The 144179-nt window shown below is 37.0% G+C and overlaps 1 protein-coding gene and 1 long non-coding RNA gene across 6 annotated transcripts; both read right to left on the bottom strand.

The window, feature by feature from the left end:
- Nucleotides 1–18650: 18650 nt before the first annotated feature.
- Nucleotides 18651–25866, bottom strand: LOC149913112 (uncharacterized). Of its 2 annotated transcripts, XR_016462061.1 has the most exons (4): nt 25696–25866; nt 25468–25585; nt 23845–23956; nt 18651–19738 (listed from the first exon to the last, which is right to left on the bottom strand). It is a non-coding gene; the product is annotated as an uncharacterized LOC149913112 (long non-coding RNA). The 2 variants fall into 2 exon arrangements; XR_016462062.1 differs by lacking the exon at nt 25468–25585 and having other exon boundaries at nt 25696–25861.
- Nucleotides 25867–57093: 31227 nt separating this feature from the next.
- Nucleotides 57094–116783, bottom strand: FGF10 (fibroblast growth factor 10). Of its 4 annotated transcripts, none has more exons than XM_090130758.1 (5): nt 116545–116783; nt 115952–116026; nt 115265–115828; nt 63916–64019; nt 57094–60675 (listed from the first exon to the last, which is right to left on the bottom strand). In XM_090130758.1, exons 3-5 carry the CDS (start codon nt 115599–115601, stop codon nt 60478–60480), a joined length of 639 nt encoding a protein of 212 aa, XP_089986884.1. In that variant the 5' UTR covers nt 115602–115828; nt 115952–116026; nt 116545–116783; the 3' UTR covers nt 57094–60477. The 4 variants fall into 4 exon arrangements, with proteins under 4 accessions (XP_089986884.1, XP_089986887.1, XP_089986886.1 ...); XM_090130761.1 differs by having other exon boundaries at nt 116579–116783; XM_090130760.1 differs by lacking the exon at nt 116545–116783 and adding an exon at nt 116116–116479.
- Nucleotides 116784–144179: the final 27396 nt, after the last annotated feature.

Genomic DNA, 144179 nt, shown 5'->3' with positions numbered 1-144179 from the left:
AATCATCTCTAATCTCTTTCTTCAAATTTGAGGACATCCCAGGAGCTGGTATCTTGCATCCATACTGGTTCTTCTAGGAGCTTGCACTTGAGACACAAACAGGTGTTATTTCCCTCTTGTCTTGGGTTGCACTGGAAGAACACCCAGACACACAGGTCAGGGGGACCCGGAGCATGTCCCTGAAGTCTAGATTAGCCTCAGTCTTTCACCTACCGTGGCTGAACCTACAGACTGGTCTTAAGATAAGCTACTGGTCATCCTGTATCAAGAAAAGAGTAGACTGGGAAGAGAAGGCTCAAAAGACTGTATCTGAGACCTTCCTACTGAGGGTAGGTCTTTTGAAGGACAAATTTGCAAATGTATGACTACTTTTTCCTGGTCACAGATTCACTGCTTTGGTATGGAAGCACATGCACTAACATGCTGTATTTTTTTTATAAATCTATAAAAATATGCTTTGATAAATATCTTCTTGAATGACAGTAGTTTATATATTAATTACACTTCTGTCAAGCTATTTAAGTTTTTTTTTCTTCATTTTCTAGTGCTAATCTTGGAACACAATGTCCAGGGAGACAGACAAAGAAGAATTTTGAGGTTTATTTCTAAAAGCATCCTAATTTCACTGTTGGTAGCTGCTGTGGGTTTTTTTTTTGGAAGCTGTATGGAATGTACTTTTTAAAGTTTTCCAGAGAAATGTCCAGAATGGGCATTCTCAGAGCCCTTATATTCTGTCTAGATTAGCAGCCAAACCTGATTCACTTTGATATTTAAAGCTTCCTGGAGCTTCATCTCAGAGATGCAAATGACATATTGCATCATAGCACTGTAAGTGTCTTTAGCAATCATATTTAAAACACACAGTACTTCTTAGTTTTCTTGGGGAAAAGGAAGAAAAAAATGTTATTCATACACAGTGGTAAGTCAGTGGGAGGAAGAGACCTTGAATTTCTTCATATGAGCAATGGAAAAAGGCTAATAATAAGCTGGAAAAACAGCTTATATGATTTAATACTCTAGATGTTCTGCAGAAAGACTCAAAATCCCACTGGTGATCTAGGTTCCTTAAAGAGGTCCTTGAGAGACCTATTTTCCATAGATAAAGTACTGTGATAGTCTACTGTGAAGATGTCTTTGAGGATCATTCATAAGTTCTGGTGTGAGATGCTTGCTAGGATGAAGTTGAGACCAAAGAGCCTGCTTCTGATCACACAGAAACACTGTACAGCATTGCAGAATCTGAAAGATGCTGAGGACAGCAGGGAAATATAGACACCTGTTACACTTGTCCTGACCTGTGAGTGACAGGTAGTATGTGAGGGTTCTTGGGTCATCACAGTAGGTCTAAACGAGCCTACTCATTTCATTTCCCTTCTTGCAAGTTGTGCTGTATGCCTACCTGTGCAATATGTATACATATAACACTTACCCATCTCTGTCCTCTGAGAATGCATCTCCATTTATCACTTAAAAAAATAAACTAATAATTCTAAAGTTAATATGTAAAGTGAGTTTAAGTAGGCAGTGAAATGCAAGAATTTATGTTCAAGAGAAGGAAACACCAGAGAATCTTCAGAGATAAGGATAATAAAAAATGATGAGACATTTTGCTAGTCTCACTGAAAGAAACAGTTTAGGAAGAAAAAGCTTACAGATGGCTCAGAAGGTTTAGAATACTGGATTCACTCTACTAGCAAAATGGTACTTGATGCAAATGTAAGCATGAGAAGATAAAATGTTATACGGTTTTCTACTTCAAAGTAGAGCCACACCTGAGCATTGCATGAAAAGACTAAAGATTTCAAATCAAAGATTCTGAATATTCTTTTTTTTTTTTTTTTCTTTTTCTGTTACACAGCATGGAAATTTCTGTAAGACAACTTCTAAAATATTGTTAGTGCTTTTCTATTTCCCTGGAATATATTCCTAAAAATCTAATTTAAAGTTTTTACTTTTTCTACCTTTAGATCAAGGAAATGTAATCAAAGCATTACATTCTTTATTTCCAATGCCTTTGGCACATGGATGACTTTATACCCAATAAATATCTGTATTTGTATATTGAGCTTCAGTGCCTAAGGTGTGGAGCCTGTTTTCTTTGCTTTAAGTTTAACCCATATATTTTTGCTTGCTTTGTCCATTCTTACTGTCCTTATTATTACATCTTGTGAGGTCAAGAAACAGAGAAGAGGAATATCTGACTGATTCCTAAAGATGCTGACCACCTGTTTTGCTGCAAATACAAAAGGAAATGTAGGGATTCATTGTGTTTCAGATGAGGACTCCCTAGTTTTATGACATTACTAAATTACTGGATAGGTTCAGTCATTTCCCACAGTTATTGTCAGTGAGTCAATGCAAAGAAGAGGAAAATAATAAGAGAAAAAAAGGAATAAGCAACAAAGAGACCTTTAAAAGTGCAAATAGAAGGGAAGAACAATGGAAAAAATGAGAGAAAAGGAAAAACAATCTACAGAAAAAGGAAAGAGTCAAAAACTCAAGGGAGATTTCAGAACAGGAATATTTTGAGGAGAGAGAACCAATATGTATAGAAATTGGAAATGCATACTAGGCAGGCGTACAGCTTTGGCTTAACAGCAAGAGAGCCTGAGGCCTGACTCAGTGTTGGATTCATATACCTCCCATATTGCTCAAAACTCAGATCCTGAATTTACTAGCTCAATCTGCATTTAATATTTAAGTTATTGAGACTGCAACAATGAATTCTCTTATTCTCAAACCAGACACAGAGCTGTGGCACAGCTCTGTTCCCACTTAACAAGGGAGTGCAGTCATGGGCCTAGTTTCAGTCCACACGGGGATGAGATCAAGTCACTAAGTTTGGAAGGATATTTTAGCTCATCTGTTCAGCAGTTCTGGATCATTTGTATCCTGGGTTTTAGTTTGTGTTCTGTCAGCTTTTGTATGTCCATTGCCCCTCTAATTATTAAGTCTGGGGATTGGACTGGATTGGATTCGAGCTGGGTTACATCCATACTCATTTCCATTGTTGGCAAATCTTTGATCATTTCTCTCCCCAAGCAGATGGAAATATTTGTTTACTACGGTCTTATGACAGGAATCTTACAGAAAATAAAGTAATTTTACTTTAGACTGAAAGCATCACAAAAGCTTGTGCCAGTAGGAAGAAGAGTAGACATCAACAAATGAAAAATCTTCAAGTTACTTCCAAAAAAGGGTGTTGTGTTAAAAATCCAGAGTGGAGTGGACTGTTAGTAAAAGTTACGTTTTTTTTTCCATTCTGAAAAAAAAAAAAAATACACCTTTTTCCATAGTTTCACAAAACTTCATTTTTTTTTTTCCCCCTAAACATATTTTACTGCTGAATTTCTTATTCCTGTGCCAAAGCAAGGATTTTGGTTTGAAGAAGTCTTCAAAACTTTGTTTAAAATCTATTTAGCAATCATTTCTTGGACTGATAATCAGCCATAGAAAAAAGTGCATCAGTAGAGCTGCTAAGCCTTCTTGCTCATTCTATGGTGCAGAATGGACTGTGATTTAAAGAAAAAAAAAAACAAAACATGTAAAATTGACTGGAATGATTTTGTAATATAAATTTTTCCTGTGATTTGCTGGAGCAGTTCTGGATAGGTGACCTAAGGTAGTATCCCTGTAGAAAACATCCAGACTAAGGAGAATTACATAGCAGAAAGATTCTTTGGAGTCTTATATGTGGATTGTTGCTAAAGCAGATTTCTTACTGAGTGGGTAAGCTACCAGTTATTCTGTTTTCTGTTAGCTCAGAAGGGCTGTTGTTTTCTGAGCAAAGAAACCTTTATTTGCATTTACCATTAGTCTCTGAAATGAAGCAATTCCAGTTACTTACTACTGTTGTTGCTGCTGGCAAGAAAATTACTTTTACAAGCCATACAAGTATAGTTGTACTATCTTCCTGAGGCTTGCTGTTCAGCACACCTTTACCTTATTTAACACTGGGACAATGCCAATTAGGACCACCCATTCTTGGAAATATAAAGGACCAGCACAAATTGGAAAAACGTTTAATGTTGAATCATCATGCAGAATATCCAGTTCCAATTCCTCAAGGCTACACTTACAGCAACCCACACGGGATGCTGGGTCACACAGAAAAGTTCTGAGCCTGTCTGCGGCCCTGATTCAGGAAAACATTTTTATTCAGAAATGGTGTTTAAATATATTCTAATAGCTAGCATGTGTTTTAAAGCCTGTTGACTTTAGTGGCTTTTAGAAACACACCCAGAAGACTCTTGTGAGCAAAGGACTAAACAAAAAGACAGCATCCTTCTCAAAAGAATTTTATGAAGGTTATATGACCCTCTGCCAGCCTTTCCTAGCTGCTTATTTTAAGTTACTTTGTCCTACTGACACTCCTGCAGCAGCAAAGTTACTACTGTGTGTTCAGTTATGAAGATATAAAAGTGTTACAGTTTATTTATACCCTGTAGGAAGGCAAATAAATTTACTGAAGCAAAACGATCCCTATTATGGTATATCAGTACAACAATTGATTAAAATAATTTCATTCTTCTGAAAAGATATCTCATAACTAAATGTGTGTATAGGCCCAGCAAAGCCATGATTTCAAATTGAAATTATGAGGTCACTTAATTGAATTCATAGACTTTTCACTCCTGCTGAGAATTTAATAGAAAGCACCCTTCACTGGTTTAGCTTTCTGGTATTTTTAATAGGTTCCAGCTCTAGAACAATTAGCAACTCTCATATTACTTAACATGTTATCATGGTATGATGCTACTGACAATTCTGACAATCTCTAGTAATAAATCCAGCAGTCAGGTATTTAAATTTGCTCTGTTAGATTTAATATGTGAATAAAACATCATACTGAGAGGAAGAAACTGAAAGATTATTATGCTAGTGCCACATTCAGTAACTACAGCTATTTGGAAGAAGTTTATTGTTTCCATAAAGTAAATTAAGGAAGATAAGTGTGATGTTTATGTCTGTGCAGAAGAGAGACCTCTGTCTTGCAAAGTCACAAAGGATTTATTTCAATCAGAAAAATTGCATTCGTTTTTGGAGGTTTTTTTCATAGCACTATTCATAAAATCATAGAGTAGTTTAGGTTGGAGATGACCTTAAAAATTATCTAGTTACAACCTCCCTGCCATAGGCAGGGTTGTCAATCACTAGATCAGATTGCCCAGGATCACATCCAACCCTGCCTTGAATGTCTCCATGGCTGGGGCATCCACAACCTCTCTGGGCAGCATGTGCCAATGCCTCACTATCCTCTGAGTAAAGACTTTCTTCCTAACTTCTAACTTAAATCTACTTTCTTTTAATTTAAAGTCATATCCTTCTTGTTCTACCATTGTCAGACCATTTAAAAAGTGCTCTTGCTTATAAGCTCCCTTCAAGTACTGGAAGACTGCAATGAGGTCTCCCTGGAGCCTTCTCTTTTCCAAGCTAAGCAAGCTGAACTCCCCCAACCTATATTAATTGGAGAAGTGTTTCAGTCTCCTCATCATCTTCGAGACCTTCCTCTGGACCCATTCCAGCAGTTCCACATCCTTCCTGTATTGGGGACTACTGGTTTGGACATAGTAATTCAGGTGGGTCCTCATATGAGCAAGGTAGAGGTTAACTTCTACCTTCTACACAATGAACTTCTTTGCCCTGCTGGTCACTCCTCTTCTGATATACTCTTCAGAATACTGTTGGCCTTTTGGCTTCATGAGGAGACATCTAGATCATGTTGAGCTTTTTGTCCATTAGGACCCCTGAGTCCTTCTCCGCAGCACTGCTCTCTATGAGTTGTTCTCCCAGCCTGTACTTGTATTTGAGATAGCCTCAGCTGAACTACAGCACCTTGCAATGGTCCTTGTTGAACCTCATTGGAATCTCACGTGACTACTTTTTGAGTGTGTCCCTTTGGTAGGCATCTCTCCCTTCTACAGTGTCAACTGCACCACTCAGCTTTGTGTCATTAGTAAACTTGCTGAGGGTACACTCAATCCCACTGTCTGTGTCATTAGTAAAGATATTGAAGAGCACTGCCGGGATGGACCCTGTGGGGAGCACCACTCATCACCTCCTCCAGCTGGACATAAAGCTGTTGTCAACAATGTCTCTGGTTGCAAACATCCAACCAGTTCTTTATCCACCAAGCAGTGAAGCCTTCAAAACCATATCTCTATAATTTAGATATAAAGATGTGGTGCAGGACCATGTCAGGGGCCTTGCACAAGTCCAGGTAGATATTGCCCTTCTTTTGTCCACGGTGTTGTCTCTCCATCTTAGGACTTCGATTTGGTCAGGCATGATCTTCCCTTAGTGATTCCACAGTGGTTGTCTCAGATCACCTCCTCATCTCATATGTGCCTTAACATCTCTTTCAGGAGGATCTGCTCCATGATCTTCCCAGACAGTTCATATAACAGACTTAATTGGATTTCTGATTTTCCTTTAGTTATAAATTTATTCTATCAGGTGACTATATCCTTTCTGTCTGTAAGGTTATTGAAATTCAAGATCTGTGATTTCCAAAACTATTTCTTGGTCTAGCTGATGAGGATTATATAGAAAACAGTTTTCCCAAATTTCAGCTATAGCCCAGAAGTCTGCCAAAACATCCATGCAACAATTTTCCAGAAAAAGTCAGTGTACTGAAGTGCTCATCAGGGTTTGGAAAGGTTCTGGACATTTACGTGATGTTTGAGAACTTCACAATTACACATCTGCTAAAGCTAAAACATTTTCCAGGACTCAGTGTCATATTTTGATGCATAAACCATTGCCCAAAATTAGGGTTTAAGATGAAAGCTAACATGACATGATTATCTAACACCTGCCTATGCTAAAATTCTTACACCTTTCTCTGGTATTTCCATCTGGTATTTACAACTATAACAGAGAAAGTATTGACCTCTACATCCGAATGGCAGAACAACTGAATGTCAGATGTTTGGCATGCTTTGAGATGGTTAATATTGATTATGCTTTAGAAGTATTTCCCATGGTAGTAGCTGTGAATGTACAGGTAGAGCAAAAGAGCACGTTACGTAGCTATTATTCTGTTGATTTTTTGAGATTAATCATATGCTTTTTACATCTGTGGGTAATGCATATTTTTCATCAATTGAGATAATGTCATAAAGAATCATATTTGGCATGGAAGCATCACAAATCTTGGTTTAAATTGTATGGAACAAATTATGTTCTGTAGGATAGTGTGGTTTTTTTTCCTTTTGTTTGTTCTTGGCATAATAGTACAATTTTATGTGGCTGAAAGATATGTATCTGTGACTTTTTTTTAATAAATAACTATTAGAAGTAGTGAGTAAATCAAATGTGGAGAAAATGCCCAGCCACCCAAGTCACTAAATCCTACTGAATTCCAAGCTAGGGATTTTGAAATTGGACTCATTCAGACCTACTGTCATCTTCCTAAAGGGGAAGTGGTTTTCATGCCTGTAACAACACTGCTGGGATTCCTCCAAGAGAAAAAGAACCTTATATTCTTGCTGATGATTTTTGTTTTTATCTGACATGACCATAGTTTGAGGGAGAAATAGCATATAACTAGAGACCTCCTAGTAATGGTGGAGAGGTAGTAAGGCTGTGCCTGGATGGAAATACTGAGGAAGGGATAGCAGTTAGTGTGATTTTGAAAGTCAGTAATTTCGTTTGTCAGTGAAAAGGACTCAAGAACATTTATGCTTTTTGTACCACGTGTAAGTGAAACATTGCAGATTTTGCTTATCTGTGGTTGCATCGATTCTGCAAATTGTCTCCTCCATAAGTGAAAAGGTTTTTAGACCAAGAAGAAAAGACAGCAGGAGACAATGAGGTATTTTATTATTCTCTCAGCACCTTAGTTCTCTCCCTGTGTTTCCAAAGGAACAATTAATGTGGAATGAACATGTGCAAAGAACACAAGATCCACATGAAAGGGCACCAAGCATCCTGTTTGTGAATAGTTGTCATGTAGTTGCAGCCAGCTGCCAGCATGTAGCAATGATTTATGCTTTGGCTACCATTTGCTTGCTTTACTTGTGATTGGCTCTTAATCCGGCCTAGATGGAACAATTGGGCTGCTTTCAAAAGACATGGCACTTGAAATGGAGCAACTGCTAATGCCTTTCTTAATCATCCATCAGCTGAAGAGCTCTAATCAATGTGTTTCTAGTACTGATCATCAGATCATGAAGATAGTGTAGGCTGACAAAAAGAGGCAGCTACAAGGTACATACTTGAGCCAGACAGTCATACTGATTTCTCTGCTGTGCTGACAGCAACTTCGATTAAGAAAGAATTTGAAAACTATGTTTTACCTTGTATAACAGAAGGTACAGAGTATAGAAGGTACAGAGAAAAAGGAAAATTCTGTGAAGAGAATGTGTCATCGGTAATCTAGGCTGGGGAACAATGAAATTTTGACTGTTTGAATGAGGCCTCTGCTTAAATGGCCAAAAATAGTTACATGTAATTACCAAGTTTTCAGCTGAATAATTTGGCAGGGTTATAAAACATGTGCAGAGGCTTTCAATCGCCTCATGTGGTCTTTGTGCTTGTGAAGGGTGAGAAACACTTAAACTGAAACAGTCCTGATGTATGGGTTCTCTGCTGGACCAGCATTTTTAACTTAGTTTCCAAAGGTCAATTACTTTTTAGTTGGGAAGTTTTGCTAATTAATTCCTAGCTTACAAAAGCAAGCAAACAAAACAAGGACAACAAAAACCTTCCTAAGGGTAGTGTAACAAATTAAAAAAAAAAAAAAACACCAAAAAACAAAGCAAACATGCATACAAAAAAACAACAACAACAACAACAACAAAAAAACCAACCCTTTAAAATGTTTAATAAAGTGTTGTTTCTGTGAGTAAAAAGCCTTGGGTAAGACAAATTATATCTGTTCAGCTGAGCAGCCGTGCTTGTCTATTGCTGAGCCATAAAGTGTATACATAAAGAATAGTGTACCAGATATATGACCAGAAAATAACATCTATAGTGTGTACTATACATATACATTCAAGTGTAATCTGAAAATGTATGCGGAACGAAGACACCCATTCTCCTTTTTTTTTTTTTTATATCCAAATTTATTTTTGTCCAAAAAGGATTACAAAATAGCATAGTTCTAAATATCCCATCTCAGATTTCTATTACATTTAGATAGAAAGTTTGAAAAACACCATTAATTTCAGACAGGGTTGTAGGCTGAATATAGTAAATTTGAAGAATTTTCTGTGTGCGTGTGTGTCTTTGGTAAACAACTTTACTGCTCAGAAATGTCTGCTTTATATGTAACATATTATCTTATTATATTTTTTATTATTCATTTTATATTTATTATTTGTATTTATTACTTATATTTATTATTTTATTTATTATTTGAATTCTCTTTCCATCAACTCTTAACTGATTGGGAAACTGTCACGACACCAATTCTTGGGCTAGCAATTTGAGTCTTATTCTGTGTTCTGCTGAAAAAAAAATCCAGATTGGATTTTAGGAAGATTCTGCATCTAAAAAAAGTCATTCACAGAAAATGTTACATATAGGAATTATTATAAAGCAATTTTAAGTTGCCTTTTTTCCATATACAAAGACCTCTAGTAAGGGGTATAATTAAGCTCCTCCAGAAAACATGTGTATGATTTTCTTAGCTCAGAATAAGCAGGAATTTTGATGATTAGTGGAGGATTTATTTTTCCAAGTTGAAAGTGAAACTATTCATTTGAGGAACTGAGAAAATTTGTTCAACTTGTTGTGTTTTTGAAGTAAGCTACTTTCTCTACCATTCACTTAACTACAGGGATTTTTTTTAAAACAACAAAGTAATACAGAACTTGTAGATGTGCTTCTTTATAAATGATTTATATAAAGCAAGCCAGATATGTAAGTTGCTCTGAAAATAACGCCTCCTATTTGTTTCCACACAAGCTGCAGCAGATACAAAGACCACAATAACATTAATAAGTAGAGCGAATTCTTAACTGCAAAACACTCGTTTTTGATGTAGTTACCACCATCGGCTATGCACTGCCACCAGCGATGACAAAAAGCCTGCATGCTACCTGACGAGACAAGGAGAAATGACCTTAAGTTGTGTCAGGGTAAGTTTAGGCTGGATATCTGGAAAAACTTCTTTACAGAAAGGGTTGTTAAGCACTGGAATAGGCTCCCCAGGGAGGTGGCTGAGTCACCATCCCTGGATGTGTTTAAAAACCTTTTGGATGTGGTGCTCAGGGACATGATTTAGCAGAGGGTTGTTAGAATTAAGGTAGTATGGTTAGATTGTGATTGGACTTGATGATCTTTAAAGTCTTTTCCAACCTGAGTGATTCTGTGATCCTGTGATTCTGCCCTTGTCGAAATCTGCACCAGCAGACCACTGTCACTGTTACTGCTGCTGAAATGCACCATCCCTCGCCACACTGCGCTCATCCACGCTTCCATCCATGTAAGGTGCCATTTTGTCAGACTGCCCTTCTGCTGCTATCAGTCACATGGAACAAAATGTAATGGGTTGCTGGTGGGAAGATTCAGTCTCTACTGCTGTACTGCTAACATCTGTCTTTGGCATCACAGACCAACATAATAAAATAGGAGGCACTACTTTCAGACCAACCTTTATATACCACTTAAGATTCTCCTGGGTACAAGAATAGTGAAGCTTTGTCAAAGTAGATACCACACGGAATATTTATTTTCTATACTAATTCAGTAGCCATTTTGTCATCCTACAACAGTAAACTAGAGAAAGAATAAGATACCTATGTTAATAAGCTAGTAGTTGAATACATGAAAAATATTATTCACAAGAATGGTGAAATAAAACCAGAAAGCAACAAATGAGTAAATATTAAAAGCCAAGAAAAATCAGTGTGTGTCCAGGAGTGACATGAGAGGATCACATAGATAAATCTGATCCTTTTTCTTAAAAAAAATCGTAAGAAACTTGATTGAAAATATTTTGGTACCATGCTCAATTGTTGCAGTTCCAGAGAAGATCCCTACAAAAAGCTCAAAATGCTGTTAAAGCTCTTGTCTCTTTTTCCAACTGAAAGAGATAATAAAAAGCAGAAATAAAAAAAAAAGCAATAAGAATTGCTTTTTTTTAATTTATTTTTTTCTTCTTTTTCTGCTCCCAAGAAGTTCTCCAAAAAAGTTTAGGAATGAATTTCCTGGCTTAGATTCTTTTAACATTTATTGGAATGCTATGGAATGCATTTATTATAGTATCATTGTTTTCTGATGAATTTTAAATTGGTTGTATTAGATTATACAAAATTTGAATATTAAGAATGTTGACTTTTAAAGTAAAATGGGTTTTCTCCCTTTTTTTCTTTTCTATTGGAAATAATACAATGAAAAAATCAGACTAAAGGAATATTTTATGCATACTTTAAAAAACAAATAAGATGTTGATCAGTACTGTGTATCACCTCCTAATAATTGTGTATTGCAGCTAAAGCATAAATGATTGCATTTTCAGTTGTTTCTTTGATTTTTGGACAAAGAGCTGTTTGAATTTCCTGGTGGTTTGTTGGTAGGATGTTCCAGGCTTTTATAAGGCTGGTTTGTTTTCTTGGGACATAAAAAGCTCTTTCAGACTTGCAATCATGAACAGCTTGAATGACCAAAAGGCAATTAATTACCTCAAGATGAGAAAGCCCTTTTCACTAGCAGTTAAATATTTCGCAAATAGAGCTAATTAACTTTCATCTTGCTGTCAAACCACTTGAACCTAGGCACTAATTTAGGTTCTTAAACTAAATAATTGTTCTTGTTGATTGCTACTGACTAGACATGCAAGAGGAGAAAATTTGTCCTGGGAGTAATTACACTTACAATCCCTAGATTCTGAATAATTCCCTCTTATTCAGTAGATAATCTTGGTGTAGTCCTGGGAAATCAGGACCCAATAAATGCTGTTGCTGCCCAAAGGGAGAAAGTTTGATAGAATATGACAAGATTATCAAGAAGTGTGAAGCCCATGTGACTTTAACTAAGCTTCCTGTTGCATTTCCTTTGCTTTGGGCAAAACATAATATATTGGCACAGAGTTTTAGTTTTACCTATATAATGAAATATTTAATGATAGATCTAAAAATAAGAGAAAGAATAAAAAAAAATAATTGTTTTACAGATGCTGTTATCTTATCCAACCTTTTAAAGGGAGTTACAGGTTGAAATTAGTACAGGATAATTGGATGGTAACGTGAAAAAAAAAGATGCCAAAATGATGAGAATGAGAAGTGAATGAGAAGTGAGACTGCTCAGAGATGGTAATGTTTTAGATTAAACTATTCATCATTACATTGCTGTGATCAGTGAGGTTCTTCACTGTATTTCCAGATGTTACACTTACTATAATATGCCTGAAATATGGTCCTGATTCTGCAAGCTGGAAAAAATCTTAGTGTACTAAATGGTGATACTATCAGAAGAAAAAGTAGCCTTAGTTTTCCCAATGAGCTTTGCTTTTGATCCATCTTGTATCTTTGGGTAAAGCCCTTCAAGCTACTGTTTCTCTTCCTACAAATTGCTAATGTCTTCAGTCCCCACTTTGGGATTTAAACTGCTATTAGGCCAGTGGAGTATAAGAGGCATGGGTATTCACCATGCCTTACACAGTTTCATCAGAAACACAGACAACCGTGCAACATCAGCAACAATACTAGCAAATGTCATGAGAGCTATTCATTGCATTTGGTAGTATACATATAACAAACAGCATAACCCAGTCCTTCAAATGGTTCTGTTGAGCTCAGTGGAATATTTAAACATGTGAGTATGCAAGATTATATTTTAAGTCTGTAGAGCCAGTAAGTCTGATTGCAAAACATAAAACAAATATCCAGCCAGAATCCCCTATCCACATCCCCTATGTGGCAAGTTTCTTAAAAGGTTTTCAGCAATTATTTATTTCAGAGAGAGTTTTTAAAACACGTTGTCCTCCTTCTAGTGTTCAAGTGCTTCAGCAATCCCTTGGACAAGTGCAGATAATTAATTAAAGCAAAGATTTCCCATAGTCTCAAGAAAGCACACTTGTCAGGCAATCTTTACTATTATTTTAATCTCCATTGTTTCACAGATTGTTTATGTTAATCTTCTCCTGCCCTTTTTACTGTTCCAGGCGATTTTGTGGCAGAATTGAAAGTGGAGGAGGCTGAGACAGACAGCATGAGGCATGACAGCCGCTCATGCTCTCTTAGTCTGTGTATGGTTTTATGTGCTTCTAATTATCAATGTGTGGGAGTTTTGTCAAAAAGCTGGGCGTGTGGTTCCTTTTGTTCTTCTCTGTCTGTTGTGGTTTATATATTAAATGGGACACAAATGTGATTTATAGTGCGTGGCATTATGCAGTTAGGGAGAATTGGTCTTTTCCAGGCAATATAAACATGAGCAGGAGAAGGAGTGCACGTGAACAGCATGTTCCTCTCAGTCTAGAAGGTACACTTCAGTGAAATTCAGAGAGGTGGGGAAGAGTAAACAACATGTGAGAAGTCCTCTTCAAAAAAGGAGAAAAAGTCAATGGCTTCCTTCCATAGGGTCAAAAAATATATACCATTGAAAGACAGAGCTCTGAGAGATCAAAGATAACAGTCTTTCAGCAGAACCACACTGAAGTGTGAGAAGCACCATGACAGCGTGAAAAGTGCTGTATACTCGTCAGCAAAGTGTGCACCATAACATCAAGGGATGTATTTTGGCCATCTCAACCCTGTGCAATGTTGGTCAAAACAATCCTGCATGAAGATAATGAAGGGATACTATCTTACTAGCCAATGATGTAAAAAAACCCTTTTTTCTAGACTTGCAAGTCTGATTATTGCAGTTACCTGTAAGAGAGGAGGACATACTACTGTGACGGTGATGAAAAGATCATGGATAAACTGTGACGTAGGAAAAGTAAAGCATAAATTAAACATACCTATTTGTTTTAAAAATATTATTACATAAACAGACAGAAACTTCTAATGATAAGTCTTGATGGGCTGCTACACTCCATATTTAATTTAACAAAATAAAAATATATTTGAGGATTAGTTCTTTATACAGATATTTACTTATTCTCAGATACATATTCTCAGAACAACTGAAAAGAAAAAAGAGGCAAACTTCGTTGTTTCCTTCTCTAATTATATTGAAGATTTTAAAACTAAGGCACAGTGTCAGAAGCACAAGCTTCTAGAGCAGAGGTGACCATTCCAAGCAAAGGTTTGGAAAATGTCAGCATCTCTTGCTTCTAAGGATGGATAGTGACTTTAAACTCTCTCAAAAAGACAAAACTCAAGCTACTTACTTTACTACTTGTAATTAAAGTAATAGGCAATGTATGAACCTGAAATGAAACACAAAACAATTTGTGAAAAGAATGAATACATGGGTATGTAATTAAAAAGAGAAAGATAGGAAGTGAAGATCTAATTAAAGCAGTTTTCTGAAGATAACGCTCTGTAGCAAATGCCCAAAATGTGCAGAGTTCAGTTAGTGAGTGGTAGGTTGTTCATAGAGTTATTTTTTTCTCTTTTTAATGAAGACTGATCTTACAATGGTTTGAAAAATTTTCAGGGTATTTGGACTCTCCTTGGACAACCTGTCTGGGAAGGACATGAGTAATTCCCAGCTCTAGAACACTAGCTCACAGTTGCTTAATTCTTTAGTTCAGGGATAATGGAGAAAAGAATAAAGAAAAAGGCTGTTCTAAAAGAAAAAAATTATAGTTGAGCAGTTAAAAACAAGCAAGCAGTAGTAGTACATTGTCTGCAGTTTGCATTACTTTTGCATGTGAGAAAAAGCAATGGAACAATTTGGTACTTAGAACAGAGAGGGAAGTGAAAACCCCTATGAGGGAAAGGAGAACTTCTTCAAGGCACTTTGGCATATGGTTTGTGACCTTAAACAGAGACCTGCTCTTTAGAACAAGAAATATTTGCAAAGATTTTCCAGGATTTTGCTCAAGTCCTTGTTTTAAGTGTTCCCTACTTCATTCCACCAACACACGCATTCACAACAAAATGCTGTGCTATGACACTTCTGCTTCAGGGTATGCATGCTTTACTTTACTGGATTATATTGCTTCATTCCTGACGTTTCATCCACTTGTTTAAATTGTTCAAAAAACATTTCATTTGTGTACATTAATGCAAAACACACTCTACTGGAAGTTTCATGCATTCTTTCTCTCCACATTTTGGGTATTTACTGTTTACAGCTGTGGAAATTCCATATTTTGGCATCTTTCAATTGTGAGGTCTAACAATACTTAGAAATACTTTAGAAATAACCAATTTATAGGCTTGTTGTAGATATGAATATTTAGGGTATGTTTGTCTTGAAAGTTCTCCTTCAAAGCTGAAAACTAAAAAACCTATATTGGCAGAAGGAATAGTGTGCTAATTTGCCTTTTCTTTTACAAATTTGCTAACTTTTCTAAGAGTGGAAATTAGAATGTCCTTCATGAAATATACAGTGGCTTCTGTAATCTATGGCCTGGTTGTGATCTTCTATTCCTGAACAGAATTGGATTTTCAAATCAGTCCATGGTTCTGCAGTTTGATAACTGGTTTAAATATTTAAATAGGCCAAGTTAGTTCTTGTATCTGATGACAAATTCCACCAACTCCATTGGTGTTTGTGTTATTCACAAAGCTTTTTTGGTTTTTTGAATCAGAAGTAGAGATAATTTGCCTCTGCAAACATGCTGCAGAACCCAATATATGCATCTGCAGTTAAACTAGTAGTGATGTAATTGCACTAGCATTGAGGTACTTCGACGGTAATGAGGGAGGCAACTTGTAGTGAGAAGCCTATGATTTTAATGCTTTTTCTGAATGATATATGTGGGTTAGTTAGAATGAGATTAGTATTTGCAGCAACTTGGCTATGTTCATGAAGTACTTATTTTGTCAATCAAGTTACCTCTCCAGGCAAGAGAAGGGAAGATCCTTGAGGTATGCAAAGGCAATAAAAGTTTTTTGTTTTTTTTTTTTTTTTAGTTGAATTATTATGATGTAGACATTGCATAGAACTTGTATAATTACCTCTGTATGAAAGGGCTTAAATCTCTTTTGCAGACAAAACAAATGGCCAATCCAAGTGGATGAAGGAACTGAGTGGACTGCAGGAAAATGCTTACTAGAGCTATCTCTGAAACTGGGTCTCACAGTCTCTGAGTTTTCAGGCTGTGGAAGGCAGACCTTCTGCCCTTCGCAAACCTTTCAGTTTCATGTATGCATTCCACTGTGGTGCCCATAAGTGGCTGACCTAAAGAAAAATTACAATTAATTTGTATCTCTAGTGTATATTAATAAGCATGGAACAAAATTTTAAGTGGATAAAATGCATGAAATGGCCATCTACTTTGTTGTGATAATTTAGATTGTAGACATATTAGCTGCTGCTGGTTTTGCTATTTTGCTTTGATGCCAATCTCTCTCTCTCTCTCTCGCCCCCTCTTTTATTTTATTTTTTTTAATTTTTATTTTTTTGGCACACACGGGAGCATTTGTTTTGTCCTCAGTCATCTATCTGGTGCCTATCCATTATCACCTTTTGGGAAAGTGCCTGTTTCCATCAGGCCAGAGTCTGTTTAGTTTGAGCTCTCTGCAGTCTGAATTCCTGGAGCTTGAACTGGCTCAGGAGTTTTGATTGCAGGGAACTGAGGAGTTATTTTTGAGACCAGTACTGCAACATGGTAGACAGTGTAATTATGTAGAAATAGGACAGACTGTACACTTAAATCCATCTTTGAGACATTTAACCTCTGCTGGATTAAATATGTGGTGTTTCTTTTTACTGACTATATAAAAGACAGATGAAAACTAGTATAGAATGGAGAGGAAATCTGCAACAATCTCAGGATGATTACATAACAAATACGAAGCTAACATGCCTCTTTTTGGAAAATGGTTTGAACCACCATTATATTAATCTCATAAATATATTGTTTATGTGGCAGATTATCTGTTGACTTCTGAGGTAACTGTCATATGGTGGAAAGTCCAGTTTGCTGTCTGTAGAAACATCAGGAAAAGACTTGTAGGTCAGCCAGCACAAACCAGAGAGTCAAACTATTGCACACTTTCCCTGGAATAAATGGCTAGTTACAGGTCAACACGTGCATGGTGATTCCTGGCAGATAGAGAAGGTCACCATCTATTATAAGACAATAAAATCCAAAGTTAAATAAATGAGGTGAATCGCCTTTTCTCAAGGGAGTTTGTTTACCCTTGGTGCATTAATAATTAGATTTAGGGTTGCAGAAGTTTGCACAGTGTGGAGAATCTTGCACTTGCAAGCAGTAAACAAGTAGCATGAAAACCAGTTTTTAAAAGCCCCAATTTAAATAAAATTAAGCCTGTTTTTTATAGGTGGAGGTAGAAGAGTGGAAAGACCAAGTAGATACAGATATCTTTCCCTGCATCCTGATAGGAACAGTAGTGGGAGTGTGAAGAACTGAAGTTGCCCACCTCAAGGAGTCCTGTGAAACATCTATTGAGATTTAGGAAAAGTAGGAGATTTTGGAAGAGTATCAGAAGTGCTGATGGGAGGGAAACAACTGAAACCTGAATCAATGAGTTGGAGAAAGGTGTATTGCATTGAGCACTGAGCTGCAGTTGATACAGTGTTTGAGATGCGCTGTATGCTGTAGAAGAAAACATGTTGATGTTAGCCTTCTTTGTGCAGTGCAAAGGAGAGAAAACAAGGAGAGAAAACTGCATTATTTATTAATTCTGTGAGAACAACCAAAAGTAAATATCTTTTATCCAATAAAATGAAGTAGGGAGTTGAAAAACAAGCAAACAAAACAGACCATACATATGAAATGTGCTATTACAGTGAGAAGGAAATAGTTGGAAGGGGGAGGAAACATGAACCATAATTAAAGAATGAAATGTTAGCCCCTCTAGCTCTTTCTGAAAGATACTTCTAGGCAAGGTCTGTTAGTATATTGATGGAAAAAGTGACATGAGTAACAGTTATAACTATGGTAGCACATGGCATTGAAGAATATGGTACTGCTCAGAAAGTTAAGGAAGTCAGTGACAATTGACCAGTGACATGGTTATATGAAAACCACCTGTGTTCTTTGTAAAGGAATGAAGCTCTTACAGGAAACTGCCACTGTTTCTTTTTCTGTTAATTGCTCAGTATTAGCTAAAAGATGTTCACTGATTAGTCATAGCAATGAGATATATTTCTCCTAGTTTATGGGTGGAATCACCCCTTGTATACACTTACATTACTTCACTCATTCTTTTTCTGAATTTCTAAATAGCTGATGTGTTTTCTGGATAGAACTCCTGTATTATTTGTTGAATTGTACTGACTATATTGCTTGTGAAATATTTTTTTTTCAGTGGGAGAATTGAAAGTCTTATCTGAAGAATAATTGATCTCTATGACCTTTTGTGACTCACAATCACTAACAGTGTTTTTGTTAGCTGTTGTGGATCTACTAACATGATCATCATTAATGATTTTGACAAATTCCTATCCATATAGCATCCTGGTTGTGGATTCACTGGGTCAAGTCTGGTGGGTACTCAAGTGATATAACCCATATGACTACTTGGGTATCACTTTGTGGTCCAGGAACTTCTCTTGAATGATTGCACAGTATTATGATTCTCTTTTTCCTTCTTTCAGTGCCTTATAGTGTTCATCTCTTTCTTTCTTTCTTTTTTTTTTTTTTTTTCTTTCTTTGACTTACAATTCTGGAACAATAGAAGAAATTTTTATGGAAATCAGCGTTTGTTCAGATTCAGCCTTTAAATCTGTAGCGCCAAGTTGAAGGGAAGATCATGCCCACTTTAATTTACCTTGCTTATGTATGACTTTCTCCACTAGTCTGATCGACTATAGGGAACAACAGCTTAAGTTATGGTTATGAAACAACAATTCTTCAATTCCTTACAAAATCTGCAAAATCCAGTGGTGGTCAGTTGTAACCATTATTTTAAATTAGTTATTTCCAACTAAGAAGCCGGGTGAAAAGAAACTCTGACACTCCAGTAGTTCCAACAGCTAATATCTTGCTCTGGTTTTAATGATAAGTATTATACATAAATCTATTATTCACTTCTCAGTCCTCTGAAAAACTGTGATGAAGTCTTAATTTCTATGTCCTGATATCTGTACCTTGCTGCCTATAACCTCCTGCTTCCCTGAAATTAATACTTCCAGTGCCATCAGGGGTATTTCAGAGATTCAGAAATAGGATTTGTAACAGTAATAGTATTATAAACATACTTCTACTGAATCTCATTTTTTGAAATTATTTTACCTTAGAATATAAGCTAAGACCAGTCTTGATCTACTGCAAATACTACCACCGAGAAAATAGTCAACATTCAAAATAATGGAAATGGCTTCTTTACACTGTCTTTAGTATTGGAGTCACAATGTCTGAGCTCCTGCAGAGGAATAGATAAGTGTTTTCAGCTCTATGTGGAGAGAGGATGAAGAAGTTATAGCAAATGATACATTCTTATAAATCATCTCAGTTACAAATTTTCATTTATACTGCTGGAACATTTCATGTAGAATCAGTTACTATAATCCCAAGAAACAAAACTGTGGAAATACCAAACGCCACCCCTGAATATCTTGTACATATTAATGAAGTTCATTATTTGGTGATTAAAAGAACCATGCGATAGTTTTGTGGCACACCCTGTTCTTTAGGAATCAACGGATCCTCTTCAGATTTTGGCAGGATTTCAGGTAATTTTGTGTCTCCCCATCACTTCCTGCACTGCAAGACAGAAATGTGGTTAATTTTTTTTTAATTTTTTTTTATTTTTTTCCAATTTTCAGCCTCCAGTTCTGTCTCAGGGTTGGAGCCACTTTTATTAGAGTGAAGTTAGGCTCCAGTCCAGGAAATGATAGCTATTTTGCCCACCAGAAACTTTCAGATGACATGCTTATTTAAAACAGTTTTGTCTATATTCCAAAATGCTTCATTCTTTTGAACAACTGAACTTAGCAAATGGAAACATATTTTCCCCCCCTTTTTTATGTCTATTTATTCAAATTACTTCAAGATTTTGTTCTTAAAGATATGGAAATTGCTGTGTTTAGACCCTTTCCCAGCAGTCATTTTGTTTGTTTTGTAGCAGGAAGCTTTGCTGTAGGGCAGTTCAGCTATGTGAATCAGGAGTAATACCACTGAAGCCAATGACTTTATTTTCACTCTCCGTTCTAAAGAAGAAGAAATAGGTCAAGCTTAACTATTGACCAGAGAAGGCATTTTGGCAAATACATAAGACATTTTCATGCAGTTATGTTAGAACCTGCTGTAAACAAGGGAAAGGAAATGGCAGTGCAGAATACAGGTGCAGTTTCTACCTTTTAAATATTGGTTCTATGCTAGATCAACAAATAACCTGATCCTATTTTATATCCCTCTGGCAAGAAATAAGTAATTGAGGAGAAATCACAGGAAGCCTCAGAAAAGAGAGCAAGTGTTAGAAATGGACAACTGGTACCAAGTGGCTTCTTACAGTCCTTAGCATAAAGGCTGTCCTGTGTCTACAGTAATTCACATTATCATTAAAAATAGAGTCTGTTGTTTGGACCGTACCACGCCTTTTCTGACAGAAAAAAACTGGCACATGTTGTTAGAGGTTGGCAGCGTAACACATTTGTACATGATTACAGATTTAGTATATTGTTCAGGTATCACACATTTAGTTATAATGTCCATTTTAATTGTCTACTGGAAATGTTGCACATCAGTCAAGAATGTCTAATTATTAAAAAAGAGGCTTGAGCTGGAGAACAAGATAATTTTATTTTATTTTGCTTTATTCCCTGACCAATTGGACAAGCCACAGACAAACAAAGCCAGGAAATCCAATCAATCCAATTTCTGGTTCTGCTTCAACTCTTATTTGTAGTTACATATTACTACATTATCTGTTACATATATATACACATACCTGTGCACTGTAGAGATATCTGAGCCTGATGAGAGAGCTTCTTAAATTAAGGAGTTAATATCATCTGTAAAATTTTGCCTGTTTTCTTGACTGTTTATGTAAACGTAACTAGTATTATCCAGGCATCCCTTTGCTAACCCAAGTGGAAGAATCTCCAGGTGAATGAAGATTAACTCTTCACACATTTAATGTCAACAAGTGAGAAACCAATATTTATGTAACTGTATATAGTTTTCTTCATATAAATTATGTACACTTATATCAGAATTAATGGTGTTCTAGCTAGCCTAGGCCATACCCTGGAGAGCTGTTGAGCTGACTGCTGGCAACTCAACATAGCATAGTTCATAATCTTCAAATATCTTAATTATTTCCTCAGTTCCACTGCAATTTCTGTTCATACTTCAAATGTTTTCTTGTGACTCTTTTCAGGTTTTGAACCATGATAGAGTATATTTGACATGGAAATAAAAAGAAATACGTAGGGGTTTTGATTTATTATTGTTTCCTTTCAAGTTCTTCCAATTACTGCTATTTCAGATTTCTTTCTTTTTTGACAGAATACATGGTTTAAGTCATGCAAATTTTAAACAAGGTAATAGCTAAAACCGCAACCATTTTGGAGCACATCTTATTTTCCATGTGTACTATCCATAATATTTTATCAGAGGCTGAATTTGCATTTGTGTAATGGAAAAGCTAGAAGCTCTGCAATACTATTAAGAAAATTTAGGAGCAGCAGCTCAGTAAGCTTTCACTGGAACTGCTATAATGTCCCTTCTTGATTAAATATGAAATGAAATGTGTTTGACTGGAGCATAAATGCTTTGTGTATAGCACTTGAAGCACATCGCAAAGGCAGAATTGAAACCATACGTTAATGGAATGTGGATATTGATGACAGGAAGGATGTTCTCATAAACAAAGCATTGGAAGCCATGGCTCCCTCCTCCTTTTTCTTGCTTCCATCTGCTAGCCAAGTACATCCCATGACTCAGTCTTTATTAGTTACTGGAAATAAGCCTAAGAGTACAGAGGACCACAAAAAAGGTAACCGCTTAAGTGCAGCAGCATAAGTTGTGAAGTCATTAGTGCAAATGTGCATTTGAACGAAGTCAGTCTCCTGTGTGAGTGTAACCCTCTGCCATCACAGTAAAAAACTTCTTTGTGCCAATAAACATGTTTTCTTCTGTGACATTTGGTTACTGGCAGCAAGCACACAAAAAAACATTCAGTGTCAAGCATTTAATCTGTCTTTGTATTGGTGGAACAATATCTGTAAAATGTATATTTGATTGATTCAAGACAGTTCTCATCTGAATGTAAGACAACGGTTGCTGTGAAACAGGCTCTGAGAAAAACATCATAGCACAAGAATATTCTTTTGCAAGATGTACTTACCTCCACATAATATATAAAAATGAAATTAGCATATATTTTGTTACAGCTGTGTTGTTACAACAAAGGAATTGTTTTGCATCTAGTCTCTTCTTCATCAGAAAAAGACATTAACTTTTTTTTTTTAAGACTCTTAGCTGTTTTAGAAAAAAAAGTATTGGAAGCTTTTCCGTCTCTGTGGCCCATTACTTTACCAATTGGCAGTTCTGTAAACTGGACATTACAGAGGGGCCTAGTGAAGCAAGCCTTTAAAGAAACTATAGCATAAAGTAATAGTCATATATCAGATCTCACTTCTCACATAAAATGGGATGTAATTGATAATATTTCTGTATGGTACTTAGAAGTCCTTCTCTTAAATTTCCTGATGAATCTTGACTCCAGAGACACATAATGGTTGGACTGGGGTATGAAGTTAAGACAATCTCAGTTGATTATAGAACCTATAGGAGTTAATAAGAGTATTAACTTAAGAGTAAGTTAAGGGACTTGGGAACTGCAGCAAAAAAAAAAAAAACAAAACTGTTGTATGGCTTAAGCATAGTAATATTGCTCTGGAGAAACATCCCTGCTTCTGCCACCTAATTCCATGATGTTGTTGCTCTAGAAAAATATCCCTGCTTGTGCCACGGAATTCCTTCTTGTATAGACAAGTTCTGTAGTATCTGAACATAACTCAGATTGTTTATGGATTACTTGTTTTTTGAGGACTCAATTTAGCACCAGTACTATGTACTCAATTCAGCATTTCTTTACACAGAAAACTGACATACTAGTCAGATATGCCAAGATGGTAACACATTTTCTATAACTCTTTAGAGGGAGGAGAAAGTGTAACTTTGCCAAGAAATGCAGAATAGCTCAAAAGAAATACATGGAATTTGGATGAAACTTTACCAGATTCCTCTTTTTTATCATGTCCATTTTGGCTGCTTTCATATGCGGCCTGTTTGGCATATGAGTAATGTGAAGAAATGCCTGAAGGTAGAATTTTTATTTTCTTCAGTGAAAATACACAAAAATAAATGTTTAACTCACAATCATAACAGCTGTACAGATAGCTGAATATATTGTGCAAGAATAGCTGTTGCATTAAGACATGAAAAGTCAACATATGCACATCTTTCTATGATGAAACATAACCACTCAGTGCTACCAAGTCAACCAAAAGATTGGTGAAATAACTTAAGCATTTATTGCACTGAAAATATTTGAGACTCCTGCCTGGAAACTTTTTGTGGAAAGGAACAGAAGATGTCTTTCTTTCCTCCTCCTCAATAAAAATCAGGTACTGAAAACATGTAAGCCAGCAGCAGCATGATTGCTGACAAACAGTGGTGTTTGCTTGCATCAACGAACATAAACCCACCAATTTTGAGAGTTGAACAATGGATATTCCTCTAATGTCTTAGTTGTGCTTTGAGGATGAATCAAAGACTTCAACTTATTTGTAAGCATGAATGCAGAGCATCCAGCTCAACAAGGAAATGACTAATAAGGAATGCATGACAATTTGACTTACTGTTGACTTCTTGAGTGACCAGTTCAAATAGCCAGAGGATGTGTTAACTAAATCAACAACCAGATTCCAGTGGGTGGAGGTTACAACAACATTTGTCTTTCCAATCCCATGCCTGTCGACACAGACACGGGGCAGATTTCTGTTACTTCTATCTTGCATAGCTCATTTCATGTTTGGATTTTAAGAATACACAATGTATTCTAAGAACAGTGACAGAAATCATCTATGCAAGTGAATGGTAAATAACTATAAAATCATGCTATTTTAAAAACTACATCTTTGTTTAGAATAGTTTGCACCTTTTGTTTATTTAAGTGTCTATTATGTTGGAAAGACAAGATATTATTATTCTTAATAGTCATTGGTATTAGTTTGTAATAGTCATTAAGTCAAGATGTTCCAGCATTAAAAAGAATTACTATAATCCCTCTCAGAGCTTTCCAACAAAACCACCTCTTTCTTACTGTACTGCTGTAAATGAACCAAATTTGTATCTCAGGAAGATTCTGATGCTGTGAAACTTGTGTTGTGCTCTGATGCAGTCATATTGCTTAGGGTTTTTTTAATGGCAGAAGGTATTGGAATCACTTTAAAGAGTCCTCTTGCAGTCACTTCTCTCTTATTTTCAAGGACTAATTAAACAAGATGGCCCATCATCATGATGTGCCAGTGCATTATTTGTACACAGTCACTGTGTTAGCTCCTCACAAGAAAATGACCATTCTTTGTAAAGGCAAAAAAGGTATATAGTTCTCAGTTTTGTAGGGTCAGAAAGCTTCTATGAAGTTTTACCTCCTATTTTTGGTGATAATTGAGGGAAAGAGCATAGTGAGATAATTGCTTCTGGTGTCTTAAGGAAGTCTAAGTTCGTGTTCATTGTATTCAGGCCACCCAGCTGCCAAAATGCAAAGAGATCATAATAAATATTATGCTATCCAGTTTTCAAGTGTCTTCAATCACTAAGTTTCGAAACCTACCATTTCATTTTTAAAATTGTAAAATGGAAGCTGTCTGTGAAGAATACAGATATTTTCTTGCTTATTCTAATTACTTTTCCTTCAAAAAAGTCATTCAGAATATAGACCAGTTATACAGACATATGCAGATCCCTGACAGTGAAGATGCATTTCAAAATGAGCTTTGGTTTTATTAACAACAACTGTTACAGCAGCAGTTAACAACATGTGGGAGGAACAAAAGTATAACTCCTGTTTCACTTTGATTTCTCTTTCACTACCTTAAACATAGTTCATCCAGAATACAATGTTCTTTCTGAGATTCAAGCCCCATAAGTATACATATAAGTCATAAGATTTGATAAAATGCCTTCAGAGTTTAATGCTTTCTGCTGCTCCTCTGACTACACACTCAGAGTTTCTCTGAGTACCTCTGAAGGTATGAATACTAAAATAATACTTAAAAAAAAAGTTTTTCACCTCTTCTTACAGCTCTTCTAGCTGAGTATGTACCTGAAGAAGTGGCAGCCAGCAGCGTAAAACTAACAATGAACTTGTGATCTGGATGCAACCCAGCAATTCTGTATATGATTAAAAAAACAAAAACAGAACTGTATTTGATATGAAAGTAACTACTCTGAAGAGGTAGCAATGATCAAGTACTTACAAATCAGTTGTTTGATCCATTGCTAATATCATGCATTTGAAGGTGCTGGTCATTAATGCCAAGACCTTTTTTTTAATGCCAAGATATTTTTTCAATATGTGAAAAAAGTTATACAGTGCTGTAAAGCAATAAAATAATCAATGAATATTAAGATGTTATAATTATGAAATAAAGAGAGTTAGACAAAGCAGGTTATAATAACAAAAAGAGAATAAATAGAACACTTACTCATATCCTGGGCTTGCTTACAAAACTCCAGCAGAGTAGACCTCTAGAAGAGATCCTTCCCCACTGGTAGTCAGCTCTTAAATGGGTCTAGGAGAGGTGGAGTAGGCTCCACCCCTTCCGGCAGCACAGGTGAATTGCCTTCACCTGTGCTCCCGTGGCTGACTCATTGCTCACCTCAGGTGATCAATCAGAGGTTCAGGTTGTGACTCAGCAGTTCCCATACAAGCACAAATCGCTACAGAAGAATTTTGTGGTTGTCTTATCCACCAAAAAAAGTTATAGGTTGTTCTTTTGTTAGTGTTCACTTAAACATACACATTGCTCCTGAATGTTGTGTGTCTTTTCCCTAACAATTTTGTACTGAGGCTGCCATTCTCTGCAAATTTCATTGGTGTTACTTGATCGGTGATTTAATGGCATTTGGTGTTTTTTTAACACTAAGATCTTGGCCACAAACAACTAATCTTAAGTTTACTCCCTCCCTTTCATACTTCTCTTTAGCATCATATCTTGCTTCTGAACTAAGATGGATGGCCAAAACCTAGAAACATGTTCAGACTGTTATTTCCTTTTGTTCTTCATAGTGTAGTTTAAAATTGTCAAATTTGTTAAAGCTTTTACATACGAGGTTATGTGTGCTTCTGTTAGCTTGCTACATGCCTAGAAGTGGATACCTAGACTGAAGTCTTTTTAATTGGCTCAGTGGAAAGAACAATATAGGATAGTTTCCTAAAAGAAGGTGAGTAATAAACCAGATCATACTCTGTAATCACTTCTTCAGTTTTCTGCTATTGGAAGTCCAGATTATGGATGTACACCTGTCTTGTTCTAAGGCAGCCCAAAAAGTAATCAACTTCCTCTTCCACAGTCTTTATTCTCACAGAGAGAAAATTATAGGTAGTGCTCTGAGGTGACTTAATTGCCTGACTTCCAAAGGGAAGAAAGACAAAGGTTTGGGCCTGTCCCATAAATAGTCATTGTTTGTTATAATTCCTCTAATCTTTTCTCTCACATTGCCTTTTCTTAAGTGGATTAATTCTGGTTCTCGATGGGCCTCACAGGAAAACTCCCTTTTCAACTTCCAAGCTAAGAAAGAAAACTATCAATCAGTGCAGAGGACACAGGAAAGAAGAAATTAAAGCTTGAATCTAAACTCCTACGTAAGTTACACTGGGCACGATTCTCTCAAACAGTAATGAAGAATAGTTTGCAACTGAAACAAAGCATTTAATGATAGGACTCTTCTTTATTTATTAAGAAACCACATAAATTACTGTGATTTAATCAGTGACTATGCTTAGGAGAGTAGAAATAACTGTAAAGTTCATTGCTGGAGCATAGCACTGATATAAAATGGAGTGATTTGCATATAGAGTGACTTTTACAAGCATTAAGAGTAGTTTTTGACTAGCGTACATAAATGATGTTTTGACTTTGAGATATGCTGATTTATATTAGGTGAGGATCATGGCCATTAAGCTGTAAATACCATGATTTATTTTCTTAACTATTACTTTTTTAACTCTTTTAACTCTTTCTTAAGTGAGTTATAAGTGGCATATTAATGGCAATGTTTGGAGTGGTTATGTATGTTACATACAAATGCACATGTATAAATACATATACATATATTCTGTGAAAATCTTTTGTCACAGGCAAAGACACTGGGCTGCAACTCAGGACATCTCAGAGTACTGGTCACACTTATCACAGCATGAATCTAAAAGCTATAATGTTGATAGGAACAAAGGCATATTTTTCTCTTGCATTTAAATACACCACCCACTTCTTCCTACTGATTTCTTGGTAGAGGGCGGAAATCAGAGAGTACGGAACATCCATGGGATGTATTTTTAGCTAAAAGCACCATGGGTACTGTAGTGATTATCAGAGAATTGATACCTAGAATAACAAGAGGGCTTGTACACCCTGAAATGTTATCATATCTTTTTATTTTTTGATTTGAGCTAAAACCAAACTTGGAAAATATTTAAATCATATCTGCCAGTAGATCACAAGGAAAGAAGCTATTTTTGCCTGTCTAACTAGAATCAGACATACAAAACCTTCAGAGAAAACCTGTCCTCATGTGATTTTTGTAATGAAACCTAAGGGGGAAATGAATTTTAGAAGTACACAAAAGTAAAAAAACAGATTATTAAGCTTGCTACCCAAACTTCTTAAGGTTTGAAAAAGTTCATATTTTAGGTGATAGCTTTACTGCTTCTGTATCTGATCTGAGCTGCTATTTCCAGATAAGCAAGTGCATCTATATATATGTATAGTTCTTCAGCCTCTGATTTTTTTTTTTTTTTTTTTTTCCTGAAATATGCAACAAAAATTGGAGAGGATTTTTTTTCAGATATGAAAACATGGCAATGAAAAACACCCTCTGTATGTTTCTTTAGATCAAAGTCCAAAGTTACATATTACCAGAAATGACTTTGTTTTCATTCTCTTTTACATTTTATTTGTACTTTCTGTTTTTCATATTTGTTATCTTCTGTTTTTGTATACCCTATGAGTAAAGTGAACAGTCAGTCATGAATTCATATCTAGTTCTGGTGTTCTCATACTCAGCTTTATGTAGAAGATGTGAGAAAGTATGTAAAAATAATTGGGAAATTTCTAATATGTGGAGTTGGTAGTAAAAAAAAAATATTGTGGACATTGACCAAGTTTTTTAGATGTGTGGGCAAAAGATGGAACTCAAAATGTTGCAGTCATCCCTTCCATCTTTTGCTAAGTTGGTTGCTATACATGGCAGATTAATCATATCTCTGTTCATTAGTGAAACTTTTTCTTCAGACTAAATTATTTCAAATTTCTTGCTGCCAGTGACTGGTAGGATTATGTCAAGGGTATTTTGCAGATTGGCATGACAACCACCTAGGATATTACTATATGATTTCCAGGTATCTCTACCTCTCCTGTCCTCTCCATCCCACTGCCATTCAGTGGGTGTGATGCAGCAACAAATTAGCAAGTAATCACAGAATTACCAAATTGCAGGAGTTGGAAGGGACCTGAACAGATCATCGAATCCAACCCCACTGCTAAAGAAGGTTCCCTACATGAGATTGCATATGTTGACATCCAGACAGAGCTTGAATATCTCTATGGAAGGAAACTCTACAACTTCTCTGTTCCATTGCTCCATCACTCTAACTGTAAAGAAATTCTTCTGCATTTTAGATGGAATTTTACCTGTTCAATAACAGCCTGGCCAAATCAATTTTCCTCCCACCTCCCTTTAGATATTTATAAACATTAATCAGATTTCCCCTCCATTTCTTTTTCCCAGGCTGAACAGACTCAGGTTACTCAGTCCTTCCACATATGGGAGATGTTCCAGACCTTCAACCAACTTTGTGGCCCTCTGCTGAGCTCTTTTCAGAAGATCTCTGTCTTTTTTGAACGGGGCACCCCAGAACTGGACACAGTATTCCAGATGTAGCCTCACCAGGCCAGAGTAGAGGTGGAGGATCACTCTCTCAACCTTCTGGTCACACTCTTTTCAATGCATCCCAGCATACCATTGGCCTTCTTGTCCACAAGGCCTCACTGCTGGCTTATGGCCAACATGTTGTCTACCAGAACACCAACTTCCTTCTCTGCAGAGCTCCTCTCCTGCAGGTCAGTCCCTAACTTGTACTGAAGCATTCAGTTATCCCTCCCCAGGTGCGAGTCTCTACACTTGCTCTTGTTAAACATCATTAGGTTTCTCCCTGTCCAACTCTCCTGTCTGTCCAGGTCTTGCTGGAATGACAGCACAGTCTTCCAGTGTGTCAGTCACATCTCCCAGCTCTGTATCATTAGCTAACTTGCTGAGGGTGGAGTCTATCCCTTTATCCAGGTTGCTGATGAAGATGTTGAGCGTGACTGGACCCAGCACCAACCCTTGGAGAACACTGCTAGTTACAGACCTCCAAACAGACTTTGCACCACTGATAAAAACTCTCTGAGATCTGCCAGTCAGCCACTTCTCAGTTCACCTCACTGTTCACTCATCTGTCCTGTACTTTCTAAGTTTTGTAGAAAGCTGCTGTGGGAGACAGTGCCAAATGCTTTGATGAAGTCAAGGTATGCAAGCTCTACTGCTTTTTCCCCATCTACTCAGCATGATTTCCCCTTTGTGAATCCATACTGACTACTCTTCATAACCTTCTTCATCCAGAACAAGATGTTTCACCATCTTTCCAGGGATGGGGCTGAAACTGGCTGGCCTGTAGTTTTCTGAATCTTCTTTTTGAAGACTACGGTGGACATTGGCTGTTTTCCAGTCTTCAGGCACCTCTCTCATTCACCAAGAATTTTCAAAGATAATGGATGGTGGTTCACCAGCCACCTCTGCCAGCTACCTGAGCACACATGGATGCATCCCACTGGGGCCCATGGATCTCTGTGTGTTGATTTTGGCTATATGCCCTCTGTCCATCTCCTCCTCAGCCCTAGGGAAGCCTTCCATTCCCTGGACTTTCTACGTTACCTTCAGGGTCTGGGATTCCAAAGGGGCAGTCTTTGTAGAAAAGACTGAAGTGAAGAAGACACACCAGAATCTCCACCTTCTCAGTGTCTCCTGTTACCAGGACACCCATTTAGTATGGGTGCTTCCTGCTTAGTTAAGTCTTATTCGTAAAAAAACATTTATCTCACTCAGCAGGTTACTTCTGCTCTCCATTAGTCTTTTTCCTGAGTAGCCTTGAAACAAGTGTTAGTCTTTAGTTAAAGGATTTAAGACGCTTTGGCTACATTTGTCCCAGTAAATTAAAACCAACCAAGAATGTTTCCAAGGACTGATACTGTTCCCAACCATCACGTATGACCTCTGTCTGCACTAGTAAATTGTCTTAACCCTAAAAACAAGGCAGTGACCTGCAAAGTCCCTCTGGGGAGTAATCTCTGCACTGCTCTAGCTGCCAAATTATGCTCAGCAGTTACTTGGAGACAGCTATTGGAATAGCTCCATTTATACCAGGAAACATACTGATAGTTGACTAGCACAGTATTTCAGTAACTACTTCTTCCAGTGCAGTCTCAGTTAGGACTAGGGTAGATTATGACAACCAAAAGCTCAGAGATGAAAATACTGATTGTCATTTTTCAACCTGATTATAACAAACTTTGTGTGACAGTTCTTCCTCCCTCTGTCCCTTCCTTCCTTCCTTCCTTCCTTCCTTCCTTCCTTCCTTCCTTCCTTCCTTCCTTCCTTCCTTCCTTCCTTCCTTCCTTCCTTCCTTCCTTCCTTCCTTCCTTCCTTCCTTCCTTCCTTCCAAGATGTATATATGGTATATAATTTATAACACACGAACAGTTCCAAACACAAGTAGTCCACTGTCTATTGCTATGACAGGAGAAGATGGATGTGAGAGTGAATCATATTTCTTCATGTATAACTAAGAGATGCACACATGCAACAATGTTAATTCTCAGCAAACCAGCTTCTGGTATTTATCAGGTACATTAAAGCTTATTTTGAATACCTCTTCTCTACTTGTCAGATACAAGGCAACTCCTCTATGACCGTGGCAAAGAGAAAACTCATTCAATACTGAGCAGTTTGCTTTGGGAATTCTGTGCATTATCATATCATTCATGCTAGTACAAGCAGTCTTCAATCATAATTTACAGCGTATTTCAAATTTGATGTAGTTTTGCTCTGTGACTCTGGAATTATACTTTCCCCTGTTAGGAAAGAACAGTGGTAAGCAGGTGGTGTGGGCACAGCCTTAACTGCAGTCTCTGCAGCTTTCTTGATAACATGCCAAAACCAGAAACATTTTCCATATCAAACTGAAAGTGGCTTCAATTTCATGGACCTGTTGTTCAAAGTGTTGACAAAAAAAAAAAAAAAAGAAAAAAAAAAAGAAAAGAAAGGAGAGGAGAGGAGAGGAGAGAGGAGAGAGGAGAGAGGAGAGAGGAGAGAGGAGAGAGGAGAGAGGAGAGAGGAGAGAGGAGAGAGGAGAGAGGAGAGAGGAGAGAGGAGAGAGGAGAGAGGAGAGAGGAGAGAGGAGAGAGGAGAGAGGAGAGAGGAGAGAGGAGAGAGGAGAGAGGAGAAGGAAAGGAAAGGAAAGGAAAGGAAAGGAAAGGAAAGGAAAGGAAAGGAAAGGAAAGGAAAGGAAAGGAAAGGAAAGGAAAGGAAAGGAAAGGAAAGGAAAGGAAAGGAAAGGAAAGGAAAGGAAAGGAAAGGAAAGGAAAGGAAAGGAAAGGAAAGGAAAGGAAAGGAAAGGAAAGGAAAGGGAGGGGAGGGGAGGGGAGGGGAGGGGAGGGGAGGGGAGGGGAGGGGAGGGGAGGGGAGGGGAGGGGAGGGGAGGGGAGGGGAGGGGAGGGGAGGGGAGGGGAGGGGAGGGGAGGGGAGGGGAGAGGTGAAGCCGGAAGCCCGCTTCAGCTTCATACAGGTGTTCGCAATCGTTAGGGACATCTCGGTCTCTGCTCACTGCTACAGAGAGGAGAGGAGAGGAGAGGAGAGGAGAGGAGAGGAGAGGAGAGGAGAGGAGAGGAGAGGAGAGGAGAGGAGAGGAGAGGAGAGGAGAGGAGAGGAGAGGAGAGGAGAGGAGAGGAGAGGAGAGGAGAGGAGAGGAGAGGAGAGGAGAGGAGAGGAGAGGAGAGGAGAGGAGAAGAACTCATATTCCTGTACTTTAGAGCAATTGAGGAAGTAAGCACTGAAAGGTTATACACTTTAGAAAATAAAATAATCAGCTTATTGTAACGTATGTGGGAGAGTTTTTTAGCTGAAAAAAATGTATAGGCTTATTATAAAACATGAGGGCCATCCCAGGGAAAACAAAAGCAGAGACTTCTTTCTATTTCCTTTTTCTTTCACCTATTTGTTTTCTGTTTGAATTTTCTCTGTGAAAATCTTCAAATTTCACCAACAGACGCTTTCTTTGTGTCTTTTTACATTTGCTTTGTTGTTTGCCTATTTTCTGTGAGTCATTTTTAATTTACTTTTAAAGCAGGACTGCCTCCCTCCCTCATTCTCCTAGAAAGAAAATAAACATGATAACCACAATGTTTGTGTGGACTCACAATTAAATAAAGAGTCCTTCCATCCTTTCACAAAACACAACGTACTGGACTAACTGATCTTGGCTATGCTGTCTGTAACATCAGGTCCTGCCAGTAGGTACTGAACATTGTGCATATCCAGATATACTAATATTTACTAAGTTAATTTTTTTTGCTTTTGACTTTTTCAATTTCAGTCTGAGTTCAGTCATTTTTAGCTTTAAATATTCTGCAAGGTGCCTTTTTTTTTCCATTGCCAGTCTTTTTCTTATTTTACTAGTGAAGTAGGATATAGAATGACAGGAGCCAGTAACTAATTGGAAATAAAAGCTAATGATTTCTGTTCAATAAAAAGTCATGGAAATAATGTGTTCATCCTTTCCTATATTATTAAGTTAGTAGCTTGAGGTTTTCCTAGTTAAAAAATTAAAAATATGTGCATATTCTCAGGAGACTGAAATTAATTTCTTGCTTTAATGTTAAATTGTTTTGTGAGTTGAAAACTGGCTTAAAGCACTTCATCTTATGTAGCTTTTAGTTTAGCCAAGCCTGAGTGATTTAAGTTCCTACATAGAGTGCGGGCTCAGCAGTAACTCATACAGCAAGTTAATTGAGGTAAAAATCTGCATCATCATCTAGGAGCAGTAAAATAGTCCTTTGCTTCAGTAGCTTAATTCTCAGGTAGGCACTTTGTGGAACATCTGCTCTGCTGTTTTGGTGAACTTGCATCGTACCAAGCCGCAAGATTTTGTCTTTGCAGTTTAGTACCTACAGTCCTAAACCTGGAAAAAAAAAAAAAAAAAAAAAAAAAAAAGAATGAAGGAAAAAATTGCTAACATTATATTCGAGATAATTGAGATTTTCATCAGATCATTTTCTGGTGTATTTTCTTGAAATAATTATTTGATCTCTATTACTGAATACTTTAAAAATTGAGTCTGAAAAGCATCACTCAGGAGCAATAAACAGAAGAATTGGTTCTGACTTGCAGGGCATTGACTAGAAGTCCACGTGAGACCATTTGGAATGTACCTGTAAGTTTATGGGACAAGAACCATGATACTTCCCCAGCGTGTGTTTACTGAATCATATTTAATCACTCTGAAGGTAATGCCTCCTCATTATGTTGGCCCATGAAATCAGAAGCAGACACTGGTGTACAGCAGTAGAGATTGAACCTTCCAGCAATGCTCTGTCGTGTGTTGCTGCTGTGTGACAGATGGCAGCAGAAGGGCAGTCTGACAGAACGATGTCTGACATGGAACAGTGCATGAAACAAAGGTGTGTCACTGAATTCCTCCATACAGAAAAAATGGCAGCCATTGACATTCACTGACACTTGCTGAATGTTTATGGAGACCCAACAGTGGATTGTGAGCACAAAGAGGTGGTGGGTGGTGCATTTTAATATTAGTGACTGCAAAAGTGGGTCACAGCTGTTGGTGAAGATTTTCACAAGCGTGACATACAGACTTTTGTTCATCTCTGGCAAAAGTGCATTGCTAATGGTGGTTTCTATGTAAAAAAGAGTATTTTATAGCTGAGAATTTGACCTATCAAATAGCGTTATTGTGGTCTTTGCACCTGCTGTTTGCATGGAAATAAATAAAAGGCATTACTTTCGGAGCAACCTACATGATTGCAAATAGATGTGAAAACTGTTTATGCCATTCTGTTCTCTGAACATTTTTCTTTCTGAAGATCCTAGGTTTCAGGTAAAGAATTGGGATGCTTTACAGCATATGTGGAAATCTATTTTCAGGCTACATTGCTGCCTACTAGAACAATATTTGCAGAACTTTAACTGTCAGTGTTAACAGTTTTGATCCATTATTAAATAAAAAGGGCAATTTTTTTTTTTTTTTTTTTTACTTTTAATAGATTAAAATAACGTGAAAGTTATTCTCACATTTAGCCATGACCAGGAGCTGTTACTTTTTTTTTTTGTTGTTAATGGAAAACTTTGTATTCCAATACCTCTTATTTAGATTTTAGGCAAATAAAGAGCACCTTTAAATACTTCAGAAATTCAAAGTTGCTGTACTTGTTTATTACATAGAAAACAAGTGCTTTGTTTGGGATTTCTATTTTCCATTCCTGTGTGGCCAAATCCTTCAGAAGTGTGAATCATTCAACATACACTGAAGTGATTTAGTGATCTGTAGGTTTTTTTTTTTTTTTTTTTTCCCAATTTTTATGGAATCAGAGAAGAGACAGAAATACACAGATTCCAATTTTCTTTTGTTATCTACAACTATTGAGGGTCAGCTATCTCTTGTACAGGGAGAGGGTATGAAATCCATAGCTTTATCAGTAGAAGGAATGAGAGAACATTCTAGTTTTGAAGCAAAGAATGGCCAGAGCGTGGGGAATATTTTTCACTGTTTCTCTGCTGAATTCTATTTACAGATCTAAATAACTTCTCCAGTTACCAAGTTCAGATTGAATTCAGAATACTCTGCATTGCCTGCATCCCTGTCAATACAAATGAGTCTGGGGAAGAGTCTCTCAGGTAAGTGTACTTCGTAGTTCAGTAGTCAATACTTAGTATGAATACTAAATAGTTACAAGCTCAGGACATAGCCCTCATGTGACCTCACTTGAAGTATCTTTTTCATTTGGCAATACATTTGTGCTAGAGATTATCAGTCTATTTTGCTGTCTGTGTTTCTTCAGTTTACAACTGAGGAATTAGGGAGAAGTATATGAAAAAGTTATGAAAGCCAAGGATAATCCAATCTGCAGTACCTCTGCTATCCAGTAGGTTACTTTGTCAAGAAAAAGTTCTTCATTTATGAAGTTTTTGTAACAGTTAATGCTTTCAGTGTTTTCACTATAAATCCATACTTACAAGGAATTGCAGTGTGGTCATAAAAATGTTTTCCCAGCCTAACACTTAGGTACTTAATCCATCAGCACATTTGTTTTCATAATATTTGAGAAATCCATTTGGTTCTTTTTTTAAAAAAATTACAGTAGTGCAAATGAAAAAAACACAAATAAAACTTAAAAAAAACTTAAAAAAAAAAAGTTACAGCTTTCAGATGTTCTTCCACACGTCTCCAACTCAAACATTGTACTGTTTTTCAAACTGAAATTTTGCAGGACATCTCAATCTGCCCTGTGTTGGTTATGGACCTGTACTTTTATTTGGGGACATAGGCATTTTAAAATAACCAAATGCGTCATTTTGCAAAAAATAAAATAAAATAAATAATAAAATAAAATAAAATAAAATAAAATAAAATAAAATAAAATAAAATAAAATAAAATCCTGTTCTTGCACATGTTTAACCACAACTTACCCAACCAGAAATGTCACATAGCTTTAAAATTGGAACATGTGGAAGTTGCACTGGGACATATAATAATAAGCCACAACAAGGGTGTGCATTAGCAGATTGCTGGTATACTTCTTGAATGTAATGTGAGCCTGCAGACCAAAGGCTGAGAGATTTCAGGATCTTCAGAAGTGGGTTAACAGCACACTGCCGTACATCTTGACATGATTAATCAGTCTTAAGTGCAGTTTACTGTTAACATATTTCATTGAACTCTTCGGAGTTTCATATGCTGTATCTTTTCATTATGAACAATGAAGACCAACAAATGAATGATAGAAATTAACTAGCATTTTGAATACATTCTCTCTCTCTTTTTTTTTTTTTTTACCGTTTTTCTTCTCCAGTTTCTTCATTTATTCAGTCCTTTTTGATGGATTCCTTTTGTCCTAAGAAACTGTCCTGCGCTCCCAGTGTAATTTAAGACAGTAGCAGCACCTACTATCAATAAAAATCATCAGCCAATTTGCAATATTAAGAAGATTTATTTCTGCTTTAGTTGTAACTGTCTATTAATGCACACTTTTATTATGGCTCACTGCCATAATATTTCAGTGCAATTTGCACATGTTGAAGATGTAAAGCTGCGTTACATTTAAGACTGCAAAGGATTCTGGTAGATTTAACTTGCTGCAAGTATTCAAATAGTATGTGATCATGGGTAGAAAAGTAATCTATACGTGTATATATGTTATCTGAACTAGCAAGTGAAGAATTCTTCAGAAAAGAGCTGCCAGTATAGCACACATTTTATTTAATTAACATGTAGGAAAGGAATATTTATATATATATTATCTCTGAAACGGAAGTGGAAATGGCAAATGTATGTATTTAATGAGATATAACCATGTTAAAGGATCAAAGTAAAGTATAACTGTTTACATCTTTGCGGTTTGACAGACTGTCCATTGTAATTAAAGTAAGATAAAACCACAGCATTACAGCATTATTCCTACAAAGGAATATACCATTCTTCCAGATGTCGTAAGCAAATGCCAGGCTGGTTGATATCAGTTCATATGGTAAGGATCAATATTTGCATCCTGCTTTTCCAGTAGGAGGAAATTCATCTAACTTGTATTACTGAATTGGTTCTTCTATGTGACTGAACAAATGTGTAAGTGCATTCTGAAATTGTAATCCATTTTCATCTGAGTATAAATAAATACAGAAAAAAAGAATATTTTAAAATCTGCCATAATTGACTAAATTAATATCTGGGGAAAAAAAAGAAGAAAAGAAAGATTTGGCTTTGGAATACCAGTCTAATCACAAATCCTCCTTGTGAAATAGCTGGCTCAGCACATACTTTACAATAGTAGGGAATGCCCAGTGGCATTTATTTATGTATTTGCTTATAATTATGTTAAAGGGAGAGTTTTCCTTGAGCGATATTATTTGATGAGTGCCGGTACACACCAGGAGGTGCCTAGCAGGCTGGAATTCTTTTCTTTTCCTCTGCTTTTAGTGCAAGATTATCACAAAAAACTTTTCATTACTTTTTCTGGATGAGGAACATAAATCTTCTAAAAATGTATTTGGTTTATGTAACTTTAAATCAATACTGTCTTAATATTCTATGAATTTCATTTTAACTTTTGAAAGCACCTTCTTGTGTGCAAAGAAAACACCACTTTTTCTTTGTGAGGCAGGAAGACAAAACGCATACCAACTTTCCCACATGGTGATGTCTTTTTCACTATGCTCATTCTGCAACTTTCATTGTGCAGGACTCAACACGGATTCAGATTCTGGCTCAGAGCTAACACAGACAATGCTGAACTAGATCCTAGTATAAATCAGCACAGGTGCCACAAACTGAGTGGAACAGTATCTCACATGAGAGAAGAGTCTGGTCAAAGGTTTCTCTTTTTTTTTTTTTTTCCTTTTTTTTTTTTCTAAACCAAAACTGAAGCCAAACGTAAATTTACTAAAACAAAACAAAACCAACCAACAAACAAAACCAACAATCAAAGACAAAAGAAATCCCAACAGTTTTTATTCAGCTATTCAACATGTATTCAGTAGGAAGGGTAAATGTGAACATGGCCTTATGTTGTGCACACTCCACATCTCCAGATGGCAGGAGAAGATGTGCTTCTGAATTGCCAACAGCAGTTCTGTGGTTATGTGCAGTCCTGGTAGTAATAAGAAAATTAAGAAGAAAATGGCAAGAATGGCTGTTTTTCTGAAGTTTTTGCAATGAGACAAATGTCATTATTTTTAAATAAATCTGGCAAAACTAAAATGTTGTCAATAAAGTCAAACTGTCTATGGAAGTCTGTTTTAAGATTTGAAATGGGGCTGCTGTGAAAAAATGTTGGCCTCTTCCTCCATGTGTGACTCAAAAGTTAACAGTATTGAGTCTAATAATAGCTCAATAGCACATTTCTCCCGAAGTAGCAACAAAAATGGTTGTTTATTAAACAGTGGTGGAGATGTAATGCTCTCTGCAGCGCTCAGTGAAAGTAAAGGCAGTATGCTTTAAGACACACTCAGACAATTGAAAGTATAGCATTATCAAGTTCTCAGAATTTGTGAGATTATCACACATCCAATTCCAAAAATTTAAGAATGAAACTGAGAAAACTATGAGCTGTAAGAAACAATCTATGGAAGGTGAAGTCCATTCATTTAGATGATTTTTTGTAGGTGGAAACATTTTTAATAAATAAGTATAAGGTATTTTACAGTGATCCCCTTCTGGCATTTTCATCTTCAGCCAAAAATTTCTGATCAAAGATTTTCTGGAAGATCTTTTAGAGTCTTCAAGGTCCTTTGAAGCAAGCTCTAGACCAGTCTGTTTCAGACGGATAGGGAATAAACTCCACAGTGGCATGCTGCAGTGTAGGTAGTCTTTACAATTCTTAGAAGGTGTTTACCATCTCACTTTTTTCTTTATATTGATGTATCAAATTATTCTTGCACAAGCTATGAAAGCAGCAGATCGCTGTCAGCTGGTTTTTGCATTACTGCATTTAGTTAGAGATAAGTCTGTGTTAATCTAGTTTGACTTCTTGTTAGAACAGTTTTCAGGATATGAAATAGGTGAAATATAGTTTCTGCATACAGAGCCAACATGGTAAAAAAAAAAAAGTGTTGGATTTACTTCTCTCTGGAGTTATATATATTGCCTCAAATGAAATCATTTGCCATGAAATTATTAGCTGGAACTGTTTTTAGCTAAACAAAGAATGCAAACACAGAAGAATAATTGTATTAGCAAAATTAGAATATCTTGAAATTGCATTCTTGGATTCAAAGTCTGTAACTTTGGAAAGTAGTTCTTAAAAGTAGCCACAGTACGTAAATTCTTTGTGACTTTGTGCTCTGTGTTACATTTTTTAAGAATTCGGAGGTACCATAATTAAATGCCACTTGCCAATATTTTCCAGCACTGTGTAATGTTAACTGCACATATAAAACATATTGTCTCCTGCTGCTGACTTTTTATTGTCCTATGTCTGTAGTAAACGCGGGGCTGGTGTGCTTAAGGATGTAATTTTGTGCAGGAAACCACAGTAAGGTCTGGGAATAATTGCAACATGAGATCAAGATTAAAAGATAGAATTTTTCAAAAATAATTTCACATTTTTATCACAAGGTTTTTGCTATGTACAATAATTCTAATGATCACTTAGTGTATAAAGATAAATGTTAGTAAGAATAACTGACATTTAATGTTGCCACACACCAAACTAGTTATATGAAGCTTGATCAAGGCATGATGTTACCTTGTCATCTGGTTCTACACTTAGCTTGAATATCATTTTGTTATAACATCTAACTATTCTTCTAACCATGAACAGTTTGACTAATGAATACGTGTAAGATAGTCTTTTACTGATACTGGTAAAGCTTTTCTTGAGGACAGTAGCCATCCTTGGAGATCTACAGAAGATGTGGCTGAATATAGTTTGCTTTCCCTTTCTCGTTGTTCCAATGGAGCTTTTCTTTCTGATATAAGAGCTCAGGAGAAAAGAGCTACTTTAATCCAAAGGTCTCCTCTTTTTTTGTTTTATTCAGAAGTCATTCTCTTCTTGATACAAAGTGGATGATTCCCCTAGCCTCACTGATTCTTGCCATTTTGCACAAAATTCCCTTTGAAATATTTTTTTTTCTTTTGAGAGGGAGAAGAATTGATTTATGATTTCAGCATTTCACAGACAATTCAAACCAAGTCCACAGCAACAGAACAAGCAATGCTGTAATCCATACAGTATGTGCCATCTGTAGAGGATGTAATTGCAATAGTGTTATAACCTCTTCTCTGTGGGCCAAACATGTGGAACATTCTCTAAATATTATGTTCGTCTGAAAATGTTTAATGTTGTGGTATTTTGAATTGGGACGAACATCCAGTAACAACGTACTGTTCCTAAGCATTGAACAACTGTATCAAACACAGCATTTGAAGAGGGGCTTGTAAAACACAATGTCTTATAAAACCTATAAAGACCTCCTTGGGGTAAGAGTGGAGGAGTTGCACTTTAGAGCTTTGATATTAGATTTGTAAATTTTCTTAAAAGTTTATTTAGATAAATCTTTTGTTGAGATCATTGAGTAGAAAGCATCCATTAGTGCTTTCTGCTGCTAAAACACATTGTTTGAAATAACAGGTAAACTTAGAGAAGAAGTAATTTTAAAAAACAACACCCTAATTGCTATTTTTTTCTCACAGAAGTTCCTATCAAGATTATGAAAGTTTTGTGGAAGGAAATGGCACATCATAAAGCCAGTACTTTTCCATAGGAGCTTCAACTCTTTTTTTTTTTTTTTTCCCCTAGTGGCAGTGGCAGAAATACACTGGTCTTCTCAGGATAAACATTTCAGATTGAGAAAATTTTCTGCAGAGTTTAGTGTTAACCTGTAACTATCTGGGATTTTACTCTTGAGAGCCTGAAAAACACCCCTGCCACATATAATCCTGTCTTGTGGTAGGAAGAAAAGGCTTTAATATACGAAGAACAAAGTGTTAGGAAAGACTTAGCTTATTGCATAAAGCTGCACTCAAGCTCAAATTTTCAAGAGAAATCTTCCCATTTCAACCTTTAATCTTGGAAGACATGTTGTAGTCTTTATTGTGCAGGATACTAAAATGAACAGACCTGAACATAGATTTTTGACTTCATTAGCAGATGATCTAACCCATATTTTAATGTCAGCATCTAGTCATCCATCAAATGAGCCAGTGGTAGAGCTAAGGGCATCATCAAATTTTTATATGAGCCAACAGCAACTAGCTACTATTAAATAAATTAGGGAAGCTGCTATTAAGTAAGTTAAGGGAAAGTTATGGGAAAGTTATGGAGCAAATCATCTTGGATGACATCACACGGCATGTGTGTGGCATCCATGGGATCAGGCCCAGCCAGCACGGGTTCATGAAAGGCAGGTCATGCTTGAGTAATCTCATCTCCTTCTACGATTGGGTGACCAGACTGGTAGACGAAGGAAAGGCTACCTAGACTAGTCTAGGATGTAGCCTACCTAGACTTCAGCAAAGCCTTTGACATGGTCTCTCACAGTATTCTCATGGGGAAACTGGCTACCTATGGCCTGGACAGGTATACCCTTCCTTGGGTAAGGAACTGGCTAGAGGGCTGTGCCCAACAAGTAGTGGTTAATGGAGCTAAGTCCAGCTAATGACCCATTTCAAGAGGTGTCCCTCCAGGGTCGGTACTGGGGCCCATTGTGTTTAATATCTTGTTTAATATTCTTTATTGATGACCTAGATGAGGGGATTGAGTGAACCCTTAGTAAGTTTGCAGATGACACCGAGTTGGAAGGTAGCGTCAATCTGCCTAAGGGTAGGGAGACCATTCAGAGGGGTCTGCATAAGCTGGATTGCTGGGCTGAGGTGAATGGGATGAGGTTCAACAAGGCCAAATGTCGGGTCCTGCACTTTGACCACAAGCGCTTTAGGCTTGGGGCTGAGTGGCTGGAAGACTGTGAAAAGGAAAGGTTTCTTGGGGTGTTGGTTGATGCTTGGTGAACATGAGCAGACATTGTGCCCAGGTAGCCAAGAGGGCCAACAGCATCCTGGCCTGCATTAGAAACAGTGTGGCCAGCAGAAACAGGGAGGTAATCATCCACCTGTACTCAGCAACTGGTGAGGCTGCACTTCGAGGTGCTGTGTTCAGTTTGGGGCTCTTCACTACAAGAAAGACATTGAGGCCCTGGAATGTGTCCAGAGAAGGACAATGAAACTGGTGAGGGGTCTGGAGCACAAGTCTTATGAGAAGTGGCTGAGGGAGCTGGGATTGTTTAGTCTGGAGAAGAGGAGGCTCAGGGGAGACCTCATTGCACTCTACAACTTCCTGAAGGGAGGTTGTGATGAAAAAGGGTCTGGCCTCTTCTCCCAGGCAAATAGTAGGACCCGAGGAAATGGCCAGAAGTTGTACCAGAGGAGGTTTAGTTTGGACATTAGGAGAAACTTTTTCTCTCAGAGAGTGGTCAGGCACTGGAATGGCCTGCCCAGGGAGGTGGTGGAGTCGCTGTCCCTGGCAGTGTTCAAGAGGCGTCTGGATGAGGAGCTACGAGATATGGTTTAGTGGCTTGTGGTAGTAATGGTGATGGGGGGACGGTTGGACTAGATGATCTTATAGGTCCTTTCCAACTTTCTGATTCTATGATTTTAAGTACCAGAAACAAAGATTTACAACCAGTAGTCACTGTTCTTTCCTTGGGGAGTTTCAAAGGGGCTTCTGCCTTTTACACTGAAATTATTTGTTTTTCTAGTAATTGCAACTGAAATTTGATGGACAAAAATTGAGCTCATTCCACAAGGATACCTAAAAGTGTCATACAACAATCTGAGAAACAAACAGTGCTCCAAACAATAGATAAAGAAAATGTTAGTTTTTCCATTCACTGTTTTGTGGAAGAAAGCAGCAGTACCTAAAGGGTTCCAACAAGAAGACTAGATAGAGATTCTTTTTTTAGGGACAGTAGTGATAGAACAAGAGGTAATGACTTTTAAACGATTTAGATTAGACTAATAGATTTAGATTAGACATTAGGAAGTGATTCTTCTCAGAGGGTGGTGAGGCACTGTCACAGGCTACCCAGAGAAGCTATGGATGTCCCATTCCTGGAGGCATTCAAGGCTTTGGGCAGCTTGGTATAGAGGGAGGCAACCTATATCAAGGCAGGGGTTTGAAACTAGACAGTCTTTAGGATCTCTGCAAACCCAAACCATTCTATGATAAACCATCTCTATGATATTTTCATAGTTTTAGTACTGCAGATGTGAGATTAACTGTCTGAATCCTCAGCTCCTCTGAGTACCTCACCCAGAAGAAAACCGTGCTTAGGAGGGAGCTTAAAACTGACATAGTGGATCCTGCTAAGAATTACAACAAATACTGTTTAGGGAATCTCAGTGTCCATGAAATTCGAGCAGCAGCCAAGTTAAGGTTTTTAGATTTAAACATTTTATTCAGGCAACTATCATCTGCAGATATACTCTTGAATTTTTATTTTAGATGAATTTATTTTATATCTGTGTTTACATGGCTTGCCAAGGTCATGTATAGCCACTCTGGCAACTGAGATTTGAGGTCAGAATTCCAGTCCTGTGCCTTATCCACAAGATTATCTTCTTGCTTAGGCACTAGAGACATCTTTTGAAAAGTTTCTTCTGTGGTTAAGATTGCAAACAGATTTCCTGTCTTCTACAGTAAATGTTTCAAAGAGGGATAGCTTTTGGTTTGAGGTGACACAAGGATCTAGCACTCAACAGTTGCTCTTCAGAAGTGAAGCATAAGGCTGTAATAATACATTTAATATGAGTTTTCTCCTGTTCTTCCCAGCTTAGACAGGAAAGAGAATTTCATTCTGTCAGAGCCAAATAAAATAAAAGTTTCATATTATTTAACCTCCCTTCCTTATTTGAGGTTTTGTAGCTCTTCAGTAGCTCTTCCTATGACTTGAAAAACAATCTGAAAAACAGCAGTAGAGCCCTTAAGTTCAACATTAAGTAATTGCAAAATTTGCTAGTCATTTTGCAATTAAAGATATAGAATTACATCAGGGCATTTAATTTGGCATCTTTACTTCAACATCAGGCAGGTTTCAATAAGGCAGTTCTTGTATTCAGCAACCTGTTCTTCATCTACAAATTTTACAAAATCTTAAGGAGCTTGCAGCTAATCACTTGCTTGCGTTCAGACAACTAACTGACTCCTCCAAGTATTCTTTTAGAATAAAAAAAATCACTAAGCAACAGAAAAAAGGGTAAATATTTTCATGAGAAATAACCATTCTGATTATTTTTGGGAGAAATGTGACTAGTTAAAGACACTTTATGTGTAGTTTTGTACTTCAGGATACAGGTGTAGAAGATTCGTCTTAAAGAAAAGAAGGCTGAGTAAGAGTTTGTAAAATCTTTTTAGTAACTGCATAGTGGCCAGTTCTGGATAATGGGTAAATGAGGTGTTTTCTTTGCACTTGGGATTAGGAACAGAGTTCAAAGCTTGAATGAGAGATGTGAGCTCCCTAAAAATTTAAGGGGAAGAATTTCAGGTATAGTGGGACTCCTGATGGCCAGATTGTAAGTCTGACTCGGGGAAGAGGTGTCCTTGATTCCACTGCTCTCTTGGCCATACATGTGTATCATCTACTACAAGAGTAGTGTTCACAAGGTAGATCCAGTCCCTTATGGATAATGTTGGAGTTTGGCTAAGTGCTTCATACTTAAAATACCATTCACTTTAGGCCTACTTTTACTTTTTAAACCCATTCAGGGAGGAAAAGAGCCATATTAGTCAATTTTTGTAATAATGTGAGGGATTGCTACTGTAGAGCCAATTGATCAAATTTGTGCAACTGGGGAAGAAGGAAGCAAGCAAAAATTTGTATTCATTTCAATGATTAGGATGTTTTCAGAGACAGAAAATGTCCCAGGTTTAGCTGCTTGGTTCCAGGCCATTCTTTATATTTACAGTAGCTTGATATAAGCATAAGTAGCAGCTATTAATTGGTCCAAGTAGGGCATATCTTTATATGGATGATGACAGAATGGAATTCAAAATTCTTGCCAACATCCAGATCCCTTTCTCTAAGCATCACGGTGCTCGGAGTAAGTTGCTGTAATGTCTGTCTGTTTTTAATGAGCTGTGTTGATTGAACAATATTATTTTTCACTTCTGATATATGGCTTTTTGTTTACTAAATCTAATTAAACATTATTTGCATTTTGATAAAAATTTTAGAAGAAAATAATTGTTCTCAAACAAAATTTTTCATGGCATACAATGATAATTCGAGTGTGTGTGTTTTTTCTCTGTTGAGTTTAAGATAAGTACTCATGTCCTTGTCTCTTGACAAAGTAAACTCTGTTAGATTTTCTCCAGTTGAATTGTCAGTAGCAGGAGTTCCTAATTACTTTGATGAATCAAAACAAATTTTCAAGATAAGACAGAATTAATATGGATGTTATGTAAGACTGAGAAATGACTTTTCTTACCAATGAAATGGGCTGTGTAACCACTTGTTTGAAACAGCACTGGTGTCTGAATATTGGAAGCTTGAAACGCAAGGCAAAGTTTGTCTATTAAGAAGTTAGTGGGAGGACATTGCAAGGCAAGTTGGTACACTGGCAAGTAGGACTAGCAGATACAAGGAAAATATTGCAAGAACAGAAGAGAAAAACATGCATAATGTAGAGGACAAGTTGTCCCTTTATGACAAATTTATGAAAAATGACTTTCAAATGCTTTACAGTACCTGTGAGGTATGATGTAACTGTGTTTCCAAAAATGTCCTTTTTTTTTTTTTTTTTTTTTTTGGTCTGACTATGTACAGTCTTCCTCTCTTGTGTTATTGCATTTCATCTTGAAATTTTTGTTTCTTTAATGACATTGGTGTGGAATTATTGCTGGAGTTTTCAGCCCTGTGATTTGTGTTTTCTTATTAAAAAATGAGAACAACCATGGGCATGCTCATGAGCTGTATACAGTGCAGTTCACAGATGTGCTACATTCTGAGCACTTCTTTCTGAAGACAGGGAAGGAAAAACTTAAGACCTTTCTTGTGCTGACCTCAATAACTATGGCAGATGTTTCTGATTTTTTTTTTTTATTATATAATAATACAGCTAATAATCAGAAAACGGCCTGTTACTGGAGACATGCTAACTAGTTATTTCTAGATGTGTAAAATGTGATACCTAGGATGTGTAGGTTTGCTTTAGGTTATTATAGATTATGTTGGCTGTTTGCTAGACACTCTGGCTTGGCAGTGTTAGAATAAAGTAAACAAGTTACACGTGTTACATGTTAGAGTAAAGTAACTGAAGTAAACACTTGCCTACATAAGGTTTATATGGAAACCCAGCCAATTTAGATTGACTCTTACTTTCTGGATCTCCAGCAACAAACCTGTTAGCAGTAGTTGGATTTGGTAGACAGGATTCTGTAGAAAATAAGTGTGGGAAGCTGGGAGAGAAGAACCTCAATCTATAAGAACTGTGGCTCTTGATGGGAATTGCCTGAGTCTGGGTTAGTATTTATCTGGAGTGCTTGGGTGCTTCCAGTTCAGTCCTCTGCACAATCCTTCAGCAAAATAGGGAAATATGGTCTCAGTGAAACCAGTTGCAGGTGGTTGAAAACAAATGAAATGTTGTTCACTGGATACCTGAATGAATATATGGAGCAGGAAAGGACTGGCTTTGCAAATACAGCAAAATAGACACAGAGCAAACGTCATTCCGGAAAGTTTTTAAATGCGTGAGGAGTGAGGTTGCTTTTATTTCATGCTACCTGCTATTGGTGAGAGAGACGGCACATTGTCTGAAAGACACATAAATTAGTGATATCTTATCATGAATAGTAAGGAAGATAAGTAATTTGGAAAATGTAAACTCCAAAGCAAGTACGAAAGAATGTAGTTTGTTTAGTCTGGAAAAGAGAAGAATGAAGGGATATGATAAGGGGTTTAAGATGCAAGGAAGGTTATTACAGAGAAGATGATGATCAATTGTTTTCATCCCTGCATAAGACAGAAAGTGAATTAATTGGACAAATTTGTAGCAAGGACAATTTTTATTAATTTTTAGAAAAGCCTTTTACATTGTAAGAGCAGTTCAGCACTCACACAGACTGAGGAAGCCACAGAATTTCCATTAAAAGATATGTTGATATTGTTCAGTAATCTGTCAGGGGAAGTCTATGTAATCGATTTTAGTTTAGGCAAAAGGCTGGAACACAAAAATCTGTGGTTAATTTTGTGTCATCAGTCCGCTGAAAAAAGCAGTAGGTGATAGGCAAATATAAAATGAATGTAAATTTTCAAAGAGATTTAGAAATTCAGCTCTTGGTTTCTTTATCTGGATAAGCTACCAAATTTTGTTTGCAACTTGTTGTTAATGATTCATAAACAACAAAAACAACATGGATTTTATTATTTATGTTTCTACAGCAAGTTATTGTCCTAATGATTAGCTGCATGATTATTAACATATTTGCAGATTCAATGGAAATGAAGATGGGAATTTGTGTTAATCAATTTAGGCATAGTGATGATAAGTTTGTTTTTCTTTATCTTTTGCACTTCACTTTGGGATTTATTCAAAATTATTAAATTAAACTTGATTCTCTCTTTGTAGCAAATAAAATAGTGATTTTTATCAGAGAAGCCTGTAGGATAATTCAAGCACAAGCCAGTCAGCCTTGTATAATTTCTGCTACAGAACTGCAGGATGAGAGCATATATAGTACTAATTGGAGATTTAGACCTTACAAAGTAAATAAGATTTTCTTAACAAGACAGCAAATTTGATAAAGTAATCATATATATGTGTACCACATTTTATAAATATTCCATTTAGCATCATATTGTATGTCATTTACAAAAAACAGCACTTTTAAGTGTCAGTAAAACATACATTAAATGGGACACCAATTGAAGAAGTATAGTGCTTAAAGAAAAACAACTGAACAGAGGTTTAGACAGAAGTTCCAAGAATATGCATATTCAGCCTGATGCAAATCAAGGTTTTGATCAGTGGCTGGGATATAAGTATATCCCAGCTTCTTATAAACTCTCATGAATTATGTTCATAAAAAAACAGATGTGAAAAAAAAAAAAAAAAACCAACAGATTTCTCTTATCTTAAATACAGTTAGGGTTAAAAAGAAAGTTTAGAAAGTGTTAAAAACAACATTTTCTTTTGCATGTGCAAAATGTAGTTACTATAGATGCTGCCATGCAAAATAGAGCCTTAAACATTATCAAAGGAAGAGTAATGTGACTTAAACCAAGCAACCAAAACTATTGTGTTTGATTAGTTATTAGGAAACACTGTGAGCACCTTCATTCCCATTTTTCATAGTAACAAGACACTGAAAAGGTACCGTTGAACCTAAGATTAGCAATGAAGATGAATTTTAAATAAAATGCATAAATGGGACTAAAGTGGGCTCATTCTTTTTTCAGGTTTTCCTGTCAAGATAACATCACTTTCAAGAAGATATGCCTTACTGAAACACAAATTAGGTTCTAGTCTGAACCTCACTGAGCCAAACATAGCTATGATTAAGAAATTTGTGAAGGTCAACTGAGATTTCCTACTATTTTTATGCACTTTGGTTATATGAAAAATAAACAAGATAATTATCTTGTTTGCAAGAGAAATGAATGAAAAGTTGTATTTTTGAATATCTGTATAAAACTAAAAAATAATTACAATTACTCATGGTCAGATACTCAGCAGTCATGAGACTGGAAGCCATGGCTCATTAAACACTTCCAAGTGTTTGCAGCCAACATTTAAATGCAGGTGGTATGTTAAAGTACTGGTAACTATACCAACACAGTCCGCCAGACTGCTGTGCAGCCTGCTTCCCAAACTCCTGCTCTTTTTTTCCCACTTCTTTGTGCCATGACTTCATTACTTGTCATGGTTTTGTGGTTTTTTTTTTTGTTTTGTTTTGTTTTTTGTTTTTTTGGTATTGCACATCATAATATCATATAGTGCTAATGCTCCAATTCTGGGTGCCACTCTCTATACATCAAGGAAGTCATGGGATCTGACCCTTCTGGGTGGGACAGTCTCTTACTGCCTTGCAGTGGGTGCTGGAGGGTGCTTTCCTAGCTGTACCAAGCTTTTCAGGTCTCAGGATCTCTTTCTCCTATTTTATTTGATTTATTAGACTCAATTTCAACTAGATTGTATTATATTGTGTTACCTTGTATCATAGTTAGTAAAATAAGGTTTCCTCCATAGATTGTTGCCGCTGTTTCTTTTTTCTTCCTTGAGCCCAGCTCCCATCTCCATATCCCTTTTCCTTCCCATTTTGTAGGGCCAGGGGCCCCAGGGGCCTACTGCCCTCCTGTCATGCGCATAGATTGATCTAGTTAACTCCGTGACATTACTTTTTTTTTATCTTTCCTATCCTCCACCATTTATTGGTCATCATGGGAAGCAATTTTTAGAGCAGAGTGAAGCCCTCACCTGGGCATGTCTCATAGACCACCGACTACACCAGCTCTGCCTTTTCCACTGTGTACACTACTTTCATTCCTTTTCTACACTGTCATTCTTCCCAAGAGTGGTCTGAAAACAGCTGCCAAAGTGAAAAGTTTCTTCCTTAATGGACTTTCAAAGCATTGTTCTAAGATAGAGATCTGGTTTAGCATGCAAATTAAACTGCCTCAATATTCTCTGCAGAAGGACCTGGGTTGGCATGGACTCTGTGTCGTGTGCCTGGAGAGGCATGGTCTGCTGCACACAGCCACTGTCACTGCTGTGGATCCATACAGTACTGGTTACATACATCTGCAAGGAAGAATAAAGTGAGAGTGTGTTTTGTTCTGTTCTACCTAGGTGGCAAGAAATCTGTTATGGATTTCATGCTCAATAAAAAAAAAAAAAAGACAGGAAAAGCCACAAGATTTCTATGTATTGCAATAGTACTCTGTTTAATTGGGGCTGTCCTTGTTACATTATGCTGTTTTAAATGTGATTTGGCCCAAGTTAAGAAAATTCTCCTTATTTACATAAAACACAATAAAGTTACCAGTAAAATATTTACAACATAGCCATCTGGGAGGGACTGAAACAAACAAAAATCGTATTTAATCTAATAATTAGAACCAAATAACAAGTTTTAGGATTGGGTTTGAAGAAAATTTGAACTTCTCCCTCAGGCTGAGGCATTGCCCAAAATTTAAACTGAAAACCTTTTCTGAGAGGTTCTGCAATGTTAATTTAACTCATTCTTCCCAATATTCCTTTTTTTTTTTTTTCTTTTTTCTTTTTTTCCCAATTTCTGTGATGTCTGGTCTAGCCACATTAGTATCCTATTGTTGCTGTTGTGCTAGGATGCCTGTACTTGCCCAGCAGTTTCTGGCAACAATTGCTATGCATGAAACCCCAATTATGTCACTATGCTAGGCTTAGGGTATTCACAGGGTCTTCTAAGTAAAGATTAAGACAGTAGTTCTACTCCACAATACTGATACAATCCATTTTACTCTTCTGTAACATCATAGCACTAGCCTAGCTATTTGTTTAAATAAGTGGCTAGCAGTAAAACTTGTTCAATAAAATATCCGTGTGTGGCGCTCTATCTACTCATCCTCACCTTCCTGCATCTCTCATTTTACACAGTTAACTTGTGAACAACACTGATCTTTATACTGGTCTTTACAGTGCTATTGACCAGGTTCTGGTTATACTTCTCTGAAATACATAGCATTTTGTTCTAAAGCACAACTATATTTGTATGTATACATATATTGTGTTTTTCTCAGTGACTTTGTTTTGGAAGATAAAATAAAGAAGTCCTGTTTAGATGCATTATTTCAAACAGATAAATGTCAATTTCTTACTTTCTGATCATATTAGGCAGGAAGGATGTTTTATTCAGAAAAGACCATTAGAATCATGTACTTTAATATTATATCCTATTGCTGTTTGGCTCAGATGTCATCTGTGCTCAGTCCTGTCATTATAGAATCATAGAAACTCGGTGTAGAATCATAGAAACATAGAATATTCGGGTTGTCAGGAACTTAAAGTTCAAGTTCCAAGCATCCTGTCATGAACAGGATTTGCTTTCTACTAGATCATGTTGCCCAAAGCAACATCCAACCTGGCACTGAATGCTTCCAGGAATGGGGCATCCACAGCTTCTCTGGGCAGCCTTGTCAGTACCTCACCACCATCTTAGCAATGACTTTCTTTTTAATGTTTAATCTGACTTTATCCTCTTTTAGTTTATTCCCTTGTTCAATATTCCTAATAGTCCCTCTCCACCACATAGGTACTGGAAAGTCTGTTGTAAGGCTGCTTTTGACAATTGAATATACTGCTACTGGCATCATTTTACTGTCTCAGATTTGGCATCATTTCCTTTCTCTGACCACTCTTAGAAAAGAGAGGTCCATGAAGACTTTCTCCGATATGCTTAATATGACTCACTAGTCTCATGATACTATCTGCAATTTTAGAATCAGCCTGCAGTATGTCTGTGTTGTGTTTTATCTGTTTTATTTGTTTCTCACGTTTCTTCCATTGAACAGAGGTAAAAAATCTTCCACATGAATACCTGCATAGCTTTCTGTTTATTTTCTTGTAAATTTCTCCTTAAAGCCCATTTCTGCAATAAGGATCACAAGTAAAGACACTTCCTCTCTAATACGGATTAGAGGTATACATAATGATACTTTCTTGATAACACTATTTAATGTTCTCTGTCATATTCCACCATATCAGACAAGAGACTTATAATCAATAGTGGAGAGGAAAATGTCTCCTTGCTTATCTTTTCTTGTTTGATACCTAAACAACAGAGTTTTGATAAAAGCAATAGCTGTAGCTAGCATTTTGTTGTGACTGGTAGATACCAATGACAGACAGACAGAAAAAATAGAAAAATTACCTGCTGTAATGATTTTGAGATACAAAACATCATATAGATTTAAAAGAGCTCTGAATGTTAGCTATGAAGCACGATTGAGCTAACTCCATACTGATACTGTAGAGAGTAGCAGTAGGGGATAACATCAACACTCCTTTGGTGTGAAAAACAGAAAATAACCTGGTGAGTGTGGAAGAAAATTGTCAGTGGTAAATCTCTGTGTATATGTGTGTGGTATTTATGACTGTGGGGTAAAAATAGTTGTACATCTTACACATAATAGCATAGCATTAATTTAAGAAAATGGAGTTTGAGTTTGGAGTGTAGCATGCTGTATTTTATGGTACATCCATGCCTTGTTGTAGATACAATTAGCTTGAAGACTAATTCCATCATCTTCTTCCTATATTTTAATTATTCTGAACCTTTGCAGCACTTCCAGAGATTAGGTAGTAACAAAATGGTATTCTCTTAAACAAGAGAGAACTGTATATTTCTCTCTTCCCTAGCACAATCCTTTATTTTTTAGAGTTTACATAAAGTGATGACAAAGAATACAAGAAGAAGAAACTGTGACTGGCTGAGCTTTCCCCACTGTAAATAGCGCAGGGTCGTTCCATCATTTCATAGTTACCACACTTACTTATAATGAGCATAAGAAAATATACATGAAATGAGTGCCATTACTTATTATACTGTCAACTGACCAAAGTTTTGCATTAAAAGAACAAACTTAATTACTGGTTAATTTATATTTCTGTTACTGGTAGCTGAAATATGTAGATGTTCTTGGGCAGCATCACTAGCCAACAGATATTAGGGCAGAGTACATTTTGCTGAATGGGGTAATGAAGAGATTTATTCATTGTGGCATTATTCTTTTAAGGACCCCAGAAAACTTTAATAATTATCTGTGAAAATCATGTGGGTATTTTTTGTGCATGTTACCAAACATCCAAAGGATACGGATATTGACCTTTGCATGGTGTAACTGCCCAGGTCAGTCGTGCTTCCTGCAATCAGTGTGTGATTGAGGCTTGAGTCAGACTCAGACAGAGTCTCTCTGTAATATGAACTTGCAATTGTTTCCTGGGTGAGTTTTTGCTGAAAAACTTTGCACTTGGACTGCTTTTAGTCGTAGAATCATAGAAAGGCCTGGGTTGAGAAGAACTATAAAGGCTGCGGGAACTTTTAATAAGATCTCTACACATTTATTACAGGTTTAAGCTTGAGCCTGCTGTTTCTGAGTGTAGAATTAAGCTGCATCTGACTGTCTACTATTTTTACTGTTTTATATAGATTTAGCTTCACAGAATTAGGAAAAATATTACTGTAGAGATCTTGGAATAGTGACAGTCCATCCTCCTGCCTATGGTAGAATCAACAACCTAAGCCATCTCTGATGACTCTTATGTGCTTAAAACTCTGAAAGGAAGTTGCGAAATTTTCCAAATTAATTTTCTTCAGAGCCACTAGTATTAGGATTTTTCGTTGTTGTTTTTTTGCAAATAAACTTTAATTTCCCTTGCTTCAGTTCGATCATTTTGTTCTTAAATAAGAAGCCTATCCTATCTGCAAAATCATTTCATATCCATATATGTTATAGAGTAGTTACTATGGCATCCATTCAGCATTGAGCATTCTGCAAAATAAGAGAGTAACCCAATTGGATTGGTATCAAAATAAACACCTTGGGTTTTAAACAGTCTCTACATACTTGAGGAACAAATCTAATTATTCTGGAAAGTGAATGGCTTCCTCCAAAATAGATTTTACCTCAAAATCAGATGATGTCTGTATATACTAGAAGGTATGTCAATGTTGTCATAAGTATTGTGGCTTCTGGAAGAGCTCAGACTTTAGTATTAGCAGCCCAGGATTATTTTGCAGAATTGGTTACTGCATTCCTCTTTCACAGCAGTTCAATTTACAAGGGCTTCTTTGAAAGTAATACCTTTTATTTTATGATGTTGGCCAACAATGTCAGAAGTGGATGTTGACAGTATGTCAGTAGAAGTCGAATTTTCCCACCAATATCCTATTATATTCTGTTGCCATGTGACAGACAGTAGTAGAGGGGAAGTTCAACAGACTGGTATCTGACATGGAAGTGCACATGAAGCAAAGGTGTGTCCCTGAATTTCTTCAAGTGGGAAAAATGGCACCCACAGACATCCATCAACAATTGCTGAACATTTATGGAGGCTGAATAGTGGAAGTGAGCACAGTGAGGAAGTGCACTACACATTTGAGTAGTAGTGACAACAACAGTGTGTCTCCTCCACTCGTGAGGATTTTTAGGAGTGCAGCATGCAGACTCTTGCTCAATGCTGATGAAAATGCATAGCTAGTGGTGGTGACTATGTTGTAAAATAGTGTTTTTTAGCTGAGATTTTGCTCTATCAAATACTGTTATTGTGCTCTTTGTATCAGCTGTAGTTTCCATAGAAATAAATAGGAAAAAAATACTTTTGAAGTGACCTATTTATTATTCTATGCAAAAATGTTTCATTATATCTAGTATAGTGCCATTGTATTCTGCTTTTCTTGGACATTGATATTACATGGAGAGTAGAGGGTGAGGATCTGGCTTTCTGGGGTGTATACTGTGTCTACATTTCACAAATGAATTATATAGCTACAGTTAGTCTGAACAGTGCTGGCATGAGCAGTACTGTGTTCATCTGCATAAGAGCAGTGGTTAGGTGGGTATTTTTGAGAGTCTGAAAGTTGGAATGGGATGGCTAGGATAGCAAATGAAGTGTAAGAATCATACTATGTCAGAATAAAAACTATCATGTAAAATATTCTGTTTCAAATGGTGAGTGTATGGTAAGAGCACAGAAATCGAGTAACTTTTTTTGTATTTCCTTGAAGTACACTTCTGTATTCTAACAATGAGAAATGCAATGACTTCAGGACCCAAACCAGGACCCTTCTTTTATAAAAATGCTGAGATCTCTATACTGTGTAACTTACTGAAGTAAGATCTAGTAAAAAACTAGCATAGGTCATGTATTTAGAACAGTTAAGAAAGCAATGAAGAATGTAAGTAACAATAATGATATCATTTTTCTTCTGTTCCCCATTTCTTGAGTGAATCAGAATTCTGTTAGAAGTATTGCTTGGAAGATCTCAGAGTGTTGGCTGCAACATCTAGAAGGTACTTTTTGACTCTTTGCAAGATTATACTGTTCCTAGACTGGTCTTTCTGTAATTAAGTATAAACAAGTTAGATTTTTTTAGGCTCTTAATATATCTGAAGCATACTGAAACTAGAAGCTCAAAACATTTGGATTGCCATGAATGGCTTGTTCCAGGACAGTTTTCAAAGAATGATAAACTTTGTCTGTAGACCCCTGAGAGCTGGGCAGCAGAAAAAATGTGTGTAAGCAAATGAAAGAACATTTTGAGTTTGCTGTGTTTCTTCCCACTCACATACACCTCACTGAATAATGCAGGTTCCTGTATATTGTGCACTGAATGGAAATCTGCTTGTTTAGTTGTTTACAGCTTGACAAAATTGCAGATTCAGGTGTAGACCAGTGTTTGCCTTTTCTCAGATTTCTCTGGAGACTGTTATTGGAGGAAAGAGTTAAAGAAGTTATTCTAGCAACTAGCAAAACAGACTCATCATCCAAAAAAAAAATATATATATATATATAAAAACCATATAACATTATTTAAATCATGTCAGAGTAGTTTGGATGGGGGAATAGTACATTTGGATCTTGAATGGATCTTGGCTACACTGAAGCCCAGTGAAGCCACAAACACATTTTACTGCAGTAGTAATAAAGAAGCTGTAGTATTCTGATTCTTCTTTTACTGCATTATCTCAAGATATAGAGTATAAGCTTTGATGAAATAATAGATTCTGCTTTTCTACTATACCATGTTGTCTATTAGTGTCATTTCACTATTTCAGAAATATGCACTAGAATGATACCTGTGTTGTTTTGTTTTTTTTTTCCTTCATGAACTTTGATGCACATAGCCTCATATTTTGACAATAGACTAGCAGGACATTTCCATCAGCATATCTATTTATTCAAGTGTGTGGTTAGTATTTTGCTTTAGAGTTGTCACTGTATGGCATTGCTTAGAAGTTCTGGTAGGGAATTTCAGGAGTCCAAATTCTCCTCATTTAAACTGCTATAACCTAAAGATCACTGTTTCCTAATCACTTACTTGAGGCTTAGTCATTGTTTCTTTATTTTTCCTTTCACAGTGGCATGTTTTCTTTACATTGCTGCTTTGAGCAAAGGACACAGCATGTGTTTTTTCTGGGATTAGTGAGTGAAAAGACATCAGCCAAATACGTGAGATTCACTGTGCTTCATTGGAAAATGCCAGTAGTAGATACTTAATCCCAAAAAATAGTCTGAGAAGGCTCCCATATAGTTAAAAATGAGATTCAAATACTTTGAGTGGGAAGACATAGCTGTAAATCTTAATCTGATAGGTGCAAAACAAAATAATTTTTCATATTCCATTTCTTGCTCATACTGTGATGGGAAAATAACTTTGCATGTGTTTTTCTGTTATTTGTGGTTGCACTGAAATGGTTTCAGTCAATTAGGGCAACAAAGCTGCTGAGGGGTCTGGAGTACAAGTTTTATGAGGAGCGGCTGAGGGAACTGAGATTGCTTAGTCTGGAGAAGAGGAGGCTCAGCGGATACCTTATAGTCTCTACAATGATTTGAAAGAAGGTTGTAGTGAGATGGGGGTTGGCCTCTTCTCCCAGGTAACTAGTGACAAGATGAGGGGGAATGGCCTCAAGTTGCACCAGTGGAGGCTCAGGTTGGATATCAGGAAAAATTTATTCTCTTAAAGAGTGGTGAAGCATTGGAGTGAACTGTCTGGGGAGGTGGTGAAGTCACTGATGCTGGATGTGTTCAAGGAATGCACTCATGCACCACTTAGGGACAAGGTTTAGTGGGCAACATTGGTGCTGCTGGGTTGATGGATGAACTAGATGATTTCAGACATCTTTTCCACCTTTTATTATTCTATAACAATCATACATGGACTAACTGTAGCAGAACATGTTTTTTTGTGTTAATGTATTCTCACTCCAAGTGAATTAGAAATTAGGAGTATGAATCCTGCCACACAATCTAATTTAAGAGAGCAAAAAATGACACTTCAAAATAGTCAATGTCTTCCTGCATTAGTTTCAAGATCAGCCCTTGAAGCAGCTATGACATTGTGTGAACACAGATAATCAGTTTCAGCAGAGGCATGGATTACAAATGTTGACTCACCAACTTGTATTAGTTAAGTTTACTAACCTCTAGAGAACTTTATAACCTGGAATGCCTTGAATGAAGACTTACATAAAATGCAACTGTTTTTCCTTCTCCAAAGTTTATTTTAAAAGTGTAAGTACTCATTCTTCTTCTTAAGACCCACCATTCTTTCATCAAAAGTCCTTGCTTTAAATTCACTATTTTTTTCCACTGAATAAACTAGGTGAATCTGAATACTTATGGGAAGAATCTAAAGCATTTGGTTGTTATTAGTGTGGAGATAGCTGACTTACACATGCAAAGAATTAAAGAAACTTTATAAATGTCCTAGTGATTTTTGTTTTGTTTCAGTGCTATATAGAAGCAAACCACATCCTCTAGTACAACGTATCTTTTCCCTTTTTATATGTATTTTGCAGTATCAATTCACGTTAATAAAACAAAGACAATAGTCTTATTCTCTATTCCCCATATTTTATTACTTTTATTTAACTATAACATGCTATACATTGTTGCTCAGTGATTTTTGTTTTTCTTTTCTTTTTTAAATCTCTCCTCCTCAAGAGTCTGTCTGACAGAGAACAGAGGATATGGTTGAGGAACTGTGAAACTCTAGAAAAAAGGTCTGCAGTTTGCTCCCCTCCCACCACCAGTGGGTATTACAGTATGTTAATCATGCAGGAATCATTGTTTCCTTCAAGGACATTTTGTTATGGTTCATTCTAAGAAATTCATGTCAGAAATGGCTCCTGACTCACTTTGGAAAAGTGATATTTTTCCCAATTTTGGCCTCTGAGCAGCATAGTGTTTTGAGTACTACGATAATATTTATGCCAAACCCTCCCCAGATCATATAAACCAGGTAATTCTGTCAAGAGAACCTCATTTGTACCCTAAATGTTCTTTAAGTAGTAATCCAATACTGCATTTGCCCAGGCTAACACTGAACATTCACTGTGGGTGGTCCACTATGTCTTGTCAGTTCTAGTTATTGATTACAAATTTTTAACAGCAGAGACCCACATTTATTATGGTGATTAAGTTTTGCTGATCACCTGGAATTACATTTAAAATCTGAAATTCTTATTTCTGTTTCTAGAAAACCTCATTTGTGAAGAAGCAAGCTGGAGACGAAGAACCATGAAATGTAATGTTAGCTATCAGTTAGAATGTTGTGTCTCAAATTACTTTCTGGTTTTAAAAGAGTTAACTTTATTTAAAGACAGGAAATACAGTCTGACCACATTGTATTTTCATGGGAAAGCATTTTTTTTTTTTTTTTTTTTTTTTTTAACAGCTAATACTTAAATAACAGATTAAGATTGAAGTGCTGGTTAAACATCGACTTAAATAACTTAGAGAAGATTCCAACAACACCAGCCTTTATAGAGATTAAACATTCTCAAAAAGAAACATTAAGCAAGGCTCTCCTTTGTACCAAAATACAGTTTCCAAACAATAAAAATAAAACTGACTTTTTCACAACAAGAAATATTGAAGATAAAACTGCATCATCAATATAATCTCATAGTTATCACTTAAAAGTATTTAGAACAAAATAATATTATACTACTTCTGTTTCTTACTACAGACACTGCAAAGGCTTAATTATTTATTTAGTGGAATACAATGTGAAGACAGTGGTACAAATTATTTGTTGTATTGTTTTCTATTTATCTGCTCTAACAAAATGAATCTCAATATGGTTACATTGGTGAGCTATCCAGAGCTCTATAAAATTACAGAGTAAAGCAAAACATAAAACAAACCTTATGTACCTTTAATTGAACAGACTTCATATTATGCTTAGTTTTGTTATACTGCAGTTGCTCAAGTTAAGCCATGGGAATAGTAACACTTAATGAAAATGTGCTGGATATTATGCATTTGGAGCCTTCAGTGACTAAGGTGGATAGGAAAGGCATGCTAAAGCTGGATACCAGCACAGCTTTTTCGTTGGCTCTCATATATAATATACATGTGAGTAATAATCTCTGATAAATACACGAGCATGATTTTGGATTCCCTATCCCTCAGTCCTTATTTAGGTATTGCTCCCACTCTTTTTCTGTGACTCTTCAAGCTGTTAACAAGGACAAATGTGCTGAACGGCCACATTAATTGAATAAGGACGGTGTGTCTATCTCAACTTTCAAAGACCAAATTTAACTCTTGGAAATTTCATATTGTTTAATTTTAACAATGGAATTATCAGCGATTTTTACAGGACTGTCCACATCTAGGTTCCAGCCCAGTGCTTGCTACAAGATTTCTTACTGATTGCAATGCATGCATTTGTTCTTAATTCCACACTGAAGTCAAAGTCAGATGAATATACACACAGATACATTGATACCCAAGTACAGAGGTGGCCCCTGCTCTCAGTTTAAAAATAGCAGAAAGTCCCTTTGAAGCATTTCTTGAAGTTTGTTTCTGAGTGCTAATAAGTAAGAAAACCTCTCAAACATAAAGACACACAATACCATTAATCCAAGCACTGCATGTTTGGTCTTTTGTTTAAGTGCAAGAGAGTTAGAAAAAAAAAAAAAAAAAAAAGGGATTATACACATTAAATTCTGCCTTTAAAGCCTTGTCCATTACCTATTCTCACAGTACTTACGAGGTTCTGATATTTTAACTTATCAACCCTTTGTGAAGTACTGAGAAAAAGGGAAAACAACAAAGAAGCAAATGAGGAAAACATTTCAAATAAAAAAAAGATATTTAACATCCTATTAAATAAATAACTTAGAGAGAAATAAAAAGGAGTGAAGTTAGAACATACAAGCAAACCATACTATTCGTTTTGTTAGAACAGTTTGATACTGCTTTGATTATATTTCTTAACCCTATCCATTCTTCCACAAGGCTTCTCCAGAAGCATCTTTATTTGTGCATATGACCCAAGTGCTTCCAGTAAATGCTTGCATGTCTAACTGTTCATAGGCTTGAATGAGCAATTAAGGTCTTTATATGAGTTAGTATTCCATAAATAACTTTCCCCACGAAGATCATTCATTAGATTGTCTCACATTCCTTAAGTTCTGTTGCAGAGAGAGAAAAAATGTTCACACCGGCAATGACTTATATCCCCTTTGATTCAGCTTCTATCTTGCTCTTAAGATAGAACACTGAACTAAATAAAAGTACTTCATTTGCCAGTAATTAGTACAAAAACTTCAGAGGATTCCCCTGCTCTTTTCAAACAAGCAGATGTCTGCACTATTTCTTTGCAATTATTCTTCAAGAAGATTACCAATTATTAGTGACATAAGAGCCTTTGGTTCAACTGCACTGATAAAATAGTTCCTTCATCTATGACACTACTACCATTGGAAGAAAGTGAGCTGAAGTGTTTTTTCTTCTTGTTTTCTGTCCCCTCTTTGTGGCTCCCCTTCCATTCAGAGCAACAAACATTTGCCTTCCATTGTGCTTCCAATTTAAGGATGCATATGTATTGTATCCATTTTCTTCTATTCTTTCCTTCAATTTGCAATCACTATTAAACTCCTTCTGTTGAAAGAATAAAACAAATACACCATTTTAGAAAAGACGTAACATTTCACTGCGTACATACCACTGACATCAACAGCACTTAGATTGCAAAAAGTGGAAAAAAGATCAGTTGTGCATAATTATAGCAATAAAATGACATAATTCACCTAGAGTTGAAATGCAACTTCTCTGTAATGGAATATAACAATATTTAATCAAATTCTCAGTCATAAACTCAAAGTATGAGGTAGCAATCTTGGAATTATTCATCATACTCCAGTTCTAAGAAATACATCCCGTAAATATCTTGAATCAGATTATTGATACCATGTGTTAAACAAACATGCATGGTTTAGACCTACTTCTTGTTGAAAGCAAGATCCTTTACACCACACTGGCAATGAAAAAGGGCTTTTTTAATGAGTATGAGTCACTGTTGCACTGCTATTACACTGGATGTGAGGCCAATATACTTTGGTGAATTGAAGATGGGCTTAGTCTAAAAAAGGTTCATTTACTAACCTTTATGATTCATATACAGTCCTATGTCTTGTTGAGAAGATATTGAAGTAAACTTGAGAGTAATTTTGGGCAGAGTAGTAGGAATTAATGTTTTTTAATTTTTAAAGGAGATCTAGTTGCTATTTAACTAGAAAGGATGAAAAATACAAGCACAAGGTAACATGTAGAGGAAGACAAACTTTTTTTTCTAGAATGTTAAATGCACTTTTATCTGCTTCTCCAAAGAAAAGATAAAAATGCTTTGTTTTCACAAATGAGCAAGTACTACATATAAATAAGTTAGATCACATAATTACTGATATTCTCTACAGAAATCTTTTGAAAATGCAATATTCACAACATAGTTAAACTGCAACCAAAAACTGGCCTTTTATTTCTTATACATTTCAGATAACTAGATGCCATTTCACAGAAACAGAAGTGTATCATAATCTCAGAGTATGATATATTAATTGTATGTAATATTAGGTTACTTATGAACCAGATGAGAAATATATCTGAATAATGAAACATTTTTTATGGAACAGATGAGAATTTCAGGGATGTTTTAATTATGATGAAAATCTTTAGTTACTGAGCTAAAAAATATGGAAAGTATCTGCATTAATAAAATGGACATTGTTTGGCTGACTTGCACTGTTTAAAGTGAAATAGGATAAGGAATAATTAAAAATACATATTTCCATTCCTATTAATTTAAATTTAAAAAAAGTTAAACTAGTTAGTGTTCAGTGCTTTGATATAATTGGCATTTTCTGGTCTGTCATTAATGTCTTCCTTAGTTGCTGTTCAGACCGCAAAGCACACACATTTTCTTAACAGAACTGAGCACACTCAAATCCAATTTGTCTCTCAAAACGTTTTTCAGTTTTTGAATGAGTAATTATTTAAACAACCATTAATACTCTTTGTATTCATAAACCCACATACAGATTTTTTAACTTTTACTTGCAGTAATAATATGCCACCTCCCATGTCAAGGTATTAAGAAAGCAGATGACTATCAATCACATTTCAAATCCACAATAACTTTTATGATCTGCCAGAATGTTATTTTGTTAAATAAATCAAATAATTCATCTTCCTTGTCTCCTTTGTTCTAACCAGTCAGTCAGATGGCAACATATCTGATAAACAGAGAAAACTGATAAAACAGAGTGACAGAGTCTTGACTTGTTTTCTCAGATGCAGAATCACACTATAATCGAAACTTTTGTTTCTATTCTTAGACAATACAGAGAGAGCAGATGATGTTGAGAAGTGGCTAAGAATTATTATTGGCAGGGGTCTGAGTGTTAGCCCAGAATTGCTTTGCTCATTTCAAACGAATTTCAGTATAGCCCTGCACCAGTGTCTATTGTGCACATGCTTAAGAGTGTTTTTAAAATTTTTATTGGTTCTGTTTTTCATATCCATCTGCAAGCTGCCACACTGTAGTAATATAAGTCTATCTGCGAGTCTTGGGAGGATGGGAAAAATAATAACAGAAGCATTCTTGAAATCTCTGAAGTATTATGGAATACGTTTTGATAAGTCATTATGTTGTGATTTTATGATGTGAATATTGAAAAATTATCTCAGTTGGAATTAAAAAAAAAGGCTTTCCACATTCGTATCCTCCTGTCAGCACTATTTCTAATACACTGTGAATTACTGAATCTTTTGGCAGCAGTTTCTACCTATGGTACATGAAAGCTGCTCTATTTTCTTTTTGTGCGTGTGGTTGGCATGAATTCTCACCACACCAGCAGTGGCTAACAACTTGAATAGGAAAACTTATCGGGGGTTTGGGATAGATCATCGTAGATGACTATGTTAAACAGAGACATACAAATTTATGATGGTGATTTAAACTAGCACTTTTTTGCATGTCCAGAAGCACACTTGTGACCAGTGTAGCACTTTTGTCAGCTTAACTGACAAAAGGTAACTTTGTCAGCTGCTCAGTATGCCTTTACATCTATCAACGGCCAAGGACTGATACTGATCATCTGGTACTTCAGACTAGTGTAATTTTTCAAATTAAAATCTGCATTTATAGGAGCTAAAGAATAATTTCTCTGTTCAGGCCTTTCTATTCTTAACACAGTTCTGGTATCTGTTCTATTGTGTGGATATGTGAGTATAAACTAGAGATTGCTAGTCAGAATTATAGGACATATTGCTTCCTGCTAAAAATATTTGGGTAGTATTTTTTTTTCCTAATGGAAAGATCAGTTAACCCAGACTTGCACAAATGCAAATTTATGGACAATTTTTAAATAGCCAAATTGTTCTCAGTCAAAATATCTGTCTCCTTGTATTGTCTACAAACTTGCATATCATCTGGTATAGTCAATCTATAGCTGGCTGCTCTAGAAATCTCAGCGTTCATAGTTAGACAATCTGGTTAGATATCAGCTGAAGTTTTACAAGATTTTGGGAACAAGTTATCCCTTTGGAATAGTACAGTCTAATAAATGTGGTTGTACTACAGAAAAACAAGGAAATCTAGTCTTAACGATTACATTTTGTAGATCCTTCTTAATCAGCTATTAGTAAGAAATGTGACTGAAGCAGGGCACATGATAAATGCCTGGTACTGGGAACTTACGGATGTGGTACTGCCAGAGGATGAAATTTTGAAGAAGGGCTTTATTTAGTAGTCATACATGGGCAAGTAGGGTTTTCAGTAGGTAAGAGGGGGAGGAATGCTGACTACTGCCATCTGTTGAGAAGGTAAAAGAAAGTACTTACGGAGCCGTAGACTTTTCCTTTTTTGTTCATAGCTAAATAATAGTTGCTTTTGATGGACTTAACTGCCACAACTCCAATTTCTACAGATGTTATCTCCAATATGCCTAAAAATAGAAATTGAAATATTTAATTGCTTCACTAGACAATTTTCTCACTACAGAAAAGCAGCAAAAAATGAACAATATTCCACCTCAAGTATTCAGCACCAACTGACCAATAGACTACAGCAATACTCTTTTCCAAACCATTGCGAAAACATACACAAATATTGTTTCAATTAACGTTTCCTTTGCTAACCCTGCATTTTAAATCCCATAAATACTGAAACAGCTCCATTCTTCTTAGCATAGGTTTTACTAAGATTTATCAGAAGAGACATCTGAACCACAGCATTAAATTAAATCTATAGCATATGTCAATAGAATGTTAGATTTATCCCAATCTACAAAACCAGTGGTAAACTATTTATTCCTTGTAGGACATTTAGATAAACTAAATCTCTTGGCTATGCTGAGCTGATAAATTCATTTTTTGGCAAGCGTGTTGACATCTTGGGATATAGTAAGACTAACCCTAATGGCCACATTATCTTCTTTGCCTTTCAGATATCAGAAACATTTTACTCTGTTTGTAATAAATATGATTAAGCTTTGTTTCTTTAAAACAAACTATTTGTGGGATACTGGATGGCTCAAGGGGCCAGTGATGGGAGACAGAGCTTTTCATCTCTGTATTTTCTGTCTGTATTTTCTGCATACTGAGGTGGGACCGGTAGAAGATAGTACCACTTCCATAGTGAGTGACTTCAGAGGTTTGTTTTCAGCTATTATTAGAGCAACTGGATAGCTATATTGTTCTAGCACATATACTTTCACATAAAATGAATACAGGTCCAACCAAATGACTTCTGAATGTTTTTTTTTTTTTTTTTTTTCAGGTACCATCGAGGCTCCAGAGTTTCTACTGATGTTGAAATACAAATAGTCAAAATACAAGACCATTTAATTCAGCGCTCAGAAAGGAGCTACCACTGGGGAAACTGCAGGAAGTGCAAAAGTAATGAGAAATCTTAGAGGAAGATATCCTAGATGGAGCCAACAAAGAGTATTGGTTCACCTGCAACAACATTGATGAGTTAGCTCACTTAAAAAAATGAATCTGCAACAATTTCCTCCTAACTATGTCCGATGCATTTTATCCGAGCAGAGAACTAGAAAATTCATATGTTTTTTCATTCACTTAAAAATTCCTTATGTCAAACACACATCAACAGTATAGCTGGCTAGTTAGCGCTTTTATCAGGAAATGCCCTGAAAACTATGCTGTTTATGCAGACTGTGAAAGCATGTGGACTTTAGTATGCAGCAAAAGTTCTTTCACTGTTTTTTTTTTTTTAAATGAAAAATCACCATGAAAAGTTTATATATATACCAAAAAATCTTCACCTACGCTGAATATCCACTACCTTTCTTACAGCTATATGAGAACAGTTCTGCACAAATCCTCTCTTAAGCTTGAAATTCAGGGGATTTGAACCAACAGTGAAGACACAGTTACACATGGCATTGCAATTCTGCTACCTGTGAGGGAGCAGGAAAAACAGTTTCCAAACTCAGAGATATCCAATTCAGTAGCAGCAAAGGCTGATAGCTGGAGCTGCCTCACTACTGCCAAGTGGAAAAATATATGGTCAGTTAGATAAATGAAAACTCTACACAGAACTTCCATATGTTATTTCTGTGTAACGTTAGCTTGGAATTAGCACAAGGTCCTTCAATGGAAATAAGATGAACTTTAAATTCGTGGAATAATCTGGAAAGATCCATAAAATATGCAGGTAGAGTCAGATCTTGTCCTACTTTTAAGGCTGACTTTATTGTTGCAAAGGGACTCTATGTTATTTTCCACGTGTAAAATGAAGAGAGTTACAATCTCTAATCTTAGGAAAGGTTGGGAGGGCTCCTTAAGGTCTAGATAGCTAGCTCATGACAAACAGATCTGTTAGCCCATACCACCCAAGAGCTACTATGATTTTTTTACTTAATAATGTTATGCATTTTCACAACAATGAAAAAACAAAGTTTTTTTTCTTGATTTTCTGCTAGAGAATTAATACAGAGCAGCGATCCTCAATACTTCTCTCCTGTTGGTTATCCCCTAAAGTAGTTGTGCTCTGAAGTCAAGCAGTGTTAAGTGGAATACTTTAGGTTATGTGAGTGAAAAGCCATTAAAGGGTAAGAAAGTGTAATACAACACTGTCTTCTTTTCATGTAAGTAACATATTTTTAGGACTTTTCCATGCCAAAAAAGGATGAGAAGAATTTAGATTCTTAGAAGAATGTTAGTGCAGAAATTAATATCTGTGCGCCCAAATTGCCTCATCATAAAACGAGGCTGGTTCCATCTCTAACAACACTAGTAACAATAAAAAGAGAATCTGATAATGGAAAATATGCCATTATTATTTGTTATATGTTGAAATGGATTAAACTAAATTATAGTTTGTCACATTATCCTTGTAACAATCACACCATATTGGATTAACAGACAACTACAGATGTGAAACTTCTGAGAGCAGCTGGAGAAAAACAGTGTTTAAATATGAAACTTGTATTGAATTACTAAATTTTAACAATTTTGCACTTGAATAACAATGATATATTTCTCTGCAATACAACACCCAGGATAAAATAACAGAAGTATTCACAGAATATATAAAAATATAATAATATGTTTCTGGTAAAGTTTGGTCACAATATCCTATGCTATTACATCTTCAATGAGGCAGCCAAAAGAAAGTCATGAGGAGCAATCTTATGACATTAATATTATAAAGCACAGTAACTAACTTGTGTCCACCACATTATGCTATTAACTGCAGCTAAATGTAGCAGAATTCTTCTAAACTACTATCAATTTGTTCTCATGATTGCTGATCCTGGATATATTCTCACTATGTTTTGCGTGTTTGGAAGTTAAAAAGTGTTATGTGATTTTCTACTCTTGATCTTTTGCCTTTTGGGCAGCAAGGATCCAGTTTGGTATGCGTCTACCTTGCTGCTATGTGCATACCCTGGAGAATTTATGGAGTTTTGAGCTCATTATAAGCACTCAATTAGCTATTTTCTAAACTGGAAATTATTCAGCAACATTTACAGATTTTCATGGAGGAATTTCTCTCATGAGTTTCATAGAAATCTACTCAAGACAATGGGAATCCTTTCATAGGTGTCAGTGATATAGACACAAATTCCAGAGGTCAACATGAGAGCATCAACTCATCTGACACAGATCTCCACACAGAAGTGATAAGGAATTTCCAGAACTTTGAAACAGACTGGATTTAAATCAAGCCTCTTTGATGTAAGGGTGAAAATATGTATTTCATTATTCTTGAGTCATTATTAAATTCAACAGGAATGTGTAAAGAAAAGCAATTGAGACATACAGTATGAAGCATAAAACTGTAGTGTATTCACCATCTAATAAAACTGACTTATTTGAGGGCACACAATTTTCTATATTTTCCTCAGTTTCTGTGATAGAGTCATGCACCATGACTAGGCTTCTACAGTACTGAAATAAAAACTATAGATGATTTCCATTGTCTTTCAAGAATAAATACTTCAATATTCTTCACCTGCTACAGTTTGGAAGTAAGAATCTGTATATAGTCGTAGACAATATGGCTGAAAGGATGTCATGGCAAGTGCACTCTTTGGCCTTATATAGGAAAACTATTGTTGATAGATGAATTGTCCTTAGATACTTCTGTAAAATGAGAGGTGATTTGTCGTCAGTATTTGCATGTTTTTCTGGTATCTGACGTGATGTTTTGATATGATCCATTTGGGCCCATTATTTCTTGTTTAAACTGTAAGTTGACAGGAAAAAAGATTTTTTTTCCTTACCTTTTATACATTCAGACATTACCACATCTACTTTTCTACCTACCATCTTAAGCATTCCAAGCAAGTCCAGTTTTTCAGTGTATTCCTTAAATCTTTTAGATTTTCTAGACCTGTAAGCATTCTGGTTCATGTCCACACAGCACAGCTGTAGTGCTCTTACTAATGTCTTACCGGTGTTGAAACAGGAAGAAATATTTCACACTTCCCGCATTGGATATATGCATTTTCATACATTTATGCATACTTCTTTTTTTTTTCCACAGGAACATGATTCATCTCAATTTGTGATTCACCACTCTTAAATATTTGCAAGGAATGCAAACAGTCCTTCCTTATCATATAATTGTGAATTTGTTTACTCCTAATTAAGTTTCATACTCTGCATATGCTTCAGTTAAGTGGCCTCTTCTTTATTCTATCACTTCTCTAATATGTCATGCTTATTTGGCCCTCCGAAATACTTGCAACTATTCCATATTTAATAGTATCAGCAACATTTATCAGGGTATTTTCAAGTCCTTCATTTAAGTTGTTCATAAATTTTAGATTCTTTGAAGAGAATCTTGAAGAACCTGATGCCCCTGTTCAGACCAATGCTGAAAAAACTGTTAACTCCTTAGACTGGTTTTCTATATATGACTTTCACTTAGATTTTACTGGCTGATCTTGTTTAAGAGAATAGCCTTAGAAACATTAATTTCAAAAAACTTTTGCAAATGTATGATGTCTAACACCTCTCCTGTACATGAAGATTTTAGTCCATTACTGGTGAAAACTGAGTAGGTTTGGTATTACTATTAATTCATTTAGTTAATCATTTCTTAGGTACTTATAATTTAAAAACTACTTTTCCCATCCTTCTTCTCAGTATAGGTCTTGTCTTCAGACCTTTTGTTTTTCTCTTTATAAAGATAGGTGTTTTATGTTTAGTTCATCTTCAGTCATCTCAGATGTCATTTTCCTCTCATATTTTCAGAATCAATCTTTAGGAGCTTGGCTAAACCACGGAATAGAGAGTAAATTTTTTCAAGTAAAAACCAAGAAAACCACCCAACCTAACTTCACCTAGCTGTTTTTCTATTCTAGCCTATGTCAATTCCTATTTGGAATTCATGTTAGTTTTCTGTAAAGACTGAATCAAAAACAGTATTTCAAATACTGTCTAATATAATTTTTGTATCTGACTTTGTTCTCAGCATCATCAGATACCAAATCATAAAGTAAATAATTTCTATTGAATAATTTCATTTGTAATGAGATTTGATAATGAGCAATAAAAAGAAATAGTATTTTCAGTGGGAAAAATTTAGTCAGTAGTTACTCATTTCTAGTTTCATGTTCTTTAGGAGTGTGGAAAGAAAAATAAAATTATGAATTAAACAAGGAGGACAGAAAAACATTGTGGATTCCATTATGGTTTTAAAACAGATAGTATGCTATTATTTTACAGCCATTACTCTGTAAACTTTAACAATTGTAACTAATCCCCTTTGACCACATCCACTGTAAAAGTATGGCTTTCAATATTCAAACCATTTCCATCTCAACATAATTAGAAACATTTTAAATATCAAGAAATGTGCCCTGTAGCCATGCATGTGCTGTATTTACAGGTCCCAAGGGCTAGGAACATACTCCCAGTGGAACCCAAATATATTTAACTTAAATAAACTGTATTTTTACGGTTTATAAAAGTGATCATTATATAAATGAGAAAGTAAAAGAAAGCTGTCTTGCTGCACACAGAGGGACTGTTTAAAACCAAAAGAAAGAAAAAAAAAACAACAGAACTCTTACATAATTCTGAACTCTAATTCAAAATTTCTTATGCTCTCATAAAAATATCAGTGATATGAAGCAAAAAATTTAAAGAACATCCTACAAAATCCTGAAACTATGCCAGGCAATTTCTTCATAGAATCATAGAATGTTTGGGTTGGAAGGGACCTTTAAGACCATCTGGTTCCAGCCCCCTGCTATAGGCAGGCACACCTCCCACTAGACCAGGTTGCTCAAAGCCCCATCCAGCTTGGCCTGGAATGCTTCCAGGGAGGGGGCATTTGCAACCTCACAGGGCAACCTGTTCTTGTGTCTCAACACCCTCACAGTAAATAATTTCTTACTGATATCTAGTCTAAATCTATACTCTTCCAGTTTAAAACAATTTTCCTTCATCCTGTTGCTAACTTCTCCTATAAAAAGTTGCTCTCCAGCTTTCCTGTAGGTCCCCTTCACGTACTGGAAGTCTGCAATAAGGTTTTTCCTTTGTTAGCAAACAGTAAACTTGACATGGTACAAGATACATTATCGATACTCAGTCACGCCATGCAATAAGAACCACATGATTCTGGGGCCAAACTGAACTTTGCAGTGTGAAGCAGTGGCCGTTTGTCCTTTGAAAAGTAAGTTCTTAAAATGCTCTAAAATGCAGTTAAAATGTTTGCCATGCTAGTTTTAAAGTAAAGGAAAAGGGACATCTTGCATCCTCCCCTTTTCGAGCCATGCCATCTCAGATAAGATGCCACATATATGGCAATCCACAGGCAGTCCCTCCTGTTCTTCATTTTTCTTCTTTGTGAATAAATATTGCAGATGAAGAGTGATTTCAATTGGATGGTATGCGATGATAACTGAGTTTACCAAAGTTTCCAGTTTCCTTAATGATGGCAAGAAGCTGCTGGGCCTATGAAGGCAACTGCTGCTCTTGGTGAGTAACTGAGTAACAAGAGAGAGGGAGACTTGGCAACACACCTTTAACCTGAACTGTGAGAACTTTGGCGTGGTCTACATTCACAGATAGTCTCTGGGATGGCTCTTTTGACTGGCAGTAGCTTGTATCAAGCAAAGTAGGTGATAAAGCATCATGTTGAAGATTTCACTGTGAAAAAACTTGTTCTTAACAGGTGTTTTGAAAACAGATTGTTTAAAGAAGTGAGAAGATTGATTGAATGTGGTCATGCAAGAGAAGAGTGAAATGCTGGGGAATGAGAGGCTGCTGAGTCTGTTTCCTTCCTCTTCCACCATTTACATCTGTGGAGGGCATGTTGAAAACATCTCCAAATCAGAACACATTCCTATTTTTTATTTGTTTTGCTAAAGAATTGTTGACTTCAGAAAGAAGAAGATGATGGAGCAGAAAGTAAACCTACAAAAAAAATAAAATGGGATATACAAGGGCTGCCTTTGGAAGCATTTTCAACCAAGCAAAGTAGCTCCACTAAAATGTAACCTTCTGGATTTCATGGCTGCATGTGAAATAGAGCTTCAGGTATAAATCTGCAACGCAAAAGAGTTACAGATAGAAATCTGAAATAAGCAACAACCTGAATCATAACCTAAGCTTTAACTTAAAATCAAAATTTTATTTGAAGTTAAAATCAGTTTTTTATTATTATTTAATATTGGTTAATAATAAAGGTTGAGACCTCAACCTTTCCTTCTCTAAATAAGATGTTCAAATATTGAAATACCACAAAGAAAGTTTCTGATATATCATAGTTAGATCAAATGTAGCCAAAATGTGAATGTCCCACGAGCTCTTTGACATCTGATGCATGTTGATAAGCCTGAGATAAATGTCCAAACTTCTGAGAGACTGTGGGAACAGGACTTAAGGGCCCTCCTGCATGAGAACAGTATTGGCATAAATCACGAAACATCCATTGTTCACAAGGACCATAAAAAAGACAAATTATTAGAGCTCTTTATCAGATCCACAGAGGGATTAAAGGAAAATAATCTTCTCCTCCTTTCCTTATCTACTCCTTTTTTGAGTTCGATTTCAGAACAGAACAAGGACCACTCAACCAAAACTCCTCTGTACACTTAAGTAAAGGAAGAACTATGGTACACAGAAAATCTTATAATTGATACAATATTAAGAGCTGTTAGCTAGCAAAAGAGGAGCTTAAATTTAGCTACTTTATGTAGCTGAATGTCAGGAAGCAATCCTGACATGCATATGAAATACATTCTGGCATGTAATTAAAAATGAATTCTATCCACTAGTCAGTGAAGAAATAGGCAGTTCTGAACATCAGCACATTCTCTGCTAGATGTCAAAAGTCAGACATGAAACTTAACCAAAGTGAATGCAGGAGGACACATCTATATTGCCATTTGAGGTCAGATCAGTTTCTTAGGGACACCTCATCTCTCACTTTCATCACTTACGTGCAATCATGTCATCAGATTTCTCCACAGTACTGCTGGAGTTATTTAAAGGGAGGAAAGATGACAAAGGCTCTTTCTTCCTTCATTAAATTTAATTTATGCTATGGAGATGGAATGGCTATAGATAAAGCCAACCATACGTAGCTATACCAATCAGAGTTTAGATTTCTTGAGCTACATGCTTTGAGCCAAGACAAGAATAGGTACTGCTAACTCTATGAATGTTGATGGAAAATGTAAGAGTCTGAAGACTTCAGGCTGCCAAATGTCAGAGTTAATTATCTGAACTGTTTCTGGGATAGAGGAGTTACAATTGATAACTCAAACTGACCAAGTTATTGTAGCAATTCGCAGACGAAGAGAAAAAAAGAGGGAAACAGAACACCCCAAACTGGTATATATGGTTAGATGTATTGATGTGCTTACCTGGTTTGTTAGCTCTGTTGACAGAGATGAGTTAAGGATTTCCAGCCCTCCCTTCCCCCTAAAATTTTTCTCTGCCTCTGTGCTGAAGTTCACCAACCCTTCAAATATAACTGTGGAGAAGAACTGTAAACAAAATCATTGGAATGATCTGGCTTGGAAATAAGCTTTCAATATGAAACAAACCAACCGTAAGGAATAAACAATCCAAGTTTTTGCAGTCATTCCTGTTTTCTAGACCTCCTATTGCTTTCTTACTGGTCTCTTTCCAACAGCTATTTTTTTTTTTTTTTTTAAGTGAGGTGCCCAAGACTGGACCGGTATTCTGACTAAGGTCTGATGGGTACTGAATAGAGCAGAAAGATTACTTCATGTCTTTATAAGGAAACTTGGATACCGATCCAAATCCTAATCAAAACTTGGCAGACTGTTTATGTTTCCATTTAGTAGACAGGACCAGGCACTCAGGAGTTCTTCCAAAACTTAAATTTTTATGTCTCCACCAAAATACATAGGATGGTGCAAAGCTTCTAAGATACTAGTATATCTCAAAGGTATATGGAGCTGCCTACTTGTAACCTATGTGGAATCCCATGTTATCTTTCATGTTCATGAACATTATATTCACCTCCTGCATTTTACCATTTGTACTAATTTCAATAAGAGAGCAAATCGGAAGAAACTTTCCATTTATTGCCCAGCCTAACACACAAGGAAAGGATAATATACAGCCAATATCATGGTGAATGAAGCAGTCAAAATGAATGGTGATTGACTAGAGAAATAGTTCTCCTTCACTTACAGGCTCAAGAAAGGCAGGTCTTTACTTCTCAGCTAATGCTCAGCTACAAGCTCTTAGCAAACAGTATATTAAAACATTGGGCAGAAATTATATATAATGGGGCACTTAGGCACTAGCAGATAACAGCAGATGGAAATGAGCCTGGGTGCTAAAGAAGTCAGATAAATAAAAGGTATTCCAATGACATGTTGTATCTGTGCTGTATGATGTGTGAAACTGTGTGCTGCAAGTGGCCTCTGATGCTCCTCTCTCAACAGTCTTTATCCAAGAGACAATCTGTTGCCTCCTGCTGAGACTGTTTCACAAATGCTTTAGCTATTCTAGTTAAGGGGGCTGAGCAGCACATAGAAATGAGAGAACATTTCTCTCATTATTTTTAATTATTATTTTTAATATAATTATTTAAGAATCTTATAATAAAGAATTATTTTTAATCTGTTATGATAGATCTCAACTCAACTCCTTGTTATATAGTACAGTGAGATTGGAAAAATATCTCTCAATTGCAACTCTCAAATACTTCTTGTGTAAGGTGGGAGACAAAGAGAAACTTATTGCATAACTGTAGCACCAAAGTTGGGAACTTACACTGCACTGCCAGAGGGTAGGATCCTCTTCTAAAGCTGTATGAACAAAATGACCTAAATCTGGGGTAAAATGGAAAATCACAAAGTTCTAAAGGCTTCTTTTCATGGGACTTATGGCTAGGTACAGATTCAAGCACTGTCCTGCTACTACTGTATTTCTACGTAAAAATCTTGCCAAATGCACTAATTCACCACATCAATTAGTTGTTGGTTCTAACGCTTTATGTCTGTTTTTCCTTCTCACAGGAAAAAAAGGTACTTTATGTATGGGATCTGTATGTTTATAATGTAAGACAACCCCTGGACAGCGATAATGATCACTCTTTTTCACATAATTATCTTAGGTGGCAGTTACTCGTAAATATTTTCAGCAGTTTTCATCTACAATGTCATAAATTACCCCAATATAGCTTGGCCACAACAGTAACATTTTTAAAAAAAGAAACATCATAATGATTGAGGGAATAGAATGAAAATTTTGGAAGAATAGACTGGGGCAGCTGTACAGAAAGGATTATTAGAATCAGTTATCAGTAAATGACAGCAAACAGCATTTCATTCTATCTTTAAATTCCTAACTGTTATTAGTCCTTTACAGCTTTTTTCTTCTCCAAATTATTTTATTGACTGCTCTGGATGTGACAAAATGAAAAAGAGGTCTTTGATCCTAGTACTTGTATTCACATAGTTTGGGTCTATGTTAATAATTTAACATTGTCATAGACTATGAGAAGCTCATAACTCTGGAAGATCCATTGCCAATAAACTACTGTCTTCAGTTTTTCAGATGAGATATTTATTGAAAAAGATAATATCAGCATGTTACTGGATAATCTTGGAGTAAATAAAGAGACTGTGAATGGACTGAGAAATTCATTGGAAATTGTTAATGCAGAAGAAGATGTTAAGGCCAACAGTATATTAACTTAAAAGAACTACTTACATAGATGACCTTGGATCATGATTTCATTGCTTTGCCTATTTACTTTTTGTTTTCTTTGATATAAGTAATTCTTAATTCATCCTAAATTATATACAATCGAAAAGGTACCATTCAGTAACTGCAAGTATTATTCTTGTTATAATATGTTATCAGCTTCTTATTTTTAATGTTAGATTTTTACTTTGTCTTACATATCCCATATACTTTCATTTAACCATCAAAGGCACGCTGAAATACTAAAACAAGTAATAAAGTCTGTAGTCTTGCACACAGATATAAACTATTGCCTGCTATAGTGCAAGCACCTGATATACGTCTTTCACAGTGTTTTCATCTTTAATACTTGACTGTCTCCTAACCTGGCTGGACCTGGTATCTTCAGTCTTCTAGTACAAACAATTTTTTTTAACTCCCGATGAGCAGTGATAAGTGCTGTCTTCTTAAACATTCATTCAACACCTCATCAAAAAGCAGAATGACAAAATCGTCAGTCTTAAACCGAAACTTAAAAGGCGGATCTGCAGGGCACAATCACTTCACACCCTTCTGCTTTCATTATCTTCAAGTCTCCTTCTATTTTGTTTCCCATCTTGCCCACTGACATCTTCAGATAACAGCTAACAAGCATGTTTTGCACACAGGATTATCTGATCTAATTGCACGTGTGGCCTGGGTTGCTGGAATCTTTTTATTTCTCTCTTTTATTGAAACACACAAGAATTCTGTGCAATTGTGAGTATACAAAGCTATGCTTGGTTAATGCGCTAACAGTTAATGAACAATGGGATACAGAATGTCTGGTACATTCTTTCCACATTTTCTATTCAGCCTACAATGTTTAAATTGAGTCTTCTGCTCGTTAGATTTTAACAGCACAAAATTCCGTTCAACTCACTGGCATCTATCTAACCCTCAGCTGACAGTGAGTGGGATTTTTCCTGCAATTTCAGCAGAATCCTTGCTAGGGAATATGTGAAGTTAAGGCAAACAAACTGCTGGCCCTCTCCACTATGCATTTGTATGCCAGGTTCAGAGATACCTTTAGTTACACTACTGCCTAACACTGGAAAGAGCACCTGGACCCCTGATCATTTAGTTAAAATTGTCTGACAGTCATACTTACACCTTCTAGAATGGACTGGTGTATCCGTGAGAGTGCCTGGGACATATTTACTCTGATTATTACCTCTAAAGTCTTCAGGCAAACCCCCTGATATTAGTAAGTTTGTTCAGTTCTGAGTGTCTGACATGTTGTGAAGACTGCATTACATCCCACCAGTGTGCTGCTTATGATGCCAAGGTCGTGTACAGCTCCTCTTGCAAGGCCCGACATGAGAATGCGTAAAGCCAAAGGAACCAAGCCAGAGCAAAATTTTCTATGCACACCCTAAATACTGGGGCAACTATATTCCCTAGAAAGCATCATCTCTTTTATATACATGCTATGGAGCTGATCTATAGGTAACAACAAACAAAGAAGTAGTAGGTTAAAATTAGAGAACATAAGAAATCACTTTTTTCAGAAAAGTCACACCTAAACTTTTTGCATTTTTTGTCCTCAACTGGGAGCAAATGCAGATATATTACAGGATTCCAGCTGACAGGGCAGTAAAATACCAGATAATATTAAGCATAGATGGGTTTTGTAAAGTGAAGAACATACAGATGAGCAATGTTAATTTCATAAAAATGAAATGTTTAGAATTGCTTATGGCTCAACTACCACTCCTCAGTCGTATAACAAATAGTAGAAACAAAAATTTAGGAAAGTACAGAAAAGCAGTAAGGAATTTTTAGGAAACAGAAAATATGAAGTGTTTCAATCTGTCTGTGCTTCCATTTTGAACATGCAGGCTGCCTAGTCTCTCATCTCATAAAAGAGGGAGTAATAGTAGCAAATCTGCACAAAAGGGGGACATACATGGTCAGAAATAAGGATAAGCCTAAGAAATGACTGAAATTTAGGCTTTCAAGGGTGTAGCAGAAATGAATTGAGGAATAGAATTGTGGACAACTCTGAAAAGGTGAAGAAAGAAAAACTATGATGTCTCTCAAATGAAATTATTGGCTAGATGCTGAAAACAAAATAATTTATTTGTTCACATTCTGCTTGTTAGATAACAGCAGACATTGGTGGGATGTCAATATACATGGAAAGCAATCCAAACAATTAACTAAAGAAGTATAGTTCCAGGACATGAATACCAACATTAGTCTCTGAACTGAATACTAATAGATATTAGAAAAACATAGTAGGCAGTTATCATTGTATGTGCTCTTCTTTTCAGGCTTCTCTTACTGCTACTGCCAAAAGCAGGAAATCAGACTGACCTTTAGTCTGAAGTGGTGAGTTTGCCCTTTAGTTTATACATATACATCCTCTCATATAGGGAAATGGAAGGAAGTGGAGAAGCAGCCAACACGAATTTGTCAAGAGCAAATTCTGTCAAATCAATTTCATTTTATGACAGCGTAACTGCTCGTATCTTGAAAAGAGCTAATTAATTAGGCTTTTGACTTAATCACATTACATTATCTCAAATGCACTAAGTGCACATAAAACTGTATTTTAAGTGCAATGAAAATCAAGCTAGAAAAGTTTATTAAGAGAATCACCATCAGTGATTCACTGCCAGGATGGAAAGAGATATTGAGGAAATGCAAATGCAGGATGGAAAAAAAAAGATATCCATTTTGCAGAAAAATCTCTGTGTAGCTACTTGTCCACAGTCTGGACTTGAGTGAACAGCATGAAGCACAAGCATCTCCCTAAAATATCTGAACATGGATAGAGGGAGTGAAACAGAAGAAAATCTTTCTATTTCATCCAGCACTTGGAATGTATAAATTGGGCTCTGTGCTCATTTCAAAATGTGTCTAAAGATGGACAACTAGCATTGTGACATGTCTAGAAAACACAATTTGAAAAGGAAAGTGAAATAAATTAATCTTGTCTATCTTAAGAAGGGATTCGAAAGAGTAAGCATCTAAGTAACTTCCAAGTATCTAAAAGAGGAGAGGAATACTCCACAGAATAGGAGTAGAAACAATGGGCTCAACAAGACAGAAAACTAAGAGTTGGTATTAAGGAAAAATTTTCATAAGGGTGGTGAAATTTCTCTATATTCTTTGTGGATGCTTTGGAGTGTGTGATGTCTTCCAGAACTGATGCTTCTACCTACAAGTAGTCAGTGAAATGTTGCATTTGTTACACAGCATTCTGTATAGTATTTGCATAGCATGTCCATCACTTTCAGAAATGCACAGAACTATAGTGTTCATGTGTACATGTGACCTCCTGAAATATTCAACACTTTTGGTTACTGAGAAGCCAGTTGGAACTGGAAAATCTTAAAGAACTTGGGGTGCAGAATCCAAAAGCTGGACTCACAGCTGCAAGAGTTAGATATCTATGGGACTTCTTTCAAAAATTAGGCTCACAGACAGTAAGTGTTCTAATAAGTAAGGCACAAATATCACAGAAACACTTCTGAAAATATTATTCTCGATGTCTTTGTTCCCCTGCCTATCTCTGATAAATTGTTCTCATTTTATTCACCATTTCTAGGGCCTCTTTTTCTCCTCAAATCCAATTGTAATCCGCTCTTCTCTCCTTACGGAAGTCACAAAAAAACAAACCAAAACAGAAAAAAAAACAACAAAACTAACAAACAGACAAAAAAAAAGCTTCTTACAAAAAGAGTAAGCTGAAACATTTGACTGAGAATCACAGTAGCTGCCTTTAAACTGTCAGTCTATTTATTTACTTTATTTATTATGCTGCTTGAAATCTGTATGCGCCAAGACCACGCTCTGGGAGATCCTTGCTGTGTATAAAATAACACAACAATCAACAGTTACAAGGCACTGCTAAATCTATTGTCATCCATCTGCACAATCCTAACTCACTTGCATACTGCTACAAAGGAACCGGCTGCCTGATCCCATTCTGTGCCTCCAATGGCACTGTCAGCTGCCTACAAAAAGGTAGAAGCTCCCAGGGAAAGCAGGCAATAACAAAACTAGCATCTGATAGAAAAAGAAGAAAATGATTTTTTGTATCAGGATATAAACTATATTGCATATTTTGATATATTGATATGATTTGTAATTACTCTACAAACATTCCCTTCTTTATGACAGCAGAGAAACATCACTGTGATACTGGCACTATTTCCAAGTGATCTGTAATTTCCATATCACGTATGTTTCATGTATACACTGAGATGTAGCTAGTGTCCCATAAAATCTTGAATAAATCAGAGACTAAGATATTCCAGTTTAGCAAAGCGCCTTCTTGGTTCTCTATTATCTGGTGCAAGTTCTGTTAAGTTGTTGGAAGAATCTCAAAGAAATTAATGCTGCTGCTGCAGTTGTCAGCTGGCAAAACCCAGTACTCACTGCTGTCAGCAGTCACCCGGGCCCTAATTTTGACCACCCCCATGGTAATGAAATTTTTTCTAATGACCAACCGTAACTTCACCTGGTACAGCTTTGTGCTCTTCCCATCCTCCCATTGTAGATCTTACTTCTTCAAGAAATCTGAATTAATACTTAGGAATAGTTGGACTAAAGCAAATGACTGATGGATTTATTATACTCAGTGACGTCTTCTTACTCAGGCCTCATAAAGTAGTTCTTATCTTTGTGCATTAAAAAAGACTATTTCTATTTACTGTTAACAGACATACTGCTGAATGATATGTTCCCATTGTGTACATATTAGTGTAAATAATACAATATTCCTGGAAACCTGTGATCCTCATTCCAGTATCATTAAGTACTAGAGATCAGCTTTAGAAGCCAGTAACTTACGCTGGATCAGGAGATTGTTTTGCAGAATAACAGCAAAGATTGAAATAGAACTTGCATATCTGAGTTCCATTTCAGAATTTCATCCAGTGAAACCACAATGTTTACACAGAGTAAACTTCTCTAATTATCTTAACTGTTTTAAGTATCAGGCGATTCCACTGTTGTGTCTTAGAAAAGATTTCTAGATGTCTTTTTTATTCATATAACAATTTAAGTTGGGAAGATCTCTTGATCTTCCTGCTCAGAACAGGGCCATGTTCCAAGATTCATTAAGTTGCTCTGTTTCTCCTCTGTGGCATTTTTATGATCTCTTGTGTGTGGAAAAGAGTTATGTAAATTTCTATCACTGAGGGTCCTTAGCTTCCATCTCTGTCAAAAATCTGTTTCAAAATTGGGTCTGCCATATGCAAAGTGAAACCTCAATGGATGTCACTGGGGTAGAACTGGCATTAGATTCAAACCTGGCCCTAATTCCACTGTAAATTAATTAAAAACCTTAAGCTTTGAGAAGATCACTGACTTTTGACAAGAAAGTGGCTAATGGGACACTGTAAAACACATGCAAGAAGACAGTGGCAGCTGATTCTGATTTCTCTTCCAACATGTGGATTATGTTACATTCACCCAAGTACTAAGCTTTCATCTAAAAGAGTTGTGAAGGTGAATGCTTCTGGGGGTCTCATTCTCTAATTATGCCTGACTTAGAATTCACTTGACTTTGACTAACACACATAGGAAGTCAGGTTCTGTTAGCTGCTCCACCTTTCACCTTACCACACATCTGGGAAATATTCAGATCAAGATCTTAACCTTACATTCTGGCATTAGCTACCTAAAAAAAAACCCATTAAAATATCACCAACAATTTGCCTTTGAATGGGAAAATTAGAAGCATACTTAAGATGTAAACAATGTAGTGGCACTAATATTGCTGGTAATGATTAAAGGCTGCTACTTTAACTATTATGGAGTAAACTAAAACTGACAGGCCTGGTTTACGCCCATTTTCAGTTAAAACAAGATAAGAAAATCCCAGTGGTATATAATATTCTGAAAGCTGGGAATATTTAGAGATGAGTATATTCAGAGAGGTATACAAATGAAAAACAGTATGTGTAAAGTACTGTAACAGATTTGTGGTTACAAAGCAGAACTGGGGATAGGACCCAGATCTTCCTACTAACAGGTTTATTTCTTGAATTTAAGAAAAGTTGTCTCTACTTGCTAGAAGGCTAATGGGCCCATGGATAACCTAGAGACGATGCAGTTGAGTACAGCATTTATTACCCAATTTATTTCACATTCATTAGCCAATTTATTATATTATCATTGCCATCATTATTGTTTTGCTTCATGAAAAAATACTAGAAGTCAAATACTGATACATATAGGACTTTCAGGTGGAGAGCAGCTGGGGCATTCCATGTATGGAATGGGGAGATCTAATCTCCCTTTCTCTTTCTGTTTCCAACACCATACTTAAAATCCAAAACTAAAGTTGGACTTACGTTATGAAGGTTTTGTTGTTAGTCATACTGGCAGATCTTTTTCATTCCCAAGATTACTTCTATTTCGAGATTTCGGCTTTTTTGCTTTTTTTGTTTTGTTTTGTTATTTTAAAGCAAAGACTGCCTACAGTAAAATATCCAGAGACTGAGCAGAGATCAATCAGTAGAAAACAAAGCAAAAAAAAAAAAAAAAAAAAAAAAATCAAGAAAGCAAGCACAATTTAATGAGAAATTTTGGTCAACTTTTGATACAAGCTATTGAAGATAGCAGATGAATATTCTCCATATACTGATACATCTAAACCAAAACTAATCCCTTCCTTGGATATATGTGAGTTATGCTGAAAGTGCAAGTTACTATTCTCTCTGCAGTGGGAAATGAAACAGGCTGTGACATAAGCAGTGAGAGTAGATGCTATGGATCTTTCCATAAAAATAAGAACTATAAAAAATATTGTATATTTTCAATTTGCTGTCTATTTACCTGTTCCTTCCCCCTCCCCCCCCAAAGCCGTATTTTCAGATTAGAGTTGTAGAAAATGAAATTTCCTTTCAGAAACAAGTACTTTCTACTGTATCAAATTTTCACATTAATAAGTAGAAAAACAGTTATGCTCTCAAATTCTGGAGCTATATATGCTGCTAAAGATGGTGAAATGAGATACAGCACAGGTTAACAAAAGCATCTGTCTTGCATGTTTAGTTTCTTGAGCCTTTGATGTGTTTCAAATATCAGTAGAGCCTTCTCCTCATCTTCCCCACTGCAGTGCAAGTTCAAAGAAAAACATATTATGAAAAGGCTGAATTGTAAAGAAAGATTTGTAGCAGCTTTGAACTGTCACAGAAAGTTTTGTATAACTTTATAAGAAATGCTATAATATCTGAGCGAACATAAATAATTTTGTTAGTTGTTGATAATTTATCTATAACAGAAAAAATAATTGCATGTGGTGGAAATAAAGTATAGGTGGGGACATCATGAGTGTACAGGATGTAAGCTAGCTATTGGATTTACTGTGAAAAATTCAATTTCTATATAAAATATAACAATTTTAGCAGAAGAGCCTAAACAAACAAAAATTTGTTTCAAGATTTTCTTTTTTCTTTTTTAAATATTCTACAGCTGTGTTTGAATATCCTTGCTCCTCACAGGGATATGCACAAGTCTGGTATGAAAGATCTACTAAGAGAAGGTAATGCTGAAAAAGTGAGGTATACATACAAAGATAAAATACCAATATCACCACCCAAAAGAAGGTGGAGGTGGAAAAGATAACACAACTTGCAAGACCTAATTGGTGAGATATTTTCATAGTCTCCTTTTCTGAAAATAAATGTATTTTCAACTTGCTTAAGTTAATTAATAACTTACCAGATTTGTGTAGTCTTTGCTTCATTTTTAGTATTAAAATTTAGCATGTTTGCTCATTTAAGAGAAACAGAAAGTGCACCTAATCCTGCTGTCTTTACCCATTAAATGTTCTCTGTGTGTTGCTTTTCCTGAAACTACAGGATGAATCAGCACTGTAAACTGACAAATCAGTGTATCTACCATTACTTCTAGTTATGCAGGGCTAAAACAGTGAATACTGACTTGCACTTCAAGTAACTTACATTTGTTTCCTTCAAACAAACATTGGATTAATATGCAGATTTTTGAACATTTGCGACAATAAATTTCAAAGTAATACATGAGTGTGATCTGTGGAAACAACATGTGAAAGTACATGCAAAACAGCGTGTGAAGGTACTGGAAGTAGAGCCTGTTTGGTGGCAAGGAAGCAACACTGGATGAAACAAACTCTTCAGCATGTCCAAATCACTTGATATGACTATAGCACATTTAGAGCGTTATATTTACTATATATCTGATCAAACAAAAAAACCCAAAGTAAATAATATGTTCAATGCCATCGCATTGTTCAGACAAATTATCTCTTGTTTTGTACTTCTTCAGAGCTGAGGATAATTGAACTGGTATCACAGATTTCTAAGTGCCCAGCAGATGATGTATAGCTCAGCAGGGTGATTCTGCCCAGCGGCTTGACTGCTACTAGTCCTGAAGTCACCTGCTACCTTGAACACCTCTTAAAGCTATCTTGAACACCTTTGCAGAAGAATGGTGAAGAAATATAACGTATGATCTCAGAATAAGTCTCATCCTATTTTTCTGATTCGGTTCTTAGACAGTGTGCTGTCTTTCCACTTTTGATCCTGTGTTATCAAATCTACAGATGCTACTTATAAACTGGTATCGGGTGGTAAAGACACATTTTGCATGGGTACTTGTACACACCCTTGAAATGCAACCAGAAAAACAAATGACTTCTAGTTTCACTAACAGAATGGAACTGGCAGAGGCCATGTCTCTACCGAACTTTGCGCCTGAACATATCTACATTCACTTTATTCATTCCATTAAAGTACGGGTATTTTTTTTAACTTGTATCTATAGTGATACGTGCTAGGTAAGTATACATATTGCTGTAGATACAAGGTATGTAGCTAATTATGCGTGAGATCAGGCACATGAATATTAGCTTCTGAAATACTATTTACAAAGGCTTGTTATACATATTGAATAATTAATGTGTACTTTATAAATGTATTCCTAAAGTCAGAAATACACCTGGATTGAAATGCCTGGTATCATCAGAAACCAAATTACTACTATAATATAATAGCTATAATATAATATAATAACTATCTATATATAATATATATATAATAACTATATATATAATATAATAACTATCAAGTACTTTCACATTACTGTGAACATTTATAAAGTGCACTAGCTAGTACTAATAGCTTTTATACAGAAAAATTATGTAGAAAAAGAAATGTTACAGGCTTATACATACAGACAAAATTATGGTGACCTCTTGTAAATAATTCATGTAATCCAAGGGCAGATGGTGAATTTGCTTCTCAAAATTTCACATATTTTAGCACATGCATGAGACAACAGTCATCCTCCCTTCTCACATTTCTACCCGCAAGACAGATGTCAATGTTGTCTAATGGATAGATCTGGTCTAAGCTATTTCCCATCTGGAGGCAGGCCAAACAAAAGAAATAACACGTATAGCCAGAGAAGGATCTCATTTAGAAATTACTTGAAGTTTTTCACTAATAATGAATATTCTTTCAATTTAGCTGTGTTATTCAATACTTAGCAAACATCCACAAAAAATGCAATTTGTTTTTGTGGCCGTAAAATAACACGTATCCACATCCACATATCCCTGCAGATACTAATATCTACTACTAATTATCTAATTAATCAAGATTAAACTCATTAATGTGGGACTTAGCATTACTTTCCATACCAAATATATTTTCTGCCAGATGTCCCATAATCCTCTGGCATTTCCATAATCCTTTGAGAAGAAACATCATCAAATGACATAAAAGAGAATAAATGATGGAAAAGAAAATTGACGGACAACAGTGCAGTGGGTGCTTCAGCACAAGACTGAAGAGTATTTGTGCAGTATGCAGACTGCAGATATATTGCAAATGCATCATCAAAAAATTGGTCTGTAAAGGGACTCTTAATCAATTCAGAAGAGATCACAATGAAACATTCGGCTCACAATGCCAAAAAGTAGCAGTGAAGCATAATAACGAAACGTAGTGTCTGAAAGTGGGTGTACAAAATGGCTGGGCAATATTGTTTTTCTTCCTGTGAGCCGTATTCAGGGCTGGCAAATGCAAGTGGTGACAGTAGTTTGAGTAGAGATGTGTCAGCTACAGTTGAGTCATACGTTTGCTTTCTGATTTCTCCATATAAAATGCTTTCACTTTACAATGTGGAAGTCTTGCCAGTGCTGGAATAATTGCTCAGGTCCCTGAAAACATCATGAGTAATAAAAATCGAATGAATAATAACTATTAATGAATGTTGCAGAATTATTAGATATTACACTACACAAGAGCATTTACTGTTCATTGTAAAACTTCCAAATCAGTATTATTTTCCTTTGTTTATTGCAGAAATACTTTGTTTTTCCCTGTCGAGTAGGCAAATGACATAAGCCTAGTGTGACATTTAAGACTTGCCTAAATCTAATCAGTTTATTCTTGTACAAACATTACTTCCATTAAAACTGATGCTAAATTTCTTTCAGCCCTACTTTCTCCTCTCCTCTTTTAATAGTTTCCTCAGTATCTACTGATTCAACATTCAGCCTTGAAGTACTCACTGCATGTGCTGAGTAATTTTTCAAAGGTGGTTTTCAGGCATCCTACTTTGCTCTGCAAGATTCGGAGTTAAGCCCGACATCAGTAACAACAAGCAAATGCGGTTTTCCACTGATGTAAGAGAGGGACTCTGAGACCCAGCTCACCTTATGCCAGCATCTTGTCCCCCTCAAATGCAGACTGCTGAGCTAAGATGGAAGCAGTTGCTTCTTAGATATGACTTTATCAAGGAGGAGATACGTGAGATTCAAAGGATGCTTGAACATCAGTGCCATGCACTGAGGATGTCTTTGATGAATAAACAGATTTTTTGATTGCAACGGGTTACACAAAAATCTGGATATGATAGGTTTGAATTAGAAAAGTTGCTTAAGTAATAATTATAGACAATGTGGCAGCACTCCCTGTAATTAAAGTGCCAAGCATGACTTTCTACTGTATAATTGGAAAAATACAGATCTGTAGCATTAGATTTACTTGAGATTTTTTGTTTGAATCAAATCTCATATATTTGGTTTGGTTTTTATTTAATAAAGATTATTTAGTGGGAATGTTCAACTTTATAACAACATAGTAAATTCATTATAATAAGTGAAGTAGTACATTTGCTAATAAAGTTAGAAGTCAGCAACTTGGATGAAACACTGCATCAGAGTTTTAACAGGGCAAATAACTTCTTATGACTCACTCAGCTTACTCAGATAAGTAAGTCATCCATTCCAAGTTAAAAAATGTCTGGGCTTTTGAAAGAAAGTAAAATTTCTAACAGGAAAGAAACTGATGATTAAAAACAAGGTGTCAGAAGACAAGTTGTGCTAGTTTTAAAAACTAAAGGACATGGTAACCAGAATCAATCAGCACGTATACTGACTGTATGCGCTCCTTGGCTTAATAAATCAGTTCATACCAAATGCAAAGCATGTTTTGACAAATTACTCCTTATGCTTCCAACATAATGTCATTTAATGTAATTTAACTAACAAAACAATGTTAAATTGTTTTTTGAAATTTTATTTACATGCTAATTTCTTTCCAAATGTTTCTTGACAAAAGCCATATGCAAATAATTATCTTGTAAATAACTAACTTATCATCCACAATTTTCTAGCAAGAGCAAAAAGAAAAAAAATGGAATAATTGTTCATTAAGTCATATAACTACACATAGAAATGTCTGCATATACTTTGTGGTTAGCAAAGGACAGTGTTAAACAGTGCCAAGCACTAAGAATCAACAGAATAACTAAAAGCAACAAATATAAAATGATTGTTTCAAATTGAATATTTCTGCTGGTTGCCTTAAATCATGATAATACAAAGAGAAATAGAACAGCTGAGTTATTTATTACATGAAGCAATTTCATCATATATGCAGCTCATAAGCTGATAATTCTTGCTTAGATTTTTGTTGAAAGTGCATGTCAAAAAGTCTCCTGTATTGCAGTTAAAAAATATGAATTCCAGCAAAATTTTATAGAGGATCAGTTTTTACCTCTCTGCCTCTTAATCATTATTCATCTTGTCTCTTAATATAATTTGGGGGTTACTCTTCATCTTACTGCTTTGATACATTAACGGAGAACTCTCATGTAGGAATACAGTTATAATCATATGATTTTTAGATAATCTTATTTTTGAAAAACAATAGTTGATATGCTATACGAACAGGAGGACACTGTGAAGAGCCACAGTCTGTCCTTGTTTGTCAGCTGTGTAAGTGAAACTGCAGACTTGGTCTTTTCATGAAATTGAGCCACGCAAATACAAAGTGCATGTCTATTCTTAGGATAAACACTAAGAAAAAAGAAAGAAAAATGACAAAACTCTCTTTACTTCTAAATCTACTTAAGCTGAACTCAACATACACAGATAAAGTGTGTATAATATACAAAGATGAAAATACGAAGATAATACACAAAGATGAAAAATTTCTATTTTGCTGCAGTGGTGTTTGGAGATCTCATTCAGTATCTGTTGTCTCATTTGCAAAGTTGTGCATCCATGCTTGTTGTTCAATTGACTCTCACTCCCCAAGTTTCCATTCTACACATATATTGTGAAGATGCAATGAATAGGACAAGCACGCGCAAGTTAATGTGATTGTGTTGCTTGATTAACTTGCTACAGCTTTTTGTGAGCATTACTATCTACAAATGAAAAGCAGAGATTGGAAAGAATGGCATAATAGCTTCAACAGATTTTTGAAAGTCTGAGAAAGGTAAGAAGCAGACAAGAAATAGCAAGGACAGTTATGAAAGATGAAGTAATAATGATCAGTAAAAACTAATGTGGCTAGCAGAGACCAAGCAAAGCTTTCAGAAGAAAACAGTTTTCAGAATTCATGCTAACAGACTTCGTACAGTGAATCATAACTTCATGCTATTACCATTTCTTTGAGGAGACAAAAATACTGCATAGATGAATTCTGGGCATAATAATGCCTGCATGAGAAAAATGAGTTGGAAATTCTATGAGGGAAGATTGGTGGAAGATGAGAGAGAGCGATCACAGTGAGATCATCTCCAGATGTCAATGAGACCTAAATCTTTGAGGGCAACCATGTGTCCACTAAGGCCCTTTGAGACAAAACTGCGTTCAGAATAAGATGCTGTCAAGGATAAGTTCAAAGTCATGCTGAAATTGCTATTTTTCAGGAGGTTGCATGCTTGTCTCTGAGGCAAAGTAAGAAACTGGATACTTTGTCATCCATCCTGAGCATACAGTAATTTTTATGGATCATTAAAATTTGGAACATAGAATGGGAATCTTCTGGGGTACTCTGAGTGAAAAGAATATAACAATCTCTGGCCTTTCCAAGCTTTTACCTAAGCTAAAACACATTTTGATTATTAGCTCTACTTAAAATAAATATTCTGCCAGGAAGACCATGTTAGAAGTTACCTTATCTGGAATTACATTTAAAACTGATTTGAAAACTTCCCTTTAAAATTTAAGGGAGGGAGTAGGACTTGAGAAGTTGAAGTTAGCTGTGTATTTGAAAGATTTTCCTTCTTATAAAGGTTACAGCTGAGCAGGAAGAAGTGTCTACTTTTACCACTACATTTTAATAATGCAGGGACAAACTTCTGTCTTATAAAATACTGGTTTACACAAGAGAACTGAAGCTCTTGCATTGAAATTGACTGCTGTTATCCTTCATCTGTGAACCAAAGTGCAGTGCAGTATATTTGAGTAATCTAAGAAATAAGGCATCTTTGACATTCGATAGTGTCTGGATTTTAAGGTCACTGTAGTAGTTGGTGGAAACACTTTTATGAACTTCCCAACTCCCTTAATTGCACATATCACAGCGAAGTCCATTTCCTTGCAACTCAAACTCAATTATCAATCAGGATAAATACTATTTTATCACAATCTGAAAATATACACACAACAGAGAATACTTCTGTAAAATAAAAAACGCCAAAACTACATAGGAATTTATGTTTCTGATCAGCTATATCTGTGCCAGATACAGTTAACAGTTGTTTTTTATCAATCTACTAGGAAGGATAGATTTTTATTCAAGAAAACAAGAACGATAATCACTCTATCAACAGCTCTCAGGAAACATAAGCAAAGAGGCATTTCCTATTTCACCATTTAAAGGAAAATATTTGAATACCAAAAAAACCCACAAAAATACTCTCAAGACTTTCTCACTTACAACTACTAGCAAGGGCTTGTGTAACTGAGAAGAATAAGAGGATCAAATGCTCATCTACTTGATGTAAAAGTGTTTCACTGAAATCAACAGAGTTACTTCTCTTGCACCTCACTGGGGCCTTAAGTTGATTTTTTTGGGGGGTAGAATATTACCTTTTAATAAGTTTATTGGATATTGAGTTGTTTTAATTTTGTGAGTAGTGTGAAATGTAAAGGCATTGGTGTTACTTAATAATAATTATATTTTTTCATTCTGGAGTTTTGCATTTGACTTTCAAATGCAGATACCCAGAGTTTCTGTCACTCACTGAACAATGCTAGTATTCCAAAAAGAACAAATGCCCCCAAAATATTTGTCTTCATTATTTCTATCTGTTACACAAAATTAGGAGGCTACTTAAAAATAAATTAAAGAAACAAATACACATACAAAAAGGAACGTCAGCAATTTCAACAGAGATAAATCACCTGGATATATGGCACCAAGAATGTTAGTTGAATTGTTAGTTTCCATGCTGCTAGTGAGGTATTCTCTCAGCTAGGATTTGCTACACACCAAGAAGACCCATGGGAATGCCTCTGCCCATGAGTTTTATCCTGGGTAGTATTTTGTCAAAAGATTATTCTGTATGACATAAAATTAGTATGACACCAAGCACTTGAAGACTGTGAAAGGCAGTTCAAGTTTGCTTTAAAAATGCCATTCTCTTTCAGAAATCAGTGGTTTCTACTCTGGTGAAACGTAAACTATCCCTTCTGCCAATGAATTCAATAGCAAAACTGCTGCTGATTTGAAGGGGAAAAACAACTCCAGCTACCACTTTCTTAATGTAGCGTAATACAAAGAACAGATGCACAAAGTCCCCTGAGGATGTGATACTGACTTTGTTTCTGTCAGAAATCCAACATTTACCAACTTAGAAAAGAAACGAAAGCAATATATTTTATTACTGATAAGGCATTGCACCACAGTGTCACAAGATAATTTTGATTTACATGATAGAGATTTAAGTGGGCGCTTCCTTGGGGTGGAAAAAAGAAGGTACATGGTCTTACTGACTTGCTTTCTTTTTCATCTTTTTTCTCTTAAACAGTAACCACCAAAGAAAACTTGAATAGCATCATCTGAATGGCATGAAAGATAGCGTTTAGCACTTTCATTTAGAGTTAAGACTTAACTCTTTCCTCCTGTTTTGTTTCTACTTTCATTACACTAGTCATTTATGCAATAACAAAACATAATGAGATGGCAGATTAGGTCCACCTAGTAGAAAGTACACAGTCATGTCACTTTAAGCTGCAAAAATAGCAAAATACTTTGAAAACAAACTTAGAAACAAAAATCCAAACTTATGCCAGATCATGCACGTTGGTGCCATTGTTAGGTTTTCTATGAAAATCCACACCTCTAATAGACTTTACATTTCAACATCATACCATATTACTAAAGGCTATTGTTTTAGAAAGAATTTTCACCTGTGGGGGTGAAATCTCCAATGAGTTCCATAGCATAAAGCAAAAATTCTTAACACATTGATGTCTACAGTCCACTTAGGCCTCATTTGGCAGAAAGGTATTCAGTGCAAATTTTGAGAGAAGCAAAGGTGATTCCCTGCTCTCTCCAGCCAGAGCATTTGCGACTGCAATGGAAATCAGTCTGCAGTGAAGGACAACGCTGTGTGCTAAATGACTCTCACCCCCTAAGTCATAAGTGGGGACAGTAAGTAGGAATGATACCTTACTCTTTCCCTTTTCTCCCACAGTGTAAGAACAATATCTCCTCCAAGTAAGAGAATAAGCGGCATTTTTTCAGAGAGCTGAAGTCTCTGAGCTGAAGTCTGTAATCTTCTCAGTTGAAGTTTGTAATACTGAATTAGGACCAAAAGGTTTTAGATTAATAATAACAAAAGGCAGACACATATCTCAAATTCCACATTTCAGTTCATATGTTAATATAGTAAGGTATATGACACTCTGTTTGGTCTGGCCAATCTCTATATAATGGAAGGCATTTTCAAACTGGCATTTATCAATTTCAGAGTGACCACGTTGCTCTCATAATTTTGTGAATTATGTACTGAGCAATGTAGGCTTCAAACCTGACAAGGATGCCAGAATTTGACTGCTGCCTGCCCCTTGCTATGTGTGCAGAGCACTGCAGTGCTCTCATGTGCAGGAGTCAGCCAGAGGACTCTGCTTTTGTTGGGTCTTCTCTGCTTTCTGCATGGCTGAGGTTTTCAACCCTCAGAGAGTCAACAATTTGCTTCCAGGCTGGAGTTTGCAATGAAAGTATTGGTGCCAGGATTTTGTCCGTGCTATTCTGCCTCAAGTCAGGATGAGGAAACTCAAAATAATTATCCAATTTTAAAGACAAAAAGTAACAAATGGGTATCCTAGGAGCCGTAAGGTTCAACATAGGCTATTTCCTCATACGGTTAATATTGGCCTACAAATACCAGGCCTAAGTTTAGCAGTGATTATGATTGAAAACTTTGCAGAACAGTAGAGAAATAAATCTGTACTGAGGAAAACTGCTGTGGTGGGAAAGCTGCCCTCTACACATTACCACCCACAAAGCCATATGGGGATTCCATGGATAAATATGTGACTGCTAGCTAGAGAGCTGGGTGGGAAACAATTTCTCTGCCCAGGAAACATTTCAAAAGTGTTCCCACTCTGCACCAACGAGGCTTACCAAGCCACTGCTACCAGTGGAATCAGACCAGAGAGTATTTGTGTCCCAAGTAAAATAAAGCAGATAATGAAAAGATGTGTTTCAAAATCCACAGATTTAGAGAAACAACAACAATGAACCAAGAACAAAAATCCAACATAAAACCTCCTTACTGCTAGAGCCTGCAAATAAAATGAGAATACTAAAAACCTAATCAGAGCAGTGGTAGTCTGGCAAAAATATCGTAGAGGAGAGTGGACAAAGCTCTAAAGAGCTAATGCACACTTTTGATTTCTCTTCTAAAATATAAATTGTGTAATGTGACAGCATCATGTCATTGGACTGCTTAGTATGGAAGTGAGGGTATCCCAGATATCACGGGCCTGATACAGGCTACCATAACCTAGCTGGTGGCCTGTGGTCTGTTCCTTTCTTTCTTGATCGCCCTGTGACAGAGGCACAACAAAATGTAGCTGTTCCCGACCACACACTACTGACCATTTCACAAACGGAATTCCATTTCCATGTCAAAGAGATGTTGATGTGAGGTCCTTCAGTGCCTCTCTCACTCACTTGAATGAAAAGTTTTCATCATGGACTGATGACAACTTCACATGAAAACTTCATTAGCAGACTGTCCATTAAGTATCTGATCCTGTAGCCTAGAAACACCCTTGACAAATCCCATTTCTTACAAGTGAAAAATAAGTATTTCCTTAACAAGAAAATAAAATTTAAGCTATCATGTGAAATGCAAGTTTTCAATAAGGACTTCATAAGGTGTGAAGAGACCAGCTCCCTTTACATCTGTCATAACCTTGTTATCTTCATTACTAGCACATAGCCAGAGGAAATCTGGAATCAGTACAGAAAACAAACTAAGAATGATGCAAACAGCACTGATGATAACAGGTGATTTTCCACACTTTAAACAGTTATTGATGTTAAAAGCTTGAAATTTTGAAGACTTCATGGAGAAAAAATGATGGCTTCACTGACTACATTACTACTCTAGCTAATATGCACTGTTATTTATCTTGCAGATGGAAGCTGATTATATTATTCTGTTCCATCACATGCAAATCTCTACAGGACTTTCAATGGTTCTTGTGCCTCCAGTACATTAATTAACTTACGTTGCTATAGCTTTGAAAATTGGAAATATAAATAGCAAATATAATTCAGCTTAACAAATTGTTTAGTATTACTTTTTTTTTTTTTTTTCATAGCTTTGGTACATCAAATACTATACATGTACAATTCAGGCTGGAGTGTTCTTGCTCTGAATTTCCTTGTCACACCTTATAGAGAAAAGAAAATAATACTTTCTCCATAGTATTCTGATCCTTAAAAAGGAAGAACATACTCGACAGCCATCTTCTGTAAGGATAAAAGACACCTTAGAATACTGAGTTTGAAGGCAGTGCTGCAAAATTCCTACTGTGTATGTAGGAAAGAAGCCATCAAAGCACACTGATGAACTTGAGTATCTGATGTATACAGTGCAAATATTTTAGTAGCAGTGGAACACTGTCCAGCTGTCTTTTCTAAGCTTTCAATCCAGTCTAGCAGGAAGCCAAATGGTCCTCGGCTGTAACATAAATTTGGTGACATCTGAAAGAAGTGGTGTGCTCAGTTAGACAGACAGGTTTTGCATGGGAATATGTCGTATTAGGAAAGTTATAAAACAGCTGGAGTTTTAATACAGAATCTGTGATGGATAAAATCCAGGGCTACTGGCTCTGCTACTGCCTGCCCTTAGTCACACCATCTCCATTCAACCAACATATGCAACATATTAACAATCCAATAATTAGTATGCATTCCTGTCTGCTACTTAAAACTTCACTCCCAGATGCTGCTTTGGTCTGATCTCAATTTTATTACCTTTGATGATTCCCTGCACTTCGTAATACTAATCTCCATTGCTATTCATTAGACTGAGCAGTGATTAGGCAGACACTAGCTGAAGCCAGGTTTCTAACAGGAATGCCTTTGCTTTTATTTCATGTGGCTAACTGCTAACTGCAAGTCCTTCCTCCAAATCCCCTGCAATGTGTTCGTGCACTATTTAGGCAAAACAACACCATCCATAAGAACAAAATCAGGCAGCTAGGTAAGAGGCTAAATGAATAACTAGTAAGAACAAAAAGCAAATCCAAAAAGTTATTTCCAGGAAACCACCCTGAGTAGGATAACATCTATTATTAAATCTTGTTTGTACACAAACAAACACACACACTCTTTGACTCCCATGGCTTCTACTCATAACCCCACTAGGCACCTAATACATTCCAACAGCTGGGCAGTCAGACCTGACTATCTTGTTTACATAAATATGACTGCTAGAAAATTACTAATGACAAGCATATTAGCATTTTAAAAATAATTTTAAGTAATCAAATCTCTCATCTTTCTTATTGTTCTGGGCCTTACCTCACCTTTTTTTATCCACTCTTAACTATTTTCTTGCAATGTATGAGAAATAAGTGAAATTACTTCACATATCTTTCTGGATAGCATCTATAAATGGATGTGTGAAAAACTTTACACACTTGGACTATCAATATGTGCCCAAAGGCTTAGCTTACAGCATAAGGATATTAAATTTCTTTTAATTTAAAACACATACAAAGGTAAAGATTTCATACAAATATAAGCAGTCAAGATTTGGCTTGGGTTTTAATGCAAGTACTGCCTTAAAACATCTTTACCTGCCTCCTTGTTGCTGCCTCAAAATAAGAAATAAAAGGGAAAGAAAATATCACCTATCACATAACAACAGGAATATTCACGATAAAGCCAGAAACTGAGGCATAGTAGATCTTGACTGTAAGGACATTTTAGGATCGGCTTGTTGCAAGTGTTCATATAAACCTCTCAAAAGAGAACAGGGTTGGTATTTTTTTCTATGTGGAAATCTTTCTAAAACTTGAATTTGCTTTAAACAATTTTATTCAGAGAAACCCAACAGGAAAGCTAATACTTGGAAGAACGGGTGGTGTACATCTAGACTGACACCAAAACAATTGCACCAGCCCTTTACAACTACAGTTGCTGATTTTTCAACTGCTTTATTTGAAACTGGCTTAAATATATCATGTTTTCAAATACTGACCTTGATTCCTTTTTCCTAGTTGACAGTTTAATTTCATTTTCAAATTTTTAATATTCCAAGATATTTTCAATCTTTTTTTCTGATATGTAATTTAGAAGTGTGTTGTCAACATGAATTTCAGAATGGTGCAATGGTTTAAATTCTGTTACCTATAACAAGCAATTTTTCAACATGGGTATTTCACATCACGTTCCATTTCAGGATACATCTTATACTGCTCTACTTACTGATGAGATGGAATAAACAAACAAAAACAACAAGCTACTCACATTCCTCAGCTCGGGCAATGACTAATTAAGTGTTAACATCCATGAATGGTGTCAAACCAAACAAGGGACGAATGGAGCTTGTTTGCCACACTCTTAATCAAAATACTACTTATGAAACATCTCACTGGTCATCTTGATAATGGAAAAATAAACAAAAAACATAACTCATAAAAGCTGGCGTGTGCAGATTTTGCATGACTGAAACTGCTTTGGCAACATTCAAGGAGACCAAAGCTGATCCTGCAAACTGCTCCTTCTAAGTGATATCCTCCAGAAAATTATCAAAGTGACTACAGTAGAGTTTTGATTTAAAATGGAAAAGGCTGCATAATTAGTTATGCTAATTCCCGTGGTCCGTCTTCAACCACTGAATATTCAACTCTTTTATTTCGACTTGCTAAAAGATCGTTTTCCTACTGCATAATACTAGGAACAGCAACATCTCACCTGTATATAAAGGAAGCTGGCAACGCAAATTATTGCTTGCAAGGAATAAAAATGTCTCTTTAGACTATGCTATTCTAAATCACACTGTTTCCAAGCTGTCTTTTTAAAAAATCAAAATTTGATTTAACACCACTGCAAAATTTCAGTAATTTCATTAACCGGACTACCTAGAACTCTTATTACACAACACATTAGATGATATAAACATAATTTTTGGCACATGTGTATTTTAATTTAAAACCGAAGTTGGACAGCACAATGCAACATTTGGCAAATCAGCCTTATCTTGGCTTTTGTAGTAATAATGTCTAAACAAAAGTAGACATTTACTGGCAACAGCAAACAGCAGAACTTGTGGCTTTTCCTTTTCACAATTCACAGTATCACGCCGGCATTTGTTATACATTTCTAAGCACATTTTGACAGCTAAAAATGTCCCACGTCGTATCTCAATGTAATGGCTGTTTTACATTATATTTTTATATCTAATCCACTTAAAAAAAAATGATGATCCAATTATTTTAGGTACAAAAGAATTCCTTAGAAATACTGGTAATTAAATCTAGCAACCTGGAGAATTCCTTGAGTGTCCTATGATTTTTTTTTAGTGATCTCATATAGGCAAATTCAAGACAGCTCCTATGCAAGCAATGTCCAAGTTGCTTCAAGCATACGGGCCATATCAAACAGATGTAAAAGATTATTGTGCTGCTGCTCTGAAGAAGCAGGAATGAGGTGAGACAGAAGTGAATTGCCACGCTTTAAGCTCACTGGCTGACCTTCCAACCCTTCCTCAACTTGTTCCTGCATACTCCAAAGCATAAAGCTGCCTCTTCTCTTCAAAAAGATTAAGGAAATTGCTGTTAGAATGTAGGAAAACGTCATAAAAAGAAATGGAGGGAAGTAGGTACTTACACATTCCTTTCTCTATTTTACATAGGAGATCGTTGATTTCAACAAGTTTGGGTTGAAATGAAACAGCATTAAAGGAGATATGATTGTTCTCAGGAATGCTTTTTGTTTGAAAAACATATGCCTTCTGTTTTTATCTGAAAATCTGCAAGGATTATGTGTAAAAGAGCAATGTTTACTAGAATGTTTACACTACACTCCTGAAAACACTTTTTGTTTAATCAGTTTTTACCGTTTTCCCAATGAAAGTTAGCTTCTGGGTCTATACATTTTCATGGGTGAACAGACAAAAACTGGTTTTAAACTAGTGAAATGCAATTACAGAATGTCAGAAATTATTGGAAAGAGAACATATGCAGGTGTTCTACCTAAATTACTTCAAGAGATTTTTTAAAAAATAAAAAATAAAAAATAAGTTACTTCAAGTAAAAAAGTAGATGTAAAAGACTGTAGGTGCTAAGTATTTAGAGGATATGGAGGATATGCATCCATTAATCAACCACAAATACACATCCATGTGTGAAGACTTTAAAACTCAAGCAGACAGAGCAGGGGATGGGCAACAGCAGCTCCACTGCTTTGCTAATGATAGCTTCTCCTTAATTTGTTTATGTATTGAGAGTGTCAATTGATGTGGATAGTACTGGAAACTTTCAGACTTAATTAACCTCTGAAGCCTCTTAATGCAGTTTCACCTATAATCTACAGTTCCGTATCAGAGGAAAGCACAGTGCTTGTTCAGGCCCAATTGCAGCAATTCACAGAGAAGTCACTGATTAAAGCCAGACATGCAGACAGTAAAGGAAAAGGAGAGCAGAAAAAAAAATTGTCATGTGGTGCCCATTATCTCCATATATCAGATGCAGTGGTCCAAACATCTTCTGTGACATCTTGATGCATCAGGAAAGTGCTAAGAATAGCTCTGGTTGATATATCTATCTTAGGATGTCAGGAACAAGTGAAATTATACCTAAAGGCTTTGGGAAATGTAGTGAAAGGGTCTGTCACAATATGGGAAGAAAACAAAACCCAGCACATTTCTCTCATCCCTCTTTGACACAGAAGCAGGAGACCAGTATGGATTTTGTCAAATGTAAATGCACAGCCAGAAAAAGGACAAGGGTTTGTAAAAGTGTTTTTCTATACACAGATAGATCTTCCTGAAAAACATCCTGGTTCCTCAGCCTTTACTATGTCCAGAACTAATGCTATTGCCTTCTACGCCTGAAAAAATGTCATGAGGAGAAGACAAGCATAGTTCCTAATGAACACCTTAAAATCACTGAAAACACAATGGAATGAAGCCAGAAAGTAAAGATCAGTCTCTTCCCTTCAATTTTGTGACAGAGATTGTGACCTGTAGATAGACAAGTTTCTGTGCAGAAACCAAAAGTTTTGTGTGCAGCATTAGGTCACTTGTGGCATTCACCCCAGTTTTCTGGTGTTTATAATTCAGTGATTCAATAATTCTTAGGAACCTAAAAACTAGCTGGAACTCTCTGTTCCTTCGGTTATACAGACCTTGGTGCCTTGAGCCTCAAACATCATTAGCTTAAGCATTTTATGCATAATCAAACTGCCTGCCTGGATCAAGAACATGATCACAGCCCTGCACAAAACGAAAATAAACTTTTTCTGTATTTAGCAAAGAAATTGATTACTTTGGCAAATAACTTCTGAATTTTTATCTCTTTACTCCCCAGTTTCTTCACTATTTCAAAATAACCTATATGTATAATTTTTATGACTAAACATTTTTTCATTCAAAAGTGTAACATCTCATTTCACTTTATTTCTCACAGAAATAATGGATTTCAATATGATTTTCAATTTAACTTTCTTAAAACTATGACAACACTTATTCTGTGAATGGAAAATGCTTTGGCATCTCAACATCTTTCAGAAAGCATGAAAACCACCCATAAGCCAATACATCCCGTTTGAATTTAAATGAAACCTTGTATGCTGAATCAAGAGGAATAAAATGCTGTGTGATAAGTTGATGGTTCACCTTTGTGTACATTAGTTATATTCTATATTCTGTATTCTATGATTCTATGATTCTATGATTCTATGATTCTATGATTCTATGATTCTATGATTCTATGATTCTATGATTCTATGATTCTTACCATCCCTCTTAACAGTGAACTTTAGCATTTTCAATTCTTTGTCCTGTTAAAAGTAACATAAGCCAGATCCATTTCTATGTCCACATTTGTTGGGTAGAGAGCAGTATTTGCAACACGACAAATGTAAAGTCTGTCTAGGGGATTTGCTAGTTTTGGCATTATTAGAGTTCTTAGTAGTCATTTCATGCAGGAGTGAGGAGCTGTTCATGTGAATCCTGAGCACTGAGAATGAAACCTGGCCTGGAGTATGGGTGTGCAGATTTAAGGTCAGGCTCCTAGAAGCAGTTATAGAGGGCAGGAGAATGGAAACAAAGGAAAAAAAGGCATGTTTATACAGAACAGTTCAGAGCTAGAATTCCCTCTATATGCACCAACCCCCTTGCTTCTCTTCCCCCTAAAAAATTCAACTTCCCCAGAGAAGATATTAAATGTATTAACATTAAAGATACTTGAAAAGCAAGACAGCTTGGTTCCAGAATGCAACACATGGATTAATATGATCTATCAAGATGCATACTCAAGTAGACCATGTGGATGTAACTTTGTTGCTTTTTGTCCAGAAGTAGCAGGAAAACGTGAGTCCCAGTGCACTGGACTCTGTTCAGCAATGAACTTGAAATTCTAAGCTTAAAAAAAAGGAAAACAGAGAGTATAACTGTTCTCTGCATATACACTGTGGTGGGAAAATCTAGAAAGCTGTAGGACAGTGAACATTACTGGCAAAAGACTGGAAGGAGCAGCACTGACTATAAATACGTTTTGGGAATTATGTGTAACATATAGAGGAATGAGGTCACGTAACAGCCAGCTAAGGCATACCATGAGCAGAACCTATCTGTTGTTAATGGAACTTGTTAAAATTCTGAACAGATTTATATGACAAATACTGGTGATAAGGGAGGCTTCATTAGTATTCTCAGGATGTTTTATCTGGTCCTGGATTCCCATGCCTTGTCCCATTTTTATTTAACAGACACACACACTGACCAATGCCCATGGTGGGACTGTGCACACAGCAGAACATCCCAGTCGCAGTAAGCCACACAGATGATGCAAAAAAAGATGCCAGAGAAAGATACATAGATAATTTTTTGATACTATAAATTCACTAGCAGCATGTTACGTGGCTTTGCAGACCTTCCCTCCTCTAGGCAAAGAACCACAAAATCACTTCTTCCAAAGCTACAGCCCTCAAACTGCCAAAAATGGCAGGTGGAAGATGCCATCTGGAGGTGCCCATCAGGCGGACGAGGGAGTGATCTGGAGCGTAGTAAAGATGTTGCTGATACCATACATAGACTGCTGCTTCATAGAAGTTGTCTGTTGAAGCTATCCAGTAGGAATGGTTCCAATATTAGTGTTTTGGCTTTGAAGTTTATGCAGATAAAGAGAAGATAATTTCCAAGGTAGTTGTTGGACAAAAAAGATGAAGAATTTATCGTGTGAATTCAGAGTGCTCCTGCTTCCCCACCAGTTATTCTGCAGCTTGCAGTACAAAGGACTCTGTTTTAATTTCCTTTTCCTCTTTATCCCACAACTGACCTTTTCCTTTGGCTATTTCAGCCTTCTGCAAAGCTGACATCTGTAACCTCTTCCAGGATTGGCACAACCCATAAAATCAACTGATATTTTTTCCTGGACTAGGTTCTAAGGTGGTATTAGTACTTTTACAAGAAGATGAAATGATTCTCTTGATAGAAATTGAAATCCCAGTTTGAAAAAGATTGCCTATTTTGCCTGACCAATTTGAAAGAAATACGAGGAATGCATAACTGAGATTCTGTACTGGTGCACTCAGATACAGGGTCAAAACTCTAGTCCTCTCTGTTGAAAATATAAATGATTTTGGTGATTTTATAACAAATGACAGTGCTGTTAGCACTCTCTTTACTTTCTTCCTTCTAAAAAGTCTGAAGTCTCTCTTATGAGTCATGAATAAAGAATAAAAAAGTTTATATACCAGCCAGTCTAAATGTGCTCTCTCAAAGGCAACAGCAGATATTTCAAAGGACTGAACATTTCTTCTGTAAAATTCTGTAAAATTCTTCCTGGATACAACATGGAGTCTAATCTCACTGCCTCACTTTTCGGTCTCAGCTGCTGAGAAGTCTAGAAATTCCAGTGTGTCTGATTTAAGCAGGAATGAAGATGATCTTTCCTGCACAGGCAAGAAAGCCTTCTATCTCCAGCTGTTCACCATCATCCCCAGATGTAGCTTAGCTGCTCTCCATACACTTCAGTATACACTTGGCTTTAGACGTATCTTGCATTTAAGCCAGTAGCTAAACTGGGTGGCTTTGCATAAGGGAAATTATGGACTGCTCAAAAAGCTGATGAGATTTAGTAGACTTCAGTAGAGAAGTTACCACAGATTGCTGGAGGGCTTCTCCTCCGCAACTGTTAAAGACTTCCTAGAGTCCTGGGTGTCTAACTGTCTTAGCAATTAGTTGTCTACATTTTTTAAATGTCGGACCTAAATTTCCTTTCCTTCTGTAGGCAATTTTCTTTTGTTCCTTGATGCTTCTTCACTTACATCTCTCCATCGCTAACTCCTCCACAGAAGCGTAAGAATGTGAGTAGGAAGTAATTAAAATTCTGAATTTAGAATCCATATGCAAGATCTGCTGGTTTTCAGGCAGTGCATCCTTGGAAGGACACTCTCCTCAGCTGAAATCAGTGGTGATTAAATTAGCAGTACTTAAAATATTTATCTTTAATCATAAAACAAATTAAATTTTCAAACTTGTATCTTCCTAAGAATTGCTTATGTATTATCAGTAGAGCCTAGGCTTTGCTCATTAGTGACAACTTGCTTTCAAAAAATTTTTAGTTTTCTCATATCCAGTGGTTGTAGAGTTCTTATCAAGAAAAGTTACCTTCTAAGATCTCTAGACAGATTTTTATCATCCATTTTCAATCACTTCTGTAAACTTTTCTACTTCCTTTATTTTTAATTAGTGGTAAAGTCACCATTTATTCTCTCATACATATACATCTACGTTGCAGACACAATCTACTATAAAAACAAAACAGTTAAGCATTACCTTTTAATTCCCATTTCTATAAAGAACATTAACAATACCCTTTGCATTGTGAACATAAAATTAGGAACAAAGTAAAACAATCAATCCAGGGTTTTTGTGTGGAATAAACTTGACTAAAGATAAAAGAGAAAAAAATCCAGGTCTTTAAAATACTCTGAAAAGGAGAGAATAATATAGCTGCATTTCAAGGTTTGGTTAGCCAATTCCTATGGAGATGAATTTGTCTAACACTGAACAGCAAACCTAAGCTCTCTAACACAGTATTTATAGATTTTCTTTAAGAATTGAGTGTTTTGGTACTAGTTACTTTATTTTTTGCTGCAACTCAAGAAAATTTCTGCCACTGTTTTGAAAGAAAAACACACCTGGAGCTGGTGCTCCAAGTGTGGAAATATCACTGCAGTAAAACAGCCTGCTGGGCTAACGTAGGACTTTGTAATACTGTCATTCTATAGAGAGCTATAATGCAGTTAGAAAGTTTACCTTACCTTTCCTCTTATTTTTGTTTAGAGGTATTTTTGTTTTTGGTCCCTAATGGAAGCCAATTAGAAAAATGGGGACAAGAGGTTAGACATACATCTGGTCTCTCTGTTTAGCATAGAGGTTTATCTTTTGCATGTTGCTGATGGTAATTTGCAAGGAGGTGCTCCAACAGAAAGAAAAACTTCTGCACCATGATACTGGCATGTTCTTCTGCTATGAAAATGGAATCTTCCATTTCTCATTTGACATTTGAAATAGTGCTGCCATAAAAATTCGTATTTTTCAGCTTTCTGTTTAATTGGTGGAGTCAAGAAAAAGGTGAAGAAATAAGACAGATCTTAGTTTGAACTGACACTGTTTAAAAAGTAGGTTATGGCAGGCATGGCTCTCATTATGTTTAAGTGAATTAGTCTGTTTCCTTTAAAAAAAAAAAGGAGGGGTGGGTGGGGGAAGAGAGATTAACAAGCCACCAAAGGCCTGCTGTAAGATTTTGACACTTTTAGTGGCTTGTGACATATGACTTGTGATTATAAGCTCTCTTTCAAAATCAGAAAACAAATCTACCATTTGGACGAGGAATGCAAAAAAAAACAACAACAAAAACCCAAGCCAACCAACAAGAAACTCTGCTACAAGGTCATCTTAACTAGAATTCATTAGTGAGGTATTTATTGGAACTAGAGAAAGAGATAAGGACTAAACTTTGAGATTTTTTAAAGATATCTACAAGTCTCCAGCATTGTCTCATGCTCTATTGGGTAAGGTTCCATATGCCACAGTCCTCCTGGAGGGATTAATCCCGTATATTCAAATAATGCAATAATGCAGATTTCTACTTATTTACAACATGTACATCATGAGAGGTTTTACGTCATAAATCTGGTAGAGTAAGGCCTTGGAGGTTCTCACAGCAATTGCTACCCAAGGATTAGATCTGAAAATATAAATGTGTTTATCAGTTATTAGAGCCTTCACAGATTCTAAGGAAACCTAATCTTATGAAGTACATCACATGCATCATCATGAAAGCTACTTTTGCAATATCAGTATGTCAGGGAGTGTGCAACAGTAGTTCTTCATGCAGAAAAGCCATAGCTTGGGACATAACAGACATCTGTGAACGAAGAGGTTATATGTATTTATGACTGACTGTGAGGCAGAAAGTGTGATGTGGCGAGTGGTCTTACAATGAACTATTTTTGAAAATGATCAGATTTCATGTACTGAGAGAAAAAAAGATTCCAAAACTACTATTAAAAGATATTTAGCTGAAAAGCCAACAATATGAATGTTAGAATACGCAAGACTGCTGTTTATTCAAACACCAACAGTATGTTCCCATCCCCACATGGACTTAATGAGAAGTGTCTGGTAACCCCAGCTATATCTTATTATACTAACCACAAGGTAACAGATAGTAGTGAGATGTTTCTATGTATTGCTTTTCCTGCTTATCCTTACAGGCACTTCCTGAGTCTGTGTTGGTGTGTGAGCAAGAGTACTCATACCCTTTACATCTGTGCCTCCCTATTCAAGGATTTGACACCATTAAGGCTTGGAGATCCATGGCTGAGAGAGCAATCCCATCAACACAGTAGCAAAATTTTTTGTACTGTTACTCAATATAATAGTTCAGACAGCACTAAAGATCTTTTTCAACCTAAGAACTATCATTCCATTTTTAAAATTTATCTCATTTTTGTCACAGCAGTTACTAGATTTTAGCCTGTGCTGGCAAGCTAGATTGGGTTCGTTATAGACTGAATGGAGTTGAAAAACAGAAAGGTTACTTTTGCTGACCTTTCTGGTCTACTGTGTACATTTATAAATTCAGCAAAACCAGAAGAGTTCCACAGAAAAATTATTATAGATATTTTACAATAGTGTTTTTCTCTAAATACTCATATTTGCAAAATGTTTCCTGTTTCATAAGCAGAATCAGCTGCAAGCAGAGTCCACAAATGCATGTGTGGCAGAACTGAAGGAATAAAGCAAGCATGGTGAATTTTAAGCAAATCTGGATAATGCTTTGAGGAATTATTTGGTGTGTGGTCTGAGGCAAGAAGCCACAGAGAGGAGGAAGTTAATCTTATGTACTCCCCAGCTGCAGATATGTCTTTTTCAGAGCAGACTGCAGCAGGAGACACAGAAGAAATGACCAAGAGACCAGATTAATACCACATGAGCCAAGTGTCAGCCTCATTATATGTGTTTTCACTAAAGTTGAAAAGACTTAAACTTGGATGGCTGTCATTTCAAAGAGAACTTGTGACATGTAAAAGTAACTGTAGTAAATTAAGCTGAAAGAATAATGCCTATGACACCAAAGGGAAGATATCAATAATAAAAATGGTAAGAGAAGAAATAAATAAAAAAAAACAGACACATGGATAATTCTAGTAGATTAACTCCAAAAGATAGGCAACATTTCAGAAAAACTGAGGTCTCAATAATGTGTAATAGGACAAAATATTAAAATTATTAGGCAAACTTCATGCTCAAGTTTCTTTGACTAATAGGCCAAGCTAAGGAGAAGAGAGTGGAATTGCTTACTTTTACTGTTTAATCATGGAAATGATATCGATCTTTGAGCTGAAATATCCTTATGTTCGGATCTTTAAAGTAAACTCAAACTTGACACCTTTTATGATTTTAATGATCACGCAGCACACCAGTGTCTCAGCTCAGCTCGGCAGAAGGGCAGATCCAATTTGTGCCTACACCCACCCTGTTTGTTAGGAGCTGTTTTACCATTAACCTTTGGTTTTTTGCTACGCAACAAATGCATTGAGTAATATTGACAGTGCTTGCAAGAGAAGCTACAGAATGTTTCTTTTCCAGGGAAATACTACATTTTTTCTTGATAAAAAGACAAACACATTTGCTGGACTTAAGAAGTCAGTTAGTTTCATCTTCTATAAAGAGAACAAAACTACCCTTCCTGTTCCTTATGTCCAAAATTTTCTGAAGAAAAGAATTATTGAGTTGCTGATGGGCTTTCTTTCTGGCACTTATCACAGTGTTACTGGTGTGTTTCACAAATAATTTGCTTTAATAAGAGCCTTGCCCATATAGGAAACAATACAATTCTGATTTTATAAGCAGCAAAGAGACAGAGAGAACTTAGAGTTGAATATATGTATGAATTTTATGTACAATAGACAAAAATCTTGTATAAAGCCTGATATTGCACTATATCTAACACTCTCTGGCACTTCATATACTCAAGATTTACTACCCATAGGCTATTATTGTGCCAAATTATTCACTCTTTTTCCTTTTCTCTTTGAAATAAACACATTTCTTCTCCGTGTTGCTTAACCATCAGCAAGAATAGCGTGAAGAACTCAGAAGAGTTCTACAGCTTCCTTTATACCTAGTCTGTTTTCACCTCCTGTGTAGAAGGATATGAACATTTCGTTCCACACATTCCCAGGTCATTTTTCTTCCCTTATACATTTCAGCCTTGTTTTAATCAAAAATTCCATAGCGGTCTTTCAGAGCCTTTCTGAAGTTTATATATATAATTGCTTCTTCAAAGAATGCTGGTGTTGGATCTGATCTTACACAACCTCAGTTGCAATCTTGAAAGAGTAGCTGTTCTGTAGGTATATAACCCAACTGAAATTCATTTCCTCATTCAAACCCCACAGCAATCTATTTCACACATTGCATTTACTAGTAATAATCTATACATGTCTTCTGTACAGTGATCCTAAAATGTTTTCAGTAATGTCAGTGGGTTCAGTCCTGTAGATCTTTAATATACAACAATCCTCAGCTCTGAATCAATTGTCAGTTACTGTTCTTGACTGGCTCATGACATATAAGAAAAGAAAAAACCTAAATGTACTTCTAAATGCCATGGAATATACAGATTTGGGTTTTAATTCCACCCTTGGGCTATTTGGGCATTTGAAGATGTGAGACAAATGATCCAGTCCTCTGTAGAGGGCTTGGAGCAGAGATTTTTTTTGTTGGTATTGTCTTCCTTCCCCTATCCTGCAGTATTTCCCACAGCATGTTTGCCATAGGAAACATTGCCATTGCCAGAATGGATAGATGGCCAATCTGTATAATTGCAGCATCCCACCCAATCTTCCTTGACCTAGGATTATGGCTGCCCACAAAGCAAAATCCAATAGAATCACCAAAACTGCTTTAACTGATTGAAGTACTGGCTCTCAGAAAGGATGTCTTCTGCAGCTAGCATCACTAACTTCAGTTAATTGTGTTTTGGCTCATTAAGAAGTTTAAACTATGAGTTGCCTTACAATGTGAGTCATTGCTTGTGTGGGCTCATGAGTCTCTAGAAGCAGAGGTGATTCCCTTCTGTTGATAAAATATACACGACCTGTTCATAGCAATTGTCATACTTGCACATGTGCCTTCCCTCAGCCTTCCCTCAGTATCTTTCCCTATGTATAGAAAAGCTGACATGATCATTTTGTTCCACTATTTATTCTATGTTCCATGCTAATCTCTTTCCAAGCTTTTTCTGGAAGAACAAGGTAAAGTTATAAGAGTTTGCAACAGTTTGGATGTCTGGTTGACCTCAGAGCATTTCATGTCACTTCTCCAGTTAACACATGGTGGTGTCCAGACCCTTGATCGAATACCTAGTAATGGTAGCAGCAAAACCTTACACGTATCTCTTGGTGGAGGTTTTCTTTTCAGCATCTGAAGAGCTGAGCATTCAGATAACCTTGAAGTAGACTTGCCACAAGCGGACACTGCTCAGCTCACATGATTAGCTCTAGAATCATTCTTTTGCTTCTTTTCACATTACTGTCAGTTTTGCAGCTACATGTTCTCAGTGAGTACTCTATTAATGTCAGTATTCCAAATGCTATCAGTAGCACTTTGACAAAGGAAAGGTGTTCTGTTGTCAGGACATGGGCTATCTGCACAGCACTACTTCCCCTGAGGAAGGGGAAAAGGGTACAGTGATGTCAGCTAAGGTTAAAGTTACTGCAGATTATTGGATTTTTCCTGTGGAGGAGAGGGTAATTCCAGATCATGACGGCTAACACTTTCAGTTTTTACCCCCAGAAATCCACAGGGAAAAGTGAGTGTCCGGGAAATACAAAATGAATTAAATGTGTTCTGTTGCTGTCAAAGGCTGCTCCAGTGAATGCATTTCTTTGTAAAAATGCCTGAAAAAAAACCAGCATTAAAACCACAGTCTTATCAACAGCTCATCATTTTAAGCACTGCAATCCTCTTCTATTCTGTTCTAGAGCATACACTCTTATGGTCACTATAGCAACAGTTGCTGAATATGAGCTTGTTGCTATGCATCTACTTCAGAACTTAAGGATAAGCTTACAAAATATGATATACTTGATAACATTAAACCTATCAGTCATAAAAAATACTGTATTCCACTTCCAAAAGATTAAACCTCTAAGAAATCTAGGGATATTTTGATCTCCATCAGGTGTGTGTTCCTCATAATAAAAATAGGAGATAGTATGAGGATAGTGAAAAGCTAAAGAAAATAAACCAAAAATGCATTTTTTTCTTCTTTAACACAAATTTGTTTGTGACTGGTTTCATTACTTCCAAGGGCAAGGATGACCACCATTCTACTTGCAAACAGTCAGTGTCAATTCTGACATTAGGAGCAAAGCAGGTTACTAACACTCAGGAAGAGAATAATCTGAGTAAGAGAATGTCAGAGCACATATCAAACTGCATCTACAGAACAGAGTCAGAGAAGATAGAACAGAAGTGGGGATGGGGAAAATTTATATCCCAATGCCGATCCCATGTTATAAGCAAAGTCAACAGGCATGTTAATGAGTTTGTGGCTTTGTAGATTCAAGGTGTGAGCAAACTGTTGATGCAGTGAGATGAGATGGGTGATTTACCTACTGTAGGGAACCTGCCTTAACAGGGGGTTGGACTAGGTGATCTCCAGAGGTCCCTTCCGGCCCCTATGATTCAGTATTAGTGAATTGATTGCTGCCAAAATGGGAGGCCATATTCCCCTCTTCCACTTCTGACATGTGCTGCCCTTATTTCTTTCTTGTCATCCTTTCCAGAGTTGCTCTGGCACTCTAATGTAGGCATGGTATCATTGATTTATAGGCAGTCTCCACTTAGCACCATCCCTTAACTGCAGTTAAAGAGCATCCTAAATGCTTCTAAAATACTCCCCAGTTCCCACATACTGTGGTCAGTTTGTAGTTTCCAGAGATGTGCATTAGAAATCTGAAAGAAAACAAACATTCCCTTGATTTCTATGCTATGTGTTGAGTCTGTAGTATCAGTGAAGGAAAGAGGAAATGCAGCCAGACCCCTTAAATCCTGGTTTCACCCCTGCTCCCCCTGTAGGGTAAATCACTAACCCTGAAAGACAACCAACTTTGTCCATCACACATTCAACCACTGAATGAATACGCTTTATGCTGATTTACTATATCAAATTTTATGAAAGTTCTGATCTTTGTTTTTGTATTAAATTCATACTTACAGTATCTATAGCCTTTTCTTCTCTTGCACAACATCAGAAGTCAGAGGGAGCAGGAGAAAGGATTAAACTTTTTGTTGTAATTTCAACATTTCCCTTTTCTGGAAAGTCAGACTCAATGCCTGTGAAAATTCCTCTTTAACTGTAGAAGATATACACTACTGACAGATTATTTAGAGGTAAATGTTAAAGGGGACAGGCTAATAATTCATTAAGCTGACTATAAAATAGGGGAATGCTTTACAGCTGACACTGTGAGTATATCAACCCAGTAATTGGATGCACGTGTTAGTAGCAGTAAAAAGGCACTGTCCAGTTGTCCACCTTACATGGGAATCTACTTTGAGTGTATTCTTTGATTTACTGTTGCAATTAGAACTGAATGTTCAAAGAAAGAACATAAGTGACCTAATTTAAAAGCAAAGAGTGACCTAGCTCACTCACAAACTTTTCTTTCCCTTGCAACTTCCATTTGTTGCACTGTACTCACAAAGTAGCACAATCAGTTTTAATAATCCATTCAGCTAATGAATTCAGTTTTAATATCCATCCAATTATTAAAAAGAAAGCCACTTACTCCTCACTCCTCTCCCTGAAGCTTTTCATTCTCTTCATAAAAACAGAGAGCTTTCCCAGGCTGACTTTTCAAAACTTCATGTAACAGTGTTTCCTGTCTCACTTTTTACTGTGTTGTAACCAATAGAGATGTCTTACAACAAACTGGCTCTAGCAACAAATGAAATTAATACAGCTAGGACAGAATCTTTTCAGTTCAGGAGGGCAATGGTTCCAAGTATCATTAAAGTACTTCTTTGCATTCAAAGCACGTGAACAATGAAGGGTGTGAGATGTAAGTACTGAATGAAAAAAATGTTGTTGAAGCAGAGGAAGGAAAATCTGTTTTTAAGTACATGCATTTAGAGTAGCAGTACTACCATGCCTACCAACAAAGATATACAAACATGCCCACATTACTAAAATCATCCTCCATTTCTGATCTGATAATTTATTTTTCAGAGTCCAAAGCAAGTAATGCTTTCTCCTCCATACAGTGTAATCTAGCTGATGTTGGCTGCTAATGCTGAAAAACGTTCAAACTACTTGTGCTGCTGAAAGCATCAGAAGTTCCTAGATGAAAAAGCCCAGAATACAAGGATAAGGTTCAGTATCCTACAGCAACTGCAAGTAAATTCAGCAGCTGTTTAAGATGTGCAAACTGAAATTTTTTGGTGAGGAACAGACCCTAAGAGCTTGATTCAGAGAACTCTTCTGAAAACTGAGAAGAACAAAAACAAGCCATGAAAACAGCATTGTAATAAACCCAAAGATGACTGAATTGTTCCTCTGTTTTACTTACACTATTGCTACTATCCCAAATTTCAGATTTATGAATAAATGTACAATATTTATTACAAAAGTTTCTTTCTCCTATTAAGAATTTTCCTTATCTGATTATGCTACTCGCTCAGAGGAAATATGAGGCAACATCCATGAGAGAAGATACTGCTCTGTGTTCTCCCAAGTACCTGCCACCCTTAACTTCAGACACAGGCAAACAAGACTTGCTAATATGAGGGTTTTTTTCTTTTCCAAAATGAAACGTTCTGTGGATGAAATTAAAACTCCCCTACTGCAGAATCTGATTGAACTCCCATGTGAAGAAAAAAGACCTCTATTGAAACACACAGCTCAAACACATCTGAAAGTCATCTTAAAATGCTTTATTTCAAAACAGAGTATCTTATCCTATGAATGAATGCATCCAAGATGTTTCAAAAGAGTGAGCATATTCTAGGGAGCTCACTGAGCTAAGGCTGCCTTCAAGGGAAGTTCTGACCGTGCCATACCTGAGAATCCCCCCACCAGAACAGCAGCACTCCCTTTCTGAGCCATGCCTCTTGCTCTCACTCTTCTGAGGTTTTAAGAAGAACAAACTTTCCACTGCCCCTAACTCTTTTGTTTTTGTCACATAGTTACAGGTTAGATTTATGAAGACAAAAAGCCTTCTTGCACCTGTGTATTCTGAACAGATTTATGATAGGGCTACAGTATCAGCACGGAGGGTCGGGTCCGCAAGGCAGGAATGCAGCAAGGCTAACAGGAGAGTGTCATGTAGACATTAAATAGTACAATTCTTTCCACATTCATAAATCGTAAGTGCCTAAGGTTGTACACTGCCAGATATAAATTTTGTAACTGAGTTCTGGGGGGGGGGGGGGGGGAAAGAAGAGAGTGACTTAAATTGAGAAATCATCTCCATAAAAACATAAATTTCACATTTGAAAACAAAACAAACAAACAAACAAGAAGATTCAATTACTTCAGTGAGACATCACTATTTCCTATTTGAAACATTTTTAATTCATAGCAAAATAAAGAGTCTCTAAAAGAAGTAGAGCAATAAAACGCATGGCTACTAACCTTCTTTAGAAAAAAAAATGGATAAAATTTCTCACATTAATTTGGAAGCAGTAGTTTGTGAGGAGTCGATAGCCCCAAACAGCTAGCCTGAACAACTGTGATAGGAAAATAGCAAATTTTACTGACTAATCTACTCCGCTTCAAGCAGCATATCTGAGATTATTGTACCTACAAAGGTTTGAGGTATACAAAAAACAAACAAACAAACAACAACAACCACAAAAATAAACCAACTATCAAGTTGAGTATGCTTAATCAGAACTATTTAATGCTATCTGTGTGTATGTAAATCATTATTTGGCATTATGTGTTTTTATACATTGTGCACCCTTAAAACCTCCAACACTGATGATCAGTGTACTCAGCAATTAGATCTTATGGGCTGCAGAATGAGTCTCTGCTATTTCTAGCCGTTATTCACTACGTTGCTGACCCAAACCCCCAATAACTAAAGCAAAACAAAAGACCATTAGGAACATCAGGAGATCCTAAAGCTGTACATAAAAGATAATTGCATACTCAGGGAAAAAGCCTGGAACAGATTAGCCTGTGAGCAGTAGCTAATTATTTCATGCTAGCTCTCCCTGGGAATGCTCTTACTCTGCACTCGCAGCGTCTTTGCACTGTTTGGTTTAATCCATTTTGGAAGCTCTCAGAGAGCCAAATAATAACCTGTCGGGTGGTGTAAGCCCTTCTAGCTTTGCTTGAGCTAAATCAGCGACCGGAGTTGAGAACTCAATCCTTTCCCTCCTGCCTCGTCCGGCAGAGGTGGCACCAGGCAGCGGCTGTGCCGCCACCTACCGTAGGCTTTGCATAGCACCGCTTGGTCCGCAGGAACTGTTCCGGTAATTCTTCCCACTGAGATGCAGCCTCGGCTACGCAGCCTCTGCTCCCAAATCACACATCTACCTAAAGGCCTCGTCCTGCAGTCCTCGCTCGGGCACAACTCACGCTGCAGACTGGAAGTTAGCTGCTGCTAATTAAGCATCACGTACTGCATCACCATTCTTCAACTAAGGTCTGTGCTGTAAATGGGAAGGTCACAAGCTTCATAGTACTGTTTACAGTTGCCTTAAAAGTCAATTAAAAATAGCATATTACTCAAAAATATGTTGAAGTTTTCCTGTGCTGGTTTATGTCATGTGGCCCCAATGCCTGCTGCCCTTCAAACCCAAAGACTTCCTCCCTCTTTCCAGACGGAGGACAGGTCTGAATCTGGACATGTGCAGCTCTCTCCATTTTCACGTAAGGCTAAAGATCCTGTTGGTCATCCCAGATATCAGGTTGCAGCAAAAGCATTTTGACTACTCATTGGAGAGTTTTGGGATTTGTTCCCCCCCCCCCGCCCCCCCCCCCCAAATATTTCAATCTCCAGAAAGCTGTACAGCTGCCTACCAGCTGCCCTGGTTCATGCATGCAAAGGTCCCCACAAAAATGGGCAAGGTCTTGACAGCTGTGGTGCTGAGGGATGAGTACTTTAGTACTAAGCTGTTGCATTTCAAAGACCAAGCTTTGGCTACAAGGATCAATAGAACAAAATCTGTAAAGGGTCCTGCTTGTATCTACTGACAAATACACTCCAGCTCTGCTGTATGCCGCTTCCTCCAACCTCCTGACAGCGTTGTCAGCAGCCACCTCTGTTCCTGCTGCCCTATAGGTAGAGAAAGGCTGATGGAAGATTTCCAGGCAATCAAGCTGGAAAGCATCTGCCAAAGTAAACTTTTATTTAGTGCACTCTATGCAATACTTACACAGCAGAGCTACTAATGCTTCTTGAACAATTTTAAAGGCTCAGAACTATATTCTGTGTTTATTCTGACTTTCTCCAACTGTTCTTCTTACTTGACAGTGCTTAACTGGCAGACAGCCATGAAAGCTGTTGCCTAATTACACTGCATATCATGATCTTAGAGCGCTGCAGATAAGGCTTCGTGTCAGCATAAATGGATTCTAAACATAAGTGTAAGAGAAAATCAGCCCCCAAATTAAATTTCAAGCACAGTCTTGCGTTCCAATAGTCACTATTACAAGTCTAGGGAAGCAGTGTATTGAAGGAGGAGTTCCTATTAGGGATTAAATAGCCTTTGACGCTGAGTAGGCTCCAGTTCAGGGAGCTGCCTGGCCAACCCTTTATGCATTGCAGAAATTTATTCACATGTAATCACACATTTTTAGATTATCTTAATGATACCACACATCTGCATGGAATCAGCCTGGCTGGGAATTGTGGTGGCATTGTGGCATTCTGATTACACAGCTACAGGAGATACTGATAGGTAGAGATTTTGAGTCACTTGCAACATTTTACTGCACAGACATGAAATTAAGATCCAGATAAAGGGTCTCAGTCCATGTGCTTTTACAGAAAACACAATTTCACACTGCAAATTACTGTAAGTATTAAAAGAGTAAGATGATACAACTGTTTGACCTGTCTTCTGCTATCAGAAGCCAACCTGTACTTTGCTGAAGTATGTTATACATAACGTGTTGCAAGTGGGTTTGCCAACTGCATGCTGTAGGACAACAGGAGTCCCTTCTTCACGGCATGTGAATTTGAGAGACACGATACAACTACGTATAACACAGCGATTGGTTTGCATTTATATGGAATACATTCTTCTCTCTTTCAGTAGATGCTCTGCAGATGTGAAAAAAAATAACCATGACATCTCCAAGAATGTTAGTTTTCTTTCTGACGCATTGATTGGAAACTAGGAAATCCAATCATATTCCGCAGTTACATAGAGTTGTTTTTTGCATGCAGACTGAAAGTAGAAATATGTATATACGCACTTTGGTTTATTCTTCCCCTTACTGGTGATATCTCACAGGAACTCATGAGTGTTTGCAGCTTTACTCATTGAACGGCTCTGCTGGCTCAGTGTGGCTACTTAGAAGAGCATTTACCTCTCTGAACACACTGTTGTCAGGTTGGGCTCCCCGCAGACCGCGCTGCAGCAGTGTTCTATGCAGCATGGCTTTGTGTTTGCAGAGATGCACACAAAGATTTCAGAATCCCATATTTGGGGAATCACGCTGTCCTCTACAAAAAGCAATGATCTAAGAGATATGCTGCTAAGACCTGGTTCTAAACAAACTTGTAGAAGTGTTCAGTGAAGCTCTGTTTTTCAAGAATTTGGCTTTCTATGAAATACAAAAGGGAGGTGGTAAGACACAGCTGCCTTGACATCTAAAGCCTTTTCAAACATTAAGCGCATGATAAAGTACAAAATTGCAAGGTGGAGCAAAAGAGGCAGTGACATGATACATCAGCTTTCTCCTTCCTACTTCTATGCCTACATTATGGGTATTTAATAGAAATACAGCAGAATTAAACGCGATGGCTGTCCTACAGAAGGGCAACCTGCTGAAGTACTCTGTACTTGACACATTAGCTAGCCAGAGAGCTACTTAAGCTCCTCAAGTTGTTTTAATTTAACAGATTTATCCCCAGGTTTCTCTGGATTTATGAAGAACAACCCCATGACCAACCAAGGAGTGGTGTTCCAACACTGGAGCCCAAAACTCACAAAACAGAGCTGACTTCTTCAGCATGCTCCTGAAGCGGTATGCAGTCATTGAAAGAGTTACTATGCAATATATTGTGATTTACTACAGTTGCTTCAGTTTGAGACTGCACAGGCAAGAAAACCGAATGAAGGTTACATTTCCAGCACTGACAGCCAGAAATACATTACCAGAAGCACGCTATTAGTAAAAACCTAATTAGTCCTGCAGAAAATCTCGAAAGCACAGCCATGGGAACAGCCGCACGACTTTTACTTTGAAACCGTTTCTCTCCGGGCAGAGACTGACAATGAGATGCGTGTGAGGTCCGCGCGGTCCCGCCGCAGCCGCTCGCCATGCAGCGCTCCGGCTCCGGCGCTGCCGCCCGAGGAGCCCCTGCCCGGGGGGAGCGCGGGGCGGACGGCCCCGGTGCGGCGCGGGGGGGGGGGCCCGGTGCGGTGCGGAGTGCGTGTGTGGGGGAAATCGGTGCATTGTTTTAATAGAGCGTTCTCGTCAAGGCGCGTTAATGACAGGGGATAATGATTTTCATATTCAGGAGACAATGCTTCCCCCCTACACACGCTCCGCGCCACATCCTCACAAATCTTTCTAATTTGCTCTTCTGCCAGGCAGAGAAACAAACTGTGCTCGGCGAAGCCGTTTGCAAAACAAACGCGGCCGGGGAGATCTGCGCGCCCGTGCCGGCGGCAGCTCCCGGAGGAGCCCACCCCGAACAGCCCCCCCGCGCCCCCTGCCCTGCTCCCTCCCGGGCCGGGGCTGCCGCGGTGCGGGCGCGGCGCTTGAGCCGCGGCGTGGCGGAGCCGTACTTACTGAAGGGGCAGTTCTCCTTCTTGGTGCCGCTGACCTTGCCGTTCTTCTCGATCTTGAGAAAGTATTTGTTGTAAGAGTAGAGCTTCCTCTTGCGCACGTCTCCTTGGAGGTGATTGTAGCTCCGCACGTGTCTCCCCGCACTGGAAGGAGAGGAGAAGGACGAGGGGAAGGAGGAGGATGATGAAGAAGAAGAGTTGGTGGCCTCCGGGGACAGCATGTCCTGGCCGAGGTCATGGCAGGTGACAGGCACAGAAGACACCAAGAAGAGCAGCAGCAAGCAGCAACAAGGCAGGTGGGAAAAGGCTGAGGCACCATTTGTCAGTATCCATTTGCACATTGTACTGAAACTCTGGGCGCTGGAAAATGTCTTATCAAAAGAAACATACTGGATGGGTAAAACCTGGTAAAAGGCAAGTGGAGAGCCGGTGGTTGCTGCTTCTGGTTAGATCCCTCTGAGCTCTGATCTGGCCTGAAGTAAGTGCACCAACATCCATAACTCAGGGGACAGATCGCCTCAGAAGTTGCTGCCTTTTAATCCTTCGAGTCCTCCCTCAGAAAAAAGAGCTGTTGGTGTTTTGGGGGGGTTGCTGTGGTTAATCCTCTTTCCTTTTTCTCTTCCCCTCCCTACCCTCCCCCCCCCCTCCCCCCTCCCCCCCCCCCCCCCCATATACACACACACTCCCCAACCTGATTTGAGACTTCCCAGTAGTTATTTTGCTCTCTTCCTCACTCCTTTCTTCACCATCTTAGATGCAGAAAGGTCTGAAAAATAGATGACAGCAGAATGAACAACAACAACAATAAATAAAAACCAGTGGAAAGGGGTGCTGGAAGGGATTTTTCACACATACCCCCTTACACACACACTTGCACTCACACTTTGTGGCTTTGCACCTTCTTCTGATTCCCACCCCCTCGCCCTCTTGGAAATCCCAAACCAGTTGCACAACTCGTCCTTTCTCACTGACAACCCCAGAGGAGGCAGTTTCTTTGTTTTGCCTTGAGTTCTCCAGCACAGTATTAAAAAAAAAAAAGCAAAAAAACAACAACAAAAAAAACAAAACACACACACACACAAAAAAAAACAAACAAAAAAACCCCCCAACAACAACAACAAAAAACAAACAACAAAACAGAAAGAAAACCCAGAGAGAGAGAAAGAGAGGAAAAAATCCCAACTTGTCTCTTCCCCCCACCCCCTCTTCCCTTCCCTTCCTTTCCTTTCCCTCCCCTTCGGTTGTAAACAGGTTGGAAGCTGTAGCCTAAATGTCAGCGATTACAAATCAGAGGTGGGATGTGCCTCTGGTGGTCAACCCTTATTTGCAGGAGGTCAAGCAGCGGTGGGACATCTGAAACCCGTTTGCAGTTGGAGCGAGCAGTGCCTGCTGCGGAGGGAGCCCCAGGAGCTGCCCTCGCTTCCTCCCGGGCTGCAGCGGCAGCCGCCGCCGCCGCCTTCGGCTCTCTGCTAATTGGTCCTAAAGCGCTCCGCTCCTCGGAGTGCTGGCCACCAGCATGGCTTGGAGACTCATGCCTTACTAATTTCCCTGTCTTGCAGGCTGAACCAATCCCCTCCAGGGAGGCTCCCCCCGCACCAGCCAAAAAAAAAAAAAAAAGAAAAAAAAAAAAAAAGAAAAAGAAACTTGTTTTCTAGCGGAGGATTTTATTTTATTTTTTTGGCAGCGGAGCGGTTGAGAAAGCCACCTGGAGCTTGTTGCCTGCTAGACCTCCCCCTCCCCCCTGCTGGAGGAGGGGTTGGGTGGAAAGGTTGGGAAGAAGTACATGCTGCAAGCAGACCCTGCGAGAGGAGATTATATGCTGGTCGGAGAGAGTAAAAAGGGGAAGAGACATAATTAGCTCCTTTTCCTTCTTCTTTGCCAGCTTCCATGGAGGTCTTTCTCCCTCCTTTAATGAATCACTGATTTCTCACTTCCGTTGCTGAAATAAAAAGTTCACACTTTAGCCTGCTCTTCCTTTTAAGCCTCTCAAGATTTATTGTGTCTCTTTCCCCACCCTCACCCTCCTTGTCTCAAAAGAAATCGGGGCCCTAAATGACCATTTTCTAATTGCTAACATGAGTCATTTACTGAATCACGCGTATGACTTCAAAGCAAAAGGGGCTTTATTGGGATGGCAAAGGTTTCCCCCATAAAATCTGTCTGAATGCTTTTCTCTCTCTTCTTTAATATTATTATTTTATTAAAGCAGCTTCCTTTGCCAGAAAGAAACAAATATTCCATTTCCAAAGCTATTTTAAAGCGATTTTTCAAGCTATTATTTTCCCGAACAGGCATATGTTGTTGTTTTTCTCCTTTGATTCTGTCTCTCCTAATGGATTTGTCATTTCACAAACTGGATGTTATGACAGATTCATATTTCTATCCCGTCACCAAACTGTCAGCCTTCCAAGTAATTAACAGGCGTCTTCCATATGATGTACTATCTTTTAACACCATACTGCAGGATAGGGATCTGACAGGATATGGGCAAGCATTGCTAGACGTTGAGTGTTGGTTCAATATTTAGTATTGTAAAATAATTGTCCTGGAATGCAAGTAGGTGGAACTAGGGGCACAGAGCAGTGGAGAAGTGAGCTGCTAGAGAAACACAGTGAGTTCCTTGATATGTAAAACCAGAACTTTTGTGAAATAGAAGCAGTTTAATAATGCAGATCAGTGGGATGCAGTGGAAAACCGCCTATGCAATTACATGTGGCATTTGGAGTCAATCTTCATTTAAGGAACAGAAAATGTAGAAAAGAACAAATAGTTCTAAAATTAGACTGATTCATTAGATTAGGATGTTAAATATATTGTTAGCTTCACAACAGAAATTAGAAATGATTTTCTCCAATTATGGTGTTTATTCTGGAGAGAGTTAGCTCTTTAATTTATGTTCTCAGCTTCTGGGGGTGACATTTAAACAGCCTTAAAAATGAAACCATTTAATGTTAGAATCAATATGTTTTATGATGTTGTTTATGGTTCTTTGGAGTATTTATTCTGCACGTATTTGCACTAAGTGCAGAACACGTCAGAAAATTTTTGTGATTCTGTCTTAGGCTATTCTTTTGTAGCATTTAATGAAAAAAGAAATAAAACCAAAATGAAAAGGAAAAGCCTTCTCCTTGGAGAGTGTCTGGGGAATTACAGTCAGTGTTCACTTGCTGTCCTGGGTATAGCTTACCATCTCTGAAACCGATGTTCTTTTGATTCCGACAGTTTAAATAGTAATTAATCATCGCAATGTCTTAAATTATACGTTAGATGAAGCCTTCCATTTTTGTTCGTTTTCTTGTCAAATGCTGAAAAATGCGAGGAACTGGCAGTTCAGGATCTCTTTTGGCTAGAGAAAATAGCAGTGTAAGGGTCAAACAGATATATTTAACACCCTTCCTTTCAAAAATGGGCACTCTCTTGAATTTTACTCAAAAATAGTTCTGCTTATACCTATATCTACCTTAGTTGTTGATTTTAAGATCTTGTGGTTAAGTACAAAACTGCATACCTGCTTCTGGCAAGTGCAGTATTCAGCACAGTGTTCTGCACATACAGTTCATAGTCCTTTTCTACCCTGCGTGATGACAGGGAGGGAATTTAAAAAACAGAGTCCCAATGAAAAGCTGACATAGCTTTTTAGATTATATCTCATTCTTTTTTCTCCTTTCTGTATAGTCTTTCTTTTGCAGCACAGTTGAATCCCTAAATACCCCACTACTTTGTATTGTTGGGTCACCTCTTGGGTTAGCCTGAGAAAGCCTGAGAACAGTTCCACAGGAAAGATGCACTATTTAACGGAATTCAATCTGTCCCAATAGATTTGAATCACTAACATAAATGTATGAATGTAGATTATATCTCTGTAATGAGGCCTGAATCATTCTCAGTTACTTCAAAGGACTGAAATTCAACCTCCCTTTTTAGCAGCAACAATCAGACCTTAATGGGTTCCTTTATTAATTGTTCCATTGCTAAGTTTGAAAAGCAGCTACCTTCAGTCCGGGTGCTGGGCTAGAAACGGTACCTGCTGCTTCTGAACAGAGCTTCTCTTTTCCCTTCCATGTTCTAAGATTTTATGAAAAGTTTTCTTTGCTGCAGTTTCAGAAATGTTCAATACCCGTCATGCTGAGAATGGAAAGAAAAACCTTTCTAAAACATGTGCAAAAATTGACAATGTGTTTTAATGATTTTCCTTTTGGGCTGTTCTCTTGCCGAGAGATGTTCAGGGAAATGAATGGCACTGGTAAGTTTTAGGGGAAATAGTCTCAACATAATATGTTCTTTTGATACTTGTAGCAATTTTTTATGTCCTGTTTTTGTGTTTGGTCAGCAAGTGGGGAATGTTTCATTTTTGGTTATTTTTCTTTCCTGTGTAATTAATTGACCTGAATCCAAGAAGAAGTCCTTTAAGACAGCTGATATAGATTTTTTGCCACGTATTATTTCCCTTCGGTAAGACATTATCTTTTTTGACGTTGTAAATATGCCTTTGAGTGTTAATGTAATCTACTCACTCTGAGATGTCACCAGCCCCTCAGGTTGAATTGCCAGATAGCAATCGTGACCACTTGCTGCTGCAGCACGATGAGAGAGGCACATGCATCTTCTGGTCCGATTCTGTTCTTACTTAAGGTGGTGGGAAATCTGCCAGTGATTTCATTGAGAGAGATCTGGGCCAGGAACATCGCAAGCAGAGAGCTACTCCTGCCAGAAACAAGGAGTGCCAAGCAACAACGGTGGCTCAGATGCCTCCTTCTATATGGAAGTTAAAAAACTGCCGAACTTGGCAGTGCTGTAAAACACTGATCTCACTTGTAAGGAAAAGGCAATGGCACGTAGAATCCACAGTCACCAGCCAGCACTGAGGCAAGACGTTTGGCTCAAGATGCAATGTACTTGCGGAAACCTTTTCACTGAGTAAAGAGTTTGTCCCAGCAACAGCAGGGATTAAAGGCCATTGCATTTTACCTGATTTAACTGTGAAATAAAGCATGAAAGAAATAATCATTGCAGTTGTCTCCTTCTGAGAAATATATAACATTGCCATTATTATATTTGTCCTTGTTTTTCACCTTGTGACACATCTCTATGTCATTCAAAAAGTGTCCAAATACTAATATTTCTTTTTATGTACAGAATGAGATATAAAATAAACCCTTAAAACCATCAAGGAAGAAGGTTGAATGAGATGAGATTCATCCATATGGCACATGAAGCTGGAATAAGAGATACAATGGCAGAATAGTATTAGCTGTCCATAGTGGGATTTTGTAGCGTCGGACACAATGCTAGGCTGCTCTTTGTGCATTCCTTCCAAAACATGGAGAGAGCTCTAGCAGAGCCTATGTAGAGACTAATAAAATGGCTGTTCCAACATTTGACCTCAAAACCATTTGTGTTTCTAGGTTAGATGTAACAACAGACAAGTGAATAAAGAGCCTGAGAAAAACAGAATTTAGCTCAGGCAAACTTGGTTCCTCTCAGCTCAGAGAATCACTGTAAGGCCAGGTGCCTTGCCTGTGTTGCTGCGAGTTCTCATAAAGAGTGAGATCTCTCTGAGATCTGCTGGCAGAATGAAGGGTTTACTGGGCTAGCACGGCCGCTGGCAACAAGTAACCATCTGTGCCACATACTGAGTCTTAAAACACACAGAACCAAAGTAGGGCTGTTCCTAGAACTATGCTGGTCAACTCCATCTGAATAGACGTATGAGTTATGGGACCACAGGATTTAGACACTGGAATCTATTCCATTACTTAGAATGTGTTTCTCACTCATGGTTGTACTGGCAAAGCTGTTTGAATGCTGTATTTCAAGCAAATTAAGAAAACTGTTTTTTCTTTTTAAAATGCTAATTGTGGCCATTTTCTTAGAGGGTGTTATGCCTGACAGAAAAATTAGTAAGAGGTCTGAAAATAATGCGTGTATGATATTTAAAATATCCATGTGATTTTTGCTTGATAAACACAGCTTACAAAAAAATAAAAATAATAAAAATAAACACATTCTACAGAGGTCAGCTAAAGGAGAGTATAGACTCCAGAGGCTGAGCTGCAGTCCCATAAATAGCTATGTGCATGGGTTAGACACTGACCGTGTTTAGTAATGGTCTGCTGGCAGCCAGTTTTTGTACTCTGCAGCACAAAAATAATTAATAAGATAATATTTTCAAAAAATTACTTTAATCTTAGAGGATTTGTTTTTCTTTCTAATTTCATACAGAACTACCATGACTACAAGGCATATAAATGCCTTCTATAAATATGCATGATTGGGAATAAAGCTGTCAGAAACCACCAGGAAGGGGTAAATGCCAGTTAGGTTTTGCAGAATTCTTTTTTTTATTTTTTATTCTTTTCCACCCCCACTCAATCTCATCTAAGCTTATATTTTCCATGGGGAAATCAATACGGCTGAGGAAACAGGACATGATGGGATGAGAGGTAATGTCTTTAACCTGCAGCAGGGGAGGCTCAAGTTGGATATTAGGAAAAAATTCTTCTCAGGAAGACTAGTGTGCTATTGGAACAGGCTGCCCAGCGTCACTGTCTCTGCAGGTGTTCAAGAAACGTGTAGATGTAGCATTGAGGGATGGGGTTAATGGGCATGGTGGGGATGGGTTGGTGGTTGGACTAGATTATCTTAGTGTTTTTTTCCGGCCTTCACAATTCTTTTTGCATTCTGATAGACACTCCCTCTGCATAAATGATACACCCACAGCTTTTGCCTGTAGTGGATGTGCTGCTGCACTCGGTCACTGCATGTCTGTGTGAGTTTGTTATCCTTTTGCTGACAGCAGTCTCTCACTCAGCCTTCCAATGTCAGCTGATTTGGTGCCTAGACATCAAGAAATGATCTGAACTGATCTTGTACACTGTAATAATTCTTCACAAAGACTAGCTGACCTATTCTGTGGATAAAGAGTAGGATGGTAGTGAATTTCTTTGTTTCCCATAGCAGTTACTCTATCTGTTCATACCACTGTATGAGCATTTCCACTTCTCACTTGCAAGATTCAAATCTTGAACTGAAACAAAGGATTGTCTTATTTATGAAATCAGAACTCCTGTTCCCAGGAGGAAGGTATCCAGAAAAAGAGATAATTTTGTACTTAAATGAGTAAAATCATGGAATTGCAGAATCACAAAAAGGATTGGGTTGCAAGGGACCTTTAAGATCTTAAAGATCTAGTTCCAAACTCCTGCTATAGGCAGGGACACCTCCCTCTAGACCAGGCTGCTTCAAAGCCCCATCCAGCCTGGCCTTGAATGCTTCCAGGGAGAGGACATCTTTGTATCTCCAAATTTATACATTAACTTACTAGGAAAGGTGTGTATATGGGATGTAACTGAGACAGACCTAAAAGTTATACTAGCTTTTTCTTCTTCTTCTTCCTTTTTTCTTTTCTTTTCTTTTCTTTTCTTTTCTTTTCTTTTCTTTTCTTTTCTTTTCTTTTCTTTTCTTTTCTTTTCTTTTCTTTTCTTTTCTTTTCTTTTCTTTTCTTTTCTTTTCTTTTCTTTTCTTTTCTTTTCTTTTCTTTTCTTTTCTTTTCTTTTCTTTTCTTTTCTTTTCTTTTCTTTTCTTTTCTTTTCTTTTCCTTTCTTCCTTCCTTCCTTCCTTCCTTCCTTCCTTCCTTCCTTCCTTCCTTCCTTCCTTCCTTCCTTCCTTCCTTCCTTCCTTCCTTCCTTCCTTCCTTCCTTCCTTCCTTCCTTCCTTCCTTCCTTCCTTCCTTCCTTTCTTTCCTTCTTTCTTTCCTTCTTTCTTTCTTTCCTTCTTTCCTTCTTTCCTTCTTTCTTTCCTTCTTTCTTTCCTTCTTTCTTTCCTTCTTTCTTTCCTTCTTTCTTTCTTTCCTTCTTTCTTTCTTTCCTTCTTTCTTTCCTTCTTTCTTTCTTTCTTAATAAACAGAACTCAGACAGGTGCTCACTATCCAGTGCTCTTCCTGGATCCAACCAGAGTCAGCAAAGCCAAAACAAAAATCTGCAGCTCTGCTAGTCGCCATCCTTCCTCAGTGCTACTGGCAGAGACTGAAGAAGTCACTTCTAGGCACTGCTTGCAGAGCTATTTGAAACAGAGCTGACAGCTAGGAACATCAGCCCAGCAGCTGAACATGCTTGCCTCACCACAGGCAACCCGGGTAGCCAGCTGGGCTCCCTCTGAGCTGGCTAATGGCTCACACATTGCAGGGGGGAGCTCACACATTGCCTCTCCTTTGTCAGTTAATTTGTAGCAGTCACTGGAACTACTTCTGTGAGCAAACACCTCTCAGCGTGAGAAGGGGACGGAAGAGCTGGGCGGGCTGGAGAGCCACGGACAGCTCCCGGGTCCCGAGCCGCTGGGCGGGCAGTGCGGAAGCTTGCGGACGGCTGACACCTGCCCGCACTGGAACGCATGGTACGAAGGCACCTCACAGAAGATAGCATGAAGAAAGGAAATAAATGTAAATGGATTCTTTTCCTAAGGATGTCAGCTTGTGATGTCCTATTACCCTTGATGTCGTTGCTAAGATCACCACGGCTCAGATGTGATTGCTCTGCTAGCTTCAGCCTCCTTGTTATTTAGTCCAGGATTTCAGAAAGGACAGCCAGCCTTTGCTCTTGCAATGGGACAGTCACGAGGGGTGTTCCCCAGGGGTCGGTGCTGGGGCCTGTCCTCTTCATTATCTTTACTGATGACCTGGATGAGGGCATTGAGTGCACCCTCAGTAAGTTTGAGGATGACACCAAGTTGGCTGGAAGTGTCGATCTGCCTGGGGGTAGCGAGGTCCTGCAGAGGGATCTGGACAGGCTGGATAGCTGGGCTGAAGCCAATGAGATGAGTTTCAACAAAGCCAAATGCCGGGTCCTGCACTTTGGCCACAACAACCCCAGGCAACGCTATAGGATTGGGGTGGAGTGGCTGGAGGACTGTGTAAAGGAAATGGACCTGGGGGTATTGATTGATGCTCAGCTGAACGTGAGCCAGCAGTGTGCCCAGCTGGCCAAGAAGGCCAATGGCATCCTGGCCTGCATTAAAAACAGTGTGGCCAGCAACAGCAGGGTGGTAATCATCCCTCTGTACTCAGCTCTGGTGAGGCCGCACCTCAAGTACTGTGTCCAGTTTTGGACCCCTCACTGCAAGAAAGACATTGAGGCCCTGGAGCGTGTTCAAAGTAGGACAAGAAAGCTGGTGAGGGGTCTGGAGCACAGGCCTTATGAGGAGCGGCTGAAGGAGCTGGGATTGTTCAGCCTGGAGAAGAGGAGGCTCAGGGGAGACCTTATTGCTCTCCATAACTACCTGCAGGGAGGTTGTAGTGAGCTGGGAGTCAGCCTCTTCTCTCGTGTAACTGGTGATAGGACTAGAGGGAATGGCTTCACGCTGTGCCAGGGGCGATTCAGGCTGGATGTTAGGAAATACTGCTTATCTGAAAGAGTGGTCAGGCACTGGAATGGGCTGCCCAGGGAGGTGGTGGAGTCACTGACCCTGGAGGTGTTCAAGGAATGTTTGGATTTTGTATTGAGGGACATGGTTTAGTGAAAACTATTGGTGATAGGTGGATAGTTGGACTGGATAATCTTGTAGGTCTTTTCCAACCTTGGTCTTTCAGTGATTCTGTGATTTTGGGACAAAGGAAATGACTTTAAACTGAAAGAGGGTAGATTTTGACTGCATAATAGGAAGAAATCCTTTACTGTGAGGTTGGTGAGACACTGGTTGACACAGGTTGCCCAGTGAGGCTCTGGATGCCCCGCACCTTGGAAGCATTCAAGACCAGACTGGACTAGAGGGAGGTGTCCCTGCCTATAGCAAGGGGTTGGAATGAGATGATCCTAAAGGCCCCTTCCAACCCAAACCATTCTATGATTTATATCATTCTCTTATTCTACTCTTGTGCCCCATCCAAAAAATGAGGCCCTCAAAGCGAGAGAATTTCCAAGTTGTGTTCTCTTTGGAAATGATTTTCATAGAATCATAGAATGGCTTAGGTGGGGCGAGACATAAAGATCATTGAGCTCTAATACCCTGCTGTGGGCAGGGCTGCCTTCCACCAGCTCAGGCCACCCAGGGCCATATCCAACCCAGCCTTGATTGTCTTCAGTTCTCTGGGCAGTCTGTGCCAGTGCCTCACTGCCTTCTCGGTGAAAAATGTCCTCTTGAAATCAAATCTAAATCTCCCCTCTTTAATTTAAAGCCATTTCCCTGTGTCTTGTCACTATCAGACCATGTAAGAAGTCGATCCTCTCCTTCTTGCAAGCTCTCTTCATGTCCTGAAAGGCCAAAATGAAGTCTCCCTGGAGTTTTCTTCTGGTAGAAAGTACTGTTCATCATTGTTTTGGAAATGCAGCTTAATTAGATCTATATTTATTAGCAGCTTGTTTAGCTTTTACAAAGATCAAAACACAGAGACAAAGGATAACAATATGGTATCTTCTTTCCAGCATTATTTAAAATGTTTACAGCATGTTAAAGTTTTAAGCAACTCTCTGAAGAGCAGTCATCCATTCTGCTGAGCTTAAAGAAATTATTTTTCTTTATGACATGTGGGTAACAACAGGCCACACAGATCCAAGTTACTGCAGATTTTAGCCAAGTTGGCAGTCACCGATGTTAATAATTAGCTCCTAAATGTCAGATTCTCAAAAAATGACATCATGTTTCATGTACACTACATGCAGCTAAAAGCAAGGAACTTTGAGAATGACACACATTGTTTTTCACATGCCAATAACTGGCAAACTACCTTCCTTGGATGTTTCTAAATATTTAAAAATATGCTGAAGTTTTTTTCAGAGCAGCTCAGGATTATATAGACCCTAAAACAGACTGGAATCTGCCAAACCAAGAGATATTACAGACCATAACAAGCAGCAGAAGCTTGTGTATATGGTATAAGCTCCCTTTGAGCAGCTTTAAAAAGCATAGAAGGGTATCTTGCACCCAACAAATGGAAGGATGAGGCCAAAAAAGGAAAGGAACATTCCTTTCTTTCTCTTCTACAGTACTTGTGATGTGTCTTTCCTCTGGTATTCCTTCCAGCCCTGAATAACGGAGTTATCCTATTCATGTGATTATTGGGAAAAGAATATAATCTTGGAGTCTTTTTTGTGTATTTAGATGACAGAAATATAAACAGCAAAGAGCAAGTTACTTAGTTCTCATAAATGTTGACCATCTTTTGTGGGAAAGATCTACTTAATACAAAATACTAAGCAGAGGAAAAGGGCTGAGGAGATAAGTCAACATATAATTATCACAGAGATGCAGGTGTAAAAATACATCTTTAATTTCTGCAGTACTAAACACTAGATTTTTTCATGTCTTCTGGAGTTCCATGATTCTGTTCCACAAGTGATTTAACAAAATAGGTGGTGATCTTTGCTTCAGCCTGCCTCATGTAACTTGTGACTTGTTGGTGTTTGTGTCAGAAATACAGCAAAAGGCAGCCAAACTCTTCAATTAATTGACACTTTTATTAGTTAATTAATTAATTATTATAGAGTTAAATCCCATAAAAAAAGCTCTCGGAAATCAGCAGGTTAGATTAATGGTTACTGACTGGTGATGAGTCAGAAAATAATAATAATAAAAAAAACATTTACAAATAAAGTATTAGTCATTAGTCAGACCAGTCTTTCTTTGTTTTGGTTTCCTATGGATTTGCATTAAAATCTGTCAGCAATCCACATTTTTAGAAAAGCCACCACAACTTATCTCTATTTTCTTTCACCACTGAAAGGACAGGAATTATGCTGTGTGCTGGAAGTGTAAGGATGAGGGAAATAATTTTTTTCTTCTTCTTCTCAGCAGTTTTCAATAAAAGGTCCTCTTCCAGAAGTCTAAAACAGAGATTTGGTGCTGTTTCGTTGGACAGTTGTTCCCTGTTGGCCACCAGAAGTATCCTTCTATTCTCTTACAATTGTTTAGTGTCTCCAATGCGAGTTAGGGAGAAGCCATTCCTCTTCCAGTACAGAAGCTAGTCCTTGGAGATCAGTTCAGATATGCATAGTGCTGTGGTCCCTGAAACAGCCTACCTTATGTACAACATGGGACATCTGCAGAGAAGTGGGTAAATTATGGCTGGGATGTCCTTTCTCCAGTTTTTTTGTTTTGTACAGAAGAAAATTGTAAGTTGTAACTATGATGAGTTAATAATTGAGGCTAGGAATGTTGGGAATAAATGCAAGTTTGCTCACCAAATCATAGTGTGTTCTGCCAAGTAAAGTGGCCTAGAAAACACTTTTCATAAATAAGACCTTCTAATCTATCAGGTCTTCAGAGAAAACTGGGCTTGGCTTTGCAAATCACTGAGTCTTTTTCCACCCAGTCAATTTCTTGTGCATGTATTTAAGCACCAATATTTTCCAATAAATTTCAATACGATTTTATGTATCCTTAAAGTGAAGTACTCTTAGGAGAGAGTTATTCAGCTTTTCCTATTAAAACTTTCAGATCACTTACAGAAAGTTACTCAGATGCAAAATTTTACTTCTATAAATTCAAATTTCAGCAGTGAGATTATTGACATTTCCAAGGGATGGGAAACAGCCCAAACTGTGAGAAGAAGAATCTAATTTTGGAAGGCAGTTTTTGAATTCTGAAAGATATGAACATATTCATAACTTGAAGGAATGGTAGCTGTTGTATATTCTCCAAGGAGAAGACCATTATTGCAGGCACCAAGTCTGGTGCTTTTGGTGAACATTAGAAGGAACTGGTAGGCTGTATGATCTTTTTCATCTGAAAACTTAAAAGCAAGTTAGAGAGCTATCAGGCTGTTCTAGATGCAGAGAACATTTTAGATGACCACTGAATTCATTTTCTGTAGTTTTCATGACTTTGAAGAAGCCAAATAGATCTTGATTAAAAGCTGAACAGAATGCTTGCATTACTTACTGACATCTGTGAAACTACAGAATAAGCAAGAACAGGGCAAACTCTCTCTCATCCTTTCACAATAATTTATTTTCTATTTCTTTTTATGAGGATCCCTTCTCTCTAAAACTCTAATTCTGCAAAACTTAGAGAATAAACAGGACTCAAATTTCAGTTGATTCTGGACAGCTGACTTCAACAGATTCTATGTGGTTTTCCTGTGCTGACAAAATTGCAGAAAATACACAAGGGCGTGGCAATTCTAGAAATTCCCTGGAAATTCCCAATGCAGACTAAGGAAGACAGTAATTAATGCTCATTCCACTGACATTGATTGTTTTAATACTGCCTATAGTTTCTCCATGTAGTACATATGTGTCACATGCATACATCCTCAAGTATCATGACTTAGCAGTTTATTTTACATAGCACATGGAATACTTACCAGATTGTATGGTAAATCACAAATGAGTGAAAAAATAATAGCATAGCTGCAAAAAGCTTCTGCTTTTATTTCTAGTCCTTGATTATTATCATTAATTTTTTATTGTTCAACTATGCTACACATTTATATAGAGAGTTTGCTCTCTGGCACAAACACCCCCACAAAAAAAGTTAAAAATTCACTAAATTCTTGACTATAAATTTCTGCTAGATTAAAAATGACTTTTGCTTTAAGTACAGCTTTTTTTCTTTAGCCTGTAATAATTACTGGGTGATTTTGATTTAGAAAGACAAGTGAACAACGTTTAAAGTCTTCAAGTCTAACTATTACATTACTGTAACATATAAATAACTTCGCTTGTGAAGTGAACATTTGTAATCAATTAGTCTGAAGAATGCATCCTTGCAACTTAGAAAAAGAGGACCTCTTCAGCGACCCTTGCTCTAATCCCTTGGACTTTGGTCTGCTCTGATAGCAGTCAGTAGGAGCTGGAAGTGGTGCTTGGCTCACCAAGGTATTTAGTTGCGGATGGTGGTAACAGGTGATAGAGATCCCCTTATTCTCAGGGGTTGAATTAGAGGAAGGGAACTTGTGCTGGAGCCATTAGCAGCCACTGTAAATAAGGGGAAATTTGAGAAAACGTGTCTGACACAGAAGAACTTCTTCAGTCATAACTACTTGTCATACTTTCTCAAGGCACAGTTAAAATCTAGGATCTGTAAATGGTCCTAGACCAATCCTGCAACTCGTTTACTCCTAGAGTTTCTGCTGGCTTTGAAATTGTGTCAAAAATGAGAAGTACTACATAAGATTGAAGTAATCTTGGCTTTGTTTTTATTGTGCCAACGTTTGTGATATTTTCTGTATAAATAAAACATGAAAATTAAAGAGATATATCAAGAATCATATCCTCAGATAGTTGGCATAGTTCAAACAAATTATCTAATAATCAAACCCAGGAAGCGGTAATTTACACTGACTGGAGCAACCTCTTCAGAAATGTGTGTGCATACACACACACACACACACATCCTCAAATGACTTTTCACAACATTTTTGAAATTACCTATAATAAATATGGCAGTAAGTTGTTATTGTTTGTTTGTTTGTTTGTTTGTTTTTCAGCTGACCTGAACTAGAAGTATTCAAACCAGAGATAGACAGTGTTTAACTCATGTCAGAGTTGTTCCCAATTATACCTGTATGTGACTGTCAGATTGTCATTTCTTACTAGTAAGTGCAAGATATCTAAAACATTCTTCCTATTTATTTTTTATTAGAAAATGTATATAATAAAGTTGGAATCAGAACTGAATCACTATCAGAGCTGCCAGAAATTGCTGAGTGACTGCTGACATTGTCATGCCTACAAACAAACTCCTCACTATTTCTGTGCAATACAGAGACCATGAGAATCTGTTCATAATAAAGGATTTTGGTACTGTGATGTTCATCACATGCTTGGCTACTTTTGAAAAAGGTACAGCCATCTGCCTTGTTGTCTGTGTACCCAAGAGAAAACATTCTGACCTGTTTATTACTCTGTTGAAGGCCAGGGAGCTGTTTCTGTATCAGAAGAAGCTGTCTTCTTCAAATTTATAGATGCTTCAGATAAGACTCAGGTCAAATGAAGGAACCAGAACTGTGAAACAGAGGTGAATGCACAAGTGGTCATCTCCTTCCATGCACATGTTCATGCACTAATGTGATGGGAATTTGCAGTTCAAATCCCTCAGCATATGGAAGATTCAGGTTCAAATCTCAGTTCAACAAAGCATTTGAGCAACATTTTCCTGTTAATTATCATGTCACTTTTCCACTTTGCATAGACTGTTGTCCAGAAAAACATCAATTCTAATACTTTAGCTTAAGGTTGAAGCAGTGTTTGACTTGATTTTGGAGAAACATAAACTGAATTCATCTTTGGCTTCTCTAGCAGCCACCTCTAGAGTTACACTCAATGTGCTATTACTGGCACAGAGCTGAAAAGGAATGGTGGTGTCTTCAAAGATGAAATAAAACAATCAACAATTTGTCAGAAACAAGAAACTGGTCTGTGACTTGATTACTTTGATTTGAAGCCTGGTGATATGAGGAATTGAGTGCTCAAGATCTGGAGTATTGGGAGTGTAGGGAGCTGGGCTCGATGATCCAGATGGGTCCCTTCCAGCTCAGGATGCACAATGATTCTATGATTTATTTTAAAATTAAGATCTGGGTTTTAGTTGCTGCAGACCATGGACTGTTTATGTGCTGTATGACTGCCTAATGCAAAATAAATAAGCAGCACTGAAATTCAAGTCTCTTTTCTCACAGGTGTTAGCACTGGATTGAATCTCTCATGTAGATAAGCAGATTTTGTTTCAGCATTCCAGCATGCAATGAGCTTGCACTGCAATATAAGGTGTGCAGTGGTGTTTGGTCCAGTCTAGTTTTAGGTGCTCAGGTGTTTTTGTACAGACAAGAAGTTGATCTGTATGTACTGATGAAGCTTTGTTGAAGCCCGAGGCCCCTATAAACTTTAAACAATCTCTCAGCAAATGTTTTTGAAAATTCAGATTAGATGCAAGAGCCTGTGTTAAATCCCATTTCAGTTACCTCAAATAGCCATGTATTAGTATTATTTACCCCTATGTTGCTCTATGAGATAAATTATATCCCACATGCCAGGCTACTTTTTGCCTCCAGAGAGGATAAGATCACAGTGAAGTATGAAAACAATGCAACTGAACTATGAGAGTGTTACCAAGAGATTTCAAAATCCTTGACAGAGGAAATCCTTGTTATATGCTAGGAAATACAGGTACAAGCTACGGAAATGACTTGTCAAAGGCAGCCTAGTGGGCCAGTACCAAAGCTAACAGCCAAATCGCTAGTCTGAGTCTGCTACTCCATCTATGCACCAAACTCTTCTCCCATGCAGTGTCCACTGACTTTGGATTGTAAAAGTTTGGATGACAAAATAGAATTTTGCTCATCATCTTATTTGTTCATTTACTATTATGCTCATCTGATACTGTTTAAAAATTTAAGAAAAAAACAATTGAATTTGCTTCTCTATTACTCAATTACAAATCTTTTCTTTTAAAATTGCTACCAGCTTTCTAGCTCTGTATTTTTGTACACGGCAGGATTCCTTAGAATATGGAATAAAGTTTACATTTGTAATTGATGAAGATTCCTTTCATTTAATAAACATTAGATCCAGGAATAACTTTAATGGCTATCAGATCTAACTTGCTTTCTAATGCATGCTATAGAAAGCTCCTCTTTCCTGGGTCTACCTTCTGCACAATTCCTGAGGCTACTTCAATAAGTTGTGGTTATAAGAACTTTCCAGTACCTCTAACAGTGGACGCTACTCAATTCTGTGATGGGAAACAATCTCTGGGTATGACATCCTCTGGCTTATTGATGAGAAATTTGCAAATCAGTACAAATTAAATTGAAACAAAGAGAATATATTCCTAATATATAAAAGAGAAGTCATTAGTTTCTAAGTTTAGGATATTTACTTTTGGTCAAAATATTGAAGAAACAGCCATTCTTGTTTTTTACTCTTACTATATTTTTGAGATGTTAAATGTTTCCATTGACTAAAAAGAATGAAAAGTAAGCTTAACTTGCTCTCATAGCCAAGAGTTGCATTCACAAATAGATTTTCTCTCTTTCCTGTTTGTGCCACAGTAAACTATCATTTAGCTCTAATAAAAAAAAAAAAAAGTTCTGTGTATCTTATAGAATACTGAAGTTTTCCTTCATTAAAGCTAAAGATAACAGAATTTATTCTGTTGTAATATTTTTTGGACTATCAAAGCACTTTTACATTTCTACATCATGAGATTTTATGATAGTCAGAAAGGAATAAAAGCAGACAACATTGCAGTGAATCAGATCTTGCAGTGCCAAATTTTACATTTGTCATTTCCTTGAGAAAAACATACTTTCTTCTTTTGTATAGGAAATAAAAAAGACGGGATAAGTGGACACTTCTAGTTTTATGGGCTGTTCTGGCATCTTGTGAGTTAGATTTGTGGTTTTTTGGTCTTTATTTTTTATTTTATTTTCTTTCCCTGAAAACTTCAGAGAGGAAAAGTCTCAATAGTTTATTTAAGTTCCTTTTTGATGTACAATTAAATGTCTGCAAGAACTAGAAATGAACAGGTATCTCAAGAAAAAAAAAGCATTCTTTTTAATTCCTTGGTAGTGCTTTTGGCTGCCATATTCCAAAATGTTCCATGTAGCAGATGCCATCATTAGTTTCATGATCTAAGTTCATATAATTAAGGAAATCCCACTTACAAAACTTGGCTGTTCACCATTTCTGATCCAAAATCTGTGAAATCAACAAGAGAAATCTCCTAAGTAGTATCAGTGTCTTTTGGATTAGACTAAAAATCTGTTAATTTGATGTTGCATAAATGTCTTTGCAAAAGCAGTGACCAGATCACAATATTAAAGCCTACTGTTAATCCTTACAACAGTGTAACCCTTTTGGTGCGCTCTGACATCTTTCCATGCTAATCTCAGGATTTGACAGTTTGCACTGTATGGCTGGCCTGCCATCCTGTTGGCCAAGGTCCCCTGTAGCTGCAAGAACAGTAGCCACAGAAAAGGCACTGACAGGGAATCTGAAAGATCTGAAATGGAATCTATTGTGAAGAATGGCTATTTTTACCCTCCTACTCTCTTGTGGATAGTTGATGACAGATCAGCTATGAAGTACTTCAGTAGAGGAGAAGAATCTTTTTTCTGAAGACTGTCTAAGACCTTACGCTTTGTTAAATGTTGTGTATTGATAGAAGAAATGCCTAGGAGAGGGATCTGCATACCCTGGGTGGATGACAGTCAGTCTTCTTTTGACAATTACCTTCCACCTGTGTTAAGATGGGGAAAAAAAAAAAAAAAAAGAAAAAAGTAACCATTACAGTCAGAATTCTACTTGAATCAGTACCATGACTGAAGAGTCTTCTGTGCGCAGGCAGCCCCATTAGGACAGCACCTGTAAATCTCTGGAGAGATTGAATGTACAAGACTTTGGGAACACCACAGCATGATCTATTTCCCTATCTATTGGTTCTAGGCTGACAGCCTCAGAAGTTTTTATTGCTTATATAAACTACTGACCAACTTTCACTGTCAGACTTTGGGTCAGAAGAGCCATGAAAACTTGCTTCTTATTTTAGGAAAGAAGCACGGGTAATTGTGCAACTCTGACTTTGACACTAGTGTCACTATTATTCAGAAGAGTCCCTTTTAGCTCTCCTGTTGTAATTAACTGGTGGCTTACATGCTTTCTTTTATATTTTTCTTTTGATAGCAAGTAGAATTGTTCTAGCCTCTGAAGACCATAAATTGTTCAAAATGTACTAAATGTTTCACTTTTCTAAGTCGTTTATAGCTACATACCTAAAGTCACAAAGTATTCAGTAAAAGCAGACTCATCTGGAACTGAGTGGCTGTTAACAGCGTTATGAATATATCTTTGACTGGAGGGCTGGTACTCACTGTACAGACACAGGTTTCCTTTCAAGGTTTTGTTTTAAAATCCAGCTTGAACATGAAGGCACAATTTGCCTCATTGCAACAGACAAACCCAAGTAGGGATTTCCTACTTAAAGAGACTGGGTTTTTTCTTTTCAAATAAACAAATAACTAGACAGTGCCAATACAAAAGCCAGTTGAAAAACATCACATGCATGAAGCTTACTGAGTGTCTATAAGTCTTTTTTTGATCTTTCAGCATGGTCCTCTGAACCCAACAAAATAAACAACCCAGATTATGCCCTAATTGCTCCTAGTGAGCAGAGCTGCAACACCTGGGTGTGTGGTTTCCCTTTATAAATTAAAAGGTCAAGCTAGTCCCTCCTCCCTTTAGGAAAACATCCTGTGCCTACGGTTTCAGTTGCCTCAGGCAGCTAATCAGCCCTGTGCCTAGTGGGTTTGCTTGTGTGAGGGGGTGTCTAATTTGAATGGATTTTTTTTTCCTTTTAGCTGGGAACTTTATCCTTTTCTGGTGCACTTTAGAAAAATTCTTTAAACAACACGTATCAAACATGAACACTTTCAAGAACTGAACCTCTGCAGAGGTATGATGAATCTTCTGAATACACTGATAAGACTTGTAGAAATAGCTACATTATTGTATCTTGCCTACCTAGCAGAGATTGTTCCAGTGGGATGAATTCCTTGTCACAACAACTTGCCATAAAAGAAGAAAAATAAAATGGGAAAACAAAACTTTCTTAACTAGAACATAATGAAAAGGTAAAAAGCAAACTTGCATTTAAACAAAAGGTTTAAAAGAGCTCTCTGGGTTACACCAACACATAGTGTTTCCAGCAAGCCTGACATTATACACTGAAGAAAGAGGCCCTGTAAAACATCTGCCAGGTCTCCATTCTCACATTTCCTTCAGAGTCTCTTTCAAAATGTGTGTTGTTCCTTTCTGCTCATAGATCTAAAGTTAGAGTGATTATAATTGGAAAACATATGCCATTGTGTATTTTCTTACAAGTGCAGGAACACTTTGTCGGATTGAAGCATTCACACTTTGCTTTTCCAGTTCTTTGTGTAAAGCCTACTGGTCTTTTTGAAAGTACTGCAGAGATGTGGTATATTTTAAAAATAATTGTTCTTACAAGGCAGTAAATAGTCGTTTGCAGTAATTAGCAACAAACAGCTGCTAAGTGGCGCATCAAGTCCTGGTATGGAAAGGGAAAATACCATGGATGTATGTTTAGTGTTTCTATCTGATGCAGCTGAACGCTATACCAAAGAGGAAGCTCACAAAATCTTATGTTCTAATCTTATCTTATGTAATAAATAGATAACAGTAGAGAAGAACTTCATAACGATCGAGGAATGACATAGTCACCTAAGTGAATAAATATTTTAATTTTCTGTTGAGGCTGCCAACAGAATGATGATTTTGAGATAGTTACAGGTGACTTTACAATGGCCACCAAATGTTTACATCGATGTTTATATATATATATATATATATACTTATATTTATATATATATATATATATATGTATTTCACACAAGCCAGACTCTGAACGTTTTATTAAACTGTCTCTGAACTGATATGTTCCATTCATGTTTCTGTGCATACATCACTGGTGGTGTGTCATGGCTGACAGGTTGGTTCCGTTGATTGCCTGAGCTGGGTGATTGGCACCTGGACTCAGTGGTATTAGTTTTGCTCCAGAGGTATTTGGTTAAACTTACGCATGCTCTTTCTGTTTCTGCCAAAGAAAAACTACACTACTGAGAAAAAAAAAGATGACTTTTTTTGGAATAATCTACATTCTTGTGAATTGTATCTTAAATTAACGGTTGTAATCAGTGAAAACTTTTTTCTCATGAGTTTCATGCAAAAATGGACAGGAATTAAGAAAAACAGTGAAAGAGGATACCTGTTTGAAAGTCACCGAAGCATGTGTAGTTCTTGTATTTCTTTGTAGTTCTTCTATTTAGAATTTAGATGTTTTTTAGGGACCCTCAACTGAAAGATTCATAATCTAATTACCATAACAGTAATATTAATTTATCTGTTTTATGTAGTGTGGAACTGGTCTATGACGGAAAGCTGTGTGCCTGTGTCTGTGTCTCTGCACCTTTGTGCCAAGGCCTGCTACTTCTAAGCTTGCAATAACTCATTCCACTTCTCTCTCTGCAACCCCTTATACTACAGTGTCTTCCCATCCTTGTTTGCGCTCTAGTTCTTTCTAAAGGCTTGCTTTTAACAATGACGATAATTAATGACTGTGTTTCAAGGCTTCCCAGTACATCCTGTCATTTCAGAGCCTGTCTTCTATACTGTAGGCTCTGAGAGGCAGTATTTGTTTTCATGTTTTGTCTTATGCAATGCCAAGCAATTCATTCTGTTCAACAAACAATAAAAGTGGGTGAAATTTTGTTTGCTGTTATACTTCTGCAAATCTTAAGCTTTTTAACTCCATATTGAGAGAAGAAAATGAATATAGTTCATATGCCTTTGTACATGTCAACATATACCTATGCAAAGTTGAATTTCAAGATGGGGAATTCATTTATTCAGCCATGTGAAGCAGATTTTTCTCTTTACTGGCATTAGCAAATGTTTTTTTCTGGTAACACAAAGTGGTTTACGTATTCAGTATTGCTAAAGAAAACTTCTTGCTGCTCCTTATTCCCATCACTATCACAGATTTACATTAGCAACATTGCAATAACCTAACATTGAATGAGTAAATGCAGCCCCCTTTTTTCCCGTCTTGGTTCAGTCTTTCAAAGGCTAAAGGGTTTTGTCTGACACTTTTATTGTCCAGATGGTTTGTGACGTGTACTGATGTTGTATTTGGTAATACGTGGATTATCAAAACATGTCTTGTCCCTCACTTGAGTGTTACAGCTTGATGCATAGATCTATTATAAAAATTGATTGTCTTAATAAATGCTAACCTACCAATTCTGTAAATGTACAGGGATTTTGCTGTTGTTGAATTTTTTTAAAGATGCTAGATGGCACTGCTAGTCCAGGCTTTATTTTGAACAGCTGGGTTTCATAAAGCTAATTCTGCAAGTTACAAAAAGGGCATGTAAGGTATTACTTAAACTTGACAGCTCATTCTGAGGAATATATACCATGATACATGGAATAAAGTTTCCATTGCAAGAAAATGCCAGTTTAGGTCTATAAACTCTAGCTGACTGCACTTAAAATTTTTTACAAATACCATTGTGTTTGTGTTTTTTCCTGTTTTTTTTTTTTTTTTTTCACTTTGCCTCATTTTATAGTTACTGAGTTGTGATAGCATGAAAATTGTTAAATATTTTTTATTCAAAGTGTTGATTACAGTACTTTAAATGCTTCTTTTAAATTTAATAATTAGAGATCCAATAATGATTTTTTTTTTTAAACTGGAATCCTTTATTTTACAAACATTACGCCACCCATGTTGAAAGGCATAAAATGATTATTTTGCAGATCTGAAGAATACTTACATACTCTGCAGTTGAAATGCTCTTCCAGTAGCACCTGCAGTTGTTCCTTCTGCATAAAGATTTGTGGCTTGAAAAAGTTTATACAATGTTCTTGACTATTCATTCTCTGCTTAGTTAGTATTGAATTCCCTTCTTTTGTTTATTGTGCAGTAAGCTTTACAAAGAAACTGCAAATTCTCAGCCTTTTGGGCAGACAGTTGGATCCCGTGTCTGAGCATTAAGGGCAACCAAATGGAACCTGCACCCTTCTGACCATTGGCTGGGTCAGTGACTGGGGCGTAAAGACTCACCTGAGTAACTCGAGAAATCCCTTCAATCTCCCCTTTTGATTTGCCTTTCACAGGCCAGTACTTTTTATTTCTTCTCATCTGTCTGCTATCATGTTAACAAGCAAGGGGGAATCTCAGCAGTTCATTGACAGTATAATAAAATGGGATTTAGATTTCACTATTTGAAGAATGACTTGCTTTTAGGGTTTTAGGCTTTCGTCTTTACTTCTGTTGCCCCACTGATCAAAAAGCCCCAAACGCCACAGTGTACATAGCTGGATCTATGAATTGTTCACCTCCATTCTCTAATCATCATTTGGGCAGAAGAGTCAGTGTATGTTCTGCCACACTTTAAGCAAAACATCCCTAATATATTTCCATGTAATACTATAATATGTTGAATTTTCTGTGGAGCTTTTTCTCAGGCAATTACTTCAATCTAAATAAAACTGAAGATGCAAAGTCTAATTCAACACAGTTGAACAGAAAATAGCCCAAATTCTTTCCAGACATGAATTAAGTGAGATGAAGAGGTGAATTTGGCCTTATGTAACTGCATTGGAAAAATCATACTTCCTCTTGGAAACCCAATGCAAATGTAACCTAAGAAACCTCTGAAAAAATCTGTGCTGGGTGATGCTCTCAGGTGAATATTGTGCTAAATATTTCATGAGTGTTGAGAGATGTTGCTTGACAATGTTGTGTTCAGTTCCTTGTTGAAAATAAACACTGCTTTGTAAAAACAAAGCCAAAGTGAGCATTGGTAGAAGAATATATTTATTGGGATGGACAACTGTGGTGTCATGAAGAGCTGAAACACCTGCTAGTTGATTTTCTCTAAATATAAAATTCTACTGAACTTTTGATTTTTATAAGGCTGACCAAAACCACTAAACTGCATTATTGCTTTCAACAATGCTTCTGTAGCTTAATTCTGAAAACTCTTATCTGAACAAAACAGTAATGAGAGTGGTTTTGATCAGAATGCCAAATGACGTTGTAGCATATAGAAAAAAGTCTATCTCTGTAGATTTTACTCAAAATTACATTTCACCAAATATGCTGGCAGCAAATATAGTGATATCTATTAGGATAAACTGCTATGTGTATTGGTTTGTCAGCTGTTCCTAATTCTGCATAATTTAGATGCTGTGAACTGGAGAGGTGCGCATTATTTATCAATAATGTATGTGCGGATTAGTTTCATGTGAGAGAAAGCTGAGTAAATAAAACCACTCTAATGTTCTCTATTTATTATTAATCAGTGCAACAGAATAACTCTTAAAATATCCCAGAACACCCTACACGTCAGTAGTAATTTTAAAGGTTTGTGACCTATTCTGCTCTAAACTTCTGAGACCCTTGTTTAAATCATGTGATGCTATGTCTAAAAGCACTCCAATGTGGGATCTGATTTGTTTTAGAGGCATTTATTGACTTTTCTTAGTCTAATTTTAATCCAAGTCAGCAGAGGAGGATTTCAAATTACAGCCTCTGCTCTTCATAGACTCCCATAGTGTATTAAAGCACTTGTTGAGAATTTCATTGTCTTCCCATATACATTAGCCAGGAGGCTTTCAGTGCACATTTGGGATTGAAATTTCAGTGACTGAGCACACCTTCTGGAGGAGCACACCTCTTATGAAACTGGTGGCTGGAAAATAACCCAGCATTAATGCCAATTCCATACAAAGGAAAACCTCAAAGTGGAATTCAGACCAGCTGATTAGAGCCACTTTAGGTATCGAGAGTGAAATGTGGTGAAGTAAAAGTGAATTTTGTTGTACTCTTTGGAATTCCAGGGAGATATCTTAGTTTGGAAAATGAGTGGGCCTTCTCATGAGAGCTGGAAATGTGGGCTTGTGATGAGAAGTCCTGCAGAAATAGATGGATGTACTCACCCACGTCTTGAGTCTGTCTGAGAGACAGGGCTTTTGCACTCCTTGCTGCAAAATGGAACCTGCAGAACACGAGAACCTTGCTCATCATTTTTGTCTTCCACTTCAATACATTTTAATAAATTGTTTTTTGCTTAGTTGGTTTCATCAGGAGGGCTTGAAAGTGACATTGACAGCTGGGCTGCTAAAAACTAGAGGCCTTAGGCATTCATTGGGATGTGAAGTCAAATGTTATTAGGAATAAAATGATTATTTCATAAGCCGCATGTGTGCTCTGATCTCTTAGTGTAAAAGGGAAGCTGGTAAAAAAAAAAGGAAATGCTACTGCACTATATGTAGATTCTGTTTCAGCCAATGTGCAGTAATGTGCTCAGCGAATGAATGCTCACAGTTTGATGGAAGGGTCATTGTCTCAGAGCTTTACATCTACATCCGACCATGGAAAAGTGCTAATGAGGGAAAAGTATAATACTGTTAAAGAAGAAGCTGCTTAGTTTGTGCTCAAGTGAAAATACAACAACAGAGGCACCTGCAAAATTTAGGAAGCTGTTGAAGAAGGATTTTCAGGGCTGTAATTTTGGAACTTAGCACTTACCTAAATTTCTTTCTTTCTCTCTCTCTCTCTCTCTCTTTTTTTTTTTTTTTAAACAAACAAAAAAAAACCCAGAACCCTAGGAAACTATACAACTCAAAATGAGATGTTCTGAAAATGGAACATTTAAGCACATCAAAAGCTATCCTATTTCCTTAAAGATTCAAGTGTAGAGCAAAAGGCTTGATCTGCCTGCACTATTTCCATTACCTTCAACAGAAGCAAAATTGGTTTTCATTTGTGTGCACACATAGTAAATCTGAGGTATCAACAAGACCTTCCTGACATTACAGTACTTTTTAAAAAACTGTTTCATTTTTAACCAAGTTAATTAGTTTCCAAGTGAGTAGGATGCTTTTATACCCTCTTAATATTCTCTTAGCAGTGTGATGGTTGCCTGAGGTTGAAGTGTTTTTGATTAACTATATGCGATAATGAAAACCATGAGAACAACCTTATGCAGAAGTTCTCTTTCTGATGTTACATATAAAACAGCGGAAGTCTTACAATATTTAACACACAGCTTTTTCTCTCCTCCTGCTCCTTCCCCAGCCCCCTCTAAGCCAGTGCTCTAGCTAATTAAGGAAGTGTTAGAAACTGTTACAACACTAGGACTTCAGTGTTTTGTGAGGTGTTCCCAAGTGGAGAATTTAACTATTTTTATGAGGATGAAGGACTGATAAGGACACAAAACATCTCCAACAAGAGCTGTTTGTTGCTGTGATGCTCTCGAGTGTTACTGAGCATGACGTTCAGCTGAGTTCTTGTATCTTACAGCTTGCTAATGAACCAACCAGGCACTCTGGGTTTTATTTCTTGTTGGTGGTGTTTTTCTTTTTTTTTTTTAAGCTAAATGTTGTTGATTGTTGGATCTTTCCTACATTCTAAAGCCTATGAAATGGATTATGACTAGCCTTTGGGACTGAACAGACAGCCAGATGCTAGGGGCTGTGAAAATGATGTTGACTGGCTGCTCTGGATTCTGTGCTATGGGTTTCATTTTTGATGTTAATTCCCACTGCAAAAATACTTTTGGATGATATGGATGATTCTCATGTGAAAACATGCATAGCAGGGTGTAGTCCCTGGTAAAGATTTGAAAGGATTTGATTCCTCTCCCAGTGAAATGGGCAGGAGTTTTGCAATTTCTTTTAATTAGGGAAGGACTGAAACCCTTAAAAGAAGGAAACAACTCTGAGGCAAGCATATTTTGCTGTCCCTCTTGGATTTGATGAATTGCAGTGGAATTCCAGTTCACCTTTAAAAATATTTTAAGGCTATTAAGTTCATCTCAGAATGAAAATATTAGCATCCTTTTGTATGTCAGTAGGAGGAGGAATTCTGTAGGTTGTTGGAGTTGATGGCAATCTCCCATTCTACTCTCTAATGAGTTCTCAGCCCTTGCCAAGTGTTATTCCAGCTTACTTTAGGGTTTTGTGAGGAGGAATGATATGGCTAAAGTGTCCTTACAATAGTGCAGGAAAGCTCAGAGGATCAAATGTCTACAAATAGTTGTGGCTCAGATGTTGAAATATATTATGTACAGTATTAAATGTGCTTGATATTGTATATTGTCAAGAGGATACCATGCAACATGGTGTTGTACCCATGTGATTTCTGCTGCAAACTATTATTGAAGCAGGAGCTAGAACTAATGCATATCTCATATATGCTACAGAAAAAGACTTGGGCATATGTTATTTCTTTGCCTTTTTTTTTTTTTTTTTTTTTTTTTTTCAGGGGCAGATTTATGCCAATAATGGAAAAAAAAAATCAAATCCAGTATAATTTAAATTTTGCTGATAGTGTTCTATGCAAACAAAAATGATAGAACTGTAGAACAGATTGCGTTGGACGGGACCTAAAACCCCTCTGCCACAGACAGAGTTTCCACTCATTAGATCAGGCTGCCCAGGGCCCCATCCAATAATCATCAGTCTGAAGTCAGTTTAGATCAAAATAGACCCGGCTGTAGGTGCTAGATGTGAGCATGGCAGTCTCAGGATGATTGCATGTTAGGCATAAAGTGTTTTGAAGCAAAAATTATTCTACAGCAATCCTGACAGTACCACGTGATTCAGACTTTATGAAACATTGCTGTATTGGATTAAGAACTTGTCATAGCTTTATATTTGGTGTGCATTTGTTAATTAAATTAACATTTAGAAAATGGACAAACACTTAGTGAAGGACTCTATGTAATTACCCTCTTAATAGCAAAAATAAAAAGATTTTAAATGCAGCTGGAATAATCTTTGTCAACACCAACAAAAGTACAGAAGGTGCTGCAATGATAATATACAACTGGTGCCATCCTTGAAAAAGAATAACAGATACCTTGTCTCATTAAAATCCTTCCTTTGTATCCACCCAGTTGTCTGCTCCTTTACAAATGCTGTACTACAAAGGTGCTAAATTGCAGGGATCAAATTAACTCTCCATACATTCAGATTAGTGTTTCTCTGAAGTAAACACCAAGTAAAGGTTCAAAGTAAGAGTAGTGGCTTTGAAAAGGTGTTTGGGATAACTGTAATATTAGTTTTTACAACAGCGGTGTACTGATGGCAAGCAGACACTTCACAGCATGTCACCTTCTGGCAGATAGCTGTTGGGTTGTATTTTGCATCCCTTTTGGCTTTGCAGAGTGTAAATCTGGGTAAAATTTGTCCACTTGTGTCCAAAGAACATTGATGCAAAAATTAATGGGGAATTCAGCAGTAATTTTCACTGCTGGGAGGAAAAGTATGAGATCATGCCAAATATGATTCAAATCCAATGCTCAATTCCAATTTAAATATTAGCAGCCTGATACAGCTTATAATATTATATTGCTTTAAAAATCAAAAATAACACTTTGTCAGATGTGAGAAGTATGACTCAACTTTCTACTGGCCAATAGACAATGGCAAAAACAATATTTTAGGAACATTTGTGACTGATTTAACATCACTTATTTGTAAAATGAGATGACCTTTAAATGCAAACCCAAATTATTTTATAAATATTTATATTTCCAATAAAGATATATCCAGGTATCAGTCTTTTGACACGAACCATCTGCAACATTTGAACTTCCTGCAGATTCAATTCCTTATTTATGCTTTAGCTTTCATTCTGAAAGCAGTACTCTTAACCAGAGTTAATGATGCAGCACCTAAGCGAAATGTCAACTCTGTCATGATACAGATACCCAACAAATATTAATGGTTCAGTCCTCAGATGATAAAAGTCAAGGACAGACATGGATAGCAATTTTGGATTAAAAATCTGCTAAAATTCATTGCAGCTCATGAATATTTTGGAAGTGTAAATGCTGTAGAAAGGAGATAAAAATCCCACAGAAAATATGTACTCATTTGGATTATGACAGTCTTCTAACCTTATTTTATTCAGTAAATACATGAAAATTATTTTGAAAATGGCTCATTGGTCCTATTTATGAAGATAGGAAATCAACACATTACTAGATAGGTTCCCCGATACTAGTTTTGCATTCATCAGTAACCAAAGAAACATTTCCCTGGAAGCAACAGATCTAAAGTAAAAACAAATATCTTTCAGTGACTCGTGACATTGTTCATTACATCTACTGTTCTTTTTTGCTGAAGTTCCTGCTATCTATAGCAATGTGATTTGAATTTTAAAGAAAAGCTATAAATTGAATGATATCTTACTGTTCCATTTGTTCAAGTTAGATTTAATAATTCTGTATATTTCATTGTGTGGGTTGAAAAGTATATAGTGCCCAAGCACAGTTCAAAACGGCTCTTGTGTTTTCTCTGATGTGGTTTTGTCTCACTGCTAACATTTAGGATAGACATCTGTTGTCCATGGATTCATCTGGTAGATTTGATGTCAGGTGCACAGATTAGGAT

Source organism: Phasianus colchicus, chromosome Z (genome assembly GCF_987193195.1).
Source record: "Phasianus colchicus chromosome Z, bPhaCol1.hap1.1, whole genome shotgun sequence".
Lineage (NCBI taxonomy): Eukaryota > Metazoa > Chordata > Aves > Galliformes > Phasianidae > Phasianus > Phasianus colchicus.
This window is presented reverse-complemented; position numbering and strand designations above follow the sequence as displayed.

Excerpts from the sequence above, each read along its gene's own strand:
- FGF10 (XM_090130758.1), bottom strand. The coding sequence starts at position 115,601 with ATGTGCAAATGGATACTGACAAATGGTGCCTCAGCCTTTTCCCACCTG. Across the intron at positions 64,020-115,264 it reads GAAGGAGAACTGCCCCTTCA|GCATATTGGAGATAACATCT; the intron begins GTAAGTACGGCT and ends TTCTATTTTTAG. Across the intron at positions 60,676-63,915 it reads AAGGAAAAGTCTACGGCTCC|AAGGAGTTTAATAGTGATTG; the intron begins GTAAGTACTTTC and ends TTCTTTCAACAG.